The sequence below is a fragment of the Nothobranchius furzeri genome, chromosome 9 (assembly GCF_043380555.1).
Source record: "Nothobranchius furzeri strain GRZ-AD chromosome 9, NfurGRZ-RIMD1, whole genome shotgun sequence".
In the NCBI taxonomy this organism is placed as follows: domain Eukaryota; kingdom Metazoa; phylum Chordata; class Actinopteri; order Cyprinodontiformes; family Nothobranchiidae; genus Nothobranchius; species Nothobranchius furzeri.
Window position 1 is genome coordinate 29,589,922 of NC_091749.1, and position 133,768 is coordinate 29,723,689.

The 133,768-nt window shown below is 42.9% G+C and overlaps 4 protein-coding genes across 5 annotated transcripts in view; all 4 read left to right on the forward strand.

The window, feature by feature from the left end:
• Window positions 1–4,789, forward strand: part of chp2 (calcineurin-like EF-hand protein 2) — a 4,961-nt gene extending 172 nt beyond the window's left edge. Inside the window, exons 1-7 of the mRNA XM_015953955.3 lie at window positions 1–11; window positions 684–756; window positions 1,444–1,524; window positions 2,286–2,410; window positions 2,486–2,547; window positions 3,969–4,103; window positions 4,320–4,789. The exon at window positions 1–11 is cut by the window's left edge and continues 172 nt beyond it. Of these exons, the coding sequence (XP_015809441.3) occupies window positions 1–11; window positions 684–756; window positions 1,444–1,524; window positions 2,286–2,410; window positions 2,486–2,547; window positions 3,969–4,103; window positions 4,320–4,373 (541 nt within the window). The 3' untranslated portion in view covers window positions 4,374–4,789. The remainder of the gene's footprint in view (window positions 12–683; window positions 757–1,443; window positions 1,525–2,285; window positions 2,411–2,485; window positions 2,548–3,968; window positions 4,104–4,319) is intronic.
• A 10,979-nt stretch (window positions 4,790–15,768) lies between these two features.
• Window positions 15,769–81,375, forward strand: LOC107382005 (insulin-like growth factor 1 receptor). The gene is made up of 21 exons (XM_015953956.3): window positions 15,769–16,083; window positions 31,810–32,373; window positions 65,883–66,186; window positions 66,404–66,540; window positions 66,806–66,950; window positions 69,316–69,524; window positions 69,756–69,882; window positions 70,302–70,537; window positions 74,592–74,759; window positions 74,853–75,060; window positions 75,158–75,462; window positions 75,555–75,688; window positions 75,914–76,073; window positions 76,190–76,289; window positions 76,610–76,680; window positions 76,755–76,984; window positions 77,061–77,168; window positions 77,559–77,721; window positions 78,172–78,301; window positions 78,428–78,562; window positions 80,747–81,375. The coding sequence occupies exons 1-21, from the start codon at window positions 15,996–15,998 to the stop codon at window positions 81,237–81,239; spliced, it is 4,215 nt and encodes a 1,404-aa protein (XP_015809442.3). The 5' UTR covers window positions 15,769–15,995; the 3' UTR covers window positions 81,240–81,375.
• Window positions 81,376–103,171: 21,796 nt separating this feature from the next.
• On the forward strand, window positions 103,172–108,939 carry lrrc28 (leucine rich repeat containing 28). 2 transcript variants are annotated; one of them, XM_054732553.2, is made up of 10 exons: window positions 103,172–103,243; window positions 103,548–103,815; window positions 103,925–103,965; window positions 104,051–104,088; window positions 104,179–104,316; window positions 107,377–107,583; window positions 107,644–107,746; window positions 107,953–108,125; window positions 108,243–108,402; window positions 108,471–108,939. In XM_054732553.2, the coding sequence occupies exons 2-10, from the start codon at window positions 103,648–103,650 to the stop codon at window positions 108,538–108,540; spliced, it is 1,098 nt and encodes a 365-aa protein (XP_054588528.2). In that variant the 5' UTR covers window positions 103,172–103,243; window positions 103,548–103,647; the 3' UTR covers window positions 108,541–108,939. The 2 variants fall into 2 exon arrangements, with proteins under 2 accessions (XP_054588528.2, XP_070410842.1); XM_070554741.1 differs by having other exon boundaries at window positions 103,226–103,243; window positions 103,533–103,815.
• Window positions 108,940–110,798: 1,859 nt separating this feature from the next.
• Window positions 110,799–114,737, forward strand: LOC139071750 (serine/threonine-protein kinase pim-2-like). Its single transcript, XM_070554742.1, has one exon. The coding sequence runs from the start codon at window positions 110,849–110,851 to the stop codon at window positions 112,328–112,330; it is 1,482 nt and encodes a 493-aa protein (XP_070410843.1). The 5' UTR covers window positions 110,799–110,848; the 3' UTR covers window positions 112,331–114,737.
• The last annotated feature ends 19,031 nt before the right edge of the window (window positions 114,738–133,768 follow it).

The following is a 133,768-nucleotide window of genomic DNA, read 5'->3' on the forward strand; positions in this document are numbered from 1 at the left end:
GGAAACTGGTTGTGAGTTTGTTATTTTCTATCTTTCTCTAAATCCAGAATAGATGAGAAAAGGTAGAGCAGATCAGTAATGTGTGTTTTGTTTAGACTCTGGTGCAGCGATAGTCTGAAACAGCTGGATGGTTAAGAAAACAAAAGACTGGACAATAGTTTTCAGTTTAAAAGTGGATTTTGTTTTGGGTTGGTTGTTAGACTCTCTTTATAGAAACGGGTCAGAACGTAAAGACTGGGTGATCTCCCGGCCTTGTTTGTGTCTGTGGGCCCCTGCATCTGCCGTGTTCAACTCATCATCTGTTTTCTTCATCTGTGTCGACTCCCTGAGCTGTCCTCACCGATACACACGCTGCTGCAGACGTGGTGAAGCAGATAAAATAAAGCCGTTGGTGTTCCAGTTTCCTTTCTCTCAACACCACAGTGCTGCACTTGATTTAGAAGAGCAAAACATATCAGAAAACTGATCGTTGACCTCAATGGAAACAGCTTTGATCAAATATTTATGTAGATTTATAAAGAATAAAAACACTAAAACAGACAACCTCATTCTATTTAGATACAGTTTTACTGAATGGCCTGATGTCAAGGAAAGCAGCATTGAAGCCACTTTTCTCCAGAAAAGCAGCAGGCACCGACTGATGCTCTCCTCTTTAACACAATCAGCTGTTTTATGTGTTTCAGTCTCCTCCTCCCACCTCCTCCGGCTCTACGAGAGGTTTGAGTCTCTGGACAGAGAAAACCGAGGACACCTCAGGTTGGTTCAGAACATCTGAAGTACAAACAAACCTGTCAAAACGAAGAAAGTATTCATATTATTGTCTCCATTTTAATAATTCTGGATGTTTAAAATGTGTCTCATTAGACTTTTGGCCTTTTAAAAGCTGCTTTACTGAATTATTTGTTGGCTTTGATGGTACGCCTGCACATAAACCACCACCTTGGGGCTAAACACCACCCTCCACTGGCCATATGTGAGGTGACAATACTAAAATGTTGCCATAATTCACCATAACTGGTTGGCATGTGTTTAGTGGTGTTACTTTTAAAATAGTAATAAAAGGAATATGTCTTCATTCTCATATTTCAGAGTCAGACTTGTGATGTTGGAGCAGACATTTGAAAGGGAAACAGAGTTAACTCACTATTTAGCAAGAAACCCATCAGTTAGGCCTCTTCCTCGCCCTTAATAAATGAACAATAAACACTTATGAATGATTTCCAAAGTAATAATTACTGATATCTATAAACTCTCTATTATCCATTTATAAGAGTAGCTTTACATGCTGTAGGTTAAACCCAAATGTCCCTTTTTGGATTATAGAAAGGATTTGATGCAAATCTTGTTGTTTTAATTGTTTCATTTGTTGCAGCTCATCACTGATGTGGTGTTTAGGACAGATCAGGACCATAACTGCTTTGTTCCTTCCTCCGTTTGTTTCAGGAAGGAGGATTTTCAAGCTGTTCGGGAGCTTTCCATGAATCCTGTTGGAGACAGAATCATTGGTTCCTTTTTCTCACCAGGGTACTGTAATGATTCGTTAGTTACATCTTGGCCCATAAAATGTGAGATTCCATATGAAATCAATTTGGTGGATCTTTGAATATTACTTTAACCAGAAGATCAGAACTTTTTATTGCAGGGATTACATAACGCTTCGTATTAACCCAGAGACGAGAGTCAAGTTTTAAAGTTTAAGAAGATTTATTTCTAAACAATTTAAACAAGACTAACTTTAAACACTATGTGTATAATGTAACTAAGGTGGAGTAAGTTCATCACGCTACAGTACATCATCATGGTGATCAGTTAGTGCACCACACCACTGTCCTTCGTATGTTCAGGCAACACTGTGTAAAAGGATGTTTATTTATTTATTTTTTGCATGTTGTTTTTTCTTAAAAGTTGTACATAGGGGAAGGATAAGGAACAAACACCAACATCTGTCCTAGATGTTTGTCAGGGAACAGTCAGAGAAACGCAGAAAGAACCATTCAGAGCCAGGCAATAGACAGATGATGACTGACTCCTTCATTCAGAAAAATCACAATTATTTTCACAGAACTATTCTTCATGAAGGCAAACACACGAGTTATGGTTCTGGGTTCACCACCACATTTTATTTACACGTGTTCTGCTGTTTGAGATGTGAGATGATTCATATCTCATGCTTACAATGATTTGAGTTGTGATGGTTGAACATGGTGACAGCAGTGTGATTAGAGCTGTTTGTCTTGAGTATGAGCAGGAAGCAGGAAAACGTACCCCTTCCTTTCGTCCCACAGACAGGAAACGGTGGACTTTCCCTCTTTTGTCCAAGTCCTGGCTCACTTTCGTCACACTGAGAACGACCGGATCAGAGATGGAGCACAGAAAGAGCCAGCCAACAGCACTGCCAGGAGGCTCAAATGTCAGTCGTATTTATTTATTTACCAATGGTTTGAATATTCTTTATGAAAATAACTCATAAACTCTACATCTTCAGTTGTGTTTCAGCTGTATGATCAGGACAGAGATGGAAAGATTTCGAGAGCAGAGCTCCTGCAGGTCTGTAGCAATTATTAGTATACCATTATTTACTGATAAACACCTGCTCTGTGCTCAGTGTATATAGATCTGGCTTCAGTAATGACTCATCAGATGATCTCAGTGCACTGATCTTGGGTCTGGGGTTATTACCACTGCTTCAGTTGAGACAAACACACAAGTTACGCTGAAAAATATATTGCAACCAGTGACTATAAGTGTAAGATGGAGAAACCCTCCTTGACGTCACCCGTAGGTTTCTGATTAGCTGAACTGAAGTCCAGTGGGTGGTTCCCACAAACATCTTGGCCGTGTCACACGTCTCACCGTTCCCAGACATTTGAAAAATGGATCAAGAGGTGGAGCTGTGAGGGTGTAGGCAGAATATTGACACTCACCAACTCTGAGCTGATGTAGCCACTAGTTAACTGAGCTAACCGAGGCTGATGGAGGTTTGTGGGTGCTTTTAGCCAGAAAAATTACTCTCACTTCCACGTTGGCTTCACCTTCTACAGGCAAAGTTTGCCACTTGGTTGTAACTTCAGCTCAATAATAAGCCCAAGAACAGTTCTCCCATACGCACACACATGCACTTGCATGCACACACATACTCTCATATCACAAATAGTTGTGAGGATGGTCACTGACTTCCATTCATTTTAGTGACTGCATTATACCTAACCTTAACCTTAGCACCATTCAGTCAATTTTCTGTTAAAAAATTTGGATTCGGTTTTCAAACCTCTCATAAATTCATTTGGTACAGTTGTCCAGGTTTCTTTCAGCAGATCTTAGCTAAATGAAAGTCTTCTTCCCCAAGGACTTATCTCATTGCAGATCCTTCCATAAGGCTTTAGATCCATCCTCCATCATCTACAAGTCCTACAGAATTCTGCTGCTCATCCTACAAGAAAACATGAGCGTATAACACCGGTGCTGCCATTGGCTCCTCATCCAATACAGGATGTTAGTGGTTAAGGCTCTACTTGATCTGGGCCCATCTAACTGCCAGGACCTTTTACACATCCACACTCCATCCAGAAGCCTAAGGTCAAACCATCAAATGCTTCCTTCGTATGTTCAAATTCAAAGGAAAAGCGGAGGTGCTCATCAGAATCAGAAAGTTTTCATTGTCACTGTATGTGAATGCAGTGAAGCTCAGATGGTGGATAAAAAAAAACACGATACAAGAAAAATAAGGAGATGATGAAATATATAAACAAATATTTCCTGGATGCGGTGATGTGCAAATATCTTAGCAGGAGTTCACAGAGGTGGTGAGCGAGGTGTGTTTGACAACGTTTTAGACTCTGCTGATTTAACATCAGGTGGCATGTTGGAACCAACCAGATAAGATTGTCTCACTGCGAGGCCCCAGATCAGATAGCTCTGCAGATAAGAGAGATGGTGGTTAACCAAAGCGGTCTGTGTCGGTCTGCAAGGTGCTGAGAGAAATGCTGGGAATGCAGGTGACAGAGGAGCAGCTGCAGAGCATCGCAGAGCGGGCCATCCAGGAGGCCAACCAGGAGGCCAACCAGGATAAAGATGATGCCATCTCCTTTGATGAGTTCAGAAAGGTCAGCCGTTTAATCACTACAGGGTTAACTGGAGGTCCTTATTTCCACTTAGCTTCTCACTTATCAAAGAACAAAATGCACAATAATGCATTGAGAGTTGAGGGAATCAGTATCGTTCAACAATGAGCTAAACTTCTTCAGTGATTTGATGTCTTGGTGAGTTTTCCTAAAAAAGAAAATTTGTAAATCAGCAATTTCTTTCCTTTCTCTTTTCAGTCAATGGAAAAAGTGAACATCGATCACAAGATGAGTATTCGCTTCCTGGAATAAAGACACAATGTGATGTGGTTTTAGCTTTAAAACAAGACAAATATTCAGCAGGAGTTTAGAAAGCTCACCAACGAAGCAATCAGCTGATCAGATCATGCCTAACTGTAGCTGGAATACGTTTAGAGGTTGTGAGTTAAAGACTACATAGATGACTGCTCCAGCATCTCTGAAGAGTAAAACATACATCAAAGACAGTCCTCAATGATAATCATAATATTTTTATTTATTTAAAGACACAAACCTGACTGAGATACAGAATCTTGATTGCAGGAGCAGCAGAACAAACGTACAAGAATACTTCAATGTTTTTGTTTTTATAGATGCTAGTTTGTGCCGCTGCACCTTCATTTTGGTGGATTATTCTTCTACATTGCTGCCCTGAATATTACTTTCCTCCATTAAAAAAAAGATACCAAGTTTGTTTGATCATTTGCTTTACTGAGAGTTTCTAAAGGGAATAAATAAATAAATTCTGCAATTAATTAATAAAGCACATGAATGTAGATCGACCTATTTACCGGTCGATCTACGGTCCTACCCTCACCTGTCGTCACGAGCTTTGGGTAGTGACCGAAAGAACGAGATTGTGGATACAAGCAGCCGAAATGAGGGCGGCTGGCCTCTCCCTTAGAGATAGGGTGAGAAGCTCAGTCATCCGGGAGGGGCTTGGAGTAGACCCGCTGCTCCTCCACGTTGAGAGGAGCCCGTTGAGGTGACTCGGGCATCTTGTCACAATGTCTCCTGGACGCCTCCCTGGAGAGGTTTTCCAGGCACGTCCAACCAGGGGAAGACCTAAAGGAAGGCCCAGGACAGGCTGGAGAGACCATGTCTCTCGGCTGGACAGGGAACACCTTAGGATTCCCCTGGAGGAGCTGGCCCAAATGGCTGGACAGAGGGAAGTCTGGGCCTCTCGGCTTAGGCTGCTGCCCCGCAACCAGACTCCGGTGGGTAAGTGGCTGAAGGTGGATGTGTGGATGGATGGATGGAATAAGCACATGAACCCATGACACCAGTGAGGAGGGGCATGTTCGTATGACAAAAAGAAAAAGGAAATACATTTGTGTGTATAAAGATAAAATAAAAACTGTGCAGCAGGGTGAGTGAGTGTGGTGTTTTTGTCTTTGTCGTACACATTTGTGAACAATACTGAAATATTAAATACTAGAAGCTTGAAGCAAGGCTTGTTAGGTCTAACATCGAAATACCTGATAGGTACTGGCTAGATATAGTCGGACTCACCTCGACACATTGCATTGGCTCTGGAACCCGAGACCTGGAGAGGGGTTGGACACTCTACTTTGCTGGAGTTGCTCTGGGTGAGAGGCGGAGGGCTGGGGTTGGCTTTTTGTTAGCCCCGAGACTCTCTGCCTGTGTGTTGGGGTTTACCCCGGGGGACAAGAGGGTAGCTTCCTTGCGCCTTCGGGTCGGGGAACGGGTCCTGACTGTTGTTTGTGCTTATGGGCCAAATATCAGTTCAGAGTACCCACCCTTTTTGGAGTCCCTGGGACGAGTGCTAGATAGTGCTCCATCAGGGGACTCCATTGTCCTGCTGGGGGACTTCAATGCTCACGTGGGCAATGACAGCTTGACCTGGAGGGGTGTGATTGGGAGGAATGGCCCACCTAATCTGAACTCAAGTGGTGTTTCGTTATTGGACTTCCGTGCAAGCCGCAGTTTGGCCATAACGAACACCATGTTCGAACATAAGGATGCCCACCGGTACACTTGGTACCAGGGCAGCCTAGGTCACAGGTCGATGATAGATTTTGTAGTCGTATCATCTGACCTGCGGCCGTATGTTTTGGACACCCGAGTGAAGAGAGGGGCGGAGCTGTCAACTGATCACCACCTGGTGGTGAGTTGGATCAGATGGCAAGGGAACATGCCGCGTAGACCTGTCAGACCCAAACGCATAGTGAGGGTCTGCTGGGAACGCCTGGCAGAAGAACCTGTCAAGACGGTCTTCAACTCCCACCTCCGGCAGAGCTTTGACCACGTCCCGAGAGCAGTGGGGGACATATAGTCCGAGTGGGCCTTGTTCCACTCTGCGATTGTCGAGGCGGCTGTTGCTAGCTGTGGTCGTAAGGTGGCCGGTGCCAGTCGTGGTGGCAACCCCCGTACCCGCTGGTGGACACCAGAGGTTCGGGGAGCCGTCAGGCTGAAGAAGGAGGCCTACAGGGCGTGGCTGGTCTGTGGGTCTCCGGAGGCAGCAGACAGGTACCGGATAGCCAAGCGGGGTGCAGCAGTGGCAGTTGCCGAGGCAAAATCTCGGGCGTGGGAGGAGTTTGGTGAGGCCATGGAGAAAGACTATCGATCGGCTCCAAAGAGGTTCTGGCAAACTGTCCGGCGCCTCAGGAGAGGAAGGCTGCAACTCGCTCACACTGTTTACAGTGGGGATGGGGAGCTGCTGACGTCAACTGAGGCTATAGTCGGACGGTGGAAGGAATACTTTGAGGAGCTCCTCAATCCCACCAATGCGCATTCCGAGGAGGAACCAGAGCTGGGAGGCCTGGGGATGGACTGTCCGATCTCGGGGGCAGAAGTTGCTGAGGTAGTCAAACAACTACACAGCGGCGGAGCCCCGGGGGCGGATGAGGTTCGTCCTGGGTATCTCAAGGCTATGGATGTTGTAGGGCTGTCATGGTTGACACGTCTCTACAACATTGCGTGGTCATCGGGGGCAGTTCCTAGGGAGTGGCAGACCGGGGTGGTGGTCCCCATCTTTAAGAAGGGTGACCTGAGGGTGTGTTCCAACTATAGGGGGATCACACTCCTCAGCCTCCCGGGAAAGGTCTACGCCAAGGTACTGGAGAGGAGGGTCCGATCGATAGTTGAATCTCAGATAGAGGAGGAGCAATGTGGTTTTCGTCCTGGCCGTGGAACTGTGGACCAGCTCTATACCCTTGCAAGGGTGATGGAGGGGGCATGGGAGTTTGCCCAACCAATCCACATGTGCTTTGTGGATTTGGAGAAGGCTTATGACCGTGTCCCCAGGGGCACCCTGTGGGGGACGCTCCAGGAGTATGGGGTGGGTGGCTTTCTGTTAAGGGCCATTCAGTCCCTTTACCAGAGGAGCGTGAGTTTGGTCCGCATAGCCGGTAGTAAGTCGGACCTGTTCCCAGTGAGGGTTGGACTCCGCCGGGGCTGCCCTTTGTCACCGGTTCTGTTCATCACTTTTATGGACAGAATTTCTAGACGCAGCCGTGGTGTGGAGTGTGTCGAGTTTGGTGGCAGGAGAATCTCGTCTCTGCTTTTTGCGGATGATGTGGTCCTCCTAGCTTCATCCAGCTCTGACCTTCAGCTCTTGCTGGGTAGGTTCGCGGCCGAATGTGAAGCGGCTGGGATGAGGATCAGCACCTCCAAATCTGAGACCATGGTTCTCGACCGGAAAAGGGTGGCTTGCCACCTCCGGGTCGGGGGAGAGGTCCTACCTCAAGTGGAGGAGTTTAAGTATCTCGGGGTCTTGTTCACGAGTGAGGGTAGGAGGGATCGGGAGATCGACAGGCGGATTGGTTCGGCGTCTGCAGTGATGCGGACGCTGAGCCGATCTGTCGTGGGGAAGAGGGAGCTGAGCCAGAAAGCCAGGCTCTCGATTTACCGGTCGATCTACGTCCCAATCCTCACCTATGGTCATGAGCTTTGGGTAATGACCGAAAGAACGAGATCGCGGATACAAGCGGCCGAAATGAGTTTCCTCCGTAGGGTGGCCGGGCTCAGCCTTAGAGATAGGGTGAGGAGCTCGGACATTCGGGAGGGACTCGGAGTAGAACCGCTGCTCCTCCGGATCGAAAGGAGCCAGTTGAGGTGGTTTGGGCATCTGGTCAGGATGCCTCCTGGACGCCTCCCCGGGGAGGTGTTTCGGGCATGTCCTGCCGGCAGAAGGCCCCCGGGTCGACCCAGGACACGTTGGAGAGGTTACATCTCCAATCTGGTCCGGGAACGCCTTGGGGTCCTGCCGGAGGAGCTGGTGGACAAGGCCGGGGAGAGGACGACCTGGAGCTCCCTAATTGGGATGCTGCCCCCGCGACCCGGACCCGGATAAGCGGAGGAAGACGAAGACGAAGACATTTGTGTGTATAAAGATAAAATAAAAACTGTGCAGCAGGGTGAGTGAGTGTGGTGTTTTTGTCTTTGTCGTACACATTTGTGAACAATACTGAAATATTAAATACTAGAAGCTTGAAGCAAGGCTTGTTAGGTCTAACATCGAAATACCTGATATTCATATAAATAGAATGAAGAAATTTCATTCCTGTCTTAGGTGTAACAATGCTGCTTGGAAATAAACCCAAATTCTGATTACTTCCCCTTAAATGGTCCCACGTTTGTAAGGAAATGTTTTTTGTGGGTTGAAGAAGAGAGCTGAGTTTGTGGGTTCATGCCTACATAACTGTTGCTTGTGCCAGGGTGACCAACACAACCACAGCGGCTAACTTCAGACTGGCTGAACGATGGGATGCCATCCTGCAATGTCAATGACAATGTCACGTTTATTTATGAAGCACATTTAAATACAATATGAAGATTGCCCAAAGTGCTGTACATCAGCAAACAACAAACAAAAAGAGCAACAACACAACAAAAAGAGGACAAATACATATAAATCAAGGTTAAGATAAATTAAAAGCGAGAGTAAAAAAAGTGTGTCTTTAAAAGAGATTTAAAGCTACGAACAGCTATAGAAAACGCTCGATCCCCCCTAGACTTTAGCCATGATGGTGGAACTCTCAGGAGATGTTTAGATGAGGATCTAAAGGCCCTCGTGGGAGTGTGAACAATAAGAAGCTCAGCCAAATAAGAAGGCGCCAAACCAGCTTTAAAACATAATAATACATTTTAAATTTTATCCTGTATTCTACAGGGAGCCAGTGGAGGTCTGACAGGACCGGAGTAATATGCTCTCTGCGTTTTCTCCTTGACAACAGATGAGCAGCTGCATTCTGTACAACCTGTAGGCCACATATGTCAGACTCAAGGCCCGCGGAGCATTTTTATGTGGCCCGCGAGATAAATATCAAAAATATATTAAAACTGGCCCGCTGGCCGATTTTACAGCAAAGACTACAACTCCCATGATGCTTTGCGGCATCAGCGCGGAGCCGACGAAGACCCCTCCTTTGTGTTTTTCCAGCGCCTGCTGCCGGTCTCTGCAGCTCCGCTGTCTCGGACAAACTACACTCCTCTCACTCAGCGCCGAGTTCACTCAGCTGTTTTCTGACGTTGAAGCCCAGAAACTGAGATTCTAACCGCTCAGTAATGTGTTCACGACTGAAAGAGAAAGTTTTCCAACTAACGTCCAGACAGAGCTGATATAACTCCAGCGAACAGCGACACGCTCAAACCAGCACGACTCTGTGGCTGCTGTCGTGTTTCCTCCCCGACACACAACAACGTGGTCAAGCTGCTCAGACATGTTCATCAGCATAAACCTACGTGAGCAGCTGTTGTCATCTAATGTTGTCGTTATTATGATGAAGATGAACAAAACAACAGGAGTCTCCTCCTCAGCTCAGATCAACCCCATGATGCAGGTATCTGGCTGGAACAGGTGAGCATCACAGTAAACCAGTGGAGCAAACTGAGCTTTAAATATGTTGGTTTTATGCTCTTTTTCTGCTCCAAAACATGAAAGTTAACAGGTGAGATGTTGCATTTTCATTTAAGATAAAATGATTTTTTTTGTTGTTGTTGGCACGTGAGAAAAGATTTAAAAGATTTAAAAGATTTTAAAAATGCTGAATATACCACAAGTAATGAATACCACTGATGTCTTTTATTTAAAACTGACTTGCTCGTGTGTAATTTGGTTATTCCACATTCAGTGTTAATGAAAAAATAAGTTTGTTTCCAAATTAAAAGGTTAAAAACTGCAGATATGTTGCTAAAGAAAATGTGCAAATTTGCCGTCACTTTTTCAAAAAATATTAAGTTTGGCCCTCGACTCCGTCCCAGAGTTTCATTTCGACCCCGTGTGAGTTTGACACCCCTGCTGTAGGCGATGGACGGAAGATTTGCCAAGACCATAATAGAGAGAATTGCAGTAATCTATTCTAGACATGAGGAGGGGCTGTTAAACTGTAACGATGGAAGCAGACTAAATGTATTGTTAGCGTCAGCCTCCTGCTGTATAGTATGCAAAAATTTGGACATGAAAAATGAAAATGACACATGTTGCCAATTTAAAATATTAATTTTACTTAGTCAAAGGTACAGGGGGTCACTTCAGGGGGAGCATAACCTGGGAGCAGAGTTCTGTCTTCTAATCCAAATCTCACTTATCTGTTTGGTCCTGTTTGGGGTCACAGGAAGCTGATTCCTAGCATTCATTAGTGAGAAGCACAATGCATCCTTAACAGGTCACCAGTCTAACCATTCACCCAGACTGGGCTGCTTTAACCTATCATGTATGTTTTTGGGTTCGAGGGGTGGGGGTACTTCCTTGAGTACCTGGAGAATCATCACTACTATAGGAGGTCAGACAGTACACAGAAAGGCTAAAGGAGGGAGTTAAACCTGCAACCCGTTCATGAGGACAGTACAGAGTCCCTTCAAAGGTGAGAACTTGCACTTGTGTTAGTAATCAGGCCCTGAGAGCCCATGTAATCCAGTTACCAGCATCCATAAGTAGCTTTTCTAGATTCGCAACAGGGCCCTTTTAGTATGTAGATTATTATTATTAGTAGTAGTAGTAGTATTGGTATTATTATTAGTAGTATTAGTATTAGTAGTAGTAGTAGTAGTAGTAGTATCCCTGTTGCATTAAACTTGCTAGACCCTGTAACCACCATTAGCAGCTAGGGGGGGGGTCTTAAATTCTATTATTTAATCTTCAAATGAGCTAAACTTTCTAACAAGGTCTTAATCTATAATTCTTTATGCTTCATGGATGTTTTTAAGACACTAAACTCTCACCTGTGAATCATTCGCTCATAAAAAAAAAAGCTCTTACACTGAAGAGATGTCCACACATAACTTGACAAAAAATAGCAAAACTGAATTTAACAAATTGAATTTTTTGACAGTTCATGAACCTATACAGTTATTGCTGAAGATAAACATTATTTCAAAGAGAAAAGAGACCCACCCAGGGGATTTCTGAAAACTCACCACAGATGTAGACGATCAGCTGAATGATGGTGCATCTCTCAGGTCTTGTTTTTTTTTTTTTCATTTTTGTTTTCATAATTTTAAGATCCTGTTTTAGGCCTGATGCTCTTTCAGCACTGGGCCGTAGCCCCACTTCCATTGGTGCCTGCTTTGAGTGACACTAATCTAATCTGTCCGATTGGACGCTGATTCCATTAGTACTGAGAATCAGCTCTAGTCCTGTTTTTCTGTCTCTGGGCCAATAGAAGAACTTGACATTTAAAACTGAGAAGAAGTCTGCTTCAGAAACCTTAAAAGGCCTCCATAAGGACCAGGGAACTAAAGACCAGACCCATGTAGGTGATTCTAGGACCGCATCTTAACTGGGAGCTCATTACAAGTGAATGAGTGACCTGTGTGAAACATGCACTGACCTCCAGCTATGCCACTACTCTGATATGGTTATAATAAACACAGTCTGAGCACATTTCCTGTAAGCTCTCATCACTAGAGCTGCAGCCAGGGCCACCTGGGTTGTTGTCTGCATATCGTCTATTATTTCCTCCCTGAATTCCTTTCCTCCCGCGTGAGCACACTGGAAAACAAACAGACGCTCATTAGCATGTGTGACCCGCCGGTGGTAAACAGGCTTATTTCCACATGAGTGCAGAGTGAGAATGGATTTCACCGGGACAGTCGAGGTAGGTGGGCCTGCCGGCTGCCTTCATGAGGACTTTAATCGGGACTTAACAAATGCAAGTGGACAGGCACAACATTCTCTGGCACAGTGGGGTCATGTTGGTACAGAGACCGTTTGTTACAGGCTGACTCGCTGTATCTAGACTCTTGGGTGGCTGTTAATACTCACTTCAATTTTTAATGTGCATCCCCCCCTTTTTCTCTTGCTGCTAATTGTCAGACTGTGACGGATGCTGGGTGCTGTCTGCCAGGGCTGAGGTAATGTGTGGCGTTCAAATAATACCTCTGTGCTCAGCTCCGTGGAGTGATGAAAGCAGCCTGTAATTACAGGGATAATCAAAACTGTGAGAGGCTCCTCTATGGATGTTTGTGTTTACTGTCTGCTTCTCTTATGGCCTCACAGACTGCTGGTCTCTACCTCCTCAGGTTGGGCTAGCAAACCTCCAAACATCACTACAAGTGTACCTGCCTGATCCAGATCAGATGGATCAAGTCCACTGTGGGTACTGTTTAACCTCCACATACATCTGGATAACAAGGGTGCTACGAGACTGTGTTGGTTTTGTGAGCTGACACTTCCATATGCTGCAGAAAACTAAAATTATTAATAATAAAGTTTGACAAGTCTACATTCGCACAAATAACAGCCTCCAAAATATAAAAAATGTATCAGCTATTTATCAAAAGACGATCCATTCTTATTCGGATCAACTTCACCTCTACCTTGTTTTGCCAACGGCATGGCTGCAGTTACTTCTTTCCTCCTCAAGATGGCGCCAATTCCGTGCATTTTCCATAAAAAGAGTTCAATGTTAATGTAGTAGATTCACCTCGGCTTCAGAGGCCATACCAAATGATGCAATATTTCAGCAGATAATTTAGAAAAATACTAATCATTAATTGAAACGTGAATATTTTCTACTTCTCTCACACAGTTTGTGAACCGTGTGTCCATACTTGCTGCTACTTTTACTGCAGCCTGAATCTATTTTTCTAGTCTCCCAGCCTGTTGCATCCCCACATTATGATGCTTCCATTGCCATGTTTTACCACAGGGAGGTGATTTATGCTTTCCTTCACATGCTGTTATGTTGTGACTCCATTTTAGATATTTAAACCTGTTTGTTTCAGAGTTGATGACTCATGGCATTTTAAATAATACCCAGGTGTGAATGTTAAAACAACTCTGTTTCAACACTTCATTAAGTGTCGTATCAGTTGGTATCTCGGTTTTTCTTTACAATCAGGGACGGACTGGGACTAAAAAACAGCCCTGGACTTTGACTAGGCCCGGCCCAAAGAAATCGGCGCGCAGAAATTCGGCAGCAAACATATGTGGCCAAACCATCAAAATTATAGCAACAGCGCTAATGTTGCTATAATTTAACTATATGCTGTATTAAAAGCTGTATTACTGATAAGCTTAATAGTTTATGCAGTAATTAATCTTCTTACTGCACTAATAAACCACATCTAAATGAAAATGCAACATTGCAAATGTAACTTCTGTATTTAAGATTTTCAAAGTTTGTGAGCATTAACTGTAACACCACTACCAACCTTTTTACGTAAAACCACAGCATATTTCTTACTGCATGTGGCCTTTTACAGCTAAAAGGTTGAAATTTAGCTGTTATCATAAAATAAAATTGCAACCTAAACATGAATTCCTAACATCAATCCTTGCAAATGTTTCTCCTCTTACATTCCATACTTACTTCCCCTGGATCTGCCTGTGGAACCAGCGCATCTTTCTGTCCCTCATTACTGCTGGCATGTTGCTGTGTGCTTCTTCGCTGCTGTGAACCTGCTGCGAGGTGCTGCTGCTGGCTGTGCTGCTAAATATGTCGGTTAATTTGTGACATTTAGAGGCTTCAGCATCTAATGCCCGCAATTTTTTCTCTTGCCTTCTCTGCCCCACCATTGTCTTTCCTTTTAAAACGAGCGGTCGGGTTTTGCATCGTTTTTTTTTCTACCACTGCCTTTGCCTCCTCTCCGCTTCAGCTTCTTCTTCTCCTTGCCTGGCGGCCACAGCCAATGTAGCTGGCATCCAACTTACAGGTGCAGTGCTGCCACCTAGAGTGCTGGAGCGTGAAAGAGCTTTCGGGGGTGGGGGAAACAGGTGTTGAAAGCGGTGGAGAGTGGTGGGCCGGCCCACCGGCCGTCCTGGGGTACCGGCCGTTCTGTGATTCTCCAGAACCCACAGATGGCCAGTCCGCCCCTGTTAACAATAGAATAAAACATATTTCTAGATTCAATGTTAAATGCGATTTTTAATTTACATTCAATTAATTAAGTTTATTATAATAAAAAACAAGAATTTAATTATTTGAAATAGGTCTAAAAGGTGGCAAAATACAAAAAAGACAATGTTAAGGGTTGGAATATTCTACTGGATCTAGGGAAACATTCCTGGAGCTTTTAAAAGATATTAACCGATCATCAGACCAACTGGATCCTAAATGATCGCACCAACCATGAAAGGGCAACCCCCCATAAAGCATTTTCACGTGCGCAGTCGAGCACGCTCAATCCTTGTGGCACTCCAATGTGCATTTGTTAGCAGGAAAACAAATCTGATCCTGGATCAGCATCACGGATTTGCTTTGCACAGTCTCGTAAAAAAAGAGTGGTCTCGGCAGAGTGGAGTTGAGAGGTCTCACTCTGTCTGATTTTCAAAACGCAAATAGGGGATTGTTTAGGGCCCCGAATCAACACAGAAATGTAACGTTTTTGTAAAACCACGTTATTTTCGTCTATTCTTTAATTATTTAGTAACATCAAAGCCCTACTCTCTGTAACTAATGAGGACGATTTTTTGTAATGATTTCAGTACAGAAATAATAAAGACTCTTTGGTATGTTTTATGTAAAATTAAGGGGTTATTGTGTGGAATGTATGCATGAAACGACATCAGGAGACAACTGGTGGTGATTAAGAGGCCGATCACCATGGCAACTGGTTCCCTTCGGCGTCTGAACTGCAGTAGTAGCGACGCCCTGCTTTTCCTCAGATTTGGAGTGATACATCTTTTCGTCACAGACGATCTCTGGCCACGGCGCCGTGTTTACAGCGAACGCAGAAGACTGCAGACTGACCGAGGGAGACCGTGCGTGTACCTGTGCATTAATCTGTCCAGTTACCGAGCCCGTTCTGCTATCTACCTACGGAGAACGACACGCAGCAAACATATTTGGCCTCAACCGAAGCAACAGGGGCGAATAGGCGCGTTGTTTTTGGTTTGCGGGGAGGTGAATCGGGGCCACCACAACAACGCAGTGTGTGTTGACCGGCTGAGGAGGAGGAGAGGAGGCTGCGGTCTGCAACCAGATTTTATCCTGGAAATTTCGAAAGAGACGTCGTGTCGTTAACACAACCAGGCCGTGTTTAAACGTGTGTCCCGGTCCACCTTTTCCAAGTCCGGTTTCAGGGGTGGTCTCGTTGCTGTTCCCAAAGAGACCATCCAGCAGCGGCGGCACGTTGACTGTTTTTTCCTCCTGATATGGAGTGGGAAGATGTGGATTACCGAGGAATCCCCACCGCTAGTTTAGTCGATATGGTTTCATTGAACACTTGGATGCGGGGCTGTGTTTGGCAAGGATAAGGTGAACTATGAGTACACGCTGTTTGGACGGCGGGATAAATTGGTAATTTAGGACTGGACTCCCATTGGGAAACGTGAGACAGCGTCCCTGCTCTGTTTGTTGTAGCTATTAGCCCCATTAGCCGGCTAACGGCTACAAGGCTGCAGATTAAAAGCCGTTTTTAACCATTCCGACCATCTTCCTCCAATATTAGAGTAAAAACAAGATTTCAGCGGGACTTGGGTTAGCAGGGATGAGGTGTGGGATGGAAGGGAGCCGCTTGACCTTGTTTTGGGGTCTGATGCTGTGTCTGTCCTGCCTTCGGCCCGCCACCGCAGAGAGTAAGTACTGCTGCTCACTTGGACACGATGTTTTTCCACGCTCCAACTCAAATTACACCCAGAAAACAGGATTGGCATGCATCTCAGTCCAAACACCAAACAAATTAACAACCGAGTCTGTTTTAAAATCACGTTTTAAATGTTCATAATTGAACTGGTTAAGTTCAGGTGCTGTTAAATTAGACACAACACATTTGCATGGAAACTGGTGTCAAATGTTCACAATAATACCGAATTAACTGTAATATCGCAATAATTGCGATATGTCGTGAAGCACATTTATATTCAGAGTGTGCGCTGTAATTTATTAAGTGACAGTTTATTGAGCAGTTTTATCAATGGACTGTCATCCCGCACAATTTATAATAGAGACTAAAAGATGATAAATGAGTTTCAAGTAATAAAAGGTGCGACCTGCAAGCTGCAGTCATAGATAAAATGTTTAATTTTTATTTATAGTTTTGTTATTTTATCATAAATATAGCAGTGAAATATGGTGATATAAAATAAATCAGTTTTTGAATGGTGAAATAATAATTTAAATAATTTTTTACTAGTTTTTTCTAAACTATTCTTTTGTAAGCAAATACAACCACACAATGTCCTTGTATAAACAGCCCTAAAAGAAAAAATATTTCAGCTAATATTATTTGACAAATTCTAATCACCTTTTCCTTAAACGTGCTCCAGATGATTCTACAATCTCTGTTTTGGTAGTATCGCACCTCTACTCTTATTAGTATAACTTTAATTTGAACTAATCTCATATAGAAGTTTTCATGTAATAAAATGTTGTGAAATCCAATCTTTATTGCAGTGGTAAGATTTAACACACTTTAAATGAGCGTTGCGGTTTTAATATTGAAACATATTTGTTTAGATGTTATCGTGAGTCAGATTAGCTTAATTTTAAATTCGTCCTGAGTCATGCGGTGGTGAAAGTCACCCAGGTTTCACTGTCATGCCTGAGTCAGCATTGTGATGCGTTTGAGTTAAGAGATATGTTAACGGTATCTTACTTCCACAGGAACCGCTACCAGGAAAGGTTGGGACATTTTGACTGGGTCCAGTGTGAAATACGCTTTCAGACTAGGGAGGGGGTAAAGGGGAACTCTGCATCTGTTTACCATCTTTTCCTACTTTTCACAATTGGATAGATTTTATGTTTTTTGCTTGTTCAGCTTTACAGATGTTTCTTATGTTTACATTTTTACCTTCAAGATGGATTAAACCGGAGAAGTGTATGAACTTTACCCAGTAGTCTCAATATACCCTTTTCTCACATTTTTCATTTCTTTAGCCAAACAATCCATCTTGACCTTGAATTGTGTTAATGGCCGACTGATGCAGCTAATTATCAGACACACCAAATCTTCCCAATAGGCAAATCATTTCAGCCAAAAGCGCTCAGGTTATTAGGGCTGAATGTGCATTTTTGCTTCGTGTAAGCTGCGCTTCTCTTCGAAATTTCAACAGCTCAGACAAGTGGTGACCGGTTTGACCTAAAACAAAGAATATATCTTTTCCACTGACAGAAAATGACAAGACGTATAGTCTGATGGCCTCAGACATCTTGTTAAACCGTCACCTTTGATTAACTCAAAGCTTCTTTATTCATTCAAACATTTGTTTTATGTGTTGCCACCTGAAATGTTTCCAACCTTAAACTGGGCTTTCTGATTCATTCTCATTCATCATGACGAACTGGGGAGGTGTGGTTTACTGGGTTGAACCAGGGTCTGGGTTTTTAAATAGAACAAGCCAAAGAACACTCACAAGCAAAACAGACTAAGTTCTGTTGATTTGGAAGAGTGTGGAGCTTGTGGACTGTGTGTCATGGGGTTTACTGTTCGCCCCGGCGGTTACAGAACCTGGGAGCAGCAGAGAGGTTCTCCCATCCTGGTGTTTCGTCTAAACCTGGCTCAGAGCTGGCTGAATGTTTCTGGTGTGGCTAAACTTTGAGAATTCTTGCTGGTTTGCAGCAGCGGGCCGGACTACAGGGCTGGTAGCAGGTTCGTCCCCTCCCAGATCAACCCGGACACGTTCCCTTCCATTCTGCTGAGAATGATCTTTTGTTTAGGCTTTCCAGTGAATTTTCTTCTCACCTTACCTCTCAAGTGGAAAAGTATTTATGAATACGTTTTCCCCCGCGGGGATCCTGTCATGAACATGATGGAAATGAGGGGTAAACAGTCTTACTGCAGTCTAGTGGCAGTGAGAGATGCGCCGCTTGGAGAGCATATTGGGTCGTATTTTGTGTTTTATGGAGTTACTTGTAGATTTCCTCTGATTGTCTGTGGACTGTCTGGGTCCTGCAGCCAGCCCCGGAAAGGTTATCAAAAGTAAATATGTGATCTGGAAGCTCATCAAAGCTGCAGAGATAGGTTTGTGTACTCAGCTGTTTGAAGTCTGTCTATGTGGAAGTAGAGGGAGGGGGAGTTAATAAGCCACCACACCTGCCACTTGTGTTTTCATGTAGCTGGTGCAAAGATGTACATTATTAGTCTCCTGTTTAGGATTGTCTCAGGAACAATCAGCAGCAGCTCTCATGAAAGATAGCCATGCCGGTGCTGCAGAGAGGCCACAGTGGGTGAAGCATCAAGTCTGTGGTGATGTAACGTCACTCGGCAGCGTGTCTTTTTACAGGCCCGCGTGTTGGTGGTGTATTAACAGGTATGCAGCCCGCTGAAGGCTGCTGCTGACTAGAAGATTATAGAGAGAGATAAAAGAACCACGCAAGTACACCCTCTGCAATAAATCACAACAAATACCCTCATTTCTTTGGGAGAAGCACATAAACACATAGACAAACAAAAATGTCCTATACCATTCCTCTGTATTTGCATAGCTTCAACCATTAAAGAAAATTTATATTTATTATCAAGTTCAGGAAACATCGGCTTTTAAGAAATCCTTTTAAACTTTATTTAAAAAAACCCTTTTGTTTCTAGTTTTGTAAAATTCATCCGGAAAAGGCCGTCTTTCTCCTTGTTTGTTATTGTATAAACGGGCTAAATCACGCAAGATTTAGCTATTCTCCTGTGATTTTGCGGGGGTAGCAGCATGAAATACATTTGCAGTCACTACGTGTCTGAAAAGCTCCTGGTAGGAAGCGCTGCGTCGCTGAGGTTCAGGTGAAACGCATGTATTGTGTTACACATCCAGAGTAAAGCCCAGTTTAATTCTAAAGAAAAAAACCACGTCATAAATTTAGGCACAATGTATTTTGGAAATCGAGAACAAGCAGCTGCTACTTGTAGGAACACCCTTGGGCTGGGCCGTATTATCTACTGTAATACTGGTTTAACTTTTAACACAGTAAAAAAGTATCATCTTCCCATATCCATGATATGATGACGTGACACCTTTATGTTTGTGTTAAGTGACTCGGAACTCAATCTGCTTGTTGGTTTTCATCAGAAACACATCGGTGTGCTGCTTGTAAAGAGTTGTCGATGATGTCGCTATAAAATGAGTTAATTTAGTTTCTTAGGTCTTTCCATTGTAATACTGAGATTTCAACGAAAAAGATCTTATGTTGAGAAATAATCTACTTAAGGCTGTTTTGTTTAAATCTTAAACAACTTTATGTCCAGTCTCAAATTGTGTGTGATCGGTTTGCTCTGTCTCTTTGTGTTGGTGACAGCTTTCATCTACTTTCACATAAAACTTAGCTCAGTATCTGTAAAACTGACTCAGTTAAATCTTTTTTTTTTTTTTGTGTAAATGTTGATGTTCATTAGCTGTAGTGGACACAGACACAGGCAAAGCCATTATTCCTGGTCTTTTGGTCGTACACAATAGTTGCAGGAACATGTGGATGAGATGGAAGCTCTCTAGTTTCATGCATGTCACAGTCTGGTGTAGGGTTGGGCATCGTTTGATTTTGAACGATTCCTCGTTTCGATTCCGATTCTTTCAAGACATGACATGTTTTACATGAGCCGGCTAACCACAGGTCCTACTTGATGAAATAATCTTAACTTCAACATGAATTTTAATTCTATGAACAATAACATCACCTTCATTTAGACAAAAACATGTTTTGAAGAAAAAAGAAAAAGACTTGCAGCACAACCAGTGTGTTTGTTTTTGACCACAACCAAAGTCTGGAAGAAGCCTCTGGGATGAGAGGCTAAATGTCTCCAACATATCCAGAAACGTCCAGCTGTTTTCAGCTGAAACTCTCAGGATGATCATGTCCAGGATGACTGAGAACTACACCTCCATGCTGCAGCAGCATTCAGTCAGAACAGAAAGTGAAACTTAAACGTAGCTGCTGTCAGTAACAATCTAACAGATTTTAAACATTAAAACTCTCAACTGAAATAGTTAAGAAGGGAAATAAAAAATGTTATTTATTATTATAATTATTTATTGTGGCAGAAGCTGGTGTGGTCCACCACAGAGAAACTTCTCTAGCATGATGACTTGTGAGAATACATGTATTAGCCGCTTACAGACGGAGCAACATGTCGCTAGCATAGCGGCTAATCGCTAGCATAGCAGTTTGACCAGTTATATCGATATAAAGTCATCTTGTATCTTGTTTAAAAATTATACCGATTTTTAAAACATATCGATTTATTGCCCAGCACTACTAACACTTAAAAGAAAAATCCTAAACTTCTAATAATTTCTGAGATCTTTGCTTTATTCTTGTGATAATAATGACACTAGCAGAAGGCTGTGGCTGAGTTAGGATTAAATGACAGCCTACCCAGCTGATGCATCTCCTTCACTAACCAGCTAACTACAAACCTTTCCTATAACCTGTGGGGACATTTTGGCTTTTCTAATCTCCTCATGTTCATGGTATATGTGGAGGAGCATACAGGGAGTGCAGAATTATTAGGCAAGTTGCATTTTTGAGGAATAATTTTATTATTGAACAACAACCATGTTCTCAATGAACCCAAAAAACTCATTAATATCAAAGCTGAATGTTTTTGGAAGTAGTTTTTAGTTTATTTTTAGTTTTAGCTATTTTAGGGGGATATCTGTGTGTGCAGGTGTTTATTACTGTGCATAATTATTAGGCAACTTAACAAAAAACAAATGTATACCCATTTCAATTATTTATTTTTACCAGTGAAACCAATATAACATCACCACATTCACAAATATCCATTTCTGACATTCAAAAACAAATCAGCAACCAATATAGCCACCTTTCTTTGCAAGGACACTCAAAAGCCTGCCATCCATGGATTCTGTCAGTGTTTTGATCTGTTCACCATCAACATTGCGTGCAGCAGCAACCACAGCCTCCCAGACACTGTTCAGAGAGGTGTACTGTTTTCCCTCCTTGTAAATCTCACATTTGATGATGGACCACAGGTTCTCAATGGGGTTCAGATCAGGTGAACAAGGAGGCCATGTCATTAGTTTTTCTTCTTTTATACCCTTTCTTGCCAGCCACGCTGTGGAGTACTTGGACGCGTGTGATGGAGCATTGTCCTGCATGAAAATCATGTTTTTCTTGAAGGATGCAGACTTCTTCCTGTACCACTGATTGAAGAAGGAGTCTTCCAGAAACTGGCAGTAGGACTGGGAGTTGAGCTTGACTCCATCCTCAACCCGAAAAGGCCCCACAAGCTCATCTTTGATGATACCAGCCCAAACCAGTACTCCACCTCCACCTTGCTGGCGCCTGAGTCGGACTGGAGCTCTCTGCCCTTTACCAATCCAGCCACGGGCCCATCCATCTGGCCCATCATGACTCACTCTCATTTTATCAGTCCATAAAACCTTAGAAAAATCAGTCTTGAGATATTTCTTGGCCCAGTCTTGACGTTTCAGCTTGTGTGTCTTGTTCAGTGGTGGTTGTCTTTCAGCCTTTCTTACCTTGGCCATGTCTCTGAGTATTGCACACCTTGTGCTTTTGGGCACTCCAGTGATGTTGCAGCTCTGAAATATGGCCAAACTGGTGGCAAGTGGCATCTTGGCAGCTGCACGCTTGACTTTTCTCAGTTCATGGGCAGTTACTTTGTGCCTTGGTTTTTCCACACGCTTCTTGCGACCCTGTTGACTATTTTGAATGAAACGCTTGATTGTTCGATGATCACGCTTCAGAAGCTTTGCAATTTTAAGACTGCTGCATCCCTCTGCAAGATATCTCACTATTTTTGACCTTTCTGAGCCTGTCAAGTCCTTCTTTTGACCCATTTTGCCAAAAGAAAGGAAGTTGCCTAATAATTATGCACACCTGATATAGGGTGTTGATGTCATTAGACCACACCCCTTCTCATTACAGAGATGCACATCACCTAATATGCTTAATTGGTAGTAGGCTTTCGAGCCTATACAGCTTGGAGTAAGACAACATGCATGAAGAGGATGATGTGGACAAAATACTCATTTGCCTAATAATTCTGCACTTCCTGTATCAGGGAAACAATGTCTCCTGTAATGAACCCAAACCTTCTCCCAGCTTTCCTTTAAGTTGAATTTAACATTAGTTTATCAATAAAATGTAACAAGAAAAGGAGCTTGCTCTCTCCTGTAAACTTCTCAGTGTCCCTAAATAAAAGAAACCGATGGTTCGATCCTGCAGCTGCTGTCACTGACCCCCACCCTGTCCCCCAAAGACCGTCTCTCCGGACATCCTGGCGCTCGGTCTGAGCCGAACTGAACCTGAGATTTTTAAGCACTTCTTAAAACACCCAGAAGAAATTATGGGTGTCTTAGGGCTGGGCAATATGGCCTAAAATCAATATCACGATATATTGAGGATTTCACCTCAAGAACAATAAATGTACAATAACTACAGGTATGCACAGAAACAAAAGTTGTCCGCTAGGTGGGACTGTCACATGTATTACACTGAGTCACATTTTTACGTGACTCAAGGCGGTACAGCTTCAGGGACATGAACGTTACCAACCTACACACATCTTTTCGTTTTTTTATTATCAAAGTTTTTGACATGGGAACATTTCTCTCGATAAGAGCCAGAAATGTCAACAACGGTACATTTTCGATTTATTGCCCAGTTGTAATGTATATAGAGTCGCGTCTTCTTCACTCTATTGCGTGAGCAGACACGCTGCATCTTTCCCACCCTCAGTGTTGTCCGAGCACGTGGAGCGCTACTCAACCCGCTCAATTAACATAATTCACCAGCCCAAATTCAGCAGAACCCGTCATCTTACTCGTTTCGGGTTCGGTCTCAGGTTAGAACTGCGCTCAGCCCTGTAACACCACACAAATGTAGACCAATGTTTCCTACTCTGTAAATGTGGAAGACACATCTAACTCTGACAAATTTGGATTCAACGCTGGTGCCGCGGGTAAAAAAAACAAAACAGCATTCCACTATAATCAATGATGACGATTCATAATCATTTATGCCCACATTTTATTTGATTATTTTCCACAACTCTAATTCTCAAATACGTTAGGGAAAAGTAGATGGTAGTTTGCCTTAAGGTAGTGGTTTATCAAAGGTTTTACTACAACAGGAAATACATTTTAGACTCCAAAAGCAGACATTAATGCTACGTGTGTGTAATGATTGAACACTGCATTTGTTTTATAGAATTCCTGATTTTATAAATCTATATTAGCATTTGGTGCATTTATGTATCCTCATTATGCACAAGCTTTAAAAGCACCTCTTTTGATTGGCTCAGTGATAAATGAACAGTGGATTGTGTTCAGATTTAGTATACAACATCTGCTAGGGTTGTCCCGTTCCATTATCGAGATCGGAAGAAGTTCGATATCGGAAAAAGTTCGATATCGGCCCAAAAACAGTGTATTGGATCATATTGGATGGCATCAAAAATCTCAGATAAAAGCAGTCCGTTAAGGTTCACATTTTTGCAACCAATGGTTTAAAAAATTGTCTTTTTTTCGCACTTACTGATATTGGCTGTTGTTCTCCGATTGAGTAATATCACTTGATCAAGGCTTTCATACATTCCACACTATGAAATAGGTAAAAGTATGTATGATTTGTGCTGATATCTTATCAGATTGATATCGGTATCGATCAATATGGAAGGCTGCAATATCTGTCTTGGGACATCCCTAACATCAACGTTCTCTAAACCTAGTTTAATTGTGATACAATAGCATATAAAACACTGAATTTCTATGCTAGGAAATGCACTTCAATTTATCTAATAAAACATTATAGACTAGGACTTAAGTGGTAGTGTGACAACCTGTCAGCTGCTTGGTGTGAGTTTTCCATGACTCACTGCCCTCTAGCTTTTGAAGTCTAAATCCTCCTCACAGAGATGTGTGATAAGGGCCACCATGCTGCCGGGGCCTCCAACTGACTATTGTTTAGAGTACATCACTCAGGTGGGAGGAAGCGTTGGAAAGTTAAACACTCCAGCTAGTATCATCTGCAATCATTACCATCATTACTCACCAATCTTTTCCACATGCCTGATCACATTGGTCAAGGCATACGCAGCATAACTACGGCTTTGTTGATGTCAAGTGTAAGCTTTCAGATAATAAAAAGTTAAAAATTAAGAACAACTCTAAACTTTACTAGATAAAAGTATTTAAAGGTGTGCTTTTGCATATTCACCTTAAAGACTATTCCATTATCCTGTGTAGTCCAGCTGTTGTTCTTCTTAAGCCAAGACTCTTAACCTTTGACTTCTTCCATCACTAGATCATAGAATAAACAAAAACACTGACGCAAGTAGAATTTTATGTGGGTTAGAGTGCCACACTTATGTAAAAATGCTTGTAGACATAGAACCGTTGGTTGGTCCAATCATCCACAACATTAACCAGTTACAGAGATCTCATGATTGACTTTGGTCCCATGAGTTTGTTTTTGTAAACTTTAAAAAACTATTTGTTTAATAATTTGTTAATAGATCCAATATTGCCTTTGGCCCTCTCTCCGACATAATGACATTTTGAGGAGACCTTCGCTGAATGGGCTCTTGAATTTCAGTACTCATGCATGTTTTTACCTTTTTGGTAAAACAGACCGGGGTAAAGGAATCAAAACAAAATAGATTTTTAACCCAAAAGTGGAAATACCAAACTCGAGTTTGGTGGCAGGAGAATCTCGTCTCTGCTTTTTGCGGATGATGTGGTCCTCCTAGCTTCATCCAGCTCTGACCTTCAGCTCTTGCTGGGTAGGTTCGCGGCCGAATGTGAAGCGGCTGGGATGAGGATCAGCACCTCCAAATCTGAGACCATGGTTCTCGACCGGAAAAGGGTGGCTTGCCACCTCCGGGTCGGGGGAGAGGTCCTACCTCAAGTGGAGGAGTTTAAGTATCTCGGAGTCTTGTTCACGAGTGAGGGTAGGAGGGATCGGGAGATCGACAGGCGGATTGGTTCGGCGTCTGCAGTGATGCGGACGCTGAGCCGATCTGTCGTGGGGAAGAGGGAGCTGAGCCAGAAAGCCAGGCTCTCGATTTACCGGTCGATCTACGTCCCAATCCTCACCTATGGTCATGAGCTTTGGGTAATGACCGAAAGAACGAGATCGCGGATACAAGCGGCCGAAATGAGTTTCCTCCGTAGGGTGGCCGGGCTCAGCCTTAGAGATAGGGTGAGGAGCTCGGACATTCGGGAGGGACTCGGTGTAGAACCGCTGCTCCTCCGGATCGAAAGGAGCCAGTTGAGGTGGTTTGGGCATCTGGTCAGGATGCCTCCTGGACGCCTCCCCGGGGAGGTGTTTCGGGCATGTCCTGCCGGCAGAAGACCCCCGGGTCGACCCAGGACACGTTGGAGAGGTTACATCTCCAATCTGGTCCGGGAACGCCTTGGGGTCCTGCCGGAGGAGCTGGTGGACAAGGCCGGGGAGAGGACGGCCTGGAGCTCCCTAATTGGGATGCTGCCCCCGCGACCCGGACCCGGATAAGCGGAGGAAGACGAAGAAGACGAAGACGAAAGTGGAAATACTTAGTACTTTACTTCCGGCGCTGTCTCGGACGGCAGCCTGTCTAACAACCCCTCCCACCCCATGCACGCCCACATGATGGACCACCGAAGCACACGCAGCAAAAGACTCATTGCCCCGAAATGCAGAACTGACCGCCACAGGAAATCCTTTGTACCAGTGGCAATAGGATTGTTTAACTCTTCCTCACGCTGTAGGTGATTCTTCAAATACTATTACCTTGGTTATTCTGTGCCCTCACCGACTGTGCAATATTACCCAAGAGTTCTGATTGTAAATATGTTTTTATCCCCCCATCATATCATATGCTGCTACAAACCCTTATTCTATTACACAATACTTTAATCACTTTTGTGAATCGCCTGCACCGACGGCTTAATTACTTATTCACAAGGATGCAGTCATGTATTTAATTATTGAGATATGCGATTGTTTGTTTTGCACTATCCTACATGGTACTACTGTAGATCTTTTTTTTTATGAATATATTGTATATCATATTTCTATTTCACCTGTTCCTTTGTCTCTCCGACTGCTTTGAGCATGTACATGACACAAGAATTTCCCTCGGGATAAATAAAGTTGTTCTTATTCTTATTTTTAACAGATTAGTAGACAAGCAGGTCTAACCATCAGACACTCATTTCTGGAGTATCTCTGCCAGATTTGTGTATTAGATATTTGGTCTTCCAGCAGCAAAGCCCACAAGTTCATCCATCAGTCACATGTGAGATAACAGCAGCTTTGGATGCGACGTGGACAACTATAGCCAGTTCTTCAATGTCTAAAATGGTGATGAGGATATAATTTGCTACAGGGCTCTGTCCCTTTTAGCATGCATGTTTATAAAACCAGTGTTAACAACAGAGAATGGTCACATGTCTGCTGCCATGAAAACATCTACGGTATGTGTTGTTGCTTCTGACTGGTCTGACCCACTAGCTAGTGTCTGTCTACCATGAGCAGCTGGGTTTGCTTTTTAGTTTAAGGTTGTTAGTTTTATTCATATCAGCTGTGAGTGATGTCTTAAAATAACATCACATCAACATAAATATGGATTTAGCCTATGTTTTCCTTCACAGTTGTGTTGTTGAAAAGTGAGTCCAAATATGCTTGTTATATTTTTGAAATAAATAATCCAAAAAATAGTGATGCACCCATTTGAAATATTTGGGCCGATACCGATATCCTATATTAAGATCACTGTTAAGGCCGATAACCGATATTTGTCTATATTCGCGCACTCCGTCCCGCAGGGCGGGGGGGTCGTAAGGTAGCGCGACTCGTGTTGCGAAGGACCACGATCACCAATTCTTGTCATGTGTCTTGCCCATGTATGTCTGATCTCTGAATTGTGTGTACTGAAACTCTAATTTCTCTCTGGGATTAATAAAGTTTCGATCGATTGCCCTCCGACCCGCAGCGCTCCTCTGTGAGAGCGGGGGGTGGGGGGGTTGCACACGTTCCGCTGCTTTCTCACCAGTATCAGCTGATGGAGAGCTCTAGTTTTGTTGTGCTGTTTGTGTCAGCGGACACGTTAGGGTCGGGGAGGGGGGCTGGGCATTACGCTTAGCCTGGCGGGTGGGCAAGCAAAGCCTGGCGGCCCGCCAAGCTTATAAAGTGCTGGGGGGAACCCTGAACAGTGATGTAAGCTACAACAATCAACAGGAGTTGATGTCTGGAGAAGAAAAAATAAAGGTGTACTTTTTATTTTTTCCGTGAGTTCAGAGGTGCCTATCGCATGAACAGGTGGAGGGGAAAGAGGAACAAATTTGTTCGTGTTAAAAAGTCTCTGAAATACAATCGAAAACAAAATGTAAATGCAATGGTGAATACACTATTGTGGATCGGATGCGTGACTGTAAGTGTGGCAGGATACCTCAGGATAGCGCTACACCCTCTGTTGTCCTGGCGGGGCGTTGTTCTGCAACACGCCTCATCTGACGGAAAAGTCAGAGAGCAACACTTCTCTGTCAATGCGTGTGAGTCTCTCCCTCGCAGAGCTGACAAAGTAGAAATTAGGCTTATCTTGTGTTCTAGAGGCAAACATTCTTAGTGTGTCCTTTTCTTGCATTTACTGCTACCCATTGGACTGGAGTAGTGCACTTTTCCCTGTGTTTTTGTTTCTAACATTTTGCAGTTGTACATGTGTAGCTTTTGCCAAAAATGGCATTCAAACTAATGACATTTTATCCTGAACAAGTTGTACATATTAAATACTAGAATATTGTTTTAAGAAAGTCAGTTAGTTGATATTAGTACTTAGCATTAGGGTTGTCACGGTGTGAAAGTTTAACCTCACGGTTATTGTGACCAAAATTATCACGGTTTTCGGTATCGCGGTATTTTTTTAAACGTGTTACATTTTCAGACAACTAAATAAACCCTGTATATCAGGAAAATATTGTCCTCAGTTTGTGTCTAAATTTAGCCTAAAATGTGTTATTTTGTAATTATGTAGTTTATTTGTTTATATTTTTCCCCTTTAGTCTTTAAAATGCCAATATTTGCCCATAACTTCTTATTTATGTCTGTTTGATGACATCATTTTTAAAATATTAGATCAGATGATACTCGGTACTCAGTAGCCTTCTAATCAGATACTTTTTTACCCTTACTTGAGTAATAAACCCTATATCAGGAAAATATTGTCCTCGGTTTGTGTCCTTCCAGTGAGCTTTGCAGATTTGGGAAAATGTCATCAGGCAGTAATCTTTGTTAAATTCATAATTATTCTCGGAGAGAGACCAACTCTTATCTGCCCGTGGGAGCCCCGTAATGCATAGCGTCATTTCAATATGGCGGTGTCCGTGATGCGGTTTATATGCAGGTAGCGGCGCTGCGGCTGCTTTATGTAGCGACTCGTTGCATTCTCCCTCAACCCAAATCCTCGGATCACGCATTTTAGCTAAAACGCTAACGTTAGCTTGCCTTGCGTTGACTATAGAGTTGTGGGCGATGGTCACGCAGATGTGTCATGAGATTTGAAGCGTTGCTGCCTTTCACAGACACTTTCTGCACGTGCTGCAAACAGGATAGCCGTCTTCTATCAACTGTCCCTCAGCTTTCTTCAAATATCCAAAAAAAAAAATGCCCATACTTCCGACTTTGTCTTCTTTGAGGGATAATAAATGTCCTGAGCGCTGCCGTCTCCTCCTTTGGCCATTATTTCAGCTTTAGCTTCAAGAAAGTTTTGGTTGTAAACAACAAAGTGCGCATGTGCCGCCAGCAACTTCAGCAGATGATACTGTGGCTGGTAAGGGTCACCGCGCCTACACCACAGCCACGGTAATCCACTGAGATAATATATTTTTTTAAAAACAAGACGGTTATTATTATTGTCAACTTTTTTTTACCAGGGTTTACCGCTACACCGGTTACCGTGACAACCCTACTTAGCATGCATTGGTTTAGTGGCTTGCTGAGCGTCTGCGTTGACCAGATTCCACATGAGCTGAATTTTTAAAACTAAAAGGGGCCCTAACCTTTCTTTGATGTGTTTGTAAGACCAATGGTTGATCTGACTGAACCAAACATTCAAAGATTGCATCAAAACAGGAAAAATAATCAGTTCATTATAGGGCTGCCACAAACGATTATTTTAGTGGTCGACTAATCATTTTTGGCGATTAAACGACTAATCGTGTTGAGCATAAAGTATAGCTTATTGCACCAGGATGCAGCTGCTCTAATTTACCCATCATTAGCTTCTAGTTAGAAGTGTGATCTGTTATATGCCATCTAAAAGAAAAGACAAGATGATAGCTTATCAAAGAACAGGGATCTCATGTCCATCACCAACAAGTTAAAAACGGCCTCAGTCAGAACGTTTGCTTGCTGAGTAGTGCATGTTGTTGGTTTGTATACAAACTCGTCCATTGAAGAGGAGTGCTTTTTTAACACTGCAACATAGTGGGATACAAGAAATCATTCGTTTTTGTACTGTTGGAGCAAATACGTGACATGTGTTTGCTACAGGTAATAAAATCATCATCACTACTGTTGTTGCTACAGCTATAAATACAAGTAACTGCCTGTGGATGTTAGCAGCTAACGAGAGGTAATTAGCTTACAGAGGCATCTGTCCCTCTTTGTCGTCCTTCACGACATGCTACTTTTTAAGGTATTCATGCGTCATTGTGTTGCTCCCGTGAAAGGAGAGTTCTACTTTGCAGATTTTGCACTATACACGTTTCTCTTTTATCTTTGTAAAATGCTCCCAGACTTTTGAGCTACTTTGCCAGCTCACCATGTCTTGTTTATTCTGGTGATGTCTTGTTTATTCTGGTGATACGATAGCTGACCCAGATAGCCACGATTGCACATGTGCATCGAGCAGAAAGCAGCTGTGGTGCTGCAGCAGGCAAGATAAAAAAAAACAGTGCTTCATAGAATTATCTGTTATTAAATTTATTGGCAAGTGTTTTGTTTATCGGCGTCGTAATGATGAATTGACTAATTGTGGCAGCAATAGTTCATGGGCATTGTGTTTGAATACCAAGCATTACCTTTGTTGTGACTGAGCCAGACACTTCTAAATGTTACCATAGAAAAGATGAAAATTCTGTTTTCCACCAACTTCATGGAATATTTTTGAAAGTAGATGGACCAGTCATAAATGAGTTACAATAATAAAGACATTTTGGCATGATGGATGGAAGTGTACAGTACGGCTGGACGATATAGTAAAAAAGCTGATCAATTTTTAAAATAATCTTATTCATCGATATCAATAATTATTGAAAACTAAATGAAAAATGTCAAAAATATATTTTAAGTGCAGCCCTGGCCATTTTAGGCCATTACTTTATGATAAAACAAGTTGGTTGCATTACCAGACTTGGTTTTTTTTTTATCGATTCTCTGTTGCAAACCTTCGTTGTTTGTTTTTTTGTCAAACTTGTAAGAATTCAAATATTGCCACACTGGTGAAGTACTGTAATCTTTTTTCTGGATGATTTCTTCCACCGGCCCTTGCTGCAACATCTTGTTTAAGTCACACTGCTGTCTAGGTTTGAGAGGGGAGGGCTTGTTGACGGACGGAGCGAACTTGGGTCTGTGTTTTTGATTGGTTGGGTGTAAATAAAGACTCTAATAAGAAGCTACCCAATAGGCTATTATGAAAAAAGGAAACTTTTATTGAAGTTTTTATTGATTTATTTTTTTCCTATTGAACCACATGGCTATTGATCGCTATATATCGTTATTGAATTATTGTCCAGCCTGTGTACAGTACCCACGTTTGAAGTCAAATGTGTGTATTTGTCTTGGTTATTTTAACCAAGTACAAGTGTACCTATGAGGCGATTCATTTTGTCAGCTTTTTCTTCTATCAACATAGAGCGTGTACTTGTTAAATAGATGGTGTTGCACTGTGATGCACAATAAAAGCCTGTTAAACTATACAGTGGAACACAACACCGGTGGACGCTAGAGTAACAACAGCCAGGCAATCCGAACTTTATTGCCCTGTTAACCTAAGCATGATTCAAACCCGACTCAAGTGTTTACTTTGTCACACCATGCTTGGTTGCATTTGAAAATCCGAATCAGAAGGCAAATATGTTCTGCCAACAAAAGAACAATTCAAGTGTACTGTTGATATTTTAACAAATGTATAAAATAAACATCTTTCTGTATCACCATTACAGGAATGGAAAACACAATGCTATTCATTAACAAAGTGTGGGTCAATAAATGATGAAATATTCAGATTTATTTATTTATTTTTTATTAAGTGAAACTTCATCCTTTAATAGAGAAAGTGATGTAATTTCTGAGAAGCGTGTGTTGGCAAGATTGTATTTGTTTACCACTCATGTCCATTTTGTCTTTTTTTGCAGTTTGTACCCCCGGCATCGATATTGGTAATGACATCAGTCAATTCAGACAGTTGGAGAATTGCACGGTGGTTGAAGGCTACTTGCAGATACTTCTAATTGGGGATAAAAATAACAACATCAACCAGGAAGTCTTCCGCACCCTAAGCTTCCCCAAGCTGACCATGATCACCGACTACCTGCTACTCTTCAGGGTTTCTGGCTTGGACAGTCTGAGCACGCTTTTTCCCAATCTCTCTGTCATCCGGGGTCGTAACCTCTTCTATAACTATGCCCTGGTCATCTTTGAGATGACGAGCCTGAAGGACATTGGACTCTACAACCTGAGGAACATCACTCGTGGCTCTATCCGAATAGAGAAGAATCCAGAGCTCTGCTATTTGGATTCTATAGACTGGTCCCTCATCGTGGATGCGGAGTTCAACAATTACATCGCAGGGAACAAGCAATCAAAGGAGTGCAGTGATGTGTGTCCAGGCATCATGGAGAACAACCCTTTATGCAGGAAGACTATGTTCAACAACAACTACAACTACCGCTGCTGGAATTCCAACCATTGCCAGAAAGGTAAGCCAGATCTCACGCAAAGGTGTGGAAGTTTGTTTTGCATGACCAACCTTTCTTAAGATCTTTATTTGAAGTTAATTTTTCCTCACCTTCACACAAAGAATGAGTTAAACAAAGGTATTAGTTTAGAAGCCAAATGTAGTCTGAGCTCATGAAATGCTTATATTTCTGAGTCTAAGCATGAAAGGTTAGTATCTGTTTACTGATGCACCGAACGGTTAAAGTGGTTGTGTCTTATCCTTCGTAAATAAGAGTTCAAATTATCATCCCATAACAAGAAGTATAAAAACATACTTTTGTGTTTATGTCTGTCGTGTTTTAGACGACTTGTTTTGCTGGTGCCGTTCACACGACGTGTTTTGGCTGACTCAAAGTGTGTGTGTGTGTGTGTGTGTGTGTGTGTGTGTGTGTGTGTGTGTGTGCGTGTGCGTGTGCGCGCGCGTCTGCGTCTGGATGAATTGTTTCCCTGGTGACTGGCGCCTTGCTGCAGACTCAGCATGTTAATGTTTTTGTCTTGTGACATGAAACTGTTGCAGGATAGATTTGGGATGCCATGTACGTCTGTGCATTAACAGCATGCAGTCTGTGATCAAACACACATTACAGAAGGTTTAAATATACAGATGCTCGACACGTTCACTTCAGCCAAAGCTGCTTTGTGGGTTGCTGGAGTGACGGCGTGTGGGCACGCTAGCAAAGAAGAGAGTGGAATATATTAGATGTCTTGTATTAGTGTGTGTGTGTGTGTGTGGGGGGGGGGGGGGGGGGGGGGTCTTCAGGTTGATGAGAAGAACCAAAGTTGTTTAACTTCTCCCTGCCTGCTTCAAATCTGCAGGACATATTGATGTGCTCCTTCTGAGATATGGTCTTTAGTATCATTCAACCAGTTAAATGAATTAGCCTACATCAATATTTAGATATTAAAATTTAGAAAATTGTGTTGATCAGATAGTATTATGGATGCCAGTGTTTTATCGCACAGAAACAAAGACATTTCCTCTGATAAACCGCCGTCTTTCTGTCTCCATTCTGTTGAGACTACCGCATGGCAGTTGTAAGAAGCAGGGGATGAAGGACATTTTGACATTCTTCCACACCTATTACCCAACTCTCAATGCCAGCATACGTCATTTGCTTGTGTGTCTGTGTTGTTGTTTGTGTGTGTGTGTGTGTGTGTGTGTGTGTGTGTGTGTGTGTGTGTGTGTGTGTGTGTGTGTGTGTGTGTGTGTGTGTGTGTGTGTGTGTGTGTGTGTGTGTGTGTGTGTGTGTGTGTGTGTGTGTGTGTGTGTGTGTGTGTGCGTGCGTGCGTGCGTGCGTTAATAGTTGCCCCAGCTTGAGAGATGCTTCCATAAGTCTGGTTGGTTTCTTCTTGAGCTACGCTCCTATTAGTAGCAGTGTTTGTAACAGTATGGCTATAACTTCCAGGTTAATCTTCATTTTATTTTAAAAGCTGATATTTAAGCATCACGTTCAGTTGTTTGAGGCCAATATCTCCAGAAAAAACATGCCAAATACTGCAGTGAGACCTTCTCGTGGGTAACTGAAGAAAGATTGGTTGACAACTATAAACAGTATCTTAAACATTTTTATTTGTGGTACCATTGCTATATTCATTCATGCTATCTGGACCTACAAAGTCATTCACTACCTTCCTGTTTTTAACCACAGGGACCTTTATACAGTTCCTTTATCCTAGAGTTTGTTTGGTTTTTGTACCAAAGGAAGTGCTGTCATTTTGAATTTGAACTGTTTATAAAGCTCGTTTTACTCCTGCTTCAAAGTAGTTATGAAAGGAAATTTCCTGCATGTAGTGTAACTCTCCTTTCCACTGGATGCGTAAGCGGCGTGTAACACAACAGGTATTTTTCACCCGCAAGCACCCTTCCCACCGGGAGGGTTTCAAACACAAAACAGCAGCAAAGGCGTTCCACTGAACTGGTTCCACAACATCACAAAATGACTGGAGAGTTACATCACGTGTGATTCTGGCAGTTCATGCGATAAAAGTAAGGGGAAATATGGCAGCATGTATCCAGAAAGGTCTTTGGTTCATTTTCTGTTCCTTTTAACGCATCTACGGAGGTTTCACAGGTAATGATGTACTTGTTTACCAGTTAAGGAAATGTAAATCTGCACAACTTTTATTTTGAAAGTTTCCGAATGTTTTACACTACTTTCCTGCGTCAACAGTCCGAACTATTGAACTTGACGCATTCTGGACGTGTAATATGTACAAAATAGACTCAACGCGTGAGTAGGGTTGTCACGGTGTGAAAATTTAACCTCAGTTATTGTGACCAAAATTACCACGGTTTTCGGTATTATTGCGGTATTTTTTAAAACATGTTACATTTTCAGACAATTAAATAAACCCTGTATATCAGGAAAATATTGTCCTCAGTTTGTGCTAAAATTTAGCCTAAAATGTGTTATTTTGTAATTATGTTGTTTATTTGTTTACATTTTTCCCCTTTAGTCTTTAAAATACCAATATTTGCCCATAACTTCTAATTTTTTGTCTGTTTGATGTCATCATTTAAAAAATATAAGACCAGATGATACTCAGTACTCAAGTACTCTTCCAATCGGATATTTTTTTTTACCCTTACTTGAGTAATAAACCCTACATCAGGAAAATATCATCCTCGGTTTGTGTTCTTCCAGTGAGCTTTGCAGATTTGGGAAAAAGTCATCAGGCAGTAATCATTGTTAAATTCATAAATATTCTCTGAGAGAGATCAACTCTTATCTGCCCCTGGGAGCCCCGTAATGCATAGCGTCATTTCACTATGAGGGTGTCCGCGACACGGTTTATATGCAGGTAGCGGCGCCGCGGCTGCTTTATATAGCGACTCGTTGCATTCTCCCTCAACCCAAATCCTCGGATCACACATTTTAGCTAAAACGCTAACGTTATCCACTGATTTCCCGCTTTCCTATTCACGCTCTCTCTTTCTTAACACTTTTTTCTTTTAAATCCCAATTGCCTATTTTTGCTCATTTTAAATATATTTTAAACATTTTCTAAATGGTTTTTTATATTTTTATATATATATATCTTTTGTGAAGCGCCTCGTGATTTTTATCTTGAGAGGCGCTATAAAAATGATATTTTCTTCTTCTTCTTCTTAACTTGCCTTGCATTGACTGTAGAGTTGTGGGTGATGGTCACGCAGATGTGTCATGAGATTTGAAGCGTTGCTGCCTTTCACAGACACTTTTTCTGCACGTGCTGCAAACAGGATAGCCGTCTTCTATCAACTGTCCCTCGGCATTCTTCAAATATCCAAAAAAAAAATAATGCCCATACTTCCGACTTTGTCTTCTTTGAGGGATAATAAATGTCCTGAGCGCTGCCGTCTCCTCCTTTGGCCATTATTTCAGCTTTAGCTTCAAGAAAGTTTTGGTTGTAAACAACAAAGTGCGCATGTGCTGCCGTCAACTTCAGCAGACGATACGTTGGCTGGTAAGGGTCACCGCGCCTACACCGCAGCCACAGTAATCCACCGAGATAATATATTTTTTACAAGACTGTTATTATTGTCAACTTTTTCACCGGGTTTACCGCTACACCGGTTACCGTGACAACCCTACGCATGAGCGACATGCCCCTACTCCAGGGCTATTTAATTCCAGGCCTGGAGGGCGGGTGTCCAGCACGTTTTGGTTCTAACCCTGCTTCACCACACCTGATTTCAATCAGCAGGTAATTAACAGACTTCTGCATTGCCTGATGAGCTGCTGCACAGGTGATTCAACCGCTGAATCAAGCGTGTTGGACCAGAGAAACCACTAAAGCGTGCTGGATACCGGCCCTCCAGACCTGGACCTGAATAGCCCTGCCCTACACTTCTGGGACGTTTCTGCGACCCTTTGCAGCTGGTGAAAATGCACCCATCCACTACAGCGGCTAATTGTTGCGCAGTATGTGGTATCCAGCATGTTTTAGTAGTTTTCCTAATCCAACACTTGATTCACCTGTTAAGCAGCTCACCAGGCTCGGCAGAAGGCTGTTAATCACCTGCTGATTAAAATCAGGTGTGTTGAAACAGGAATAACAGTAAAACGTGCTGGATTCTGACCCTCGGGGAAGGGAGTTTGGGATCACTGGTCTATAGTAATTAGCTGTAGAGAATCAAATTAAATTTAAGATGCTTATATTTTAAAATTGATGATATAAGCAACATTGAATGTCATCTTCTAAATAAGAAGCAGACAGCAGTCTACTAACATTCAAGTTCGGGGTCGGCCAAGTTCACTTGAAATCCAGGAATTGTGAAAAAGCTTTGACTCATCTCCCAACCGCTGGCTGGTGGTTATTTTACTTTATTTTCCTTTCTGCAGTATGGATACAGTCTGAGAAAAGTTCCTTAGAGCTGGTGTTTTCAGAAAAACAGTTCAATGGGCTTTTTCAGTGTTATGAGGGCTGTGGAGGTGGCTGAAGGACATTTCCTGATGAGGTTCTCCTCTGGATGCATTTTCTCATTTGCAGACGCATTATGTTGGAACCACACGTGGTTCACACAGACCCCTGCTCTGTTATATTGAAGCTTTCTGTCGCCAGCACTCCTAACATAGCGTCTGGGTGAAAAGTCCTTATAAAGTTCAGCTATCTCAAACTTTGTTGTCAGGAGGATTTCACCACGCTTGCCCCAACGTGTCTGGGTCATATTTTGTTCTTTAGCAGTATTTCACAGCCTGTCCTGACAAACAAGACACTTCAGGGCATGACTTATGTGCTTGTGTTGCCATTTCCCCTTTGAGTAGTTGGTGTGTTTTTATTAAGTCATTTTAAGTATGACAGAGGTGGAGAATGACGCCATGAAGATGCTCCAGTAGACTACAGGCATCCAGAGGGAGAGCACCAGCCAGGCCACACGGGCCATTGGTTCTGACTGTCACTGGTTTTGATGAGTTGATCTCTAATAACACAAGTACAGCTGCTCTCAGTCCAGACATGACATTTTTGTGATCTTAGTTGGGCAATATGTTGTCAAAGTCTGGTGAGTAAAAACTGGCTGTGAAAAGGGCCATTAGGCCCTTCTCACCCCCACATTCTGATTTATTTTCCCCTAAACTCTCTTATTTCTGTTATCATGTTTCTGTAGACTGTGTTTTATGGTTTAGCCATGTGTTTTTCTCATGTGAATTGTTTTATTGCATTTTATTAAATAACATGAGCAAAAAATACAACATTTTTTAACTCATTAACTGCCAGCGTTTTTGAGCATTTTTACTGGTTTTTCAACAGTGACAGAACATTGTGTTGTATGACCATATAAACACCAAAACTACTAAAACAAAGAGTAGACTCACTTCTTACATCAGGAAGGATCAGTGTTTCTAGCCTTTTCCGTTCTTTCACAATCCGTTGTCAAAGTGTGCGCTGCAGAAGCTGTTCTGGTTAAACACCTTGCTTTAGGCATGGCATCGTTCCAAAACAATCTCCTAATTCATGGATTGTCTGCTTCATGATCACGTGACGTGTGACACACATGGCTGAGGATCAACTTTAGAGCCTTGATGTTTACTCTCATGGTGTGCAAGCTCGTTTCTGAGCCCGCCCTCTTAAAAACCGCAATTAGCGACTCTCCAGGACCAGGATTGGGCACCCTTGTACTAGAGACCATTGCAAATGTATTAAAAATACCACTTTAAAGGATATTCCACACCAATGTTGTGTGCGTCAGATAAGTCGAAAAAAAAAACCCAGTTTTACTGGCCCAGTAATTCTCCTGACCCGTCTGTACTCCTTTAGCTTTAGCTTAGCATAAAACACAGTGAGTAAATGGATCCAACTAGCATTGTGAGTAAAAACGTCCTCAAAGTCAGTCAGTAGTGATCCCAGTTCTGCTGGGTGACCTAAATAATCAGACTGACTGCAAGTGAAAATAATTGAGAACATAAAGGAATCATAGGTGCCATTTTAGACTTGGAACTACTTTATGACAAAGCACAGCTGTAAGTCTCCACTGAAAGGTGCAAGGCAGTCCCAAAGAAACCTGCTTCTATAAACAGATGCACACAGAGTGTTAGCAGACATGCTGAAGTAGAACTAACCATGTTTTTAAAATGAAACGGAGTAGGGCTGCACAATATATCGAAAAATTATCGTCATTGGGATAACAGGACATGCGATAGGCCCATTGCAAAGCACGTCAAATACGGCGATAAATGTTTGGTTCAAACATTTCCATCCATGTCATACATCAACTTTTTGTAAGCCAGCTCTGTTTTTTATGCGGAAGTGTTATTTGACCAATCAAACGTAGCCCTTCTATCAGATGGGTCCGTTCACGTAATATGCCCGCCCCCTACGTAGACCCTTACCCCAAAATTCCACTATCTCCGCTCTGCTCCGCCCCCGCTTTCTCCTGCCACTCGCTTCCCTTGTTGGTCATGCTGGCTCAGATTAACGAACGCACTTTGTGCTGAGGTTTCTGGAATCAGCGCTGCTTTCAAACGTGAACGTGAGTCTGCTCGGTGCCGTTAAGCAGCTGATAATAACCGGGCTGACTCTGACACGTGCAGGTGAACCAACCCACCTTCATGTCGCTAGTGTTCCACCGGGTGGTGATGTTAGCCCAGGCTCCGGTTAGCTTCCAGCTAAAAGGCTACAGCACTCTCCTCCCAGTCCCACCCTGCTAAAGAGGGCCTGGAAAAGTTCCCTCAAACCTCAAAGTGATTTTTCATTTATGAGCTTTTATAACCTTGTTAATCAGGATAGTTGATTTGCTGCTGCACATAAACTGTCAGTCAGAAGCTCTGCTAGCCGATTTTCTTAAGAGGAGCTAGTTCAATTTGTTAGCTTGTTATCAGAATCATAGTTGCAGTTTCATCATCTGAGCTGCTTTTTAAGATCTAGCTAAACTTGTTCAATTTGGGGTTAAAAACAAACGTTTTCACATATTTTCCATGTAGTTTTTTTGCCAGTTCCTCTTCTGAAAGGTAGACAATTGTTTTTCTCTTTCCCTCAGAAAATCTTAATATTCTCCTAGTTTGGCCCAGCACAGTTCACTTCCCAATTACAGCAACAGCCTTATATCATAACCACATATGTGGAGAAAATGCTCAGTAGCAATGAGAGAATTTGCTGTTGCATTTAAGTGATGTTAACTATTATTTAACATTTAAACTTATTTTCTGGTATTTTTATTTATTCAAAAAACCCTGGTAAGGGATGTTGTTCTGTATTTGGAGCATCAGAAAAAGTTTTATGGTGGTGGTGATGTTTTAAAGTCACTGAGAAACTGCATGCGTGCAGTTTGTTGTTTTGCTGCTAATACAGTAGCAGGTGCAGCTGCATATTTTTGCAATAAAATGTTATGTTGTAATGGAATTCATGCATTAGTTTTTGTTTGCTTTGAACCCAGAGCAGACGTCACACGCCAGACGACATCAACACTGCATACTTTAGTATTTGGTAATTTATCGTGAGTAATATCAATATCGCAATATTAAGCACTGTTATCGAATATCGCAGGTTTTCCTAATATCATGCAGCCCTGTGTTTAACACATTTATCAGAAATCTTCAAAGAAAAAAGAAAACTTGGAGATGCATTACTTGCGTGCACGTGTGCATGCACACGCATCTTTATGCCGGATCACTAAAGTGTTTCATTTCAAAGTAAAGAAATAATTTTCTTCTGGAAAACAAAGTTGCTTCACATGTAGGGATGGGTACCGAATTCGGTACTTTTTAAGGTACCGACCGAATTCCATAGTACCGACCGAGCACCGATTCACGTCATTTCAAACGGTGCCTCTTTTCGGTACCCGTCCTTCATAACGAGAACTTGCCAAGACAGCTGCGCATGCGCAAGAGCGTAAAGCCTGGTTTATGCTTCTCCGTCAGCTCCGCAAGGGACAGACACGCACGGATTGACGGAAGCGTTTTGCGCTTTTACTTCTCCGTCTCCTGGAGAGTGTTGCAAAGCAATTGCCCGGCAGGACAACAGAGGGCGTAGCGCTGTTCTGTGGTATCCTGTCATGTATCGGTCCAAGATGGTGTGTTTATATTGTGTTTTTGTGTATATAAGAGACTTTAAACACGGACATATTTGTCTCTCATTCTCCTCCATCTATTCATGCGCTCCCCACCTCTAAACCTACGTTTCCTATCATTTCCGTCCACAAAAAAAACGCTTGCTGCGCAACTTTTCACTCCTCCAGTCACGGGAGAATTAAACGTTCATATTTTTAGAGTTTTTTTCGCGAGGCATTCTTCAAGCTTCGCCGTGTCTGCCGCTAGTTAAACTCGGCTCTCTTTGCAATGGCGGCGCTGTAAACAACAGCGGCGTCCTGACCAATCACAAGCTTGCATAATCCGTCTCGTTCGACGGATGTTTAAAAAAGTGGGCTCGACTCCGTACGTACTTGCGTGCCTGCCGGAGCCCTACGCAAGGACGCTGCGTGTCTCCGCACTGACGCAGACGGAGAAGCATAAATCAGGCTTTATGTCGTTGCTTGCTGTGAACCAGTTGTAAACAGAGCAGCATGGTAGAGAGAACGCAGGCTAAAGCTTGGGTCCACTTCACTAAATGTGATGGGTAACTGGATGATGAAACCAGCGACAACTATCTAAGTGAGACATCCTCATCTTAATCTGCTCCGGTAGGTAAATATAATTGGCTTGATATGTTAGCTTCCGTTTCGCTAATGGTGCGTTCGGTTTCTCCTCGGAACTCCGAATTTCGGACTAGAACAACATGAACGCGCTCTAAAGTTTGGCTTCACTTTACTAAATGTGACGGGTGAAGACGAAACCAGTGACGATCTAAGTGTGAGGCATCGTTTTAATCTGCTCCAGCAGCTAAATAAACTGTTTAAGATATCGTTAGCTTGATATGTTAGCTTCCATTGCTACCATTGTTATCAGCTAATGGTGCGTTCGCTTTCTCCTCGGAAATTCTAACTTCCCAGTAGGAAAAATCAAATGAAAAAAGATGGCAAAAGGAATGAAGATACACAGTAAATTTAGTTCACAGTAAAGATGTTTGCTTCAGTTTAATTATCAGCTTATGAAACTACAAGGACGATGTTAAAATACAAACAGTTGTATGTTATTTATCGTGATATTTATCAAATATTGTTATATATTGAGAAAAATATATATTTAATTATAAAAGAGAATTAAAATAATAAACACTAAAAAGTATTGAAAATTGGTACCGTTAAGTACCGGTATCGATTCGTAGGTACCGGTAATTAGTACCGGATCGATTCAAATGTCAAAGGTACCCATCCCTATTCACATGTGAACTTGAAATTCACCTCATATTTTATAATCTCAACAGAATGTATAGTGGAGAAGACTGATGTTTATATTATATTTGTGTCCTGTCTGACTCGCAATGTTCAGTGTCTCCTCTGTTGTTTTGTCAACGAAGGCTTTTAACTTTTGGCTGGAAGTTGAGCTGCACAGCTTCTCCAACTGCGCATTAACTGGCTGAAGGTTGACTGAGGAGGAGAATATAATCTTGCAGCAAAGTTTCATTTACGGCGCTGGTTTTATTATTTTTTAAATGGCTGATCTTATTCTATACATCCAGTTCTAAGTACTTATTACACTCAGGTCTCACTTGTGCTGAAGTATTTTTAGAGGTTGGGTTTGAAGTGAGGCTTGCCCCCTCACTGTTCAGATGAGTGTTTGGGTCAGCACATGTTTTCTTGTGGTTCTAGTCAAGGATGCAGACACAAAACCTGTTGATGGGTAGGTTGTTCTCCCAGAACATAAACGTTATTTGGATATTAGTGCTGTAGATTTAGTTTGTTCTGTGATTTTGTGGAATGACTGCAGCAGATCTCTTTGCCTCATCTCGCCATAACCCACCTGCTGCAGGCTGCAATGCACTTTATAGGTGTGGGAAAAAATGGGTGTTTTAAAAATAATTAGGATTTAAGGAAGTTCTTTATCTTCTAATTATTCTGTGCACATAGCATAGATCGGGCCCTGCCATTACTTGAGTGTTTTCCATTGCTGACTAAAGTTTACTTTTTCTCTGGAGTTGTTTTGGCAGATTCGGCACAGGCTGATGAGATACTGTCCACAGATATTTTATTCATTTCTATATCTGAGTCCATGTTGCCAAATATTGCAGCCGTAGTGGACGATGTTATCGCTGAGAAGATGAAAGAACAAAATTAAAGTAGGTCTTGGGTTTACTGGAAGGAATTTTTGCCATCTGTTAACTCTTGGTAAAAGGATTACACATTAAACGGAGTGTTTTCCTGGTTGTTGCTCAACCAGCCACTGCTGTAATACCTGACGTGCCACTGTTTGTACAATAACACTTGTAGTTGTTGGGTTTGCATGTTATCCTGGTGGGGAAATAAACCGTATGTTATTAAGTTCATCCTAATCAGCATAAAGATGATTCCATGATTTAAATGTTTATGACTTTAGTGACTTCTAGTGGTAGAGTGAGAAAAGACACTGAACAGACAACAGTGCACACTTTTACATCATCTCACACTAAAGGTTGAGGATGGGAAGTGAACTGGGATAGGTGTTGCTGAGTCTGTTACAGAAACAAAACAACTAAGTTTATTCTGCTACTGGACACAAGACAATGTTTGTCCAAAATGAATAGAAGAACAAGGAGAATGAAACAAAAATGGACAAAATCTAACACATTAACTTGAATGAAAAAAATAATGTCCAGTATCTAATTATATGACATTTTAATTGATGCAATGTAAACACGTTTGCTTGAGTCTCCTATAAAAAATTCTACTACAAAATATTGTCATTTAACAGCATTTGTGTGTGTGTGTGTGTGCCTGGGTGAAAGACTAGTGTATTGTAAAGCATCTTGGGGGGGGGGGGGGGGGGGGGGTTATAGAACTCAAAAGACTATCAAATACAGGCCATTTACCATTTTGTTACCATTCATTGTTGGAAGTCTCTTCTGGTCTTGTAATAGTCTAGTGAACTAGACCAAAGTCTTGCTTTGCAAAGATTGGTCTAGGAGCGCTACATTGGAACCTCTGCAGCCCCTCACAGCATTCCGGCTGGCCAATCACAGCTCTCTATCCGCTTTGTGGGCCAATCGGGGCCCTCTATTCCTCTGGTGGGTGGGATGATGTGAAAAAGTGGAATAAGATGGTGACAGCTTGTTTAAAACGGCTTTTACATCAATTTTGGACTATTTGGACTTAGAATCAGGAGCTGATGGAACTATTTAAAGAGCAAGTCACCCTCTACTAGAGTATTACTCCACTCCCACTTCCTGTTTGAAAAATGCAACAAATGCTGTTGCCTAGCAGACCGAGAGGGCGGAGCCGCTAACAAATACACACAGGCACACAACAACATTGTGACCTCATATGGTACCAGCTAACATTCTAGGGTACCTCTTAGCCAATAGCGATGGCAGATTTAAATTCAAATGCAGTGCAGAGTTTTTACCTAACAATGGCACAACACTGACAGTTTTAGGCAGAAAATTAAAATTTTAACTAAAATGCACTATAGTGCAAAACCATTGACAACACATGTCTGCAGCACGATTAGACACACATTTATATAGTGTATCAGTGACTTGCTCTTCATTTAGAAAAAGGATTTATTTTCACCTTCTTCAACAGCGGACTGCTTCATTTACCGACATCTGATGTGGTGAGTACGTCGTGTTGTTTATTGTCCAGTAGCACGCTGAGTCCAGTAGAACCCGCCCCACGACCGAGAGCCGTCAATGGGCGTCTGGCTTGCCAGGCTAGTCATGTAATGTAGGAGTACCAAAACTGCATTTCTGCAAAGTTGAAGAAGCCATTACTACACAAATTCCACGAAACATCTAGCTTACAATATGCCAAACAGCAAAGAAACAAGGCTCAACATTTCTGGAATAAAATCATTTAGAGCTCTGAGACCAACGTTGAACTTTTTGGCCAGACCCATGAGAGGAGGATTTGTTTTCCTCAGCCTGAAAGCTTCACTTTGATGTTCCAACAACACAATGACCCAAAACACAAGGCCAAGTGGACCTGCCACTGGCTCCTGCAGAATAAAGTGAAGGTTCTGGAGTTACCGTCTCAGTCTCCCGACCTCAATATCATGGAACCATTGTGGAGATTGCGTTGTTCATGACAGATGGCCAAGCTGTCAATGTTGCTTAAAGCCGGACGTACACTGTGCGACTTTTCACTTTTTTGAGCCGATTTTCCAGTCGTGTGAGAATCCACGAGATCGGGACGAGTTTTGCGCCGAGCGGTCGTGTAGTGTACAGGGGGTTACGAGAGGCGATTAACACCACATGACCAGCTACCGATCAGCAGTCGTGAGCTCGCACGGACTTCTGGCGTGTTTAATATTTCGCTCGTCCCTCGTGAGGGTATCGCACTGTTGAAGCGGCGCTGCGAGCAGCTGCGACCCAAAATGTATCAGAACCGCTCACGGCGCATGCGCAATCATGCACCAATGCCGCTCACCCGCTATTTCCCTAATAACACACGCTGTTCGTTTTGTTTCTACACGTTTTTTTTACTCACAAAGATAGTAAAGAAAGCGTGTTTGTCGTGTTCATGTCAAATTAAACTGATCACAAAACAGATTTACTTTTTTTATTTTGTTTTCCTCATCCAACCCCCATAAATCGCTGTGTGTCCTCCTGCAGCACTCCCGAAGGACAACAGGCAAAACAAGACAAAAAAGTCTGACGTGTTGAGTAAAAACTGCTATTTTTAGCATATTTTTAGGGCCGACGTGTTGCTACCAGACGTACAGTGTGAGCAGTCAGGTCGCATCCGAGAACTGGGTCGTACAGTGTGAGCACATGACTCGTGAGATCTGCTCTGCGAGGAAGTCGTACAGTTTGAGCTGAAGCTGAACGCTGCGAGTGAAAAAGTCGCACAGTGTACGCCCGGCTTAAGGGGGCAATTCACTGTGTTGTGAACTGGGGTGAGTAAACATTTTAGTATTTTATTTTGTTATGGTGTTTTGAAAGGAGTTCACACAATTTTTTTCCACAATAAATGGCTTGACAACATCCCTGACAAGTGGGAAAAAAAAGGATTTTTGTTTTCATTCTTATTCTTTGAGAAATTGCCAGAAAATCCACCTGGGTGTGTACATCTATTGACACGACTGTACTACATAATCTAAATAACCCTTATTTATGGTTCTAATGACATGTATGATTGATTTAAGAATGAAAGTCAAAGCCAGTTTCTCTGGATAGGTAATTTCCAGACAGTCTGACTTGTGTGACCCAGTGTCAGGGCTTAGGAAGGCCCAGTGACTACAAGAGCCTGCTGATGTACGTCTAATCGCTGCTATGATTAGCCCAGTACCTTCATTTACCAAGATCAACATCCACCATTTCAAGTAATACTGACTAATCTGGACATAGGTGAGAGAGACCCATGGCCACGTGTTTGTGGATGAGTCCATGGTTTAGATGTAGACTAACGTAACATGTTAGGGTGAAGCATACAAAATGTATTCTCCCATTTCAGTTTGTCATTTCCCAGGTCAAAACCGATGGTCAAAACTGAAATTTACTGATAAATTGGGGATTTAACTTGATTAATTAGTGAAATGGCCATTAAGATGAGTAATATCAATCTTGAGCAAAAATTACAGGTTTCCAACAGTATTACGAATTGTTAACTTGTCTTTTAGATCTTGTACAAAAGTTATAACTACTAGTGATGCACAATATATTGGCATCAATTTCAGTATCAGCCGATGTTCGTCATTTTTAACATATCGGTATCGGTCTGATAAGTTAAACTGGGCCGATATAACACAACTGATATTTTTTCCATCTTGTTTCCATTTTTTATCTGTTTCAAAGGGTGAGGGGGTGATGTGTACTTGTTTAGTCATGTGACAGTGATTGTAATCATCTCCGAAGTGTAAATGTGTGTGGTGTGTGTACATAACGTAAATTCAGCTTTAATCATTTTCATTCTATACCAAATCTACTGATTTTAGAAGCATATAGCTATTGGTATCCATTGTATCCATAGCTATTGGTATATCCATGGTGAGGTTTTGTTTCACTTTATTACTAAATTACTTGCCCCTGAAAAATGTACTCGGGGGTTCGAGTTCATGTTGCGCTGTTGGCGGTTTTACCAGCAACCTGAGAAAGTTACATTTGTAGCTCCAAGAGCGATGTTTGGAGCATGCACCTCGGAATAAGAGAGGCTGTTCCAGCATTCCGCCGTCTCTGCACATCAGTGCATCATAACCTGGTCTTTCCTTGTCTGACTGCATTCTCATCCTGAAGTAAAATAATTCAAATATATATACACTGATTTGAGACACTAAAATAATTTAATTGAATTATGCCTTTAACAAGAAGACAAATAACTAAAATAGAGCTCAGTGTGTAATGTTATACATTATCAAATGCACTGGAAATGATAATTAAACCTATCGTAAAAGTTACCTTCCTAGAACAACGTGCTGTTTGAACTTCACCTGATGTAGAAGAAAAAACCCAGGCTTGGTGATGAGGGATTTAAATTACTGACTTGGTTCTACGTCTGTTTTTAAGTAAATTTGTCACACCTCTTTCAACAAAACATGATCAGTAATATCACTATGTAGGTACTGATAAGCCTCGAAGCTTTTAAGATTGTTCATTGCCTCGCCGTCGAGTTCGCGGGGTCCACTGATTACCTTTTATTTATTTTATTTTTTCCCTTTTCTCACATTTTTTCTCACAATTTTTGCTTTCCCCCCATTTTTTATAGAAATAACATTATTTTTTGTCATTTTAAAATTATTTTCATCTTTTGTTATTGAGAAAGCGCCTCGTGATTTTTATCTTGAGGGGCACGATCAAAAAAGATGAATTTTTCTTTTTCTTCTCAAGAAAGTAGCTAAAATCCTACTGTATGTTAGCTTTGGACAGATTTTGATATCATCTTCCCACCCTGCTATTGCAGTAGGATTGTAACAATGACCCATTGTAGATTTGACAGCTAGTGTTAACACATAGTTTACGTCTCTAATAAGACCATAAAAAGTGGATTAATGCAAACGAATTGCATCATCCATCTATGATCGCAATGTAAACAAATGCTAGACTGGAAGTAGTTCGCATATTTCACACAAAGGATCTTGGAGGCCAGGAAGAAGGTGGATACATAAACACAATCTATTGGTTTAAGGCTGTAGATGACAGGAGAATTATGTGATGGAAACTGGAGGTTTAACTTTGCCGGCTGGTTAGGTTATGCAGTGTTTACGTTTGTTTTGCTTAGTTTTAATATCCTAGCTAAAATGCTTTGCTTGAGCCACGGTTGTGTACAAAAGATAAATGTGTCCCACCAAACACAAAGTGATTTATTATTATTGTTTTTTTTAACAAATCATCTACCAGGAATAAAACGTTTCACCTGTTTGCTGCTTTTGGGATTTTGAGCAGTCTTGTTTTTTTCACTTGTGATTCAGTCCGATGCAGTGCGATCACTGTTACTTGGTTGGCTTTGGTCCTCTGATGTATCATAGCTGGCTAAACTTGAGCTACTCCGCTTACTGGCTGATTTATTTAGGTATAATTTGCTTCAAGGGTTACTAAATGTAACTTTGGGTGGTAAATCCAAAAACATATCCCTATAGAGAACGAAGGAGTGGAGTTGAGTGTGTATGTATGTATCTACTGATTTTGTATTTTGACTAGTTTGTTACAAACATTTCATTAGGATCTTTATGTCACTAAGACCAGAAGAGATCATGTCTTCATGTGCAAAAAGCACAACATGTTTTAACTTTGTCCTGTGTGACATTGCATTTCCTGCAATATGACTCCAGTACATGTACAAAGATATACTCGATGAACTGTATATATGTGCAAAGTCTGATCATACACAACAACTCAGAGACCCCTAACACCGACCCAGGAGCTGGAGGTTGTCGAGGCTGGTAATTATAGGTGCTGCTTTGTAAACTAGGCACATCCATGACTGCTTTTAGTCAACAGTCACACCCATCCGTGGAATTCCTGGAAGAAAACATTACTGGTTTGGCTCTGCTGAAGGGCCTTCTGTAATTACGTGGCCTTTAATTGTGTACTGTTAACGCCATCAGATTGGGATGAGATGTGACCCACTCGGTTCGAAGCTGGTTGCATTTGGCATGTTTTGTTACCTATTCCCACCATTTTTGCTTTATGGTGACCACAACAGATTTTTTAGTTAAAATGATGATGTTTTTAATGAAGTTCCCTTTACATCTGTTTAGCTGTTGTATGTGGTTAGAATAAATAACAACAATGTCATTAGAAAGCAAAGATATCTGACAAGTAACACACACAAGCAGATTTTTTTGGACTTGTGATTCGGTCCGTTGCATTCCAATCAGTTAGTTGCTTGGTTGGCTTTGATCCCCTGGTGTATCATAGCTGGGTTACCTTGAGCTACTCTGCTTATCAGAACAAGCACCAAACATCCAGGCCTTGAATCCTGACCATTGAGCCTCATTCATCCTTTCCATCAAATTCCAGAGATTTTTCTGTCCTCCCTTGCCAAGCAAATACACAAAGTCAACACAAAGGAATGCAGACAACACAAATGCAATCACTGTGGGTGGTGAGGGATCAACAAGTCAAAGATTTTCACATTTTAATTTTTTTTACCTTTTTATTTTAGCAGCTTTGTGTTTAGACGCAGTCACTTAAATAACAAAACTAATTTTTATTTTTTTACCTTTTTATTTTAGCAGCTTTGTGTTTAGACGCAGTCACTTAAATAACAAAACTAATTTTTATTTTTTTACCTTTTTATTTTAGCAGCTTTGTGTTTAGACACAGTCACTTAAATAAAAAAACTAATTTAAATCCAGCTTTCTGATGTTTAGGAGGCCAAAGATTTAAAGCTCAGATAAGGATACTCTGTAGCACAAAATTAAAACAATGACAAAATCATTACAGAACACATTTGAGCTGAAATATTCTAGTGGCCAATCAAAGCATGTTCTCCGCTCACATGATTTCAAGATGGCAGCCCTCTTGTCTGCATATCAGAAAATAAACAAAACGGGACAGAGCTGGAAACGGAGGAAATGCTTCTAATTATTCTGTTGATGAGGCGGCGTCGCCACCGTCGTTTCAAGGTTGGGAAAGTATGGGTACGGTGGCTGCAAAGAAGGGCCAGGCAAGGAGTTTATGTTAATCTACGCCAAGAGATGCGTCTTGAAAACCCAGAATCCTTCCGACAGTACCGTCGCCTGGATCCTGAATCCTTCTAAAGGGTAGTGTAAACAGTGAGCCCATCGATCCGTAAGGTACCGTTTTGTTTATTTTTCTGACATGCAGACAGGGGGCTGCCATCTTGGAATCATGTGAGTGGAAAACACGCTTTGATTGGCGACTAGAATATTTCAGCTCAGCTGGCAGCTCACGCAGTGCACACACAGTGAGTTTCTACCCCCTGTGAGGCAGAAAATATCAAACCGGCTTGATCTTCACCTTGGCGTCTCATGAGGCAGGAATCTCTGTGAAAATTAGGTGGGCACAGGGAGGTGTCATTCAAAGCCATTTGCTCAGCAGATTGCTCTTGTGTGTGGCAGACTTTAACCTGTTTTCTTGTCTTACCCACAGCAAAGAGGTTTGTGACTGGATGACATGTTAAGTGTGTGTTATCTGTGGATAAGTCTTTTTGTTTGACCTAGACACAAGTCTGAGAAGACTGTTTTTCACAGCTTCTTTAAAACTGAAGTCCTTGATATCTGACCTCATCTTAAGTAAATGCAAAGCTGCAGGTATCAAAAACAGTTCATGTGATAGCTCTCTGGTAATCATCATCCATCACATTATTGTGTGGCTTCTGCCACATCTTTTTGGGGTCCAAAGCATTTAATTAGTTTTGTCTTTTCCTAGTAAGTCAGTGGAGGGATGCCAACAGAGATCCTGGAGATTATTTTTGTCTCTAGTTGTCTTGTAGTGTCAGCCAATTAAACAAGATGCCCACTGGGATCAATAAAGTTGTTTGACTCTGATCCGACAGATGCTTTTTGTCTCAGCAGTGCCCAGGATCACCACTGACTCTGTTTAGACTAGCGTTAATGCAATCTTACATCAGTGTGTTTTGACTGTAGTCCGAATGACAGGATTAGGTTTTGGTGTTCCAGTTTTGACGGGCTAATGTGTTCAGGGTCGAGCTGACTTTCAGGAAATAGTTAAGAAAATGTTTCTTAATGGAAGCTGTTAACAAGGTTGTTTGAATACCGAGCATTTATTTCTCTCTTGTGTGGATGTTTGTACTGGACTTGTTGATTTGCAAGCTTTGTTTTTGCAAAGCAGTTTTTAGTTGAGATGCTCTGATCCGATCACATGGTCAGAAACCGGGCCTGCGCATCACTCAGTACAATTGAATATTGAGGAAGTAAACAATTTGAAATAGGGGTGAAGAGGTTACTTTTAAAAACGTTTGTAATACATTCATAATATTAACAAGTTTTTTATCAAACAAGTGATGTTTTTTGGCAGATAAACTTAAAAAAATGACCTAAATACTTAAATAATAATGATAAAAACTTGAAAGAACTTGGACATATTCTCCATTTTTCTTCTTATTGTAATGTATTACTGAAATAGGGGATCGGGAGCAAAAAAGCATGGGGTCAGAACATTTCTAGTAATTTTATTTTTAAAAATTTTACATAGTTTAATTTGTTTTCCTGTGTTTTGAGTCTCCCAGCTATCATGCATACTAGGGCTGAACGATCTATCGTTCTTGGACCGAAATTGCGATTTCTAACAGCACGATCTCGTGACTGTCAAAGCTGCGGTTTTAGCGGTTTTGACTGATCCAGGATCAGTTGTGTAACTTTTTTACATCCGGGGTTTTTTTTCCTGTGTTATGGCGGCGGCAAAAGCCAGCGCGGGGGTAAGGGTGGGGTGTACCGTCCAGAGCCGAGCCCAACTCCACAGCTGCCAGAGCTGCATGTTCAGGTTATTTTTCCTGTTTTATGTTCCCACACACAGCGCTGCTGGAGCCGACAATAATGCACCATAGGTGTGCACAGGACAGAGAGAGAGAACATAGTTGAGAGAGAGACTCCTCCCACATCGGAGCAGGTTCAAGCTGATTTCTAAAGCTTGGTTTATGCTTCATCGGCGCGAGTGCAGAGTCGCTCACTTTAGTCGACTTCTCTTTTAAAAATGGTTTGAATGTTTCTGATGGTACACAGAATGCGTGCGTCTCTCTCACGGAACTGACGTTTTCGTGAGGAAAAACTATCAGACGGCTTCGAAAATGTGCAGCCAGCCTGCCGCGGTAATGCAGGGAAAACTCTGTGCATTTTTTTATTTAATACATTTAAAAGCCATTTCTACCTACAGATTGCCTCCATGCATTTTTGGAGTAGAACATGTTTTTATAAAGCTCCTCTCTAGATAAAAATCACAAGCACAAGTTGCTTCACAAACACAAAAAAGGGAAAAAAAGATAATAATGGGAGAAAATATTAATAGCTTTAACTGTTTTTATTGTATGATTAAATAGTAAATATTAATGTGAATAATTTATTGTACTAGATTAGAATTTAGACCATCTTTTCACTTAATCTACAGGATGGCTTGGCAGGCTAGTGTCGGACCTTTGTTAGCAGAAAATCGTGAATTGAATTGAAATCGCAATTTCTGCTAGAAAAATTGCAATTCAGTCTTTTCCTAAAATCGTTCAGCCCTAATGCACTGTGCCATCTATAGTTTCAGAGACCTCTGTTCATCTTAGTCTGGTGTGATAATGTGAGAATAAGAATTAAAAGTGGCAAAAGCATGCTAGGCCTGTAGAAGGAATGCTGATCTGTTGCTGGTGTCCTTTTAACCATATTGTAATTACTAATGCTAAGCTAAAGATCTCATCTGAGGATGTCTCTTTACACTGGGTGGGGGCTGTGTGGACAAAGACAAAATCCTGGCTCAGGTGTTATATTTCTGCCCTTAAGCAAATTTGTGGTCTTTATCTGATGTGTAATAAAAGACGACTCTTGGCTATCAGTTAAACTAATAACATGTGTGATTCATTAGATTTACCCGATCTATTGCTTTATTCAAAACGGACCCAAAGATTTTTCTGACTTCCATTCAGATGCAAGTTTTAGTAGAATTATGAATCATTGACCAAGTAATTAGTGAAACATTGTGAAAAAATTGCTTAAAGTTGCGCAATGACATTGTATAACTAAAAAGATTCTGGGAAACCTTCTAAAATGTTGGCTCATTGTGTGTTTACTGTAAAAAATATGACTATTTAGATTGTTCACGGATGTTGGCGACCCAAACACAAACAGTCCTGTGATTGATGGTGTGCTCGCTCTCCATTGTTGTCTTTATTGCTCAATGCACTTTGTGTGGATCCTATTTGTCAGACTGGGCTGACTCCAGTTTGTTTCATACGTTTGAGCAGATGGACGGGCCAGTTTGTTATAATTCCTGTTATCTGAAAGTACACTCCAGAGTTGAACAGGACATTTGAGGGCAGCTGTGTTGTACTGTAATGAATGCAGTAAAACTCTTTGACTCAGAATGCAGTGTTTCTCCTAGGAATTTTTCCAGCTGTGGTGGTGGGTGGGGGTGGGGGGAAATTATGACACGTCTCACTTTTATGTTAATATTGTTTTATTTGATGCACTCCACTTTGAATTGCACCAATCCAGCAACTGCTGCATTTTAATAACTAGTGTTAAAGGTGACTACACCAATATTTGCACAAGAATAATTTTTGTTTTAAACTCTCAGTGACACACTTTGCAGGGGGGTTTGGCATTTAATTTTTCTTGGCGTCTGGAAAAACATCTCCTTTTGCCCCCCTTTATTTGACTTTCTGCCCCCTTTATTTTGGTCCAAAATCATTACTGGGCTGGCCCTATTAAAAACATTCTGCACCCCTGCTTAGTAGACTAAATGAAGTATTTTTAAGCCAGTATAAAAATGACTGACACACAAATTTATATATTTGGCATTACTGACCAATATCTTTGATTTAATTTATTTGTTAAGAACATCAAGATGCATTACAGTGAACATTATAATAAAGTACATGTTTCTAGTGCAGAGAGGAGACAACCCATAGAAGCACTGATTTGATCTCATTTCAGAGAAAAATAGAACAGACCAGATGCACCTAATGAATAAAATTACTAACAAACTCAGGAATCTGTTTCTTTGCTTCATTGTTCTGGTGCTGAAAATATCACTTAATGTGGATCAAAGGAGATACACGGATGATTGCACCTCTTATTTATTATTTGGAAATTAGTGGGTCTGGTTTACATCAATATATTATTTTAAATCTGAAATTGATATGGATTGATCAGAAGTTGCTATGTGTATTGTTTATTTTAAAACTATTTACAGAGCAGCCTCAGAATTGAGATTAAATAGTTTTGATCACAGTAGTAAAGGAACTATTTCAGAACAAGTTTTTCAATAAAATCAGAACATTAATATTTAAGTGCATGAATTAATACATCTGAACTCATGCAGTAGGAACTAAGAAATATGAAATACTAGAACCAGATACAACTTTTTAAATTTTTTTATTTTAACTTTGATTAAACTGATTTTTGCCTAACGTTGTTGGCATTTTTCCCACACACAGTTAAACAAAACAATGTTGATTAAGGTGTGTGTGTGTGTGTGTGAGAGAGAGATAGAGAGGGAGAGAGTTAAAATAATTTTAAAAACCCGACCGGAGCAGAGGCAGTGACCGAAGCATGCACGAGCCGTTTTCAGCTCTGTCTTGTCAAATGCACCACGTACGTTACGAAAAAAGCAACTTTAAATATTCAACCGAAAGCTGAAGAAAACCTACGGCGTATTGAAGAAACGTAAGCAACAGTGAAGCAAGCACAGAGCGATCCTTTACTGTCTGTGTGTGTGCATGGATGGGCCTGACCGGGGTCGGACAGACTGAGCTCCCGGCTGCAGAGTTTTGTGTGTAGAGAGGGGCGGGCGCTTTATGTGACTGGCCAATCACAGAGCGTGAAGACAGTCAGTTACCCAATGAGGATTTTCCTTCAGCACGATTACAGATATTTATGAGTTTTACTCGTTTAATGCTCATATTCATTAAAAATGCTTTATCTGCTCATCCCTAGCTGTAACCACCCTGCCCTGCCTCCTCCTCCTTGCTGCCTGCTGGCTGTGATCACAAGCAACAGCAGAGTAGTTCCCACTGCTTCTTCGAGAAACAGCGCAAAAAAAAAATCAATAAAACTTGGGATCTTGTAGGTGTGGCGCTGGGATTTCAGCCGTGGCGGGCCACAACGGCTACGCCTATGTAATGCCTCATTCCCTTCTGTACCTGGTCGGCCCTGCCCGGATAGCTCCAGTCGGCCCCAGCCTGGCCCGGTTGATTCCATACATCCTTGCTTAGGTATGCAAGGAATGCAGTCTGAGACATTTTCAGCTTCTAAGTAATCAGCATGATAATGAATGATGATGAATTGAGCATGCCCTTAAGCCCATGTGGGCTTATTCTACCCACCAATCAGAGGCTTGCTCTAATGGAAGGTGTGAATTTGCTGACTGATAAGGGGTGTGCATCTTTTTACTTTTTCTTGACATGATGACAAGATCTTGTGGGCCTTGTCAGGTCTTAAAGTTACATACAGAAATACACTCTACAAAAATATAAACGCAACACCTTTGTTTCTGCTCCGATTTTTCATGAGATGGACTTAAAGATCTAAAATTCATTCCAGATACACAATATTACCATTTCTCTCAAACATTCTTCACAAATCAGTCTAAATGTGTGATAGTGAGCACTTCTGCTTTGCTGAGATTATCCATCCCACCTCACAGGTGTGCCACATTAAGATGCTGATCCGACATCATGAGTAGTGCACAGGTGTACCTTGTACTGCCCACAATAAAAGGCCACCCTGGAATGTGCAATTTTTTTGCTTTATTGGGGGTCTCGGAACCAGTCAGTATCTGGTGTGACCACCATTTGCCTCATGCAGTGCAACACATCTTCTTCGCATAGAGATTATCAGATTGTCAATTGTGGCCTGTGGAATGTTGGTCCACTCCTCTTCAATGGCTGTGCGAAGTTGTTGGATATTAGTGGGAACTGGTACACACTGATGTATACGCCGATCAACAGGTGGAACAAAGGTGTTGCGGTGTCATTCTTTGGATTTGTTTTCATTGGTCGATTGCCGACCAGGATTGCAGATTTTCTGACAATGCTTGAAGACTGTCGGAGGCTGGATTTGGTTTTGACAGAGCTCAATAAGATGTTGGTAGGCCAGTCAGTCTGGATGGAAAGAAGAAACTTGCTTCAAATGATTCCTGCTAAAAGTTGTTCTGAATCACATGGAAATGCACTCAACAAAAATATGATGCCAATGTAAAGGTATCAGCATCAACATTAACAACAATGGCTACGCACTAGAACGTATGGATCACTTCTTTTTGGGGTTCGATTCTGACCAAAAAAAAAGACATGTTAACGCTACTATTTTTTTTTCCTTTCATCATATCTGTCTTGGGTATTTGTTGGCTATGCACAATCATACAGTTTATGGGTCACCTTTAGAGCGAGACGCCTTGGGCCCTACAGTGTGGGAGTGTAGCAATTCATCAATCCACAATCTACATCGATACATTGATTATATGGGCATCCATCCGAAAGCTAAACTCAATACAATGACTATTTATTAAACATACTTTTATTTTGAAAATTGCTTTATTTTGAAATTCTGCTGATGTGCTAATTTCCACAAGTCCCTGCAGATCATCAGACTTGTGCCACCTCTCTAGAGCTCGTACATCGTGACATGAAGCAGTCCTTTGCGATGGCCTAAAAACGCTCATTTTCTTGGAATTGTGGTTCTGTTGCATGACCCACTTTAAGGTTCAGGTGTCTAACATGTGGCCACACATTTATCACACCTCAGTTAAAACCGTTACGGGGCAAGTTAATAGTTAGCTAGGTGAGTACCCAGGTGCTTAAATTAGTCCTTCACTAGTGTGAAGCTGGTAGTCTGTTTGTGTTTGGTTTACTTTAAACATGGCGCCGTACATTATGAACCAGTGGCTTCACATTTAATTGTGTCTGTCCTAATGATGATGTTTTAGATTTAATTAGTTTTAAAAACATTTTTATACATTGAAAAGTCACTGTAATCACCAGCATTTGGTCTTTGAGATCACCAGGTTAAAGTCGGAGTGTGTTGGTCTTGTGAAAATGACTCTGCAGCGGTCACTAACTGTGGCTCCAGTTGGTTTGATGTAAACAAAACATCTAATTTTCATCTAAAATGCTGTGATTGAGGCTGCAAGTATGGGACATTTTGGTTTTTGCTTACAGAAAAACACAGACTGTAAGGTATTGTGTAGACAGCAGCCTTTAGCGACACACAAGAGTGTACAACCTTGAATTTGCTCCAGCAGCAGGACATCCACTTTAAGACAAAAAAAAAAGAATAATTTTAGGAAGTATAAGAAAATAATACTTTTGTGGATGACAATGTTGTTTTTCGGAAAACATCTCCATAAAATCACTGAAAAAATTCTCCTTTAATGCTACAAATAAACTGTAAAAACTAATATGAAAAACTCTAATTGTGAAGGGTAGGAGGGATTGATGATGTCACTACAGTGTTTAATCTTGAGAGGTTTGTCAAACGATTTCTCGCTCTTCAGTTTGTACCAAAAAACCTTGATCACAACTTTCCATAGTGAAGCAGCCCCAGCATTGACCAGTGTGTCTCCTGTTGGCTCAGAGGCGTGGCAGCAGTGGGTTGACTTCAAACCCTTTTGCTGCCTCAGACCTTTCACATATCACACCAGACAGCAAGAAGGCTTCTCAGGCTCAGTTTGAAGTGTTTTGTGAAAGGAGCTAATGCAAAGCTGTCCCCTTGTGTTGTCCTTCCAAGCAAATCTTTGGTCTGGACTTAAGTTTGTGTCGTGCAGCGCTCAGAACACAAAATGTAAACATGGCAGAGGCAAACGCTGTAATCGCCACGCGTGCATTTTATAAACCAATTTAAACACGCTTTGCACTCAATTTTTTGCACGTTTAGTTTTATTTAATAATGGCATGGTGTTTAGACAAACAGTATCAATAAGTTGTTATTTGCACCAGGTCTCTTTTTGATTTAAATCTTTCAGATGTAAGCATTACTTAAGTTTTCGTGCTAGTTTTTTCCCAGCTACATGTGCGTTGTAACTGGTTGTTTTTTCTGCACTCACAACATTTAAAAACCGCTGTCTGACCCCAGTTGTGTAAAAAGTAATACTTTATTAAAATAACGGCTATCGTTCCTGTCTTTCTGCCAGGAGGTGGTTTAAAGACAAGTAAGTAATGTTCACAAAATGTGGTTATCAGATTAAAAGTTGTTGACTCTGCCATCAGTGTAAAAGAGAAGCACTTTGCCAGACGTTGGACTGCTGAGTGTGTGGGTTAGAATGTGTTGAATCTGTACAATATTTACCTGATTGTTGTTTAGCGCAGCTAGAATCAAAGATCTTTATCAGTAGTTTTTGAATCAGCCGTGCTGCATCAGTCGAAACATTTGCCTTTATTTGTTGATGTGCTATAGAATCGGATATGCAGATAAAGCCTGGATCTTTATCACAGATAGTGTGTGGGACACACACTTGTTCCTATCGCACCCAAACTGGGTGCTGAAAATGACGATTAGCATGCCAATGCCATGGACTTTTATTTCTCGCTTTGGATCAGTTGATCAGGCATGAGTTAGATGTTTTTCAGAGTGGTGTTTATCTTTCAGTTTGAATATGTTGCAGGTTAAATATTTTACACACATTTTTGTGTATTCAATAAAATTCAGTTTCACTTTAATCCCAAGACTGCCGTATGTACAAGACATATATAGAATTTAAATGGTGTTTGGTCTTATTGGCGCAAAGAGCTAGGGCTGGGGGTAAACGATTATTTTTAAAACGATTATTCTGACGATTATTTTATCGAATAGTCGACTATTCTAATGACTATTTATACAATTAATCTAATGATTATTTTTCTATTGCACAATTAACAAAAACCAGAAAATCTCAAATAAATTCCTCAAAAAAATTGATAAATTCTTACTGTAAGAGAATAAACACTACAGGCCTTCCATTTTGTATAACACTGCTTTTATTGTGTTGGTTGGTTATGTTCTGGTGACTTGTAGAACTTGGGAGTGCAGGCTGCTGCCTGAGAGGTGGTAGAAGATGGAGTGTCTCCATGCTGCTTTGTTTTGGTCACTTATGTGCGTGAGGCGAGTGGTCTTACGGGTTAAACCAAACTCAGGTGATATTTTACACTAAACCGAAAACCCACAACACTCTAAATGTAATAAAAGGGAGATCTACACCACAAAAAAGATGAACTCTAAACCAAAACATAACAGCTTATCCCAACGCAAGAAGCTGTTAGCGAAGATGCTAACAGTAGCTTTACCAATGTTAAGTTCAAGTTGCCAAGTTTAAATAAACCAAAATACCCAGCAGCAAACAGACCAGCACGGAGGAGAGACTGCTACCACCAAAACAGCTCTCCTCATGTCTGAAAGAAGCTCCTTTATTAAGGGAGAAGCGCTCCCGGTGATTTTCTACATCTGCGATAGACACGAAGCAGCGCATCTGACCCCGGAAGTTGTTGTCCGTTGCCGGGAGACGAAGGCGGGCAAAACAGGAAAGGAATCTAGTAGTGGACGGACATTGTTCAGGGTCTTCGGTATTTGGCGGAGATGTTAGTGAAGGCGGAGAAGAGGGCGAACTAGAGGAAAAACAGGCAGATTCCTCCTCTATTTACAAACTCCTGGGGATGCAACATGTGGGCGCGGTGCGTCGACTTCCGGATCTGACGTCGACAAATTTTTAGAATCGAGCCGTCGACTTCGTCGAGGCTTCGCTACAGCCCTACAAAGAGCAATATAAGAATAAATATAAATGTAAAAATATGCATTAAAAATAAACTGTTGGTGTGCAATCAGTAGGGCTGGGGGTAAACGATTATTTTTAAAACGATTATTCTGACGATTATTTTATCGAATAGTCGACTATTCTAATGACTATTTATACAATTATTCTAATGATTATTTTTCTATTGCACAGTTAATAAAAACCAAAAAAATCTCTAATAAATTCCTCCAAAAAATTGATTAATTGTTACTGTAAGAGAATAAACACTACAGGCCTTCCATTTTGTATAACACTGCTTTTATTGTGTTGGTTGGTTATGTTCTGGTGACTTGTAGAACTTGGGAGTGCAGGCTGAGAGGTGGTAGAAGATGGAGTGTCTCCATGCTGCTTTGTTTTGGTCACTTATGTGCATGAGGCGAGTGGTGTTACGACTCTTCCTGGGGAGTTTGGCTCGTGTGCAGAAAGGAAGGGACAATAACGTGGTATTTAAAAGTTAAAATGATGATCAGGTTTATTTACAACTACAAAAAAAAAACAAATCTTTCCATCCACAGGTTGAGAGTAATAAAACTAATTCTGCCTGTGGGGAATTAAAACAAAAGTACAAATAAGTAGGGATGTCCCACTGGGCAATGATTACTGGGTTTTGGACCAAAATAAGAATCTCTGAAGTTCCAAACTCTAAACTGGGTGGTTAAACCAAACTCAAGGTGATATTTTAAACTAAACCGAAAACCCACAACACTCTAAATGTAATAAAAGGGAGATCTGTACCACAAAAGATGAACTCTAAACCAAAACGTAACAGCTTATCCAAACGCATGAAGCTGTTAGCGAAAATGCTAACAGTAGCTTTACCAACGTTAAGTTCAAGTTACCAAGTTTAAATAAACCAAAAACACCCAGCAGCAAACAGACCAGCATGGAGGAGAGACTGCTACCACCAAAACAGCTCTCCTCATGTCTGAAAGAAGCTCCTTTATGAAGGGAGAAACGCTCCCGGTGATTTTCTGCATCTGCGATAGAGACGAAGCAGCGCATTTGACCCCGGAAGTTGTTGTCCGTTGCCGGGAGACGAAGGCGGGCAAAGCACGAAAGGAACCTAGTAGCGGACGGACGTTGTTCCGGGTCTTCGGTATTTGGCGGAGATGTTAGTGAAGGCGGAGAAGAGGGCGAACTAGAGGAAAAACAGGCAGATTCCACCTCTATTTACAAACTCCTGGGGATGCAACAAGTGGGCGCGGTGCGTCGACTACCGGATCTGACGTCGACGAATTTTTAGAATCGAGCCGTCGACGTCATCGAGGCTTCGCTACAGCCCTAGCAATCAGCAATATACATAAAAGAAAAATGTGTAAAAGAAAATATGCTGTGCCGTTATGGGTGCATGTCTGATGCAGGGGCGGTAACACCTTTCTTATATCACCACTCTGAAGACCGATGAGCGTTGTCAACAGGTTTACTGACATTCAAAAGGGTAAAACTAAAAACAAGACAACTAATACAGTTATGATATACATATGTGCAGCATAATATACATTTATATACCACACTGCTACTACACAGCATATGTCACAGGTCTAATTATGAGAATTTGTGCTATTGACGCTATCCAGACGACCTCCAAAATCACGGGTAACTAGCTTAACAAAAGGACTAGCTTGCAGCTAAATACAGCATTAGCGGGCAACATATAGCACAAAAACAAAGTTGCAACTTATACTTTAAGTACATACCGGCAATACAACCATAAACAGAAGTTGTAGACAGTGTTTTTTTTTTCCAACAGGACACCATAAACTGTCTGCCGATATGTTTCCTTTCTTCTTGCTCACTTGCTTTGCTAGACTGAGCGGACTTCCTGTTCAATAAAGTTATTTAAAAAATAAAGCCGTTTCTAAAGTGCACCACTCGAAGAAACCACAGAGGGTGCTGTAAACACATAATGAATAACAACTGACTGAGAATGACATTTTAGTGATACAACATTTTTACAGCTTTTAGTGAAAACAGAACAATATGCACTAAACAAAAAAAATATATAGGAGACCTATTGGGCCAGTCTAGGTATGTAAATGGTGTTAAAATCACACACACACACACACACACACACACGTTATCATTAAGCCCTGATTTTACCCGTGTTACTCAAAGAAGCAAGTGTCTGTTGAGGCAGAAGCCGAGGCATTTACCTGCCATTTGGCCGGTGAGTGTTGTGTTTCCCAGCCAGGCTTCCTGCTGGGCTCGTATTGCCATTTCCCTGAAGCCCTGCATCGATGTTTCAACACACTGATCTTTATCTCACAGTTCGAGGGATTTAGCATGACAAGATGGAAAGGAAAAGCTCTTTTTCCTGTGATGTTCAAGTAAATGCCGATAGTGAAATTCTACCACTCTGCAAACCTTTAGTTAAAGATGAACTAATATACATTTTTTGTGACTAAAGCAACTGTAGAGTGTGAATGTTGGGTTTCCCCTACATTTGTGGAATTTAACACCACTGTCTTACAAACGCTCCTGCCTGCAGTGTGTCTGTGGGAGGCTATGAATATGTGCTGTGAATAAATGTAAAAGGTGAGCACGTCCTGGCCTGGCTGGCGCTCTCACACCCATTTGTTGTTTAATAGTGTGAACTTGTTTATTGAGATCAGGTGGCGTTCCTGCGTTTACTGCAATGTTGCTGCATGAAGAGTAGCTTTTTGTGTTTATTATGTTGAGAAACTATGTGGAAGATGATACTAGTACTAACTTTTTGTTATTGGTACTATTATAACATCTAACACCTGTTAATATTAGCTGGTAAATATAGCAGATGGATGAGGGAAGCATCGTGTGTGTGTGTGTGTGTGTGTGTGTGTGTGTGTGTGTGTGTGTGTGTGTGTGTGTGTGTGTGTGTGTGTGTGTGTGTGCGCGTGCGTGCGTGCGTGCGTCTTTAGGAGACTGCCTTCTTGCTATTATGTAAGAAAGTTGTGAGGACTTTTTCCTGCGTTCTAGCTAAAGTACAAACAAAAGCAGCGCTTTGCAACGATAATTCAATAATTACAGCTCACCAGAAAAAGTTCTAACGTTGTGTAAATAGAAGCGGTCGAGCTAAGTGGGGTTGTCATCATTAGCACAAAAGGTACCAAACATGCCAAATAAAAAAGGAGCACAGAAGTTAAAAGTATGTTTACATTTGAAGGATTTTACAACAATTGGATACTTCATGTTTTTATCTTAGAAAAACACAAAAATAGAGTTTTAAATATGTAGCATTTTAATAAAAACTGGCTCTAAATTGCCCATTTCTCTCTTATTAGAATCAGCAGCAATGACTTCAAACACAAGAATAATGACGTGATCTGCTTTACTTATGTGGTGCTGTCACTTTTACCTTTTTGTTATTCATTCTGCATTAATAAAAGGTGCATTCCAGTTGCTGAATCATGGAAATGCTGACATGATCAGAATAAGGTCGAGAGCAGCGCAGCCTTCATGAGCACAATCTGTTGTGTCTGGTAACTTTCCACAGTTTAGATTACCAGCTCCTAGTCTAGACTTAACCTGATTACCACACCCATGGCGTCTGCAGTCCTCCTTCACTTAACCTTTCAGTTTTACTCACCAGTCAGATGTTTGACATCTAGTAGAGACACTAAAGGGGCTGTAGGCCATCTATGGATCACTAAGGTCACCACCGGAGGAGAATCCAAGAAGTTTGGGTGATTTCCTGTTGAAATGAAGGTTTTTTTGGGTCATTTTTACCATTTCATTTTGGTGAAGAGAGAAAAGAATCCTACGCACAATAGAAATACAGAACTATTTTACTGTGTCTTTGCAACAACACCATCTACTTACAGATATGGTGTAGGTTGAAGCTCATCTTTTAAACCCTTACTCCAGTTAAGCAGCAGAAACGTGTCGAGGAATTTGGAGCTCAGTCTGTTCGGTGATTTAGCAGTTCAAAGATCTCCAAAATCGTCTTATGTTGTCATTTTTGGGTGTTTTGTGAAGAATTTTAAGGGGAAAAAAGGATTTAATCGACTTTGGAATATGGGAGTGACGTAACAAAATGTAGAAAGGGGGGTGCCCTGTGGATACTTTCTGGATGAGCTGTAGGCAGAGATGCACTGATCACAGGACATGTGACAGAAATGAGCTCATTGTCAGTTTAACTCCTGATTACTGTTCACACACACGTTTGTAGTGATACTAGAGATGGTCGATGTGTAAAATGTAATCATTATACTTTATGGATTGGGGGTGCTTTCCAACAGACTTCATTAGGTTAAACGAAGCAGCGCACTTCTGAAAAAACATTCTCTTCTCATCTTTTCATTGATCCTTGGTCAGATGAATTAGGACACATATATGTTAATTACCATTAGTGGCTGATTGATCAGAGAGCATTTAACATTCTTGTCCTGTGTGCTGTGCTCACACACACACACACACACACACACACTGTTTGTTGGAACTGCAGCAAACTCATATTGTAAGGCAAATAAAAGCTGGGATCCATTATTTTGCAGACATCCAGAAGAATGCTAATATGCAAGGCTGACCCCTCCACCTCAGTCCAACCTTATCCATCAGTCAGGGTTGTATTTAGGAGGCGGCAGACCAGCAGCTCCAGCCTGAACCAAGCTTCACACAGAAATTCCCTCCTTTCACACAGCTCCATACGGGCCTGAGGCTTAACGTTGTCACATCGCAAAATTACACCTTTCTGTTCCCAACCTGAGGAGGTCTGAAGATGTGACGAGGTCTGGGGCTTGGAGGGGGCTCGTATCAGGGAGAGAACATTCTGTGCCAGTGAAATGCAGCACTGGCGTTCTCCTGCTGAGCACAAACAGGCTGCTGCTGCTGGGACCATGCAGCAGGAGGCTTCTGATTGGCCTTTCTCAGGAGGCAGACCAGAGGGTCATCTCCTGGTTACAAGTTTAAAATCAAACACTCAATTCTGGAAACTCATATTCATTTCTGCTTTTTTAAACAATTCAATAACCAAATGATGGAGTGTGAAAGTCAGAAACGGATTCACATAAAGACGGGTTCAAACAAAATGCACCTGATTGTTTTATTAAATCGACATCATTATTGTGTTTTATATGTGGTGTTGGCGTCATTAACCGTCTTTCATCCGTTGTGCTAGAGGTTGTTTGTAAATGCATTTCCTGAAATCTCAAGAGCTGATGTTTTAGTTTGTCCGGCCGTCTCTCAGGTGGAGGAGGCAGTCAGTCGCCCAGCGTCCTTTTAACCAAACTTCACTTTAATGATTTTACTTGTTGATGTCTAAACTCAAATACATAAAAAATCTGTTATTTCATCCAGTTGTTTGTCTCACATCATCTGAAAAAAGGTTTCACGCTGTAAATACAGCCCTTTGCTTTAGCTTAGAGTTTGTGTCTGATTCAGACACATTTGAGGACCTTTTTATTTTTTATCCCCGTCACGCCAACCCCAGCCGACGGTACGGCTGGCTGATAAGCTCACCTGTGTGGTGATGGGTTAGGTGCGTGTCAGTTGTTAAAACAAGCTTTTGTTACCTTGTAATTCCATCATGACTCATTTAAACGTCCCCGCCACTGGAAGACCAATGAGAGGTGTGGTCTTATATTATACACCTGTCAGCACAGGGGTTTTCTTTTTATTTTGGAGCTCCCAGTCAGATTTCCTGCTATTCTTTACAGTATGTTTCTGTTTAGAGGTATGCCACAGCCACCAGACCATGTTGTAAAACCTGGAGTTAAAGGCTTTTCTAGAAGGTGCACGCAGAGCTTACATGTTTGCTAACGCCTGTATTTGGTTGTGTGCTGGCCGCAGCTTTTGCTTGCACTATTTACATTTTTTAGAAGAACCAAACATGAATTGTTTTGTTTTGATTCGTAGCATCCGGCTCGCCCTCCTTGTGAGAGGCTCTCTGTGTTTTCCTTTGTGGGCTGGTGAGCATGTGTTTGTGTTTGCACCGGCAGTCGTTCTCCAGCGAATGCAAATCATTTGTTGGGGCCCAAAGGCAGTAGTCTCATGCAAGAGGTTGGTTCAGGCTGCGGACCGTATTTGCTGTACTTTCATCTTTCTCCTCCACTCTGTTTTAAGTGTCCAGCGAGGTCCAGCTGTGTCCAAATATTAGTCCTCTGTGTTAATATGTTTTCTACGACACCAAAGTGATCACATGGGTTTGTTCAATTTCCTCTCTTGATGATAAATGACCCGCACTTGTGTAGCACCTTTCAGAGTCGGAGGACTCCAGAGTGCTTTACCTCACAGTGAATCACTCACCCGTTCACACACACATTCACACGCTGATGATGATGAGCTACAGTGTAGCCACAGCTGCCCTGGGGCGATCTGACAGAGGTCAGGCTGCCAAACACAGGCGCCAGCGGTCCCTTCGACCAGCAGGCAAGGTGGGTTAAGAGTCTTGCTCAAGGACACAGCAGCAGAATTCTCTGCTGGGAGCCGGGATCAATTCTACAAGCCTCCGATGACTGGCTCTAAATCCTGAGACACTTTCAAAATAAAGTGGGTTGTTGACTAGAATTTATAAACAAGCAGTAATAGTCCGTTAAAATGTACTTCAGAATTAAAGCCTTCTTCAATTCCACATTTCATTTTCATTTAAATGAATTGAAAAAGGTTTTCGTATCTATTGAATTCCTCATCTTTGTTTTCCCAACAGAGTGCCCAGAGAAGTGTGGACGGAGAGCTTGCACAGCAGAGGGTGACTGCTGCCACCCCCAGTGTCTGGGCAGCTGCTCGCGTCCAGGCAGCGACGCAGCCTGTGCCGCATGCGTGCACTACTTCTACGAAGGGCGCTGTGTGGCTGACTGCCCTCCAGGCACATACAAATTTGAAGGCTGGCGTTGCATCATTAAGGAAGTTTGCTCCCAAGTCCACGTCCCGGACTTTGATACTTTTGTGATTCATGGAGGGGAATGCTTGTCTGAATGTCCATCTGGGTACACGCGATCTGCAGCCAACAGGTGAGAAGAAGTTCTTTCTGAAGCGGTCACGTGCTCCCATAGGTTTTCACAGGGCAGCCATTCTAATACGTCATTTCTGTTTATTTCATCAGGTGATTAGAACAGTTAAGCTAATTCACCTCAGCGTGGATGCTAATGTGAAGTCTTACCGAAAACTAGCTTGAGAACAAATAAAATGACAGCTAATCTGCTAATAAAACACACTCTCTTTCTCCAGCATGATGTGTAAAGCCTGTGATGGTCTGTGCGATAAAGTTTGTGAGGGGAAGAACATCGACTCCATGGATGCTGCTCAGTCTCTCAAAGGCTGCACGGTTATCAAAGGAGATCTGCAAATCAACATCCGCAGAGGCCGTAAGTTCTGCAGCGTCTCACATCAGCACCACTTTTCTACTTCAGGGACAGCGCGTGGAGCAATGTGAAAACTTGTGACATGCTGTTTGAAAGGGCTCAGAAAGTCTAAAGCAGCTGACTTTCTAGTGTGGGAAAGTCGGCTAGGAATGTCTGAACCTGGAAAGATTTCCTCTTCTTACCTCGATGGAAGTTTTTGGCTTCGTGAGAAGCGTTTTCCTTTTAAAGTATCTCTCTCAGTGTTTCACTTTCACTGTGTGTGTTTTAGATAACATTGTGGCAGAGCTGGAGAGTTTCACTGGTTTGATCCAGAGGGTGACCGGTTTTGTCCGGATCGCCCATTCCCACACCTTGAGTTCGCTGGCGTTCCTCCGCAGCCTCAGATACATCGATGGAGAGAATCTTTCTGAAGAGTGAGATCATACAACGCAGTTCATTCACTCCTGACTAACATTTCTGGTCTGTGAAAACATTTATACTAGGGATGCACCGATACCTCTTTTTTTTTCAAACCGATACGATACCGATACTTGGATCTGAGTACTTGTTGATGCCGATTACCGATACTTCCACCACACAAAAAAATGCAATGATTTGGAATACAGATTTTATTTTCTTCTCTGCTTTCAACAGGAAAAGAATGTGAGGTAGATAAAAAGTAAAATATATGAATGTAAATCATCACAAAACTAGAATATTAGGTGAACAGAAATGACAAGTTACAGTGAAGCCATTTTCAAGCAACTGCATTGGTATCGGATCCTGGTATCTGTTAACTTTTACCGATACTGGTATTGGTATCGGCGCCAGTATCGGTATCGGTGCATCCCTAATTTATGCCAACAATAACCGACTGCAGCACCTGGTCATGTTTCTACAGCCTGATGGTCAAATGAAACATAGGTGAAACTCATATTTGACTTTTCATGGCTGCCGTCATTTGAAGGGTTGATGTAATTTGGGAGGGTAAGATGGCTTTATGTGAGAAAACTAAAGTCTTGTTAAACTAAAGTCTTGTTAAACATTTATACTTATGTTGTACTTATGTTGGGGCTGCATGGTGGCGCAGTGGTTAGCACTGTTGCCTCGCAGCACGAAGGTTGCGGGTTCGAAACTCGGCCGCGGCCTTTCTGCGTGGAGTTTCGTGTTCTCCCCATGTGTGCGTGGGTTTCCTCCGGGTACTCCGGTTTACCCCACAGATCACAACATGCCCTACAGGTTAGAAATTGTAAGTCGCTTTGGATAAAAGTATCTGCCAAATAAATAAATATAAACATAAACTTATTAAACCTAGTTAGGACCAGAGCCTGGTTTTACTAAAGTCTCATTGTTCCTTAAACAAATGCATATTCGTCTGTGTCACTTTGGAAAACAATGAAGTTATATCTGTTGTGGTAAAATCTTGCCATCAGTTGACTCTCAGTGTCTGCTGGGAATGACTCATCTATCACACAGGTACAAAAATGTTAAAGGTGTGGAACACTGAAAATCCATTTTTAAATGATTATTTATGATTATAATCGGTCACTCTGAGTTTTTCATGCAGGCTGAACATGAAAATAGTCTCCTACACCTTTCTCCTGCATTAGATTATTATTTTATTTATTATTTATTTAACCAGGAAGGTTCCATTCAGATTAAAATCCTCATTTTCAAGAGGGTCTTGGATAAGAGGCAGAATAGAAAATGATAGAAAATAGACGGTGGCACTCTAGGATTGGAAAATCCTGACAGATCTGCGTCACACTGTTACTTAACATTCACAGGCTCACCCATCTTGACTCGTGTCGGGGAAGGCTGCTGTTGGTTTCACGGCCAGAAAACAGCAGAGAACGTCTTGACTAGAAGAAGCTAATCCTTAGCATTAGCTACTTCACCACACAGCAGAACTCCTCCGGGCTTGTGTTATTTGTGGAGATAAAACATCAATGTAGGAATCAGTGGTAAAGTAGCATTGCTGTTATCCAATCCAAGGCAAGATGTTCAAATATCAGGAAAAAGTACTCTAGAATCTGCCGTCTGAAGCTCAGCCGTGAGGTGGGTCACTTCTAGTTCCTGTAAATGCACTGGTGTATATATTTTTACCCCCAAGAATGACTTACAAGGCATTTGTTCCTACTGGAGACCACAGGAAATGTAATCATTTAACTAGTGGACCACATCTTAAACATTTCTTATTTTGGAAGCAGGTATAAAACAGTAACTGAGCCACGTACCCAGGTACTTTTATTAAAGGCTATGAGTGTAAGCAACAGCTAGCGTGTCTGAGAATAACTGAATTCAAAGCTTTAATGTTGTTGTTGCCTCTGTGTCCTTGAGCAAACTGAAAAGAAGCCAAAGGCTTTGTGCCATATCAGCCGTTTTAGTGTTAGATCTGCTACAGTTTGTAAACTGTTGTCCAGACTCCTCCATCATCACTCTGCAGAAGAAGAAACTCTTCCTGGGAATTTTATTTCTAATTGAGAAGTCTCCTGTTGGCTGATATCCAGCTATCAGGGTCAGGCTGAAGCATTCACTCCCTCCTTCAGCTTTTTGTCTTTTACTTTATGGGAGTCTAACTGTCCCAAGGTCCACATTACTGTCATTTTTATGTCTGGGTGTTATCCAACAGCTTCACGTTGACCAGATTTACCAGGTGGTTGTTGTTCAGTCAGAAAGCTCTGTGGTTTGGCTCCATTAGTGAAGCTCCAGCTAAATATGAAGATCCTGTAAGAGAGTAACTGTCTAAATTGCTGCTCTGTATCGCCGGCTCATTTTCTTTGTCGTTCGTCCTTCCAGAATGTATGCCTTCTCAGCGTTTGACAACCAGCAGCTCCAGTACCTTTGGGACTGGAAGCAGCACAACCTGACCATAAAGAATGGACGGCTGTTCTTCAGAGCCAACCCGAAACTCTGCTCGTCTGAGATCCGCAAGATGTGGGACAAGACGGGCATCCGGGGCCGCTTTGACGAGGCAGACTTTCGTAACAACGGCGACAGAGCCAGCTGTAAGAATCAGAAGGATCTTTGCGCCAAAGACCACAAACATTCAAATTGCCACGTCCAGCAGCTCCTTTAGTAAAGGAGCTGCTACACAGCCACACCTCCTCTGAGCCGATTCTCCCTCCCAACCAAGTTTTATTGTTTACTTTATCAGACCTTCTACTAACCAGACAATAAGGATCACACACATTGAAACACTTGGATGCATTTCATTCTGACTTCCTGCCACCCCACAGGTGAGAGCACCATCCTGCAGTTTACCTCCAACAGCACCAGCAGCACAAGGATCAAGCTGACCTGGGAGCGCTACCGGCCGCCCGACTACAGAGACCTCATCAGTTTTATCGTCTACTACAAGGAGGCGTGAGTGTTGACTGGGAGGGTCTGCTGCTTCCTTTCTCTAGAGCAACTTCCCCTTTTTGTTTAAGCTGTTGATGCTCCAGTTACAGCTGCTAAGCATTTATGTGAGAGAAGTGGCCAGCTCTTCAGGGTGGTTGCAAAAACTAAAATTGTTGAAAATCTGCAGAAAAAAGAATGTTTTTATTCTAATATGCTGAGTTAATGTGGTGGACAGTCTGGTTTTAATGCTAAAGTCAACGTTTCTGCTTCACTTAGAGTTTTTCCATCACAACACCCAACCTGTCCACCCCTAAGATCAGAATTTTCGTTGGTTTAAAATGTGCAAAAAGGAACATCTGAAAGAGCTTGGAGTTTGTTTGCATCAAACGTAGATTTGTTTAATTTAACAGTAATTAACTAATTCACACCTTTTCCTTCTCCAGGCCGTTCCAGAACATCACCGAGTTCGAGGGGCAGGATGGTTGTGGCTCCAACAGTTGGAACATGGTGGATGTGGAGCTGAGGCCCGACAAGGAGTCGGACCCCGGGGTTCTGCTGTCCGGACTCAAACCGTGGACGCAGTACGCCATCTTTGTTAAAGCCATCACCCTGTTGGTGGAGGACAAACACATGCTCGGGGCCAAGACCAAGGTGGCTTACATCCGCACCAGCCCCTCAGGTGTGTGTGGTGTGTTCTGATAACAGAAACGAGCAGGTTTTTATGTAAGAAATAAGCTAAAGCTTCCACAGGAAAATGCTTTTTTGCTGAATGATATTCCTACTAATTAGCCAAAGTGTCTCCTTCGACATAAATAACGGGATTAATGCAACTTTACATCACTAATGCTTAGAGCCAAAAACATAATTTAGTTCTCACGGGGAATTATTCATCATGTTCAGTTAACAGAACATTTGTGAGGTTTCTGATTTCTGGCCAAACTAATCAGAACAAGTGCATCATTTTAGTTCTGCAGTTATTCTGCTGTCAGACTGACCTGTGAGTTTACTCACCTTTATCACAGTTGTGTTAAAAACCGTCTCTTCTTCTGTGTCGTTACTGACATCTGTTGTCTTCTGTAGCGTACTGCGTTCAACATTTCTCTGCTTTTATTTTGAAAGCCCTGACATGAATGGCTGCTAGAATATCACAGCTTCAGTTAAAACTGTGGAACTACCTGTGACTGTGTGGGTGGTATCAAATGAACTTTTTATCCCACAAGAATACACTAATAGGTAAAAGTTCTCCTAGTCGGCGTTAATAATCCGGCTCAATCCCATTTTAATCCAGCCTTCTACTTCTGTGCTTGTGAGGCTGTGTGGAGGACCGGAGTGTTCCACTCAATCAATCAATCAATCAGTCAGATTTATTTATAAAGCGCTTTTCAAACAAAGTGCTTTACAAAATGACCCCAGATTCCCATAACAGGTTAAAAACATTAACAGACATATGCAAGCGCACACACACACACACGCAGACACACACACACACACAAGTAAAAATTATATTTGGCTGAGTCCAGATGAGCCAAGTAAGGTAAGGCAAGGAAACGCCATCAGAGGAGCCGTCTGCCCCGGTAGCATCAGGTCTTCCACACTAAGTCAGGGCGCTCAGTGGAGGGGGAGCATAGACCCCCACCTATAGAGCGCCCAGGAAGCTACAGTCGACCACCGCTCCCGGGGCAGAGGGCCCCCACAGAGGAAACACTGGAGTAAAATGAGTAAAAATAAAATAAAAGAGCTAATATAAATGACAAAAATTAGAAAATAAGTAATAAATAAAATGATATAGACAGTAAAATAATAATTTAAATAATAAAACTGTGCTAAAATATAATCATATAAAACATGCAAAGCAAGTAATAAAATGTAATCATGTAAAACGAGAAATAAAACTATAATAAATAATTAGATAAAAGCTAACCTAAATAGGTGGATCTTGAGCCTGGACTTAAAAACATGAATGTTCTCTGCGGCCCTGAGGTCCTCCGGCAGCTCGTTCCAGAGGCGAGGGCCATAATACTGGAAGGACGACTCGCCGTGAGTGTGTGTCCTGACTTTAGGGATGACCAGGAGACGCCTGCCAGAGGAGCGCAGAGGCCGTGAGGGTTCATATTGTAAAAGCAGTTCTGAGAGATAAGAAGGCCCAAGACCATTAAGACACTTAAAAACCATTAGAAGAACCTTAAAATGGATCCTGAAACATACAGGGAGCCAATGCAATGATTCTAAAACTGGTGTCATGTGCTCCCGCCTCCTGGTCTTCATCAGGACACGTGCTGCCGAATTTTGTAGAGGTTGTAAGCCTGAGATGCTCTTTTTGGGAAGACCAGAAAGCAGGGCATTACAGTAGTCTATCCTACTGGTGATAAAAGCATGCATCAGCATCTCCGTATTGGCCCGAGAGAGAATGGGGCGGACTCTGGCGATGTTCTTTAGATGATAAAAAAACTATTTTTATGATATTTTTAATGTGTGGGATAAAAGTCAGCTCAGAGTCAAAAATCACACCCAGGTTCTTCGCTTGTTCAGAAGGATTAAAAGGCAGAGATTGTAATTTTGGTAAAAGCTTCTCTCTCTGGGCCTCAGGACCAATGACTAAAGCTTCAGTTTTGTCCTGGTTGAGCTGGAGAAAGTTCTCTGCCATCCAGGATTTGATGTCTAAAATACAGTTAAAAAGTGCATCCATTGGCCGAGAGCCATCCGGAGACACGGAGATGTACAACTGTGTATCATCAGCATAATTGTGAAAGTTAACCCCGTGTCTCCTGATGACTCCGCCAAGAGGGAGCATATAAAGATTAAAAAGCACTGTGCCTAAAATTGAACCCTGGGGCACACCACATGTAATCCCATGGACCCGAGAGGAACAGGTATCCAAACTCACCATGAAAGTCCTGTCTGTGAGGTAGGATGTGAACCATCTATGTACAGCACCAGAGAGGCCGATCTGTTGTAAACGAGTTAAAAGAACAGTGTGGTCTACTGTATCGAAGGCAGCACTTAGATCCAGTAGAACCAACACTGTCAACTTCTGTTTATCATAATTTACTCTAAAATCATTTAAAATCTTCAGTGCTGTGGTTCACCCTAAAACCAGACTGAAATGTCTCTAGGACATTATTAGTGTTTATAAAATCATTTAGTTGATTTAAAACCGACTTTTCTAAAATTTTGCTTAAAAATGGTAAGCTGGATACCGGTCGATAATTATTTAATTCATTAAGATCTAAATTGCTCTTCTTCAACAAGGGCCTCACCACCGCCCTTTTAAAGGCAGCAGGAAAGACCCCCGTCTGAAGGGAGCAATTCATCATGGTTAAAATCTCATCACTAAAAGATCCATAAAATTGTTTAAAGAACGAAGTTGGAATTGGGTCCAGAACACATGTGGTGGGTCTCACTGAGGAGAAAACTTTATCAAGAGTCTCAGCTTCTACCAGGACAAAGCTGTCCAGTGTTTCCTCTGGTATAGACACACATTCAGATTTATCTAAAACCTTATTACTTATGGAGGATAAAATATTCCTTCTGATGGTGTCTACCTTCCCTCTGAAGTGGGCTGCAAACTCCTCACAGAGTGCATCTGAGTGGGTTTTCTGAAGTGAATTGGATGTACGGTTTAAAATGTTGTTTACGGTGGAAAAAAGTATTCTGGGATTGTGTTTATTGTCTAGAATGAGTTTGGAAAGGTATGCATTTCTTGAATTTCTCACTGCGTTATTATATGATTTAAGTAGCTCTGTATATATTTGATGATTTATAGTTGTTTTGTTCTTTCTCCATCTCCGCTCTGCAACCCTGCAATTTCTCTTTAGTTTCTTTAGATTTTCATTTCTCCACGGTGAAGCACGTTTTGAACATAGACTTTTGATTTTAAGTGGAGCGAGCAGGTCCAGAGCGGATTTCAGTCTGCTGTTAAAATCATTGACAGTAAAATCACAAGAGGCAGTTACGGGAGTGGGAGGGATCTTTCTAAAAACTTTCAAGAAAACCTGCAGCCACTTCAGCCGTGAGATGACGCTTCCTTACAGTTCTCACAGAGGGTTCCAGCTGGATAAGTCGAGAATTTTTTATGCACATGCATTTGGTTAAACATATACATCAATGAATCTGTTTACAGCTAAATAGTTCCGTGGCTTAGGCGGACATATTGGCTCCATCATGTCTGTTTACCTAGAAGGAATCAGGTACAGCGGCTGAGGAATCGCCTCCTTGAAGAGTTTGTCCCTGTTCCCGGAATCAGAGTCTTTTAACCACTGGTGACTTCTGATGAAGGGCTGAGGTTTAGGAGGACTCAGCCTGTGATTGTGTTACAGAATCAAACACATCATAGGGACAGGGAGAAATGCTCTTTAAAATAAACACAGCTGCAAATCAAAGGCTTTGAGCTGCAACGACTTACAGAACAGTAATTTAATCAGATGAAATGAAGGACGGCGTAAAACAAATCCAGCTGCAGCATGAAAACATGGCCAGTGAGACACAGCTGCATTGGCAGATTGTGTGTGTGTGTGTGTGTGTGTGTGTGTGTGTGTGTGTGTGTGTGTGTGTGTGTGTGTGTGTGTGTGTGTGTGTGTGTGTGTGTGTGTGTGTGTGTGTGTGTGTGTGTGTGTGTGTGTGTGTGTGTGTGTGTGTGTGTGTGTGTGTGTGTGAGTGTGTGAGAGAGTGTGAGTGTCCAGGCCTCAGGCACAGAACTCCCCTACAGTTCATAGAGTTTTATTTTTCACTTTCAGCACCCTCCATGCCTCAAGACGTGCGAGCGTACTCTAACTCATCGACTCAGCTGGTGGTGCGCTGGTCGCCCCCCGTCGCGCCTAATGGCAACCAAACTTATTACTTGGTGAGATGGCAACAGCAAGCTGAGGGCCGGGAGCTGTACCAGCACAACTACTGCTCTAAAGGTACACACACACACACACACACACACACACACACACGTACATTCAGCCATTCAGTCTCACCTGCTAGGCTTCACCCTTGTCTTCCTCTACCAGAGCTAAAGATTCCCATTAGGATTGCTGCCACAGGGGTGGGGGACCAGGAGGAAGACACCAAGCCCACTAAACCAGACTCCGACGGCCCGGATAAAGGCCCCTGTTGCCCCTGCCCCAAATCGGTGGAAGAGCTGGAGGCTGAAGCTTCTGATGCCTCCTATAGAAAAGTCTTTGAGAACTTCCTGCACAACTCCATTTTTACACCAAGGTAATCTGCTGCTTCTGTAAATTCCTCTGGGCTTCGCAACTTTGGAAATGTTTTCAAATCTTCATATTGTGGTTATGTCTGTCGTTCGCTCCCCCAGACCACCAGACCGGCGCCGCAGAGATCTTTTTGGCGTGGCTAACTCCACTCGTTCCCGGCGTGTCCAGCTGTCCACCAACAGCAGCACCATCCCACCTCTCCAAGGTGCTGGGAACAGCAGCACTGTGGACTCGGAGCCAGCCGACCAGGAATACGAGTTTGTGGAGCAGTCGGTGACGGAACGGGAGCTGCAGATCTCCGGCCTGCAGCCTTTCACCGTTTACCGCATCGATATTCACGCCTGCAATCGACAGGTCCAGCGCTGCAGCGCGGCTGAGTTTGTCTTCTCCAGAACCAAACCTGCAGGTTAGAGTAAACGTGTACTCAGCATCACACAGTTCAAAACAGCTGAAGAGAGGATGTGTCTGGTAACTGGAATCCTCCTGTTGGTTGTCCAGAAAAGGCTGATGACATTCCTGGTTCAGTGGTCTGGGAGGGTCATGAGAACTGGGTGTTCCTGCGCTGGCCCGAGCCCCCCCGCCCCAATGGGCTCATCCTCATGTACGAGATCAAGTTCAAACTTTCAGCTGAGGTAGGAGAACTTCGGGGTTCACGCTGAAATAAGTTCAAGTTTTTTTGTCTTTGTGTAGAACTCAGGAACCTCTTTAGAACATCACAACGTTCTATTCAGTAGGTGCAGTTAGCTCTATTAACCTGATCTGTGGTTATGGGTCAGCCATGTTTACCCTCAACTAGAAAACGTCAAATCATACCCATGATGTGTGTGTGTGTGTGTGTGTGTGTGTGTGTGTGTTAGACCGAGAAGCACGAGTGTGTGTCTGGACAAGTGTATCGATCTCAGCGTGGCGTTCGGCTGTCCAACCTCAGTCCAGGAAACTACTCCGTCAGAGTGAGAGCCACGTCGCTGGCTGGCAACGGTTCCTGGACACCCGCGCTGCATCTCTATGTGGCTGAACGTAAGACTCTTTCTGTCTCTCTCACACACACACACACACACACACACACACACACACACAGTCGAGCTCCATCGCTCCTGTCTGTATCTGTGCATCACTGTTTTATACGTATACAGGGTATGAAAATGTCTTCTACGCTACGATCTTTGTCCCCATCGCCATCGTCTTCCTGATCGTCTCTCTGATCACGGTCTTGGTGGTGCTCAACAAGAAAAGGTGTGTGCCCCTCCCATATTTCATCAGCATGTGCCGTTAAAGAGACGCAGAGTATTTAAAAACATGTTAGTTCTTTAGACCGAGCAACTAACGTCTGTATCTCCAACATAAGGCTCTGAACAACTTGTTCATAATTGTTATGTTATGTCTTTCTCTGATTATCTCTAATTAAACATGGATAATATTTATGGTTCCCGTCATCTTTACTTTGCGATTCTGCTGTTTAATATTTAAGAAACTGTAATATTTCAATAACAAGTTTACTTATTCATCTGCTTGGTCTTAAGGTGACTAATAAAACTAAAATTTCTCTCTTACAGGAACAGCGGGCGGCTGGGAAAGGGAGTGCTGTATGCTTCGGTCAACCCAGAGTACTTCAGCGCAGCAGAAAGTGAGTCCAGTCTGTTTGTGGCGGACGACATGCCTGCAGGTGGGAGTATTAACTCTGAACGATCATCTGTGAAGTGTATGTGCCAGACGAGTGGGAGGTGCCCCGCGAGAAGATCACCATGAGCCGGGAGCTTGGCCAGGGCTCGTTTGGGATGGTGTATGAGGGCCTGGCTAAGGGCGTGGTCAAAGATGAGCCAGAGACGAGCGTCGCCATCAAGACGGTCAACGAGTCCGCCAGCATGAGGGAGAGGATTGAGTTCCTGAATGAAGCGTCGGTGATGAAAGAGTTTAACTGTCACCACGTGGTATGTAGCCTGACTCTGATGGTGTCCTCAGTGGGGTAGGTGGACCGGTGGTGATGTCACTGTCTGTGTGTGGCAGGTTCGCCTCCTGGGAGTGGTCTCTCAGGGCCAGCCCACCCTGGTCATCATGGAGCTGATGACCAGAGGAGACCTGAAGAGTTACTTGCGTTCGCTGCGTCCTAACGAGGTACTGAGAGTCTGTCACACAGCTGCACAAAAATAAGAATTAAGGGGGTCTGCATCAGATCTTCTGGAAGGCACAGTTTCTCCGCAGGCAATGATGAAAATTAGGACTAAACCAGCAAACATGTGATTCTAATTATTTTATTACAAAATATTCTTTATGCAAAACTGAAATCTGTGACTGCCTGCTGCTCAGTCGTCTCACGTGTCACAGAGACACTTATTCCTGTCTTACAACTGCTGCACCTTTACATCCTCTAACTGACCAGTTGAGCAAAAGCATCTTACACGGTGCTTACCTTCCTAAGTTACTCCTTAAGTAACCGTTTCAAACCAGAGCCTCGTACCGCCTCAGGTCATTCCTGTTGAGCTCATCTTACTTGTCTGTCTGCAGCAACAGTTTTCCAGCCTGTCTCTCCCTCCGCTGAAGAAGATGCTTCAGATGGCTGGGCAGATCGCCGACGGCATGGCGTACCTTAACGCTAACAAGTTTGTCCACCGAGATCTGGCTGCCAGGAACTGCATGGTGGCCGAGGACTTCACTGTTAAGATAGGAGGTAAAGAAATGGCCAGAGATCACGGAGAGGTCAAGGTATGCTGGCTAGGTCTGAGTACAGGGATGGATTCACTATCAAGGTTCAGCAGTGTGGAAGATCTGATGTCTACGTGTGCGTGCGTGCGTGTGTGTGTGAGTGTGTGTGTGTGTGAGTGTGAGTGTGTGTGAGTGTGAGTGTGAGGGCAGGGTGACCTGTTACAGGCTACAAACCTCCAGACATTACTGGTTGCTTCAATAGTCCTTTTGCTTTAAAGAGGAATTATGGGTAATCCAATACTGTTTCCAGGAATTTAATCTCACTAGAGTACTTTATTGGACTTTATGGGTCCAAACAACAAGGAGCACTGAGACATCTGGAGGACTTTAGGCTCCACATCTGTCTTAATTCATGTTTTTGTCGCGTTTAGACATGAACGTATCAAACTCATGCGTTGTTTACGGATGTGTGCAGATTTCGGCATGACAAGAGACATCTATGAGACAGACTACTACCGTAAAGGTGGTAAAGGTCTGCTCCCTGTCCGCTGGATGTCCCCTGAGTCTCTGAAGGACGGCGTCTTCACCACCAACTCGGACGTCTGGTGAGCTGACTCGCCTGAACATGTGCTTATCCCATCCTCTGTGCTTCCAGAAACTCTTGTTCTGCTACAGTCATGGTAAAGAAAACCACTCTTCCACCCCCCCCCCCCCCGTGTCTCGCCATAAAGGTCGTTTGGTGTTGTATTGTGGGAAATAGCCACTCTGGCAGAGCAGCCCTACCAGGGCTTGTCCAACGAACAAGTCCTTCGCTTCGTCATGGAGGGTGGACTGCTGGAGAAACCACAGAACTGTCCAGACATGCTGTAAGACATACACACACACCACACACACACCACACACACACACAAATAAATCCACAGATCGTGTAAACATGACAGACAGGTCTGGCTACCAGTCAGCAAACATTAGTCTGATTTCACAAGGACAACAAATGTGACGCGAGTTTATCCTCTTTAGGAGTAACACCGTTCATGAGCATCTTTTCTGATTAGGATTATCAATACAACGTATTCTTGGGTTTTATTCCCTCCTTCCTGTCGCTCATGTAAAAACTCAGCGAAGCTTCTCAAATCTGACAGGTTTTGGTCCTGCTTCCCTTATCTGATCAGACACCTTGCCCCCTTTGAGCTGCGAGGCCTTTAGCGATCTTTGAGAGTGTGTGGTGTGTCACATCAGCTGACCCCATTCCCCTGATCTACCTTGCACAAACCCACGGCCTGAATAATCTTCTGACCTCTCGGGAAAAGCCCCGGGGTGTTTAGGTTCTTGTGACTGTATGTGCATCTGAATACTGTAACCATAGAAACCAGGCAGCAAACTGGGCAGCTGTCTCGACACGGTACCAAAACGTTCACTGTAACTGCAGGAAGGAGCATATTATGGTCTGTAGGGGCGTGCCACTTCACCATTTAATCGATGCAGCGTGATGTGACACACGCCGACTCAAAATCGATTCACTAACGATTGTAATTAAATGCCGAAAAACAGCCGCGAAGTGTGGTAGGAACATAAAAGTTACGAGTGCCACCAGGACACTTTAGGGGGACGGACCATCGGAAAAACAAAACCACAATGGCGAAATCTTTTTTATTAGCTTCAGCCACTGAGCACGAGATTTACTCGTCAGGAGAATTAAGGGAAAGTTGTGTAAAAGTAAGATAAAATACAACAGCACCAACATCAGTCTTCCACTCTGGGTTAGATGAGAAGAAGAAGCTGGTGGTGGTGCCTCCTAACCAGCCAGCAATCGAGGAGGGATTAACAAAACGTTCCTGCAGCTCCAGCCTCTTCATAAAACCACGGTGTTACTTTGCTGCAAAGCTGAGGAAGCACCAGAGAGAGAGCCTTTGGTCATGTATGAGGACAGTCTGTGGGGCGATGGTGTTTTCACTAAAGACTAGTGGAGAAGTGTGTAGGAGCCATCTCCACGCCGTCACGGACTTCCTTTTAGCTTCAACACAACTTGCCTTTTACGCCGATTGAAGCAACGCTCCTTTAGTTTCTTTTACGAGCCGCTCCAAAAGGTGTTTGTTCTTCAGTCCCTGTGAACTGTCAGGTGATGTAAAGACCATTAGCTCCGCATCGCTGCACCGCTCCAGTTTCCCAACTCTCAGCTGGTTCTGTTTATAAAAGCGAAACTGACGTGTTGACTTCCATTGTCGTTATTCACGTTTATCCTGTAGATTTCATGCAAACCTATGTTCAGTCCAACATGAATAATATAGCGGAGTAAACAATATTCAACTAGAATTATTGTGAGAGAAAACTAAACTATGACTAAATGGATCAAAAATAGTGGTAACCATGGTAACCATGATAATGGTTTAATAATCAAATCAAAGGACCCAAATCTAGATCGAATCGTGGGGTACCTAAGAGTGCACACCACTAATGGTCTGTAGGATACAAATAGAAGGCTCAGGTTTTCCCCAGCGCTTTATAAGCCTGTCGGCCCGCCAGGCTAAGTGTCATGCCCCGCCCCCTTCCCCGGCGCAGCGAAACTAGAGCCCTCCATCAGCTGATACTGGCGAGAAACAGCAGCAGAACGTGTTTCTTTGGGTACGCCAGTTAAAAAACCAAAAACACTCATGTCAGATTGATGGGAGACTCTACATTGTCCCTAGGTGTGAGTAAGTGGGACTGATGGTTTGTGTCTGGGTCCCTCTGGACTGGAAACTTGTCCCGTCCCCTGCCTGGTCACTGTTGGAGTTCGAGACAAGTTGTCTGCTCCAATAGCTTCCATCTTGAAAAGCACCACGTCTTCTAGCAGCTATTTTCTGATCATGTAAACTTTAGCATATCCAGAGTTCACGTTTTAAGGAAGCGACAGACACTGATCTATGTCGGTGGAGGGTTAGGCTGCTAAATGATGATGAAACCTCTTTTGTTTAGGGTTACTGTAAACTATGTCTGGTGACAGAAAACGTGTGTGTGTGTGTGTGTGTGTGTGTGTGTGTGTGTGTGTGTGTGTGTGTGTTTGTTTGCAGGTTCGAGCTGATGAGAATGTGTTGGCAGTACAATCCTAAAATGCGTCCGTCCTTCGTGGAGATCATCGGCAGCCTAAAGGACGAGCTGGAGCCGTCGTTCAGAGAGGTCAGTTTCTTCTACAGCGCCGACAACAAGCCTGCTGAACCGTCACAGCTCCACCTGGACCACCCAGTGGACTTTTCTCTGGACCCCTCCTCCTGTGCACAGCAGAATCCCCCCTCCCCAAGCTCAGAGCCCCCACCTGCCCCGTCACAAGCCCCCGGCTCCCCCTCCTCCCCTTGTACGTCGAGTGCTGTCTTGGACAAGCCGCCCTCGGGCCAGCAGGCAGCCAATGGGCTCTCGGGGGCGTCCCTCTCAGCAGCCTCAGGGCTCGGCACCGGCTCAGGCGTCACCATTCAGCCGTCCCTGGACGAACTGCCACCATACGCACACATGAACGGAGGACGCAAAAATGAGCGAGCCATGCCTCTTCCTCAGTCCTCAACCTGCTGATAAGACAAAAAATCACACGTGTCAGTGGGCAGCGTCTGTTTTGTTTTTGTTCAAAAACAGCAAAGGCATGTTCACACTCAGAGGTGGAGGAAACGGTCCACGGGTCTATTTTCTGCTGTAGGACCACACGTTCTACCAGCTGGCTGTCGGATGCGACACTGCCCCGCTGCTGAGTGGAAGACCAAAATTAAGATAAAAAGGGGAAAAAAATCAGTAAAAGAAACAAAAAGATTAAAAAAAAGATTGAATGGGAGCTGATTCTCCCTTTATGGCTGAACTTGTTTTATAAATAGTTTTTTGTTACTTTTATACGTCTTTCCAGATGAGGAAACAGAATGCCTTTATTTGTGATCTGCGTTTGAACGGGCATTACGGTGGAAATGTTAAGCATATCGAATAAAGAAGCTTCAGAGAAGTGTTCAGTGGGTTGTTATCCCTGTCGCCCTGCAGGTCACGCTGACGGCGTGATGCCTGTCCAACAGCCAGAGGGAGAAAACTCAGCTCTGCCAAATTTGTTGCCAAAATGATTCTGCCCGATGACGTTTCTGTGGTTTCCTTCACCCCGTCATCGTGGAAACAAAAACAAAACAAAAGCACTTTGATCTTCCGCCGTACCGCTCTTAGTGATCAGAGAGCTGTGGGTTGGGGTTTCACGCCTCCAGCCTCTCTGCTCGGTCCCGTCTGTTTACCCGATATCGAGCCACAAGTCACAAAGTGCTGTTCTACGGTGAAACAGACAAAAACACAACCGGAGACAAGTTCAGACAAATCGAAAAAAGGACGGATTCAAAATGAAAACCTACACGACGTTTTCGTCTCTGACTTTTCCCCTCTTCAGAGGCGTCCATGTTTAAAGCAAACAGGTATTTTTTTACTCTCGTCGATACTCTCCAGCGGTTCCATCCCTACATGGACAGAGCCTTTATGTACACACCAGTTGTTTGTGTCACTTTTCTAACTTTTCTACAGTCGAAGACTTTCATCATGTACAGAAAGAAGCTGCTATTCCTCATTTCTCTTGTGGTTGTAATATAGTCTATATATAGTAAAAAGAGAGAGGAGACTCCTTCAGGTTGGTTTCAGTTTGGAACGTTTCCACTACAGTTCATTTTTTATAAGGTTCTTGTTGTAAAAAGTGTTTCTGAGCTGGTTTTGTTTCCGTGGTTACATAAAAGGTATGGCAGTTCCGCCTTGTGTGTGTGAAACGCCGGTTTCTTCCCCGTATCCGGATACAATACGGCAACGGCGCCAAGTCACCATCAGTGTTCTCTCAGGACATCTGTCCTCAGCGGTTTGGACGGGAGCGCCTCTATCCATCATCAGAGTCAGAAGCCAGGTGTCCAGAATAAATCTCAGGTCAAAGAGGAAAGTTTGATTCTTTTCTGCCCTTTTTAGTTCCTCTTTTGTTTTGTGCTGCTGTTCTACCCAGAGACTTTCAGCCTAATGTGTGTGTGTGTGCGCACGCGCACTGACGTCTGTCTACAACTCTTTGTTATAGCGTTTTATTATTATTACAGATGATTCTCTAAAAAAATCACCACTCAACAGTGGTGCTTACTCGCACAAACATCTAGAAGTGCTGTGGTCTCACTCAGCTTTTGGTTTGTCCTTCCACTTGTTGTATGGAGCCCCAATTCTGACAAAAAGTAGAAATCATCCAGTTCAAAAGATAAATCAGACAGTTCAGATTTCTGAAATGTGTTAGTTTCTCATCTGTGACTTGAGCACATTTTTCTCTGCCCTACTGGCAGGTGAGCATTTCCGTATTGGTCTGCTTTCAGCTAACAAGATTCATCTTTAGTTTTGCCACTGCTACATGTCCTGTTCTGCTGTCGTAGAACAGCTAGGTCAGCTGTTAGGAGCTGACGTCAGGTCCTTAGAAGTGTGTTTCTGTGAAACGTGAACAGATAGTATCTTACCTGTTGTCGACTGCTCTCTTTCAGCAATATCAATTTTGAGGAATGAAAATTATTTTGATCAGATTGACGAGCTAACAGCTAGTCTGAGTGGGGCCAGTTACAAAATGTTTTGTCTTCAAATCTCAACCATCATATCAGGTGATTGTTTACGTTACATTTGACCTAAATTTGCTGATAAATTGTATAATAACCCAGATGGAAAATCAATGAAAAGTAAAAAGTTATTGCTATTTTAAGAGTATTAGTGTAAATGGTTATGATGGTTTACCCATTGAGATTAGCTGTTGGCTCTGTTTATACAAACTGAGGACATTCAAAGAGATCTCCAGGTAAGATGACAGGTGGTAACCTTTTGAAAGATCTGAACTATTCCTTTAAAAGTTTCTCTGAACCTCTAAGTTAAGCTAACAGGCTAACTCAATTAGTTTTGTCTACAACTGCAGAAAATTGGTCCAAATTGAGTTTTCATGTATTATTTCTGTTACCATGAGTGTTTTGTGTTTGCATGCAGCTAGAAGCGTTCTAGCTAGCTGCACACAAACACGGCAGCATTCTGTTTGAACCATATCAGCAAAAAGCAGACAAATGAGCCGGATCCCGCACTGAGACTGTAAACATAAAATGTGCTGATGGAAGCTAACGCGATGTTGTGTTTTGGTTTTATTTTAGCTTACACTGTTAGACAGTTGTTTGATATTCTCTGATTGGTTTTAACTACTTTTTGTCAGTTTTATGGTCCAGTCGGTTCGTGTGATTGAAGGCCTGTGCAAAGTTAATGCAAAATGAATTAATGTAGCAGTAAGCCTTATTCTTGTATTTCTTCATTTTTAAAAACAAATATTTCTTTTGGATAATCTCACTTTCCTAGAATCAGCTGCTTTCTTGAGTCGAGGCTGGATTTCTCTACGTAGGATGAGTAATGTGTTCAATTAAGTTAGATTTTCATAATCAGACGTGTTTGCAGATTTCTGACATTAAACTGGACCGAATTGTAATCATTTGACTACATTCTCAGTTGAGTTTAAATGTTCTGCGTGACTTGTAAAGCGTCAGAGGTTTATTGAAGAAACTCATCAGATCAGAAGTAAAACTTGGAAAAGTTTATCTCTGAAAAGGGATGCTTTTTCCCCCGTGTCCTGATGTTTGTGTGTTTTTGGTGAAGTGTTTAATCGCTGTGCAAATGTCCCAATGTCTTCTTTTTTAATATATATTTTTATGATTTCTATTTTGGGAGACGGTTGTGTTCTTATTCCCTCAACCATCCATCTACCTCACTTTTATTTTCTTCTCCCATCTATTTAAATGTACAGACTCGCGCGTCCCCCCTGTTGTCTGGCTGTAGTGATGACCTCACCGGGTGCTGTTTAATGTGGTCAAACTCAAACCACAAACCAACCATACCATTCTGGCTGCAGCAGACGGGGCTCATTAGCTCCAGAATCGCTGAGAGGAGAAAAAAAAGCGGAGATCACACTTCCACAGTTCCATTATAGTCTTTAGTCACCGTGATTCATCATGAACGGCTTCATGGGAAAACACGTGGAATGTAATTTGTTTGAGATTTCATATTTGGGTTTTTTTCTACCATGACTACTTCATTTGTTTGTTGACAGAATATTTTTTAGGTCATTAGAAAACCATAACAGACTCTGGAGCATGTCTCCAAGTTTCCTGTAACATATTTGAATGAGACTTCTGGTTTAGACCCTGGTCTGCCAAAATCCTCACATCGTCAGGGCGGTGATTTCAGAGTTTGTGGTCTGATTTTGGACTCATTTAATGTCTCTTTACCACTGGAACACCTCACAAAGCCGACATAAAATCAAACATTTCTGTTTTACTTCCTGCCCCCTACGTCCCTCCTTTTTTGTAACATTGATGATTTGTTACCGATATTTTGAAATGTGTAAATTATTCATAGCCTTCCAAGTCTCGCATTTCTGTTGAAATGGTCTGTTGGACGAAGGTTTCATTGTAGATTTTCTTTTGTACATGTAAGATTTTTTCTTGTTATTGGTATATTCTGAGGACCTGAAAAAGTGATTGGCTGAAGGAAAAGAGAATGTCTATTTCTCATTCTTTTTTTTCTACACAAAGTCTAAGATGAATAAAAATGTATGCAAACTTTTGTATCATTTGTCTTTTGTGTTATAATGCTGAAATAACAGAAAATTGACTTTTATTTCTTTAGTTTTTTCTGAGATGTGCAGGTGAAAGTTGAAAAAGAACAGAATATAATGCAAAAGTTATTTCATTTCAGTAAAAGCCAAATGGGTCCAAAGTAGTATGTATGATTATACACTCACCTAGGATTATTAGGAACACCTGTTCAGCTTCTCCTTAATGCAATTATCTAATCAACCAATCACATGACCGTTGCTTCAGTGCATGTAGGGGTGTGGTCCTGGTCAAGACAATCTCCTGAACTCCAAACTGAATGTCAGAATGGGAAAGAAAGGTGATTTCAGCAATTTTGAGCGTGGCATGGTCGTTGGTGCCGGACGGGCCGGTCTGAGTACTGGAATTTTCCATTTCTAGGGTTTACAAAGAATGGTGTGAAAGGGGAAAAAATCCAGTATGCCACAGTCCTGTGGGCGAAAATGCCTTGTTGATGCTAGAGGTCAGAGGAGAATGGGCCGACTGATTCAAGCTGATAGAAGAGCAACTTTGACTCAAATAACCACTCGTTACAACTGAGAAATGCAGCAAAGCATTTGTGAAGCCACAACACGCACAACCTTGAGGCGGATGGGCTACAACAGCAGAAAACCCCACCAGGTACCACTCATCTCTACTACAAATAGGAAAAAGAGGCTACAATTTGCACAAGCTCACCAAAGTTGGACAGTTGAAGACTAGAAAAATGTTGCCTGGTCTGACGAGTCTCCATTTCTGTTGAGACATTCAAATGGTAGAGTCAGAATTTGGCGTAAACAGAATGAGAACATGGATCCATCATGCCTCACTGTGCAGGCTGCTGGTGGTGGTGTCATGGTGTGGGGGATGTTTTCTTGGCACACTTTAGGCCCCTTAGTGCTAAGTGGGCATCGTTCCGATTGATTTGCTGGAGTTTTTGACAGTTAAAAATTGCGCCCACATTTTCAAAGTTAATACGGTTAGCACACATTTCTTTCAACAACGGTAGTTTTTGCATCTTTACTGTTCCCCTGCTTAGCGGCCGCAAACTCACTGATGCGCCTGCAGCCTCTGAGTTCCTGCTGCTCTAAACATTGAAAGAATAATTTCATTTTCTGCTCCTCATTTCTGACTATTTTCAGTGGAGTGTTTGTTGCAGCCACCAGGTAAAAAAAACGAACTTTTTATTTGACTATTTTTCTGTCCTGTCTCTGTTTGTCTTTATTATCTTCCTGCATCTCCTCTCAATCCTAAAGAAAAACTGCTACATGGCTTCATATATATTCACCTTATAAGTTACCTTTGAACTGCAGTTAAAAAGATCTACCAACTGCAAATATAGCAAAGTGTGTGCTGCACCGGTGAGTTGCGTCACCGGAGGACAAAACAGGTGATTCGCTCTGCAGCAGCAAAACACATCAGGCACAAATAAAAGACAGAAAGCATGAAAGGATATGAGCCGACATGAACGATCGCGTGTTAAATTTGATTTTGAGGTGGCGACACTTTGAGAATGTTACTGCGGCTCAGGCCTTGCGGTCCAGACCCCGATTAGCCACTTCGGGCCTGTTTGAGGCTATCAGTAGTAAACTCTACATGTAACAGTTCAGTATACAAATGTCTGACAAAGGGACTTGTTAACAACTGTCGTGATCCGGCGGGGAAAATCAGAATAATTAAAATAACAATAACTGACATTTTCATACCTGCTTTGTCAGGCTTATGTTGAATAAACAAATGCACATTTTATTAACCTAAACAACCCGCTTTAATTTTTACACCCACTTTATGCTCATGAGGAAGTTATAAGATCTAATAAAAAAGCTAAATTAATTTAGTTTATTTTAATAATCTACAAGGTAATAATGCTCTATAGTAACGTGTACATGGAACCGGCAGTCATTCCGTTGTTTAAGGTAAAAAAAATCCATGAAACAATCTGAGATTACCACGTGATTCCTTAAGGTTTGTAAAAGAAATGGAGTCACCTGTATGATGATCTCAGAAACGGTGAAGACGCACGTGACGCTGCCTGTTAACGTGTACATTAATATTCACAGCCTTTGCCATCAAGCTCTAAATGTTGCCTAGTTGCATCCTGTTTCCACTGATCCTCCTTCAGATGTTTCTGAAGTTTAAAGCCTTACTTTGCCAATTTTTCATATTTTTAAATCATTTTCTTGACCCAGTATGTGCTAAAATGACCCTTTACAGGGTTAATGCAATGCCCTCTGTGGCCAAAATACTGCACTTGCAACTTTAGAGTGTTGGGCCACTCCCCGCTGGACTTAGAAAAAGGAGCTGACATACCTAGGCGCTGCAGTCTGCTTCCAGCTTCTTGCCTGTTTTAGATCATGAACACAGCTGATTTGTTTTATTTAGTGATGAATCACTCCTGTAGACACTAATGAAAAGACATTTCAGCTGTTAGATTAAGGTGTTAAAATAAAAATATGAACGCACAGCGAGGAGATAAGTTTTACTGTTGGGTTCACTAATGGACACTAGTGGGTGCTAAAACAAGCCTAAACTGCCAAGTGTTCCTTCAACGGGAGACATCCTGTGGTAAATTCAGTTGATTGGACTTGACGATCCTTTACAGTATGTCAGAGCATAAAACAATCAAAAACTCAAAATTGTAGAAGAACCATCAACAAATTATTGAGCAAAGGCTGTGAATACTTGCGTAAATTGGATTTCTAAGTTATTTTTATTCATAATAAGTTTGCAAACTAAAAAAAATAAACTTTTTTTGCCATTATAGGATGATTTTTTTTGAATTTTTGGGGAAAAAAGTTTAATCCATTTTGAAAAAAGGCTGGAACAAAGCTAAATGTGGAGAAAGTTATGTAGTGTGAGTAATTTCAGGATGTACTGCTTAAGAACTCCTTTATTGTTACAAGCACTTGCTGCTTTGAGAGTGACACACTGTAGTCTGCAAGTTTTTCTCATATTGGAAGTATGTTTCCATTGGGATTAACCCAGAGAGAGGCACAAAATCCTACCAAGGAAAGGTGGTGTCCACAAAGACAGGTAAGGCCGTCCAAAAGAAACTGCAGACAGTGAATGCGTACATTTCTACCCTGACAAAAAATCTTATGGACTTTGAATGGCGCTCCATACAGGTTAGTTGTTGTTTATTTTGTTTGTAAAAGACTCATATTCTAATAATATTTTTTTTGTTTCTTTTCCCTTCTGAATGGCTTCCTTATCTACACCCAAAAAGTAAGTGACACTCCTGTTAACAATGTCATTGTTGACAGAGGTGGAAAGAGTACTAAAATATCCTACTTAAGTACGAGTACCAATACTTTGATAATTTTTTACTCAATTACAAGTAAAAGTACTTGCCTAAATTTTTACTCAAGTAAAAGTAAAAAGTATCGTAAACAAAATGTACTCAAAGTTACTTAGTTATATTTTTGTCAGCGTAAGGATGGCTACATCTAAGTAGTGCTAAATCACAACGCCAGTTCACAATTCACTCGTGTGTGTGTGTGTGTGTGTGTGTGTGTGTGTGTGTGTGTGTGTGTGTGTGTGTGTGTGTGTGTGTGTGTGTGTGTGCGTACACACACACACACACACTCAAACACGCACAGCTTGAAGGAGGGATTTCTATCCAATCAGTGAGAACAGGACGTGCACATTGATTGGATGAGGTTTTTCTAGGATGGTAAGTTTCAATTGTGATTAAAATGATTCTTTATTTTGAGAAAAAATAATTTTTATATGCCATCAGTATGTGAGCTATCTCAATGTTCTCATGACAAAACTCTAACATGAGACTGTGCACTAACTTGTTACATAACGAGCTAAATGAAAGTCTAACATTTCAGATGGACCGTATGAAAGCTGTTAACGTTGGCCCTGCCCTACTTTACCTCTACATTACAGTTCCTTTATCCATGTCCATCCTAGAGCTCCTCTCTGACCTTCATGCTTATTTAGAGCAGCTGATTTTTAAAGCTAGCCGAGTTCATCCTTGGTCGTGGGTTCACTCACTCATTTAACCCTTCACCACTGAAACCAGATTGTTCATTCCAATCCTCCTAAATAATCCTCCAATCATCCAACTGGAATCCTTAAGGGTCTTGTAACGTCCATCCTGTCAGAACAGGCCTTGGGAGCCTAGGTGTTACTAGAACCAGAGGTGGAAAGTAACAAATTACATTTACTCACGTTACTGTAATTAAGTAGATTTTTTGTATATTTATACTTTTTAAGTCGTTTTTAAAAGCTGTACTTTTACTTTTACTTGAGTAAGTTTTTAAAAAAGAATTGTAATTCGCTACATTTTAAATCATATCCGTTACTGAGTAAGAATAAATTATAGGCTTAATAAATTAAAAATATTACGTGTAGCAGCGTCGGAACGGAAATGGACACCTGCATGAGCGCCGCGTCTAAACCGTGGGGGGTGTGGGGGCATACACTTTAGCTCAAAGACATCAGTTCAGTCGATCAACTCGCTGTTTACCTCCTCTCTCCCTCCTCTCCTGTGGGTTGGAACCCGCACCTTCGCGCACCGGTGTGACGTCATCAGAATTCTGCTCGGTTCGGTAACCAAACTCTGTTCCGTGCTTGAAATGTGTTTCTCTACCGCTCCGCACAGAAGCGGCAAATTAACGTTTAGCGCTCATAACAAGCGGATTATCAGCGCTTTGCTCATAAAACAGAAGACCTGCAGGCCTCTGTGAGTTAAAACATCCTGATACTGTTCAGGTGTAAACATTGTGCTCCATCCCTGTGTTTGAACTCAGAAGATGCTCCTGGATGCCACAGATGTGTGATGATTTAGCTTGTTTCTTTATTTTACTCCAGAATAAGAGATTAAATTGTTACAAAAGCAGTTCAGTGTAGTTCAATTAGTCATTCAAATGATTCTAACATGCTGCAGTGTGTGCATGTGTGTGCGTGCGCTAGCTTGTGCATGTGCGTGCGTGTGTGTGTGTTACACATGTGACAGTGTGAGTGTCCTGTCACAGTGTCTCGATTGATCATGCGCCCTGGCTACTTGGCCAAGGGGATGTCCCTTTGGCTGGCTGGTTAGAGCGTGTGACTCTCACCCGGGAGTCTGGGGATCGAATCCTGCCCGGGCCCTCGTTTATCCACCTTGCCACACACGTAGAACTGCATGAGAAAGTGTGGTTTCATCAAATCCATGCATCTTATATCTTGGCTGCAGTAATGGCTCAGGAAAATAACTCATATTTCATAAATAATGACCTCTTAATAGTGTCTACGATAATGTTTTATCTTATCTTTGGTCTGGGAGGTGTAACATATCATGATACAAGCCTTTTAAAACATGTTAAAGTGTTACAAGAGGAGATAAATGCATGAATTTAAAGTTCATGTTTGGAGACCAACCTTCACAGTTTGGAGGCTCACGCTGGTGAGGAGACACCGTTAGTTCTAGTAACACCTGGGCTCCCAAGGCCTGTTCTGACAGGATGGACGTTACGGGACCCTTAAGGATTCCAGTTGGATGACTGGAGGATTATTTAGGAGGATTGGAATGAACAATCTGGTTTCAGTGGTGAAGGGTTAAATGAGTGAGTGAACCCACCACCAAGGATGAACTCTGCTAGCTTTAAAAATCAGCTGCTCTAAATAAGCATGAAGGTCAGAGAGGAGCTCTAGGATGGACACGGATAAAGGAACTGTAATGTAGAGGTAAAGTAGGGCAGGGCCGACGTTAGCAGCTGTCATACAGTCCATCTGAAATGTTAGACTTTCATTTAGCTTGTTATGTGACAGGTTAGATCACAGTCTCATGTTAGAGTTTTGTCATGAGAACATTGAGATAGCTCACATACTGATGGCATATAAAAAATTATTTTTTCTCAAAATAAAGAATCATTTTAATCACAATTGAAACTTACCATCCTAGAAAAACCTCATCCAATCAATGTGCACATCCTGTTCTCACTGATTGGATAGAAATCCCTCCTTCAAGCTGTGCGGGTTTGAGTGTGTGGGTGTGTGTGTGCACGCGTACACACGAGTGAATTGTGAACTGGCGTTGTGATTTAGCACTACTTAGATGTAGCCATCCTTACGCTGACAAAAATGTAACTAAGTAACTTTTACTTTGAGTACATTTTGTTTACGATACTTTTTACTTTTACTTGAGTAAAAATTTAGGCAAGTACTTTTACTTGTAATTGAGTAAAAAATTATCAAAGTATTGGTACTCGTACTTGAGTAGGATATTTTAGAACTCTTTCCACCTCTGCAGAACACACACACACACATACATGGTCAGAACACACACACGTGTAGTCAGAACATACACGCACGGTCAAAACAAACGCACGCACGCATGCACGCGCATGGTCAGAACACTCACACACTCAGAACACACACACATACATGATCAGAACACACACATACTGTAATCTTTCCTGTTCCTGTCTTAAAGCGGATTAAATCTTTCTTCGGAGGCCAACAACAAAAATAAAAAACAATAATTCTCTTAAATGAAAATGTAAAATCTCACCTATTAACTTTCATGCTTTGGAGCAGAAAAAGTGCATAAAACCCACAATATTTCAAGCTCAGTTTGCTCCACTCTGATTTACTGTGATGCTCACCTGTTCAAACCAGACACCTGCATCTCTGGGGTTGGGAGGAGGGTCCTTCAAGACGGCTGGAAACCCATTTCAGGTGACTGCCTCTAGAACCTCATCAAGAGAATGCCAAGAGCGTGCAAAGCAGTAATCAGAGCAAAGGGTGGCTTTTCTGAAGAAAATGGAAAACAAAACACGTTTTCAGTTATTTCACCTTTAAACTCCACATCAAAGGTTTCAGTGAGAATCTCCCAATGTAAACGGTCAAGATAATAATGACAGCACATTGAATGTGAAGGCGTGTCCAAACCTGTGGCTTGTACTGAATAAAACAAGCAAAACTGAAGGATGCCAAATACTTTTCCACACTTGACATTTCGTCTGGATTTTGGACAATTCCTGTCCATGAATCGGACCAGCACAAACGAGCCTTCTCCTTTGCCAACCGCCAGTACACCTTCACCTGGTGTCCTTTTGGTTATTCCAACTCGCCAGCTGAGTTCAACATCTTCTTGGACAAAGCCTGCCCTGATGCTCAATGCAGAGGTCACCACTGGCCACTAGGATGTGCTGCGATCAAGCTCGAGGGAAAAAGGTGTATTCAGAGATGTGCCTGAAGTCACGTACATGTTACTATCCCTCACTGTACATACTGCTGCCTCTCATTTGGATTGCTGCTGCTCAACCATCACACTGCTGTCTATCTATGCTACTGTTCGACTTGTATCTGTAAGTCTTCACCTGCTTGTTAAGCTAATGTAATGGTCACATTGTCAGTGTGCATGCTAAGCTGTGCTGCATTTATTTACCTATTTTATCACATTGCTTAGCTTTGTTCTTCAGCCCATGCTGCTGCTTCACGCTGCCGTTAGCTTCTGCTCACTCCTTTGTATGTTGCCGCAGGGCTCCTTCATCCTTGTCATTAAAACCATTTGACATCGAGGAGTGCATTTCTTCACTCGAGAGCGAAGTACCCTCATCTATGTCGACGACATTCTTGTTCGTAAGCGTACATTGGATGACCACCTGTCCGAGCTGGACCATGTCATGGGTCAGCTCGCAGCTGCAGGTGCAAAGATCTCTCTCATCAAAGGTCAGTAGTGCAGGTCGCAGGTTCAGTTCGTTGGTCTCCTTGTGGGACCACAGGGAGTGCAGCCTCAACTTGGCAGAATTCAAGGTGTGGCCACCATCACACCTCCTACGAACGTCTCAGAACTTCGGAGCTTCTTAGGGGTCTGCAACTACTCGCGCCAGTTTGTAGAACATTAAGCTGAGATAGCTGAACTATCTGACTAATATACTGAAGAAGGATGTGCCTTTCGAGTGGACTGAGCAGCAGCAACAGGCAATGGATGACCTGAAGGCTGCGTTATGCTCAGCTCCGTGCTTGGCGCTCCCTGATTGCGACAAGGAGTTCCACCTTGAGGTCGGTTTCTCAGCTCACTGTTTGAGTGCTGGTCTCTACCAAGTATATGACTGTGACAGGCGTGTCGTAGCCTATGCTAGTAAGCTCTAGTCCGGTCCTGAGTTGAAGTACTCTGGCTGTGAAAAAGCTTTGCTTTCCACATGTGGGCGGTGAAACACTTTAGCTACATTGGTGGACAGAAAATAATCATTGAGACTCAGCACCAGCCAGTGACCTTCCTTAACAGTCAGCGCATCAGAGATGGTGTTGTGACCAATGCACGAATCGCGTTATCAAATCAAATCAAATCAAAGCTTTATTTATAAAGCGCCTTCTGCAACCCTGTCAGGAAGCCCAAGGCGCTGAACACTGTACAGTACAAAGTCAAATAAAGTGAATAAATCAGAAAATAAAAGCAATTCAAATTACAGATTACAAATTACAAAAAAGGTGAAACATTCTAGTAGAAGACAAATGTGTAAAACAAGGGAAAAATTGAACCAATGAAAACTGTGAGATAAAATAAACATAAATGACGGCCTAACTCAAATACATTCAGGGAACGCCAAGCAGAGGAGGTGTGTTTTTAGGCGGCTCTTGAAGACTGACAGAGATGGGGACAGCCTAACTGAGGGTGGCAACTGGTTCCATAGTGACGGTGCTAGGACTGAGAAAGCCCGGTCCCCGCGAGTAAGACACCTAGAACGAGGGACAGCGAGCAGGCCTTGGTCAGAGGAGCGCAGAGTGCGTGATGGGGAGTGTCTGTTCAGGAGCGTGGCCAGATAGGGGGGAGCACCACCCTGGAAGAAATTAAAAACAAAGACGAGGAGTCTGAATTGTGAACGATAGCGAACCGGAAGCCAGTGCAAGGAGGCCAGAACCTGCTGGCTCTTCAAAGCTTCAACATCGAAGTACGCTACGCCCAGAACCGACGTAGCCCTCTTGGCATGGGTTTGGCTGCGTGCCAACACTGCTTGGACAACGCTGTCGCGTCAGTCCCGCCAGCCCTCCTCAGACTCTTCAAAACCCCAACCACCACTACTTCGATCAGTCTCTCTGTGTGGACTTGCCGACCGTGTACGTCGATGGCAGTTCTTTTCGACACGGTCCTACGCCTAGGGCAGGTGTAGGTGTCGTCTGGTTGAATGCTGACCAGGACTCCCGATGTTACTGGTTGGGTCCTAAGACCTCACAGTTTGCTGAAGTGGCTGGGATCTTGATTGTACTACAACATGCTAGGGACCGTGGCGTCCGTGAGCTGGTGATTTGCACTGACTCGGACTACGCACGTCTCAGTTTCATTTGTCATCTACCTTCTTGGAAGAGTAACGGGTTCCAAACCTCTAACCGGAAGCCTGTTAAACATCAGGACCTCTTCATGGCATGTGACGCCCTAGTGACGGCACATGACATGCACGTTTATTGGCATAAAGTCAAAGGGCATTCTCGTGCACCCGGAACTGATAAGGATTTGAACGACCTCGCAGGCTCTCTTGCCAAACAGGGCGCGGCCGATGGTACTCCATGGGCCTTCAACCCCTTGTGGCCCGTGCAAAGCAGTAATCAGAGCAAAGGGTGGCTTTTCTGAAGAAAATGGAAAATAAAACACGTTTTCAGTTATTTCCCCTTTAAACTCCACATCAAAGGTTTGATGCCTTCAGTGAGAATCTCCCAATGTAAACGGTCAAGATAATAAAGACAGCACATTGAATGAGAAGGTGTGTCCAAACCTTTGGCTTGTACTGAATAAAACAAAGTTTACAAAATAAATATTTGTATTTTTCATTTAACAGATAAAAGAGAAGCAGCAATTTCAGCCAATCTGACATTAATCAGACGTATTTGTTAAATAAGCAGCAATAAAAAATAATTTTTTTCTTATTCTGTCAGTATAACAGTAACAGATGTTCTAAGAAGTGGTTCTACTTGTTTTTGTTGGCATCGAGCCGCTCTGACTGAACGTAAACCACCACTATGGCGCCGTTTCCTCATGTAAAACTGGGTTTCTCATCTTGGTTCTGATCGGAATCTTTGATCCAGTTGACTTCCTGATCACCGGTTCTTCAGTGTTTCTGGTCCTGTTTTAACATCAGGCTGTGCCCTCTGCAGGAGCAGCTGGGGGCTGTGTCCATTTCTGACGTTTAACTACGTAGAACCCAATCAGAACCATAGAAACCACCAAAGTCACAGCGACCACGACCCAGATTCAGAGCAAAATGCCCTCCGGTACCGTGGAGACCTTCAGTGTTCCGTTCTTAGAAACCGGTTCAGCTGCAGGAGTCATGCTGGAGTCGTGTTTGAGGTCAGGGCCGGAGTGGGACTTATTTTCAGCTCTGGAGTTTCAGGGTTCAGACCGGTGTTCTCCGTCTGAGAGGAGGGCCAAGTTGGCAGCGTGACGAGGCGGATTCTTACAAGCTCTCAACACTAGATGATGATAATAAGTCATATCTTCAACGCCTTTTTGACGTTTATACTGCTTCCAAGCTTCTTTGAAGATTAGTGTGGTTAGTGTGCAAGGCACTATAAGGCACAAGAACAAGTCAAAATCTGTTCAGGAGAGGTTGAGCACCTCGGGCTAACAACTAGTGGCTAGCGTGCTAGCTAGCGACCAAACTATCGGAAAACAAAAATGGACGAACAGCAGATGGCAGAGGACTTTCCTCCACTACCAGTAACACCATCCAAACCTAGCCTACCCTAACTCTTCCTACTACATCACTAAAGTCAGTCGGTTGCAAGTTTTTAGCAACCATGACTCGATCTGGACTGGGGCGACCTACATAAACCATAAATAAATGCATGAGAGGAATTATTAAGAACGAAGCTCATTTTCCTCTGAACACAAGTTATGGAAGTGATTGTCCATCATTTGTGTTCGAGGCGCTGTTCCCTCTCGTCTGCCTGATTGCAGGGCCGGGCCCCTCCCAAGCCCTGATCGGGGGCTCGCTGCCCTGAAGCTCCACCCCTGACGTGAAGAAGGAAAGTCTGCCTACTTTGTTGGCGGTCGAGGTTTCGTGAACGGAGCCGAAATTCACATATAAATTTTAAATCACACCAAGAATCTCAAGTCTTCTCAAACCCTCTAGATGGTATTCTTTGTTTTCCTACAAGATTTACAGACAAAAAATAGAGGTAAAATATACATATACAAAAAAGAGGGAATGGAGAAGGGGAAGAAAGGATGAAGGGTAGTAAAGAAAGGAAGAAAAAAGAGAAAGATAGTTAAAGGTTAATTATTGTTGTTTTCTGATACACATTACTGCTAGCTCTCTGTGGTTAACTAAATGTTTATTGTTATATAGATAAAGATTTGTTTTGAAATACACTCTAGTCAAGGTCGTGGTTCAGTTTACGGTGGTTTGGCGTCATCATGTGGACAGTTAATGATATTGCGGTTATTTTATTATTTGTTGTTTTATTTTGCAGTTTACTTGCAAAATCTAAACAATTAAGGGGTAAGAAATTCTTTATTCACAGTTTACCTACTTTATACGTCTTAATGCATGTTTTTTTGTGTGTGTTTTTTTAGAAACGAACGTTATATCTGACTCCTAAAACAAATGTATCCTTGCAAAAACCCCACAATTCCAGAAATCATCAACAGTAATAAAACAACCCAGTGTGACTTATCTGACGAGTGTAGACGACCAAAATGAGACAATTCTGAAGAAATACAAACCATAAATGTGAGACAAAGGCCTCGACATAAAAAGAAGTCTGCATCCAAAGAGGTGCAACAATTAGTCATGATGAGACATAAAATAAATTAAAACGTTTGAAAACATAAGACAATTATGATGCGTAACCTAAATTAGCCAATGCTGCATTCAGAATCGTAGGGAAACAATAAACAGTGATTATCTTTTTTTAAAACCGATGAAATCCTTGAACCGTCACCTTATCGTGGTGGAAGAGTTTGAGTGCCCTAATGATCCTAGGAGCTATGTTGTCTGGGGCACTTAGTGCCCCTGGTAGGGTCTCCCATGACAAATTGGTCTTAGGTGAAGGGTGAGACAAAGAACGGTTCGAAGGATCTTTCATGGCGGTTAAAACGAAGAGTCGGAGTACCCGGCCCGGAGGGTTACCGGGGTCCCACCCTGGAGCCAGGCCTGGGGTTGGGGCCCGTGAGCGAGCGCCTGGTGGCCGGGCTTTCGCCCATGGGGCCCGGCCGGGCCCAGCCCGAACCGGATACATGGGCTCGTCCAACTGTGGACCCACCACCCGCAGGAGGAACATGAAGGGTCCGGTGCAATGCGAATCGGGTGGCAGACCAAGGCGGGAGCCTTGGCGGTCCAATCCCCGGACAAGAAAACTAGTTTTTGGGACATGGAACGTCACCTCGCTGGCGGGGAAGGAGCCGGAGCTTGTGGCAGAGGTTGAGCGGTACCGGCTAGATATAGTCGGACTCACCTCGACACATTGCATTGGCTCTGGAACCCGAGACCTGGAGAGGGGTTGGACACTCTACTTTGCTGGAGTTGCTCCGGGTGAGAGGCGGAGGGCTGGGGTTGGCTTTTTGTTAGCCCCGAGACTCTCTGCCTGTGTGTTGGGGTTTACCCCGGGGGACAAGAGGGTAGCTTCCTTGCGCCTTCGGGTCGGGGAACGGGTCCTGACTGTTGTTTGTGCTTATGGGCCAAATATCAGTTCAGAGTACCCACCCTTTTTGGAGTCCCTGGGACGAGTGCTAGATAGTGCTCCATCAGGGGACTCCATTGTCCTGCTGGGGGACTTCAATGCTCACGTGGGCAATGACAGCTTGACCTGGAGGGGTGTGATTGGGAGGAACGGCCCACCTAATCTGAACTCGAGCGGTGTTTTGTTATTGGACGTTTGTGCAAGCCGCAGTTTGGCCATAACGAACACCATGTTCGAACATAAGGATGCCCACCGGTACACTTGGTACCAGGGCAGCCTAGGTCACAGGTCGATGATAGATTTTGTAGTCGTATCATCTGACCTGCGGCCGTATGTTTTGGACACCCGAGTGAAGAGAGGGGCGGAGCTGTCAACTGATCACCACCTGGTGGTGAGTGGGATCAGATGACAAGGGAACATGCCGCGTAGACCTGGCAGACCCAAACGCATAGTGAGGGTCTGCTGGGAACGCCTGGCAGAAGAACCTGTCAAGACGGTCTTCAACTCCCACCTCCGGCAGAGCTTTGACCACGTCCCGAGAGCAGTGGGGGACATTGAGTCCGAGTGGGCCTTGTTCCACTCTGCGATTGTCGAGGCGGCTGTTGCTAGCTGTGGTCGTAAGGTGGCCGGTGCCAGTCGTGGTGGCAACCCCCGTACCCGCTGGTGGACACCAGAGGTTCGGGGAGCCGTCAAGCTGAAGAAGGAGGCCTACAGGGCGTGGCTGGTCAGTGGGTCTCCGGAGGCAGCAGACAGGTACCGGATAGCCAAGCGGGGTGCAGCAGTGGCAGTTGCCGAGGCAAAATCTCGGGCGTGGGAGGAGTTTGGTGAGGCCATGGAGAAAGACTATCGATCGGCTCCAAAGAGGTTCTGGCAAACTGTCCGGCGCCTCAGGAGAGGAAGGCAGCAACTCGCTCACACTGTTTACAGTGGGGATGGGGAGCTGCTGACGTCAACTGAGGCTATAGTCGGACGGTGGAAGGAATACTTTGAGGAGCTCCTCAATCCCACCAATGCGCATTCCGAGGAGGAACCAGAGCTGGGAGGCCTGGGGATGGACTGTCCGATCTCGGGGGCAGAAGTTGCTGAGGTAGTCAAACAACTACACAGCGGCGGAGCCCCGGGGGCGGATGAGGTTCGTCCTGGGTATCTCAAGGCTATGGATGTTGTAGGGCTGTCATGGTTGACACGTCTCTACAACATTGCGTGGTCATCGGGGGCAGTTCCTAGGGAGTGGCAGACCGGGGTGGTGGTCCCCATCTTTAAGAAGGGTGACCTGAGGGTGTGTTCCAACTATAGGGGGATCACACTCCTCAGCCTCCCTGGAAAGGTCTACTCCAAGATACTGGAGAGGAGGGTCCGATCGATAGTTGAATCTCAGATAGAGGAGGAGCAATGTGGTTTTTGTCCTGGCCGTGGAACTGTGGACCAGCTCTATACCCTTGCAAGGGTGATGGAGGGGGCATGGGAGTTTTCCCAACCAATCCACATGTGCTTTGTGGATTTGGAGAAGGCTTATGACCGTGTCCCCAGGGGCACCCTGTGGGGGACGCTCCAGGAGTATGGGGTGGGTGGCTTTCTGTTAAGGGCCATTCAGTCCCTTTACCAGAGGAGCGTGAGTTTGGTCCGCATAGCCGGTAGTAAGTCAGACCTGTTCCCAGTGAGGGTTGGACTCCGCCAGGGCTGCCCTTTGTCACCGGTTCTGTTCATCACTTTTATGGACAGAATTTCTAGACGCAGCCGTGGTGTGGAGTGTGTCGAGTTTGGTGGCAGGAGAATCTCGTCTCTGCTTTTTGCGGATGATGTGGTCCTCCTAGCTTCATCCAGCTCTGACCTTCAGCTCTTGCTGGGTAGGTTCGCGGCCGAATGTGAAGCGGCTGGGATGAGGATCAGCACCTCCAAATCTGAGACCATGGTTCTCGACCGGAAAAGGGTGGCTTGCCACCTCCGGGTCGGGGGATAGGTCCTACCTCAAGTGGAGGAGTTTAAGTATCTCGGGGTCTTGTTCACGAGTGAGGGTAGGAGGGATCGGGAGATCGATAGGCGGATTGGTTCGGCGTCTGCAGTGATGCGGACGCTGAGCCGATCTGTCGTGGGGAAGAGGGAGCTGAGCCAGAAAGCCAGGCTCTCGATTTACCGGTCGATCTACGTCCCAATCCTCACCTATGGTCATGAGCTTTGGGTAATGACCGAAAGAACGAGATCGCGGATACAAGCGGCCGAAATGAGTTTCCTCCGTAGGGTGGCCGGGCTCAGCCTTAGAGATAGGGTGAGGAGCTTGGACATTCGGGAGGGACTCGGAGTAGAACCGCTGCTCCTCCGGATCGAAAGGAGCCAGTTGAGGTGGTTTGGGCAACTGGTCAGGATGCCTCCTGGACGCCTCCCCGGGGAGGTGTTTCGGGCATGTCCTGCCGGCAGAAGGCCCCCGGGTCGACCCAGGACACGTTGGAGAGGTTATATCTCCAATCTGGTCCGGGAACGCCTTGGGGTCCTGCCGGAGGAGCTGGTGGACAAGGCCGGGGAGAGGACGGCCTGGAGCTCCCTAGTTGGGATGCTGCCCCCGCGACCCGGACCCGGATAAGCGGAGGAAGACGACGACGACGACGACGACGATGAAAAATGACAACGAATAGATATGGGACACAGATGCACGCAAACATGCATAAATCAAAAAAGTTGTCACTAAATGAACCCAACTTAGTTCAAAATAAGCTGAAAAATGATCAAAATCACACAGAAACAATCGGTAAAGGACCAAAAACGAGCTCAAATTGTTGAGCAGTTATGCCTAAAAGCCACACAATACCCAGCTGGAGGCTGAATGAAACTGTGGCCTTGAATCAGAGTCTTTTCAAAACTGTCAGAGGCCTTTCAAGGACTTCTCTGGTTCTCAAAGACGTCCCATGAATATAATCTATTATAAAACACACGATTCACTAATTTTGTGTTTGCAAGGCTGAAACTCTGTGGATTAAAACTGAAGTTGAGGCACCATGTTTGCAGGTAATATCATTTTAATACATTAACCCTGAACTAAATTCGACATGTGGACTCGAGCTGACACGTCATTTTCAGTGATAAGAGTCAGCTTTAAGAGCCTGCTTGCTGCAGGCACAGATGATCTGAATCGTCTCTATGGCTGCCAGGGGGAACTCCCCTAATGAAACTCAAGCCTGTTCAGATCTACTCTTTTTCATTGTTTGCAAATGTCACAAATTGCATATTTAGCTTCATCTGTTAGCCAGTAAGTTATTTCAAATGTCATTGGAGCAAATGTGTTCAGTCAGAAGATCTGCAAATGTTATTTATGGAGGCCAGGTAAAAAATATTGTTTAGGATTTGATCATGGTTCAGTTGAAAGTGATTTAACACCATCCTGTGGACCTTTAACCCCACTGCATTAAATTTGATACTGGAAGCCTTATCTTTAACCATTTTATAGATAAGAACAGTTTTTACCTCTAAACGTTTATTTTTGAGAAATGAAATTAATATTTGACTCCAAAAATAAAGAAAATACAAATTTAAACGGAAGAATTGGGATTTGTTTATAAATAAAGCAGAAGAACCTGAGAATATTACAATACCCAACAACTCAAAATGTTGTGCAAATGTCATGGGGGGGGGGGGGGGGGGGGGGCAAAATCAAAAGCAGCATTAAACTGTGCAATCAAAAGCAAAACTCAAATATCAAAGTGTCATCATAAAGAAAGTTCTACTTTCCATTTTGTTCAACTGCTGTGGCCAGTCAGCAGGATCCATGGGGCCAGCAGCTCATACATGTTCACAGACATCTGTTGAAGCTGATGATGGTGTCTCTTCAGGCTGTTGGATTGGAGCACTGAGTCTGCTGGTGTGGTGTTGGGTTCTTCTCTGAGAAGATACACACACACACACACACACACACACACACACACACACGCACGTACGCACGCACGCACACACACACAAACAAACAAACAAAGCAACTTAACCCTCTGATGCATGAATTAATTAAGAACAGTACCACTTTCACGTTCAGTATTCCTCAGTCATGTGCAGTGATGCTTTTCATTATTTTTAATGTTACTGGACATTTTACTTTATTGATCTTTTTTTAATCTGTTCTATGAAAACATGAATAAAATTATCAAAAACAGGTGGAAGTGAGCGCATCCATGGGGAATATTTGAAAAAATGTATGTCTCACTCTCAGGTGTTCTTCAGCATCAAATATATCGTAGAATATGAGGAAGAAGATCCGGTGATCTGAGGCACTCTGAGGATTTCATTTATTAAACAAGGAAACGCCGACGCGTTTCGGTACGACCTTCTTCAGGGCATAAACCTTTATCCCCTGAAGATGACTCAATATGTCACAAAAACTAATGTCCATCCTGTTTTTTTTTTATTTATTTTTTTTAATTTACAGCCTAATTGACAATATCATCTTAAGGAGACAATTTCAGATGTGCATGTTCAGATTATTTAATATTCTCAATGCTAAATCAATGCTGCACTCGTGCCAAAAACACGTGTCTGGTGTGGATTAAAATAAATTAATTTTGCATATCGATATATGTGATAAGCTGTTTAATTTGAAAAAGTCTGTTTCTACTGCTGATTACAAATAGCCTAACAAGTAACTTACTCACTTGGTTCTAGATGCTGAGACTGTAGCTCAGTAAATGTGCTGCTGCGTGATGCCTGGATAGAAGACGCTGCAGCGTAAACAAGAAAGAAACAGCATAAGATGTCATGCTGTGTTTAGGCAGTGTGATAGCACTGCTTGAAATATCTGGATTAGCATGTAAATGAGTATCAAATATGTGTGTTTGATATTCAATTACTGAAATAAATAAACTTTTACACCATGTTTATTTTTAGTTTTTGCTTCACCAGTAAAATGTGTCAAATTTAATCTACGTCAGTGTTTTTTATAACAAAATTAAAATGTTAATTGTGTGGTCCTCAATTTTGAGGTTAAGCTTTTGAAGGTTGTGACTAAAAGAAGTACTCAAAATGGGAGTACCTTACTACACTTCTTAATGGACTTAGGTCATGTCAAATTTAACTGATTTATTTACTTATGAAATAGCTAACCTTCATTGTTGAGTTTACTTTTTAATTAGTGTGGACTTACTGCACATTCGCTGTTTTCTGGTGAATAAATTAACAAAGGAAAAGAAGAATAAATTTGCACGTAGAATATGGACCTTTTAATGATTTTCGAGCTTTTAAATATAAATTTAATTTAAAAATCGTAAATGCAGTTTAAATCTTTGACCAGCTGGTGGCGGGAAAATACATTTTGGACTTAATTCCTACCGGAAAAGAAGAAAGGTGACGTCATTGTTTACGGTAGGTGAATGTTGCTGTCTAGCAGCTAATTCCTGAGGTCTTCTGCATGTTTACTTTGTGATTTGCTCTAGGCGGCTTTGCATGTGTGTTGGCTGATGCTATTGCTATCGGAGGATCTCGCGCGGCGGCGGTTGAGTGCTTTTGTTGTTAAAGTTAACGTGTTAGGAACGTAAAGCCAGCATGCTAACTGTTACTTCAAGTCAGCATAAAGAAAACAAACATCAGCGCTGCTTCTACTGATTTAGACATAGTTTCTACTCTTGCGTTGCGTGTCTCTAATGTGTTGTAGCGTTTTGCTGTGAAGCTGTCCTCCATCAGAGACTGCTGGTCCACCTGTCTGACGTTCAGGAGACAGTGATGGCGTAGAGACAGTCTCCTTCAGGGAGGGGAGGTATCCTTTCAACATGGCTTCTGAACTCCATGAAACCATATTTATGGCCAAGCAGGAGCGCCACAAAAACCTTTTTCTGAACTACAAAAACCTGAACATGTTTCCGGTGGAGCTGCTGAAGGATGAAGGGCTGCGGTTTCTGGAGAGATTGTACATGAAGAGAAACTCCCTGACCACACTGGTACCTACTCAGATAACTGGTTTTACTGTGTTCGAAAACCCTTTATGAATAAGTGCTTCATAGATCCTGTGATGTTTCAGATTATTGATGTTTGGTTTTGTCTTTTCAGCCTGACAATCTTGCTCAGAAGCTCCCAAATCTAATTGAACTGTGAGCACTTCCCCCGGGTTATTTTATAACTTTAATACAGTCTAAAAGCTGACAATAACCTGTTATTTATTTGTTTTGATTTTAGGTACCTGCACTCAAACAACATAGTCGTTATACCCGAAGGTAGGAACTCCATACAGCCATGCTAGAGCAGCAATATCTGATCTGATTAGTTTGTTTAAAGCTGAAGTAGGTGGTTGATCTGATCTCCAGCTATTGGAAACTTGGCCAGACTTCAGTCGTTGGACCTGAGCAATAACGCCCTCCAGCTGCTCTGTCCAGAAGTTGGCCGTCTAAGGTCTCTACGCCACCTGAGATTGTCCAACAATCAACTTAAAAACCTTCCTTCAGGTAAAATAAGAAGTTTTGAAGCGTACTTTCCCTTGAAAGCATCAAATACTTGAGACACAGAGAGATATTACATCATCCTTTGATCTTCTATGTATGGAGCGAGTCCTGTTTGCTCTGTGGGAATCACCTCAGCCAATAGAAATAGAAATAGAAACTTCTGACAGATCTTCACAAAGTCTAAATAGATTTTGATCAACACCACGTTCAAATATTACAGGAAGGTTTTACCAGACAGAAGCAGCATTTACTCCAGACCTGTAGACATATTCATGGCTGTATATATGCATCACAGTCTGTATTAAAGGTAGACCCATCGGGGTAGATCACTATATTGGTCGGCCGATATTTGTCGCTAGTTAAGCCGATTTAAAGTCAGGCACATCTTCGGACAGCTCGGTGCTTTTGTAGAATTGAATTTAAATGTATTTTTTTTAACTAAACATCTGCATAGTAAATACACTAAATTAACTTTATTTAGGTGTCTGACTTTAACACTGAACAGTGCATTTGACATTTTAGCATGAGTATTGGGAAATTTCTAGATATGGGCCCATAAAAATTGGCAGTACGTATCGGCCATCGGCGGATCATGTCTTCCACGTATCAGTATCGGCAATAGAAAAGCCAATATTGGTTAACCTCTAGTCTGGATGTTCCTAAAGGGGAAAAATAAATATAAAGGTCCTTCTCAAAAATTAGCATATTGTGATAATGTTCATTATTTTCTGTAATGTACTGATAAACATTAGACTTTCATATATATTAGATTTATTACACACAACTGAAGTAGTTCAAGCCTTTTATTGTTTCTAATATTGATGATTTTGGCATACAGCTCATGAAAACCCAAAATTCCCATCTCAAAATCTTAGCATATCATGAAAAGGTTCTCTAAACGAACTATTAACCTAATCATCTGAATCAACTAATTAACTCTAAACACCTGCAAAAGATTCCTGAGGCTTTTAAAAACTCCCAGCCTGGTTCATTACTCTAAACCCCAATCATGGGTAAGACTGCCGACCTGACTGCTGTCCAGAAGGCCATCATTGACACCCTCAAGCAAGAGGGTAAGACACAGAAAGAAATGTTTGAACGAATAGGCTGTTCCCAGAGTGCTGTATCAAGGCACCTCAGTGGGAAGTCTGTGGGAAGGAAAAAGTGTGGCAGAAAACGCTGCACAACGAGAAGAGGCGACCGGACCCTGAGGAAGATTGTGGAGAAGGACCAATTCCAGACCTTGGGGGACCTGCAGAAGCAGTGGACTGAGTCTGGAGTAGAAACATCCAGAGCCACTGTGTACAGGCGTGTGCAGGAAATGGCTACAGGTGCCACATTCCCCAGGTCAAGCCACTTTTGAACCAGAAACAGCGGCAGAAGCGCCTGACCTGGGCTACAGAGAAGCAGCACTGGACTGTTGCTCAGTGGTCCAAAGTACTTTTTCGGATGAAAGCAAATTTTGCATGTCATTCGGAAATCAAGGTGCCAGAGCCTGGAGGAAGACTGGGCGAGGGAAATGCCAAAATGCCTGAAGTCCAGTGTCAAGTACCCACAGTCAGTGATGGTCTGGGGTGCCATGTCAGCTGCTGGTGTTGGTCCACTGTGTTTTATCAAGGGCAGGGTCAATGCAGCTAGCTATCAGGAGATTTTGGAGCACTTCATGCTTCCATCTGCTGAAAAGCTTTATGGAGATTTTTCAGCACGACCTGGCACCTGCTCACAGTGCCAAAACCACTGGTAAATGGTTTTACTGACCATGGTATTACTGTGATCAGTTGGCCTGCCAACTCTCCTGACCTGAACCCCACAGAGAATCTGTGGGATGTTGTGAAGAGAAAGTTGAGACGCAAGACCCAACACTCTGGATGAGCTTAAGGCTGCTAGCGAAGCATCCTGGGCGGCCATAACACCTCAGCAGTGCCACAGGCTGATTGTCTCCATGCCGCATTGAAGCAGTCATTTCTGCAAAAGGATTCCCGACCAAGTATTGAGTGCATAACTGAACATAATTATTTGAAGGTTGACATTTTTTGTGTTAAAAACACTTTTCTTTTATTGGTCGGATGAAAAATGCTACTTTTTTGAGATGGGAATTTTGGGTTTTCATGAGCTGTATTCCAAAATCATCAATATTAGAAACAATAAAAGGCTTGAACTACTTCAGTTGTGTGTAATGAATCTAATATATATGAAAGTCTAATGTTTATCAGTACATTACAGAAAATAATGAACTTTATCACAATATGCTAATTTTTTGAGAAGGACCTGTATATAACCGGTTAATACTTGTTGATGCCCACAGCTCACATGTATTAAGCAGCTGCTGCCTGATGCTGTGGTCCTTGCTGTTGGTAAAAAGTAGAGGTTGACCAATATTGTTTTTTCTATTGCTGATATGATGCAGGCAGATATGTAGAGGTCATGGTCAGCTGAAGGCCGATATCTAGACGTTTTCCACCATATCTGCATGTTAAAGTGTCACTAATAACATCAGTGAATGAAAACGTTTCTGAAGCTGAATCCGTTTTTCAACACTGCATTTAACCAACTGTTGGTGTTAAAATCAGACATCTAACTAAACGTAATCAAACAATTAAATATTCATAATGGTAAATAAAAGGAAACTTGGTTGAAAACGTTTTAGAGAATTTATTATGCAGATGTCATACATATACATTTAAATTGTGCAGCATCAGCGGGTTGCCCGGGGATGTGCCTGACTTTAAATCAGCTTTACTATGGAGGTGTACCAGTCGATGCCGATATATAAAAAATTGTAAATATTGCCCCAATATATCAGATGACCAATATATTGGTCTACCCCTTATTATTAACAAGCCATGTTTTACTTTCTGCTTACTGACGTTTGTGACGTAAACACTTTGTTTGCCACCAGGGGTCAGCAGAGGTAAACTATTTAAGTACAGAGTAACGTTGTTCAGTCAGAAACAAACATTTGATCATCTCTTTGTACTGATTTCATTTTCTAACTTTATGAAATGAGTTCTGCATTTTACCTCATGAGGCTTGTTTCTCTCTCTCTTATGCTGACTCCTGCAGAGATCGGTGATCTTCAGGACCTGGAGACACTTGACGTATCCATGAACCAGCTGATGTCTCTACCAGACAGCCTGCACCGCTGTGTCTCGCTGCAGAACCTGACAGTGGACCACAACCTGCTGAGCCATGTTCCTCGACAACTCTGCTGGCTACACTGCCTCAACCAGCTCTCCATGGCTGCCAACCGACTAACCTTCCTCCCACTTGGTGAGTTTTCCTTTATTTGTGGCTTTTTGTTGATTTGATATACAAATATTTGTGTTTTAGATCTCGGCAGATCCAGAGAGCTACAGTTTGTGTTTGTGGACAACAACACGGACCTAAAAGGTCTCCCGTCCTACATGTACAACAAGGTCATCGGCTGCAGCGGGTAACACACCTGACTCACTTCTCCTGACTTCTCATGCTGCTGTCACAAAGGTGTGTGTGTGTGTGTGTGTGTGTGTGTGTGTGTGTGTGTGTGTGTGTGTGTGTGTGTGTGTGTGTGTGTGTGTGTGTGTGTGTGTGTGTGTGTGTGTGTGTGTGTGTGTGTGTGTGTGTGTGTGTGTGTGTGTGTGTGTGTGTGTGTGTGTACAGGTGTGGTGTATCCTACCAAGGGCTGGGGGGTGAGATGGGTGAGGTGCTGCGTGATGCTCTGATTGGGCTTCCAGCTGAGGTGAAGGTGATTGGATCAGAGAAGGATAACGTGGTTCCTCTGGAGGAGCTGGCCATGAGGACTCTGCACCACATCCACCAGCAGCACCCAGCAGGTGAGCACATTTACACCAGTTCTACATTAAATGACGACAGAGGTGTGTTTGTAGTTTCTTGTGAGAAAACCACATCTCCCTGTTTGCTGTTTGAATCCTGACCTGTTTTGTCTCCAGGCCTGAACCTGCTGCCCCCCATCAGCCTCCCAAAGGCCCTGCTGGACCTGCTGCAGTTCCCTCTGGGTCACTGTCACCGGTGCAGCCAGGCCATGTTCACCATCACATACCCGAAGTTTTTCCCACTCCGTGACACGGCCCTGGCAGGAGTGCACCGCAGGTCAGAACACGGATTTGTCCCTGTAGCAACAGACATGTTTGGTTCTGACATCTTTGTTCCTTCTGCAGAACCACAGTGAGTTTTGTGGCCTATTGCTGCTCCAGTCACTGCCACAGGACCTTTGACCTGCAGGGGTGATGCAACCCCCCCAAAAAAAGTTCATCTTCAGTATCGAGGGGGACAGATAATGTCCTGAGGGCTGTCAGCTGGTGAAGCTAATCACACAGGAACTCTGCTACCTGCCATTGCAGATGCTGGACGATGGGACTGCTGCTCCTTGAGTTCATATTCCCTCTCTCTGGACATAAAACACTTGTGGTCTAGCTGATCAGCTTGGGGTGTTTGGGTTCAGGATGATCATCATCAGTGTTGGACCTGAGGACCACTCACAGGAAAGAACTTTGACAAGCAAAGACTTTGATTCTTGGGAATTCATGGAGTCATTTTGTAATAATGCTAATTACTGAAGAATGTTTAAAGGTTTCTTATTTAAAAGTGTGTTAAATGTGTTATTTATAAATAATACAATTACTAGAAGCTAGTTGTCATTACTGGCCTTAATGTGCTCACTTAATGACACTCTGTGTCATTAAGTGAGCAATGATGATGTTCAAGGCATCATTGTGTGTGTGTGTATTTTTATATATGTATTTATATATATATATGTATGTATATGTATATATATGTATATGTGTATATATATATATATATATGTATACATATATATTTACGTGTATATATATATACGTTTATATATATATATATACGTATATATACATATACGTATATATATATATATATATATATATATATATATATATATATATATATATATATATATATATATATATATATATATATATATATATATATAAGGAACGTGTACATGTACAGGAATATCCTGGACAAGACCCTTCTCCAGAGTACTCAGGACCCCAGACGACTGAAGGTTTACCTTCCAACATGACAATGACCCTATAGGCTCACCGCTAAAATAATGATGGAGTAGCTTCAGGGCAACTCTGTGACTGTTCTTGAATGTCCCAGCCAGAGGCCTGACCCAAGTGATCATCTCTGGAGAAACCTAAAAATGTCTGTTCACCATCCAACCTGACAGAACAGGAGAGGATCTGCAAATCAAGGTGTAAGAAAGAAGCAAACACACAGCGCTTAATCCAAATGAGTTCCGGTGCTCAACAGCTGGTACTTGCAATTTAAGAATAAAAAGGAAGGCTGGAGCACGCACCTATTAAATACTTTATTTGACCCAAGGGCTCCGGCCTTCCTCCATATTCTTGAGGTGTAAGAAACTTGTTGCATCAAGAAGACTCATAGAGTTCATACATCTATAAAGTTCGGGACAAGCTAGGACATCATCATCATCAAAGAAACAACTGAATCACTCAAAAAGCAAATGTGGTTCTTGGGTAGTCGGGGTGTTGATTTAAGACTCTGAGGAACCAATTTAAGCTGCTAAATAATTACATGTTACTGGAATAGAAATAGAACTAGAAAATTCATGAAGAGGTTTAAAAAAGGGACCTGCCACCTGGCCAAAGATCGTGTTTACACACATGTAAAAATGCCACACACTCAAAGGTTCAAAGGGATAGATCAATCTGCACAAAAATGAGACATCTTTTGAAGTCTTTTGCTAATTTTTTCACCATGGTAAATCAGATCCCTTAAAAAAATAACAGCACACTTCCCACGGCCGAGCCGCTCGTTATGTATAATATTTGCGGGTGCACGCTGCCGTTCGAGCCGCTTTACATCCGCGGAAGAATATTAGTAAGTAAGTAATTACATTTTATTTATTTAGCACTCATCACAGACACAGAATCACAAAGTGCTTCACGTAGATCAACAACAAAACAAATCAATGCAAAATATGGATCTTGGACGTTAATCTGTGGGAGGGGTAGGAAACCGACTGCTGTGTGGTTGTTTTTAATATTTTAAAGCGAGCTGCACTTGTATGAAAAGCGCGTCATAAATAAAATATTTGATTTGTTGAAGTCATAAAATCACAATGATCTTAACAGAAATAAATTTAAATCATAAAAACAAAGTCATAAAATTACAAATGATCATAAAACAAATGAAAAATATTACAAATTTGAGTTAAAAAATAGGAAAACAAAAGATTTTGGTAAAAACCAGCTTTAAATAAAAGGGTCTTCAGCTGTTTTTTAATGGTTACCAGACTGTCAGTACTACACAAGGTTACAGGAAGTTCATTCCGAAGCCAGGGTGCAACAACCTGGAAGGAGCGATCTCCTTGACTTTTAAATCTGGTCTTTGGAACTTCTTGGGTCGGATCAGAAGAAACAAAAAATGATATAATCCTCGGGTGGAGAGCAAAGCAGCGTCAGCGTCGTCGTTTTTTTTTTTTTTTTTTTTTTTTTGCGTCAGCGTCGTCGTTGCCCTTTTAGAGCTTTGCTTTATGACGTCATCTCCATCATCACGTGATCATAAGATCATAAGCGGATTCTACAGGCATTCAGTTCTCAGTGACGCACCGTCAGAGACAGTCGTGTTTGCTCGTTGTTCGATAGTGTTTCAACTTATCGTCTACGTGTTATTTAGCATTATGGGAGACTCTTTTGCACACAAGAGTTACTCTTCAGCTCTGGTTAAAGATTCAGAGACTTATATTAGCATGGAACAACCGCATTTGTCAGAGAATCGTGGTTTAGTTTCAGCAACCAAACGAAAAGCCGTTTCAGACCCTGGACCTCCCACAAGAAGGATTAAGGTTTCTGATGAAGGCAAACTCTCTGCAAACAACCAGAACATTACACAAATTGACAAATTCACTAAGAAATCCATTTCCTTTGATGTTGAGGGATCTGAAAATCCAGACAAGGAATGCAGATATTTGGTTCCTGAGAAAGGATCGTCTTCTGCCAAAAGGAAAGCTGTTTTTCATCACGAACCTCCCACAAAACGGTCTAGGGTTTCAGGTGAAGGCAGCGTCTCCAGACATAACCTGGATGAGACATCCAGAGTCTCAAAGAGGTCACTCTCACCAGATGGTGAGGGATCTGGAAGTCCAGCAAAGAGAATCAGACTGTCTGATTCTGAGAGTCCCTCGCCTTCAGCCAAAGATCAGTTTGAGGCAAAATACGAGCAAAAAGATCAGCTTGGAAAGGGAGGCTTTGGATCTGTTTATGGTGGCTACCGCAGGGCAGACAATTTACCTGTGGCAATCAAACATATACCAAAGAAAAATGTAGTCTGGACAGATACGGACGAGAACGGCCAGCAGCTCAGCATTGAGGTAGCCGCCATGCTAAAACTCCAGACAGAATCAGCTGATTCGGTGGGGAAGTCCGCTCCAATTTCCCTCCTGGACTGGTACGATTTCAACCAGGAACAAATTCTAGTGTTGGAGAGACCAGTGCCTGCAGTGGACCTCTCACAGTTTATTAAAAATAACAAAGAGCCCCTAAAGGAGAATCAGGCTAAAACAATTATTAAACAGCTGGTTGATGCCGTCAAACATCTGGAGGACACCAACATCTTCCACAGAGACATCAAACCACGAAATATTCTGATTGAAACAGGATCAGAAATCCCGCGACTGCGACTGATTGACTTTGGAGTGAGTTGTTTCACCAACACAGAATATGAAAACGGCCGGTTCTACGGCACAGCGAAACACGTCCCTCCTGAGTTTATTTCAGAACGCATTTATAAGGCAGGACCAGCAACCGTGTGGCAGGTGGGAGTTGTTCTCTATGAAATGCTCCACGAAAGTTTGTTTGACTCAAAAAAGTTTTTCAGTAACAAACTCAGAATCAGGACGGACCTCTCTCCATACTGTACGAACTTCCTAAAGAGCTGTTTCATGAGAAGCCCACAGTGGCGTCCCACCTTAAAGCAGCTCCAGCGTGACCCTTGGCTTTGGTTAAACAGAAACTAAAGTCTTCAAAGCTCTGGACCCAATTCAACCGGCACCAAGCTAGATCCCTCCTAACTCGGACACCTCTCAACCCCTAACAGAGTCACCTATCATCTCCTACATTTCCCTCAACCCACTGCAGGACTGAGCCCAAAAAAAGGCCCTGGCAGTGCACCATAACTGTTTATATGATAGGATATGCAAAGGCACACAACACACCAGAGAATCAGCATGTTGTGTTAGTAACCAGAAAGAGGAAAATAAACAGCTGGATCAAGAAAAGTCTGTCAAACCAGACCCAGAGAAGAAAGTTGAGATGATTTCTGCACCTCTCCCTCTGGGAGCTCCAGTTCACCCCCACCCAGGAATATTCTAGTCCAACTTATCGTTTACGACTTATTTAGCATTATGGGAGACTCTTTTGCACACAAGAGTTACTCTCCAGCTCTGGTTAAAGATTCAGAGACTTATATTAGCATGGAACAACCGCAAAATCACAAGTGATCATAAAACCGATGGAAAATGATTAAAAGTTTGAGTTAAAAAATAGGAAAACAAAAGATTTAGGTAAAAACAGCTTTAAATAAAAGGGTCTTCAGCTGTTTTTTAATGGTTACCAGACTGTCAGTACTACATAAGGTTAAAGGAAGTTCATTCCGAAGCCAGGGTGCAACAACCTGGAAGGAGCGATCACCTTGACTTTTAAATCTGGTCTTTGGAACTTCTTGGGTCGGATCAGAAGAAACAAAAAAACAGTCAATCAATCAATCAATCAAAGCTTTATTTATAAAGCGCCTTCCGCAACCCTGTCAGGAAGCCCAAAGCGCTGAACATGGTACAGTAGAAGAAAAAAAAGATATAATCCTCGGGTGGAGAACACTAAGGGCCTTGCCAAAAAGCAGCATCAGCCTCGTCTTTGCCCTTTCCCTTGACTCTGCCCTTTTAGAACTTTGCTTTATGACATCATCATGTTCATCATCATCATCTCCATCATCATCTCCGTCATCAGGTGATCATGGTATATATCTAAGCGGATTCTACAGGCATTCAGTTCTCAGTGACGCACCGTCAGAGACAGTCGTGTTTGCTCGTTGTTCAATAGTGTTTCAACTTATCGTCTACGTGTTATTTAGCATTATGGGAGACTCTTTTGCACACAAGAGTTACTCTCCAGCTCTGGTTAAAGATTCAGAGACTTATATTAGCATGGAACAACCACATTTGTCAGAGAATCGTGGTTTAGTTTCAGCAACCAATCAGAAAGCCGTTTCAGACCCTGGACCACCCACAAGAAGGATTAAGGTTTCTGATGAAGGCGGACTCTCTGCAAACAACCCAAACAATGTATAAATAGACAACTTCTCAAAGAGAATCATTTCGTTTGATGGTGAGGGATCTGAAACTCCAGAAAAGGAATGCTGATTTTGGGTTCCTGAGAATGGATCGTCTTCTGCCAAAAGGAAAGCTGTTTTTCATCACGATCCTCCCACAAAACGGTCTAGGGTTTCAGGTGTAGAAAGCAGGTATAACATGTTTAAGATAGAAAACTGAAACATCATAACTGCTGATTGTTTCTTTCAGATTAACTTAGCGTTTGTGTTTACGACGTACCCTCGTCATTGGTCGAGTTTGGACCGAGCCAACGTGAGGGGGAGGTTTCAACTACCACAGTGGAGGTTAAAAGTAGAGGGTATTTGTAACCTCCACCTCGCCAGATGGTATGTTCTAACGTTCCCCTTGGGTGGCAAATACGAAAATTCACAGTCAGACTCTGACTGTCAGACTCAGAATGCGTGGGAAACAAACGCTTGATCACAGTGAGAGTAACGTTTTAGGTAGCAAGAGGGTTAAGGTTAGGATGAGGGTGAGGGGAAGGTTATAAATAGTGAAACGTTAAGGTTTAGGTGCTGTTAAATGAGCTGGTTCAGTGCTGCGTCAGCGGACATCTCATCACGTCAGTTTTACGCTGCATTGGGATCTGCAGTTACAAAAGGGAAAAACCCCTTTTCGCACATAAGTAACGAAAAAGGGCACTTTTGGCGTCAGGGGTCTGACGTGGAGGGTGGCTGACCAAGCGTTTGTTTTTGACACGCTGGGAGTGAGAATGTGTTGTTCAACCAGGTAAGCACCCCAGTGGGTCGTGGCAGACGGCCACTCATACTGAGCCAGGTTCTGCTGGAGGTTTCTCCCTTTTAAAGGGGAGTTTTCCTCTCCACTGTCGCTACATGCTTGCTTAGTATGGGGATTGCTGTAAAGTCACTGACTCGACTAGTCAGTGACTTTACAGCAATCAGCTGGGTTTCCTCACATAGAGACATTCAACTAATCAGAATAATGAACTCAATCAATTGTTCAATAATTTGGTTCAATTGGAGTGTTTGCACTTTAGAGTGCCTTGAGAGGATTTGTTTTACAAATTGGTAATATATAAGTGAACTGAATTAAGTTAAATCAAGATGGAGAATAAAATTTTATCCAATTGAAAAAAAAAAAAAAAAAACTAACTCTGCCAGAGTGTCCCTCTCTGGGTCACTTCTGCCGGTCCCAAGCCCGGATAAAAGAGGAGGGGTTGAAATTGTGACACAGATAAAACATTACATGAGGTCAGGGCCGTTGCTAGCTTTTTTGGTGCCCTAAGCACAAAGTCTTCGTGGTGCCCCCCCCCCCCCCCCCCCCCACACACACACACAGAAAAAACAACACGATCACTGGCATGTGACATGGCTACATTCAAAACTATTTAACCTTTATTAAGAACTAGAGAGGCACAATGTACACATTTTATACACAACTAGAAAATTTTGAATATGAAGGGAGGAGGTAAGCATAATGGGCATTTTTCTTCAAATTATACTATCAGTAGCTGATGTTCCTCTTGACCCGTAAATGTTTATGAAATATATATAAACATGGAGCAAATACCTAATTTGAAAATAGGTTTGTCTAATTTTTCATATTAAATCTCAGTCACATAGCCTATAGGCCACATAGGCTATTTAATAACAATATAAATCATGTCCATAGTTAACTCATGATTAATCACAAACAGTTGCTTATTTAAAATAAAATTTCTTACTTTACCTTGACGGTGTTTTTGTCCTTCCTGTTGTTGTGATATTTATCAAGTATTTGGGCGGACAAATATGATTCATTTGTTTATTTCTGTTTCAAAACAGCACAGATGGGCCTATCTGACCTCACAGAGGAAACTTCATTTTACTTGAGAAAGATGTTTTAAGATTAACTTATTAAAACAAAAAAATCTTCAAACTCTTTTTTTTTTTTAACCGTGTCCTGTCTGGCTGTGAAGCAAGCAGAATTGATGTCTCAATGCTGGTGACAAGCCTTACAGATTTACTCTCAGGTGGAGCATCAAAGCATTTGCTTTTAATGTCACGCCTGATACTTAAAACGTTATTGTTATTGTTGTTGAATGCATTGTAATTCCGACAAGACACGGAGACAGAGGTGAAAGAGAAAGGAAAAGAAAAGGTGGGGAGAGAGAGAGGGGGGGGGGGTGTTCCACAAAAATAAATGAACAAGAGTCTGCTTCTAGACCTGCAGAAAAAGACACAAAAAAAGGGACACAACAACAATACAACAAGATCTAGCTATCACTGCGTCAACTTGATGAAGAAAATATATAATCAACATTGCTTAACTGAAGAATCACGATAATAAATCACAGTGCATTAAGTGCCCACCATAGTCTTAAGACCTGTATTTAACGTGCCCAAGCCCATACTTTTGAGAGCACCATGTGAGCACCTGTGTGTGTACACGCGCTTGTTTATGTAAGGTTTCTCTATAGGAGCGTCCAACAGAGAGTGTGAGGGACCACAGATCTGCCCCCCAAAGATGCGCAGGAGACGGGGGAGCTCCAAGTCCCAGAGATCCAGGCGCTGCCCCAGAACACAGGAACCCCAAGGAGACTGCAACCAGGAAGGCCCCCCCCCGAGACGCACAGAGGATTGCCCCGGGGGGCCACAACCAGCAGCCGGCAGAGTCCCGGGAGACATCAGCGGCAAGCCCACAGGCCAGCCCGCAGCCTCCCACCCCCTAGCCGGCCGAGCCCGGGAACCAGCGACCCGGGACCCAGGGGCGACCACCCCCGCCGGGGACCCAGCAGAGCCCAGGGACCCAGACCCCACCAGGCAGCCACTGGGATCTATCAGGCAGATGCCTGAAACTTAAACCCCCAGAACCGGTTGCCACGAACACTCAGGCAGACCATGGCACAACCCCTCACACCAGGTGTGGCAGGGGGAGGGGGGACAAATATCTATATCGTCAAGAGAGGTTCCAGGAGAGGGGAGGAGTCAAAGGCCCCACCTGACATATACAATCATACACAAACACAGTCACACACTCTCTCCCTCATGCTCACACATGCACATACAACCCAAGACTTACAAAAATGCACGCCGGACACCCACTCATGCTCCCCATACACACCCTATTCACTCTGGTCCCGGTACTGCTGCACACTGGGAACAACCATCACCGGCAACCAGAGTTTGACCCTTTCTGCTGGGGTGCTGATGAGCAGGCTCCCCCGCCCAACGCTGAGCACAGCAACCCACCACCCCAAACCCCAACCAGACGGCCAGATCTCCCTCCTAGCCTGCAGCCCCAGGAGGCCTAGCAACAACAGAGGTGGCTAAGACCCCTAGTCTCCCTCCGCCTGCTCCAATATAGTGTTGTGTGATCATGAGGTGTATTCCATGGCTGTGGTGAGTGGGCAGTGCAGGCATCATCCGGCCTATGCCAGCTGGTGCCACCGCACCAGCCCACTTACACCCTCAGCCATCAGTGTCTAAGTCCTACCAGCTATCACCCAATTTCTCTTATTAATGTTGATCTCAAAATAATTTGTAAAGCCCTGGCCAAAAGATTAGAGAAGGTAACCCCCTTCATAATACACCCTGACCAAACTGGTTTCATTAAGGGTAGACAGTCATCCACAAACTCATGTAGATTACTTAATTTGATAGATTTCTCTTACAGTAGAAACATAGAAACTAGTATATTATCTCTAGATGCAGAAAAGGCTTTTGATAGAGTTAACTGGAAGTTCTTATTTGCAACTTTACATAAATTTGGTTTTGGGAACTTCTTCATAAACTGGCTACAAACATTATACAATTCACCAGCAGCACATGTCAGGACGAACGACCAAATATCAGCTAGCTTCTGTCTTCAGAGGGGGACCAGGCAGGGATGCCCACTCTCCCCCTCACTATTTGCTATCTTTATTGAACCACTAGCAGCAGCAATTAGGTAAACAACAGATATTAAAGGGATAAAGTGTAAGAAAATAGAACATAAGATCAGTCTTTATGCAGATGATGTTTTACTCTTTCTCCAGAATTCTCAATCCTCTGTTTCCCAAGCAATAGAACTGATAAACTCTTTTTCCAGAGTTTCAGATTACTCCATAAACTGGTTAAAATCCACAGTTCTACCAATTAATTTCTCATTTGTCAATTTGCTTAATACACAATTGGAGTCAGGGAATATCACATACCTGGGAATTAATTTCTCTCCCAAGTTAGCAGATCTAACCAAACTAAACTACATCCCACTTTTAAGGAAAGTGGAAGATGATCTTGCAAGATGGAAATCCTTACCAATATCACTCATGGGGAGAGTTGCTACAATTAAAATGATGGTCTTACCCAGAATGAATTACTTATTCTCGATGATCCCAAACAAACCACCAGCTGACTGGTTTAAATCTCTGGACTCCTCAATTACTAAATTCCTTTGGCAGGATAAACCTCCACGAATTAGCTTAAAAACGCTTCAGAAGACCAAAGACAGAGGAGGACTGGATTTACCCAACTTTTATTATTATTTCTTAGCCAACAGGCTGCAATATATACCAAGATGGTTGCAAGATAACCCACTAGATGAGTCCTGGTTAGATATAGAACAGACACTTTGCAATACGATAGAGCTTTCAGACTTACCATTTATTAGCTCAAGCATAAGAAAACATGAAAGCTTCAAAAGTATTAGTATCAGCACCTCTCTGACAGCATGGTGGGAGTATCTAAAAATGACAGAGTCTTCACTAGTACCATGCAGACGCACACCTATCTGGAATAATCCTGACATTTTGCAAAACAACAAAATGATGAACCTTCCGGACTGGAAAATAAAGGAATCCTATATCTGGAACACATATATGAAGGATTGGACTTCATTCCATTTAATCAAATAGTCTCCCAATTTGGAATAGATAAGAATAGCTTTTTAGAATATCACCAAATTAAATCTGTAGTCAAACAAAAATTTAAGCTCAATAAAATAGAATTACAAACACCACTAAGGGTATTAGACTTTTATAATCTCAAACCCCCCAAACTACTGTCTAAAGTATATAAGACACTGTCCAAAATAGACGATAAAATCGCAATCCCTATTTAAAAATGGGAGGTGGATCTATCAGTTAGCTTTGACCAGGACTTCTGGTCCCAAACTTGTTGAAAAACTTTTAAAATGATCAGACACCCCAATTTACAATTAATTCAGTACAAAATTCTACACAGAGTACACTATACAGGTCATCGGATGTTCAAGATGGGGTTTGTGTCGTCTGACACCTGTACACACTGCACAAACAACATTCCTGACAATTACATTCATGCACTGTGGTCCTGTCCAGGAATTTTGGGGTAGAGTATGTGAGGATCTGTCAAAATGTCTGAAATGTCATATCCCAACTTCCCCCTCTCTTTGTTTACTGGGAAACCTGGACAATGTCCCAATTGAAACATCTTTGGTTCACGTGGTTCTGACTGCCATATGCATCGCTAAGAAAACTATCCTCTAGAATTGGAAAAATAGAGAAAGTCTCTGCATTAACCAGTATAGAAATCTTTTGTTAGATCATATTGCACTTGATATAGCCTCTGCTTCCACCTCAGATGAATCTCTCTGGGCTCCTTTGATCTGCTCCATCACATAGCGAGGGTGGGGGGCTGTTGATGTTGTCCTACGGGATGGTGTGGGTGGGGGGGTGGGGGGTCTGAGTTTGGAGTATCCGGATGTTCCCTGGAGGTGGGTTCACTGGGGGTGTCTGGGACTGGGGGCCGTTGCCCCCCTCTGGAGGTGCTTGGGTTGCCTCGGGGGGTGGACTACTGGCAGTTGTGAGTGGGGCCCCTTGGGGGGCTTGGCGGCGGCCATGGGTAACTGCCTGGCGGCTGCAATGCCCCTGGGTGGGTCTGGGTGGGGGCCTGGGGGCTCGGGCTTTGGGAGTGGCCGGCCCCGTGTGGGGATCTGGGCGGGGCCTTGGGGGTCGGGTCCTGACATGTATGCTGCCGGGAAGAAGGCAGGAACATGCAGCAGTGCCTGGCCCAGGTTCGGGGGCCTCAGGTAGACCTTGGCTCCTCTGCCGTTCCATCACAGGGGAGGGGGAGGTTCAGGAGGGGGAGGACCCAACCTTACCTGGATGTCTTATATATTCTGGAAGTTGTGCAAATGCAGGGATGGGCATAGATATTCTGCTGGGCTGGGGCTGGGTTGGTGCCCTTGGACTCCGTGAGGCTCTGTAATGCTGCTGCTTTGGGCCCTGGCAGGATGGGCTGGGGTCTCCATGCCCTGGGTGGCGGTTTGTCAACAGAGGTGCCTATTGGGGCCAGTAGGGGAGCTGGCTCCCTGGAGGGCTAAGCCCAGCCAGCTATTCCTCCCCATCCCCTCATATTTCTCTCCTACTGCTCCCTCACATCATCACACAAACATACACATAGGACCTTGGGGGTTGGGCAAGTCAGGGAGTGCGGGTATGGACCCCATTTCCGCATTCCTGTGGCAACCTGCCCCCCAAATTTATTTGCACCTTATACTCTTCCACTGACGACATTCCACACAAACACACACTTAGGGCCTTGGGAGTGAGCACATTCAACGGCATTTGGCAGGGGGATATTTCAGCCTCCTCCCGGGTGCCGGTGCCCACTTCCAATTTTAAAAATCTTCAAACTCTTAAAGGTTTATTTTTAGATGAACAACCTTTAACACTGTTCAGACTTATTTTTTGTTACAAGTCACATGAACAGTCTGAATAAAAGGATTTTTCTCTTTGTTGCATTTAACTATTTCTTCTTTATAGAAGTGCTGATTCAGAAGAGAATAACTGCATTTAGGAAGATGATGACTTGCTACGTTTTTCTCAACAAGTAAAAAAGCTCTAAAGCTTCTCTGAGTTTCTCTCCCTCTCAGCCTCTCTCACTCAGCTACGAATTAACGCCCGGTAGGCAGGGCCAGATTCACACTTTATTGTGCCCTGGGCAACAATATTCAAGGGCCCCATCATGACGACCCAAGGATCATCATACTATGGTCACATACAGAATATTTTACTGTAATATGCAGTAAATATACTCAATACTTGAATGCCTGATGTCACGTAACCTGCTCAGGGTAACCTTTGACCCACCTCGTGTGGACTGACCAATGAGGAGAGGGTCTTAACTTGAGGCCCTCTCTTCATTGGTCAGTCTGCATGAGACTGACTCTCAACTGACGCTCAAAGTCATAGGCAGCAAAGCGTCTCAGCGCAAAAGCCCGGCTGGACAGTTTGTTTAATATAGGGTGATCATATTTCCATTTCCAAACAAGAGAACAGGGGATCTGTGCCTATGACGTCACACTATGGCAACGCCACACAAACCACGTTGGGACCCATTTTTTGTAAGAACTAAATTAATATCAGATTCTGCCAATAAAAGAGCTCTAAAACAATTTAGAGGTGAATATTTAGCATATTTATTGCAAAATCTCATTTTTCTGCTTTAATGCTGCAACAAGGTTTTATTAATAATAAATTATTATACCTTTTGTTTTACTACAACATCGGTAAGCTTCCTGTGCACAGATTATTAAGGATGCTTGTTTCAGCTGTGAGATTAGACGATAGGATCAATGAAAACATAAGTTGTCACAGACTCCATGGAAACTTTCAGAGAATCCACAAATAGTTGCTTTCAAATGGTTTTGTTACTTTTTGCAAGTTTAGAAAAGCAGCAGATGAGACAGCATGTCTGATCAGTTAGTTTTTCATCTGATAATATTAGAACATGTCAGTGATGTCTGAGGGGCTTTTACAAACACTGTGTATCTAATACTCCTGGAGAGGGTATGAGCTACACAGAGGCTTGGGGAGCCCAGTTTTGGGGTGGTGGTGGTGTGTGTGTGTGTGTGTGTGTGTGGGGGGGGGGGGGTCATCTTGCCTTGGCCCCCAAAATGTCTTGAAACGGTCCTGGGTGTGTGACTGAGTTTTGAAGGTGATCTGAACTGTATCAGATGTATAAATATTTCATGTGTATAACTTATTGTTTTATATAGGTAAAAACGTGTGGTGGAGATAAATCTACCTACATTTTACTTTTCAACACTTTGTTTTGTTTTCTTGTTTTTATTTAACTATTTTCCTGTCCTGTCTGTCTCTCATCTTCCTGCATCTCCTCTAAACTCTCCAGAAAAACTGCTGCCTGGATTCTTACTTTTTCACCTCATCAGTTACTTTTGAGCAGATCAAAGGGATCTCCTGACCGCAAAGTGGAGTGCGCAATTCGATGCTGCGTCAGTGAGGTGAAATCACCACAGCACAGGTGATGAGCTCCGCAGTAGCAGAGCGCTTCAGGCACAGATAAGACAGAAAGTAGAGAACATGTGCGGACATGAACGTTCGTGTGTTAATTATAGTTTTTTGGTTGTGCCACTTTGAGAATGGACTGTGCGCTGGAAGCAGCAGCCTGGAGCGCTGGAAGCAGCAGCCTGGATCACTGCGCAACAACGATCAGCGCTGTGCTGCTGTCTGTGCTCTCTGCTCAAAAGAGTCCATAAATGAAGTAATATAGGTAGAAAACTTTTTTCCGGCTCCCCTGGATGTGTAGGATATACAGCTCCCCCATAATTCGATCCCTGCTCCTGGATGAAAAGCCGGAAATTTTCACAAGAACCCCCAGTCCGGACGCCCCGGACAGAGAGTGAAAAGTGGACATGGTCCATCTCCTTTACTTTTTGTATTGTTTTCTCTCTGTAAACATGCTGTTAACTTGCTTTGCACATCCTCTAATTGAAATCTGTCTTTATCATGTATATATTATTTTTTCATAAGCTTGCGTTTGGTGCCCCTCCCCTGGCGTGGTGCCCTACGCGCTATGCGTGGTGTGCGGAGCGCCGGCGCTGCATGAGGTATACATTCATTTATGGCTTTAAACACAGTTACATGAAGGAAGACATCAAGTGCTGCAGATGCCTGTTAATCACTCATTCATTTAAGTCAGGTTTGTGTGGTGACTGAGAGGGCAACATGGAAAACATGTATAGCAGGGGGTCCTGAGGACTGGATTTGAGAAACACAAGAACGTATTAGCGTCCTCGAGTATTGAGAAACGGACCTGGCTGCAACAAAAAGTGTCTCTCTCTCTCTCTCTCTCTCTCTCTCTCTCTCTCTCTCTCTCTCTCTCTCTCTCTCTCTCTCTCTCTCTCTCTCTCTATCTCTCTATCTCTCTATCTATCTATCTATCTATCTATCTATCTATGTAACGTGATGAAGGAGCTATTCCTCCAAAGGTATCTGACCTTTTCCTCAGTTCCTTTTGACACAGCGCCAGAGTGCATGAAACAGCCTCAAGGTCATGCATTCGCTTCTAAACTGTTTACTTTCCAGCAATGAAGAAAGAAGATGAAGAAACTCTTTTATTTTCTTTTATCAGATCAAAGAACTCTATTTTCAATCAAGCTAATCAAAACAACTGTTAGTCAATAATACAATGTGACCGATCTGTGAAATCACAATATTATGATTAATATGTTTTTAACTCATTCACTGCCAGCCGTTTCCTGATCACTAACGGCCTCCGCTGTCAGCGTTTCTCACCGTTTTTACTGCTTTTTAAGAGTCACAGAACGTTGCGCGCTAGCATGATGTCAACGCCAAAACAACCAAAACAAAGAGGAGACTCACCTCTTACATCATGAAGAAGCCGCGTGTTTCGAGCTTTATCCGTTCTTTCATAATCCGTTGTCGAATTGTGATCGGCAGACGCTTTTCCGGTTCGCGCCTCACTTTTTTTACAGGAACGGCCCAAAACGATCTCCAAACACATGGATGTGTTGCTTCCTGATCATGTGATCTGTGACGTATGCAGATGAAGATCGGCTTCAGGGCTGAGATGTTTGTTCTCTCAGCGTGGGGGCTCGTTCCGATGCTCAAACAGTAAAAAAATGCAAATGACGACTTTAGTCGTCATTGGCAGTGAACGGTTGGATCTGAAATGACGACTTTAGTCGTCAATGGCAGTGAATGAGTTAATAAGTAAATGACTTATTATAGTCACTAGACACACTGATACACTAAGGCAGGGGTCGGCAACCTATTCCCATCAAAGAGCCATTATTACCCGTTTTCCACAGTAAAGAAAACACTGGGAGCCACAGCAGCCGTGGCGTTGTGGGCGGGGCCTACCCTCAGACAGCAGAGAGCTGCTTTAACCAATCACAACAGGTGACAGCAGCCAGTACCGGTCTCTCGTGTACGTCAAAGCTATCTTTTATGAGACGATAATCAATAAAACGATTTATATAAAATGGATCCAGAAGTTGTAGCCCGTCTCTGCCTACAATATTTTGATATTTTTCACCCTGTTGGTGGTTTTACTGAGCAGGCGCCACTTTTGTCATACGTTTCTTTTTAAAACATGTTTAGACTGTTCAGAATACAAATCCAGGCTCTGTCACGTTTGATTGTTGTAATTAAACTTTGTAGGTGGGGAAGGTCAGAAAAGGATCTGATCATTTTGCTTTTCACTCATTTACAGTGACGGAGATAACGGCGCAGTGTGCCTGGCTCTGGTGTTAATCAAGTTAAATTATATCTCTTTGCAACAATTTTCACAAGAAAACAGAACAGTTAAAAGCAGGGCTTGCACTGACCGGATAGTTCCCGTATTTGACCGTTTATTTTGACGGAGAAAGAATAGAAAGAATTACCCCGACGCATGCAGACGAACTGACATTTCATTTGTTACGCACATCGCAGATGTAGCTAAATCACTCAAGAAAAGATTCCCAGTCTGAACATCTGAGCTGGACACTGCTCAGCGCAGCTCACTGTCAGCGCGTACGTACGGTGCACAGAGAGCTGAAGATGTGGAGAGGGGCTTGGAGCGCGTCGCAGAACCAGAGCGCATGCGGGAAGAGTCACTTACAAAATGTTCCCTGACTATGAAACTTTGGCTGAATAGTGCTTGTTCCTGTCTCCAATGTGGCGACACATCCAGGAGCTGTCTGAGGAGAATCCCAGAATCTCACATCCTCTTCAGCTCAGAAAGCACTTATATGATTACGCACAAGCGTGACCCGTCAACCCGGTCTCACAGTAAGACCGGGTTGGAACTGTTCAGGTTTACGCAGACAATATTTACAATTAGAATTGGCATACAGATGAAAAATTAATGCAGTAAAATATAAAGCATTTTATTTAAATAGCCATTCATTATTTTACAAGCACAGAGAGCCGCATCAGATGGATGGAAGAGCCGCATGCGGCTCCAGAGCCGCGGGTTGCCGACCCCCGCACTAAGGTAAATAATCACATGACACATTGCTGTTGCTAATCCAATTAGAACCTTCCTATTCTGAAGTGTGGTGAGTCTCTGTGGTGTTTATGAAATCTGTCAGCTTTGATTCATCCAGAATCAAAAACATCCAGATTAATAAAACAGTTCCAATGCCATCTTAAGTTCAGTATTCAAGATCCCATGAAGTTCACCGCATGTTAAGTGAAGTATGGACAGGCCATCTGTACTTTTCTTTTGAAGCTGAGAACCATTCAAGCTGGGAAAAATCTGTTGTTTTTACCAACAAGCAACGGGTCCTTTCAGAATAAAGCTGAACTCACTGACCCAAGGAGGGTCCCCTTTTTGACGCTGTGTGTGACAGCTGCCCTGCTGCCACACTTCAAGCAAATAACTGTTAATGTTTTATTTTGAACAAAGGTGTTTGTTTCCATGGATTGACTGTTTGGGTGACTGTATGAAGTGCACACATTCAGTTACTCATCGGTTTTAGTCTGTAGGGGTTTGTATGATTAATGTTTTCTTTGAGTTGCCAGTGGCCTTGGAGTTGGAGCAGCTGTAGCAGATCACTTGGCCTAATCAGCACCATTGGATCATACCAACTCAAGGGAGAAGATTCCTGTGTTTATGTATTTAGTTATTCTCTTTTGTAAATAATAGTTGGGTTTTGATAGTAATATGTTTTCATTTGAAGTAACTCAAACAGAATGGACTGATTAGTATGAATTTGTTAGCAGTAGTTTATTTATGTTCTTTGTTTACTGATGTCTCCCACCCTATTGTGTTGGCAGTGGTCTGATCAGCCACTATTTAAGTTGATCCTGTTGTGTCTGTAGGAGGTTATTTTTTGTACATGTCTGTAGTCAGATCCTGAGTTTGGGTTACTTTGTTTCTACATCCATTGTCATGTAATGTTAATTGCTGGCTGGAACCCTCTTTGGAGAAAAGAAAAAATAGTAATAAATTAACATGTCAAGAAAATCATCCGTGCTCTGCTGGCTGGTTTATGCAAGTCCCTGACAAGTGGTGGCAGAGGTGGGATTTTGCTAGCCATGAGTACGTGTTGAATTAGTGAGACCCACGGAAGAAACCATGCAGCGAGGCAGGGGCAGACGACCTGTGGAGCCAGCTGGACCGGAAAAGCAGTCGGATGGTTCTGAAGATGAGGGGGCTGCTGGCCCTGCAGTTGTGGAAGCGGAAGGATCCCGGGAGCCAACGTTAACAGATCTTGTTGGGATACTTCAGGCACACATGAGCCAACAGACGGCCCAGAATCACATGTTGATGGAAGAGGCACAACGTCAGGATCGGAGGTTCCAGGAGCTTCAGCAACAATTTCGGCATCTGCAAGAGGAGCTACAGCCACACCCTCTCAGGAAATCTGATTCTGAGGAGCTGGAGCAAGGCGACGAGGAACAGGTGGCCGAGGGTCTCAAGACCATCAGCTCTCCAGGTCAGTGTCGTTCCTTCTCAGAGCCTAGACTGGAAAAGTTAACAGACACTGATGACATTGAACATTTCCTGATTACTTTTGAGAGGATTGCCGCATCCTGTAATTGGCCGATGGCTGACTGGGTTTTCCACCTTGTACCACTACTCACTGGGAAAGCCAGGAGTGCCTATGTGCACATGGACATTGAGGAGGTACGTGACTATGAGTCTGTTAAGGGAGCTATTCTCAGGAAATATGATATCAACCCAGAGACTTATCGACAGAGATTCCGCTCGACAGAGGTTGAAGCGGGTGAGACTCCTAAAGAGCTATATGTCAGGCTAAAAGAGCTCTATGACAAATGGATCCACCCCCAAGGTAAAACTGTTAAAGACATTGGCGAAATGATTGTTTTAGAGCAGTTTCTTCGTATGCTGTCCCCTGAGCTTCAGGTTTGGGTTCGGGAACATGACCCTCCATCTGCGTCCAAGGCTGCTTCATTAGCAGAGGTGTTTGTCGCAGCAAGACGAAAAGGACAACCCTGGAGTTACACTGCTTGGAAGACTTCCAAAGAGAAGGATAATCGGAGAACCCCATATGGACAACCTCAATTCCAATCAGCGATGGCTACGGCAGGTAAGGGTCCCTCGAGGGACCTTCGCCCAGATGGGGTGTTTCCTAAACAATATAAAGAACCTATCTGCTATTTGTGCGGACTGCCAGGTCATACTAAACCTATGTGCCCCAAGAACACTGCTAAAACCACTCAACTGTGTGTTGTTCCAGCAAAAGGAAAGGAAAACCTAAAGGGTGCTCTACCATTACAAGTTACCAAAGTGGAAGTAAATGGGAGGAGTGTGGAAGCTTTGATTGACACCGGTAGTGTTCAGACACTAGTGGAAAGAACCCTGGTCCCGCATTCCCTTGTTAATGTGTTAGACACCATTCCTATCCAATGTGTGCATGGTGATAAGCGGAGGTATCCTACTGCCGACCTGTATATCAAAGTTCAAGGACAAGTTCATTTGCTGAGAGTTGGAGTGTTAAACAGCCTTCCTTTTCCAGTGGTGTTGGGTAGTGACTTACCAATCCTGTTTGACTTGATTCAGGCTCCATTGAACTGTGCTGTGGTTACTCGCTCTCAGGTCAGGCAGAAGGAGGAGACACTCCTGCCTCTTAGTGCGCTGCCCTTCTTCAACGCTGAGCTGGATGTGCAGCCTGGGAAACTACGCAAGTCCCGTCAGCAGCGGAGGCGAGAGAAGTTTCTACATACTGCGAGGATGTCGAAGGAGGAGCTGATAGAGGTACCACAGGGTTTCACAATGCCTTCAAGGATGGCCCAGATGCAGCAAGATGATCCTGAACTATCTGAACTCATTCAGAGGGCCAGGGGAGATGAGAGTGGTGAGCACAAGGGCTGTGCTGAGTATGTTTTACAGGATGACATTTTGTATCGGCAACAAGGAGTACAGAGGCAGCTGGTGGTCCCACAAGAGGCACGAGAGATGGTGCTGGAATTGGGTCATGCTATTCCTTGGGCTGGCCACCTGGGGAAGCAGAAGACATGGGCCCGTATTAAACGCCATTTCTACTGGCCTGGTCTGAGGTCCGATGTTGCCCAATTTTGTAAAACATGTCCTGAGTGTCAACTAGCATCCAACCAATGCCCTCCAAAGGTACCATTGCAACCACTTCCTCTTATCAACACTCCTTTTGAGCATCTGGGAATGGATATGGTGGGACCCCTTGAGAAGAGTAAGACGGGTTATCGCTATATGTTGGTAATTACAGACTATGCAACCAGATACCCTGAGGTATTTCCTCTAAAGACGATGAAAGCAAAAGCAGTGGCTCTTTCCTTGGTGCAGCTGTTCTCACGGGTGGGTTTCCCTCGTGAAATTGTGACTGATCAGGGCACTAACTTCATGTCTACTTTATTGCAGCAGGTGTACCAACTACTGGGGATCAAGGGGATCCGAACTACCCCTTATCATCCCCAGACTGATGGTTTAACCGAACGATTTAACCAGACTCTAAAACAAATGCTGCGGAAGTTTGTTGATGAGACTGGTTCTGACTGGGATCAATGGTTGCCTTACCTTCTCTTCGCCTACAGGGAGGTACCCCAAGCCTCAACAGGCTTCTCTCCTTTTGAACTTTTGTATGGGCATGAGGTGCGGGGACCTCTGGCTTTATTGAAAGAGACCTGGACTGGGGAGGAGAGAGGGGAGGGGCCTGTTAATGTGATCTCTTATGTTTTGCAGATGAGAGAGAGGTTACTGAAAATGACAACTTTAGCTCAGCAGCATCTGGCTGAAGCCCAAAGGTACCAGAAGCGTTGGTATGACAAGTCTGCACGGGAAAGGCACTTTCTACCAGGGCAGAAGGTCCTAGTCATGTTGCCAACCCGTGAAAGTAAGCTTCTGGCTAAATGGCAGGGGCCGTATGAGGTGGTGAAACGGCTTGGGCCTACCACGTACGAGGTATGTGACCCTTGTAGGTCCCGTTCGAAGAGAGTGCTGCATGTGAATCTGCTTAAGGAATGGACGCCCCGTTCTGTAACAGGAGCAGGTGTGATGTTGATCCGAGCAGTAGCAGAGGAGGAGGATGTTGATGACCAGTACATGCCCTCTCCATCCTCTACAGTTTGTAATCTTAGTCACCTGACCATGGAACAGCAAAACCAGATAAAAATGGTGTGTCACCCTCAAGTTTTTGCTGAGTATCCAGGGCGCACAGACATTCTTGAACACAACATTGTGTTAAAACGGGATGCAGTTGCTAAACGCATGAGCTATAGAATCCCTGAGCGTCTCCTGGGTTCCCTTAAGGCAGAAGTGGAACTGATGCAGTCCCTTGGTATTATTGAAGACTCCAAGAGTGAGTGGTGTAATCCTGTGGTTCTGGTCCCTAAGAAGGAGGGGGGAATACGCTTTTGCATTGACTTCAGGTATCTGAATTCGGTATCAAAGTTTGATGCCTACCCCACACCACGTATTGATGATGTGATTAACAGATTGGGAAAATCCATGTTCCTGAGTACCCTTGACTTGTGTAAAGGTTATTGGCAAGTGCCACTTTCCCAGGAGTCAAGGGAATTCACTGCCTTCCGGACCCCATGGGGCCTGTTTCAGTTTGCAGTTTTGCCGTTTGGGTTGCATGGGGCACCTGCTACATTTCAGCGGCTGATGGATGAGGTTCTGAGAGGTTGTGAAGACTATGCATGTGCTTATTTAGATGACATTGTTATCTTCAGTAGGTCATGGGAGGATCACATGAAGCACCTACAATCCATTCTGAGTCGCCTCCGAGATGCTGGGCTCACAGTGAACCCCTCCAAATGCGTGTTGGCCCGCCGTGAGGTAGAGTACCTGGGGTTTCGAGTAGGTGATGGGGTTGTTAAGCCCCTAGTCGCTAAAGTACAAGCTCTCGAGTCCTGTCAAACACCCAGAACCAAGAAGCAACTCAGGTCATTTCTGGGGTTGGCAGGTTATTACCACCGATTTATTCCCCACTTTTCATCTAGGGCTGCTCTACTCACGGACATGACGGGATCAAAGTATCCCAATGTCATCCAGTGGACAGAGAAGGCCATGGCAGCGTATCAAGACATGCAACATGCTCTTGGTAAGGAGTCTGTCCTCAAATGTCCTGACTTTGATGAACCGTTTGTTTTGCAGACGGATGCCTCTGACAGAGGTATTGGTGCAGTCCTCCTCCAAGGTCGTGAGAATCTGCATCCAGTGGCTTTTATTAGCCGTAAGTTGTTCCCTAGGGAGGTGAAATATTCAACGGTGGAGAAGGAGGCCTTGGCCATTAAATGGGCCTTGGACTCTTTGAAGTTTTACCTGCTTGGCAGAGAATTCACCTTGCAGACAGACCATAAAGCTCTGCAATGGCTGCATCGTATGAGGGACACAAACAGCCGTGTTACTCGGTGGGCCCTTGCACTGCAACCCTTTCGCTTTTTGGTACAGCATGTCCCAGGCAAGGCTAATATGACTGCTGATTATCTTTCCCGCTGGAGCGGGGTAGCTTCTTAAGGAGGGGGGACTGTGACAGCTGCCCTGCTGCCACACTTCAAGCAAATAACTGTTAATGTTTATTTTGAACAAAGGTGTTTGTTTCCATGGATTGACTGTTTGGGTGACTGTATGAAGTGCACACATTCAGTTACTCATCGGTTTTAGTCTGTAGGGGTTTGTATGATTAATGTTTTCTTTGAGTTGCCAGTGGCCTTGGAGTTGGAGCAGCTGTAGCAGATCACTTGGCCTAATCAGCACCATTGGATCATACCAACTCAAGGGAGAAGATTCCTGTGTTTATGTATTTAGTTATTCTCTTTTGTAAATAATAGTTGGGTTTTGATAGTAATATGTTTTCATTTGAAGTAACTCAAACAGAATGGACTGATTAGTATGAATTTGTTAGCAGTAGTTTATTTATGTTCTTTGTTTACTGATGTCTCCCACCCTATTGTGTTGGCAGTGGTCTGATCAGCCACTATTTAAGTTGATCCTGTTGTGTCTGTAGGAGGTTATTTTTTGTACATGTCTGTAGTCAGATCCTGAGTTTGGGTTACTTTGTTTCTACATCCATTGTCATGTAATGTTAATTGCTGGCTGGAACCCTCTTTGGAGAAAAGAAAAAATAGTAATAAATTAACATGTCAAGAAAATCATCCGTGCTCTGCTGGCTGGTTTATGCAAGTCCCTTACACTGTGAAACACCTGTCGCTTTTTACCTGGAGACTATCCAAGGACTAGTTTGTCGTGCTGTGACGCTGTACCATTGGCTCCAGTACCGGAAGGAAGGTCCGAGGACCTGGACATTCTGGATCCATCGTGGAGGTCTCACTGATGGTATGTGGATGCGACAAAATGGCGTCTCATGTGTTTATGACTACGGGTCCCAAACTCTGATCAGTTAGGAGCAAAACATCATCTCCCACTCAAACTTTGCTTCTCCGGATGCGAAGGTTCTGAATAAGACATCATTCACACACACCATTCACCTCACACTTCATTCCAACAAAACATCCATCATTAGAGAGGTAGTCTTGTTAAATTGTTTAAAATTATTTAGTAATAAATTTACTTAAACGTTGAAAGTCTCCCTCTTCTCTTGTCTCTCAGTTAATGCAAAGTGTTGTTAGAAAGTCCCTGTACTAAAAAGATCTAATCTTCTGATTTAAATAACCCAGCGTCCGTAAGATGGGATTCATACCAGATATGAATTTTTTATGTCTTATGGTTCTTAATAAAATGTAATCAAATCCGTCATTACACACACATATATATGTATGTATGAAGCAAAAAATGCTCATCTGACTGAAAATTTTCTCTGTGTGTGTGTGTGTGTGTGGGGGGGGGGGCTTACATTGTTTACATGCAGCCACAATTTTATGGCGTCAGATGGGTGCCAAAATCCGTGCATGCATATTCCACGTGCACGGGTCCACATCGCACGTTTGAATGGGACTCGCGCGTGGAAGTTAGAACCTCTCGAGTGAAAATATACATGGCGAGAGGTCATTTGTACACTGACAGGGAGCAATCTGTGTTTGTGAGCGCACAATGTTGTGCACAAGTGACAAACTTGCGTGCGCGCGTTGGCCAACGAGCACATGGCAGAGGAAAACATGCGCGCGGCAGCCTTTCTGCGCGCTCGGCTGTGGGGAAATTTGGCACTCTGGAGGCGTGGCCTGTAGCTGATCTTTTCTGTCCTCTGATTGGTAAGTTTTTTTCCGCTCCTTACCCTCTACCTCATTGGCCCACTGGTTTCCTCGCGGAGCACAATGGGGGTAGCGGAAAAACAAATCTGATTCAAACTTTAGTAAGTACTTTTATAGCTCAGCTGGTAGAGTCGATGGCTTTCACTCGGAGGATCCATGTTTGAAGATCACCAGAAAACACTTGAGTTTTTTATTTTTTTGTTATTCCAGTGATATCTTTTACAGTTATGACCGTTCAACTGTCATTGAATGTCCAAATGTTTGCTGGGCAGTGTTTTAAAACGTGTATATAAGCTAGATGGCTTTAACCTTATAAAATTATTATTTTTTTGATACTGGAAAAATACATACTGAAATAAAACTACTGATTGTAAACTTTATGCCCGTGGTTGTACTTAAATAGAGTGATTAGAGCAGGAGCATTACAATATGAGTCACTAATACACCGGGAAGGCCCTTAGAGTGGGGGTTCGAGAGAGAGAGAGAGAGAGAGAGAGAGAGAGAGAGAGAGAGAGAGAGAGAGAGAGAGAGAGAGAGAGAGAGAGAGAGAGAGAGAGAGAGAGAGAGAGAGAGAGAGAGAGAGAGAGAGAGAGAGAGAGAGAGAGAGAGAGAGAGAGAGAGAGAGAGAGAGAGAGAGAGAGAGAGAGAGAGAGAGAGAGAGAGAGAGAGAGAGAGAGAGAGAGAGAGAGAGAATTTGTATTCTGTCAAAGTTGTAATATTACATCAGCCACTCTTGAGAGGTGACTCCAGGTAAAAATAGACGTGTGGGTGTAGGTCTGTTTTAAAAGTTCTTGCCCCATTAATGTATTGTTTCTTTTTTTCAGCATTTAATTGACAAATTATCCTTTCAAATAATTAATTGATGAGTTACATAATTGTCCATTTAGAATTCTTGAATGGACTGAGTCAATTCTGGTGCACTTTATTTATTTCAAAACATGTTTTTTTTATTTTAATGATGCATATAAATAATCTAAATGATAATTTATTTAAATATTGCCCCTTTGGGCATACATATTTTGTTGTCTTTAATTATGAACATCTACATCAACATGTATTCAATTTCTTTCGGTTTGCAACATATGACATCCTGATTCGCTTTTTGTGCTTGCTTCTGAGCTCTCTACCATCCATGGTCAGTGTTTGACAGGCACATAGAGACCCCATATTTACAGGCCATATGCTGCAACCTATCAACAAGTTTTTTCTATTTTGTCATTACCTCACCCTTGTTTCCAAAAAACGGGACCTTGCTGGATAATAACATCATGGAGCAACTATTTGTTCACAGTACTTGGCTCAGTGAGGATCTGTGTACCAACGGAGGAGATACTCGGAAATCTGTCTGCAGATTGTTACAACCCAGTCCAGGAGTGGTGGGCTGTAACAAGAAAGGAGACCAAACAGAGGGGTGGGGGTTTAACAGCTGATTTATTTAACCAAAGTAAGGATTTACTAAAGCAAGTTAATGAACAGAAAATGGCCAGAGAGGACTCTCCACCACACAGGAGAGACCCAGTGAAAGCAGAAAAACAGTGGGCTTTATAGGCAGCACCACACCCTGAGCCCAGGTGCCTCCAAGGCTGCTTAACAAGCTGCCTGCAACAGAAGATAAAACACAATTAAACACAAATGAAAACCCAATGAGACGGTGGGGGCATCACAACACGTTCAGGACCACCCAAACACCAGTAATTCTTGAC

Bases quoted from the DNA above. Each gene is read 5' to 3' on its own strand.
- LOC107382005 (XM_015953956.3), top strand. From the start codon at position 15,996: ATGAGGTGTGGGATGGAAGGGAGCCGCTTGACCTTGTTTTGGGGTCTG. The intron at 75,061-75,157 runs GTAATCTGCTGC...TCGCTCCCCCAG, and splicing joins AACTCCATTTTTACACCAAG to ACCACCAGACCGGCGCCGCA. The intron at 77,722-78,171 runs GTAAAGAAATGG...GGATGTGTGCAG, and splicing joins CTTCACTGTTAAGATAGGAG to ATTTCGGCATGACAAGAGAC.
- lrrc28 (XM_054732553.2), top strand. From the start codon at position 103,648: ATGGCTTCTGAACTCCATGAAACCATATTTATGGCCAAGCAGGAGCGC. The intron at 104,317-107,376 runs GTAAAATAAGAA...TGACTCCTGCAG, and splicing joins ACTTAAAAACCTTCCTTCAG to AGATCGGTGATCTTCAGGAC. The intron at 107,747-107,952 runs GTAACACACCTG...GTGTGTGTACAG, and splicing joins AAGGTCATCGGCTGCAGCGG to GTGTGGTGTATCCTACCAAG.
- LOC139071750 (XM_070554742.1), top strand. From the start codon at position 110,849: ATGACGTCATCTCCATCATCACGTGATCATAAGATCATAAGCGGATTC.